At 50.7% G+C, this 121,896-nt stretch overlaps 3 protein-coding genes and 1 non-coding gene across 7 annotated transcripts; 3 read left to right on the top strand and 1 right to left on the bottom strand.

Moving 5' to 3' along the window:
• Nucleotides 1-968: 968 nt before the first annotated feature.
• On the top strand, nt 969-22,653 carry MOSPD1 (motile sperm domain containing 1). 2 transcript variants are annotated; one of them, XM_068151757.1, is made up of 6 exons: nt 969-1,073; nt 6,908-7,164; nt 7,344-7,419; nt 14,594-14,823; nt 18,113-18,274; nt 21,189-22,653. In XM_068151757.1, exons 2-6 carry the CDS (start codon nt 7,011-7,013, stop codon nt 21,218-21,220), a joined length of 654 nt encoding a protein of 217 aa, XP_068007858.1. In that variant the 5' UTR covers nt 969-1,073; nt 6,908-7,010; the 3' UTR covers nt 21,221-22,653. The 2 variants fall into 2 exon arrangements, with proteins under 2 accessions (XP_068007858.1, XP_068007859.1); XM_068151758.1 differs by lacking the exon at nt 969-1,073 and having other exon boundaries at nt 14,594-14,820.
• A 6,769-nt stretch (nt 22,654-29,422) lies between these two features.
• LOC137447854 (P2R1A-PPP2R2A-interacting phosphatase regulator 1) lies at nt 29,423-64,781 on the bottom strand. 3 transcript variants are annotated; one of them, XM_068151754.1, is made up of 10 exons: nt 64,346-64,546; nt 57,987-58,065; nt 48,156-48,212; nt 45,234-45,277; nt 44,233-44,287; nt 43,718-43,810; nt 39,134-39,222; nt 37,205-37,266; nt 35,552-35,648; nt 29,423-32,961 (listed from the first exon to the last, which is right to left on the bottom strand). In XM_068151754.1, the coding sequence occupies exons 1-10, from the start codon at nt 64,459-64,461 to the stop codon at nt 32,802-32,804; spliced, it is 852 nt and encodes a 283-aa protein (XP_068007855.1). In that variant the 5' UTR covers nt 64,462-64,546; the 3' UTR covers nt 29,423-32,801. The 3 variants fall into 3 exon arrangements, with proteins under 3 accessions (XP_068007855.1, XP_068007856.1, XP_068007857.1); XM_068151756.1 differs by having other exon boundaries at nt 29,424-32,961; nt 37,205-37,269; nt 64,346-64,781; XM_068151755.1 differs by lacking the exon at nt 48,156-48,212 and having other exon boundaries at nt 37,205-37,269.
• Nucleotides 64,782-67,201: 2,420 nt separating this feature from the next.
• On the top strand, nt 67,202-79,051 carry PABIR2 (PABIR family member 2). Its single transcript, XM_068151753.1, has 10 exons — nt 67,202-67,635; nt 68,100-68,178; nt 69,526-69,582; nt 69,947-69,990; nt 70,071-70,125; nt 70,353-70,454; nt 71,947-72,035; nt 72,855-72,919; nt 75,240-75,336; nt 76,652-79,051. The coding sequence occupies exons 1-10, from the start codon at nt 67,520-67,522 to the stop codon at nt 76,800-76,802; spliced, it is 855 nt and encodes a 284-aa protein (XP_068007854.1). The 5' UTR covers nt 67,202-67,519; the 3' UTR covers nt 76,803-79,051.
• Nucleotides 76,404-76,553, top strand: LOC137448102 (small nucleolar RNA U109). The gene has a single exon (XR_010988982.1). It is a non-coding gene; the product is annotated as a small nucleolar RNA U109 (small nucleolar RNA).
• Nucleotides 79,052-121,896: the final 42,845 nt, after the last annotated feature.

Raw genomic sequence — 121,896 nt, 5'->3', positions numbered from 1 at the left:
CTGCCCCACGCTTTGTAAACCAAATCCCAACCGCTGCAGCCCCACAGCCCAAAGGAGCTTGAAGCCGGAGCGGCATGGCCCCAAGTGACCCGCAGCGAGAGCCCTGAGAGGGGGCCAGGAGCCCATTCTGGGGTGGGTCAGACCTCGAAAACCATTAGATGAGGTAAATTAATTACAAACAAACAAACACTTCCCATAGGAAAGGAGAGCCAGGCCAGCTGCATCCCGCCCCGCTTCCCACCACTAGGGCCTCCCTCTTCTGCAGCCCGGAAAGCACACCCATAGCGCCGGCGCTGCGCTGCAGGCCGGGAGTCAGGCGTCTGCCCTCCCCCCGCGAGGAAGCAGCCGACGAACAAGGACACAGAGCCTAGGACATACACCGACAACCCCGCGCCGCCCGGGCCGGGCCGAGGCGAGCCAAGCCCAGGGCCGGGCCGAGCCAACATGGCGGTGGGGCGGGCGCAGGCGGAGGCGTGCCCAGGGCAGGGCGGGGCGGGAGGGGGCGGGGCGCTGCCCCGCTCGCGATGGCTGGCGCCGGCAGGGGGAGGCCGCCGCCATCCCGGCAGCCATAGCGACGACGCTACCTGCAGTGACGGGAGCAGGCGGGGGGCGGGGGGGGCGGCGGCGGACAAAGGGGGCGCCGCCGAGCCCGCACCCAGCGGCCCCGGAGGGGTGAGTGAGTTCGGGGCGAGGGACACAGCGCGACACCTCCGGGATGGGGCGCAGGGAGGAGAGAGAGGAGCGACAGCCCCCCCCTCCCCGCGCTCCCGGTCCCCAGGGCAGTTAGCTGGGCCTGGGCGGTGAGGGGCCGTGACAGGCCGGGCCTCCTTTCCCCTTCAGCGGGGAGAGCGGGGCTTGTCCTCCGGCGCCGGTAGTTCTGGCCGTGCCGGCTCGGGTGGGGAGCGCTGGCGGCCCGCGGCTCTTCCCGTCGGCAGGGCCGTGAGGCGGAGCGGGGCGGCGGCCGCGCTCCAGGGCCCCCGGCAGCTCGGCGCCGCCGTGCCCGCTTGGGCCCCTCTCACCCGCGGGGCTCCTCGGCGGGGAGCGGAGAGCCGGAGCCGCGCGGTCCCGAGGGGGTGAGTGTGGGCTGGCTGCCGGTGAGGCCGAGGCTCGCTGGCAGCGGCCCCGAGGTGTCGGAGGGGAAGCCGTGCAGGACGGCGGAGCTGCCGGCTGCGGTATCGTCACCGGCAGGGCGCAGGCTGTGGCGAGAGGCCGTTAGAGCGCAGCTGCCTCAGCCTTTATCTCTGCTGCAGGTTGTTGGAGAACAAAGAGGATCAATTAAGTGTGTGCAGTTATTGCCGCGGCTCTGCCTGCAGTAGGTGCGCTTTGGAGACTCAAACTGCGCTGCCTCCCCCCCCCGCCCGTAGCTCTTTGAGGAAAGAGTGTTTTCCTCCGTTAATCTGTGGCATCTTGGCATTCGAGCCGAGTATTTATTCCAACCTGCCCCGAGACAGGGGGAAAGGCCACGTAGCACTAACGAACACCACACACGACTTAAAAACAGCCTGTTTGGTGCATTTAAACACGACCTGAAATTGAGACAATCGAAACTAAAGCAGATGATGTGCCCTTGAAAGCCTTCCGCGGGTTTCTTCAGAACTGTGTGGGAGAATGGATCAAAAGCGATGCACAGCTGTCATTTCATTTTCCCTTGCTTTTGCATGCCTCTTAACTTGCATTTGAGTATTTGTTGTGTGGCTGTCACCTTTTCAGCATTTGAAAAATGAAGGGGGGGGGGGGGGGGGGGAGGGAGGGAAGTGGTCCTAATAAATTTTGCTGTCAGTATCAACACGATTTGTGTGTGTTGTAGTCATCCGTGCTAATAGGTAACACTCAGACTAATTTTACAGCATCCTGGAGACAGTTATTAATTACATTTCTCATCAGCCTGTAAAGAGGTAAACAGTAGCATTGTTTTGGCCCGGGCTTTGCAGAGTATCGGAGCAGTTCTGCCAGTTTAAAGGTGACTATCCACCTACTTAAACACTTGGCCGAATGTGTGCCTTCGTAGGTTAGCAAACCGAGGTGAGGTTAACCAACTCGCTCAAGGTCATGGAGTGTCAGTGACGGAGTTAGCCGTAGTGGAATGCAGCCATCCTGGCTGCTGGGCTCTGTGCTCCGAGCGTTGGTGACTCTCCCGAGTAATTGCAGGTAGTTTAAACATTGGCTTGCGCAAGTGCACGTTGAGGCCTTCGAAAACTTCGGGAGAAACAGAATGTTGCCAGGTTTGCCTCAGATAGTGCGCTGTGTTTACGCGGGGCTCCAAGGACTCGCTCAGCTTCGGCAGGAGAGGGAGTTCTGGAGAGGACTCGGTGGTTTGTTTTGTAAACAGGCTCTCAAAAGGCATCAGCGCGGTGACTGCGCGCTGTAGAAAGGCTTATTGTGTAGATTTCGGGGGTAGGCTGTGAAATGTATCAAAACCAGATTACATTGTAATCAGCCGGTTTTTAACGGGGGAAAAAAGGTGGAGATTAGAACTGTAAAGATCTTATTTCTGAATAAAGTGTTTACTGGGTGACATTCTATAGCGTTATTTGCAGTCGTTAGGAGGGAAACAAACCCCAGCAAACATCCTCGGAAGCCCGTGGTGATGGGGCTGTTGGCAGTTAAAAGTGGAACACAAAACTTCCTCCCTTGATTTATTTTCTCAGCAGATACTTGTTAAGTGAAAACAAATCACAATTGGTGGTGTTTCTGACCCTAGGGAGAAGTTAACGTTTGGCTTTGTGGGGTTTTTTTTCCTCTCTCTCTCGAGTTTGATTTCTAAAGGAAGGGATTTCAAAGGAAACGCTGGCAGATCCCTGCTATTGTGACACCAGCGGTATATATTTAGTAACTTCAGGGAGGAAAGATCCTTATTGTGCTAAAACAACCAAATATAACATGTAGCAGTGACAATAGTTTGTCTGGATTTCAAAGAGCCCTGGAAGGCGAGCTGGCGTTGCTCAGGTGTCACACTTCGGCCTGTGTCCTGTTCTGAGCCTTGCGTTTGGCACATCCTGCCCCTGCAGGGGAGTCTCGCTGGCAGAACAAGGAGAAGCCCATCTGTGCAGTGTAGGTCACGGAGCTCAGACCACAGGTCTTGGGTTTGTACACTTGGGTACAAACACTTGGGTTTGCTTTTAACGTCGTGCAAATAATCTCGGTGACCGTTGACCACAACATTCAAAGGTGGTGGTGGTGGTGGTAAGAATCTGCTGTGCTGCGGCAGGCAAGTGTCCTTTCAGTGGTTGGCCCAGGTGTGCTGACCCAGCAGTGTGCCCAGGTGGCCAAGAAGGCAAAGGGGATCCTGGTCTGCCTCAGGAATAGCTTGGTCAGCAGGAGTAGAGGAGTTTGTCCCCTCGTACTCAGCACTGGTGAGGCCACGCCTTGAATACTGGTTTCAGTTTTGGGTCTGCAGTATAATAGAGGCATTGAGGTGCTGGAGTGAGTCAAGAGCAGGGCAAGGAAGCTGGTGAAGGATCTGGGTAACAGGTGTGGTGAGGAGCAGCTGAGGGTACTGCAGTTGTTTAGCCTGGAGGAAAGAAGGCTGAGGGGAGACCTCCTCACTCTCCACAACTCCTTGAAAGGAGGTTGGGGTGAGGTGGGTGTCGGTCTCTTCTGGCAAGTCACAACTTGTAGGACAAGAGGAAATGGGATCAAGTTACACCAGGGAAGATTTAGGTTGGACATTAGGAAAAACCTCTACGCTGAAGGGGTTCTCAAAAGATTGGAACAGGCTGCCGAGGGAAGTGGTTGAATCCCTGTTGCTGAATGTATTTACAACCCATCTGGATACGGTGCTCGTGAATATGGTGTAATAGTGGCCCTGGCAGAGTTAGATAATGGTTGGACATGATGATCTTAAAGGTCTTTTCCAACCATGGTGATTCTGTGTGATTCTGAAGGCAGGTGGCTGCTGAGCCTTGTTCTGACCATCAGTGCTGCTTTAGGGTTAAGCTGTGCAGAGAAGGTCTGATGGCACAGCCTTCCTCTCTAAAAGCCCTTACAGTTTCTTGTTGACGTGTGCAATGTGATGGGTATGCTGTTGTCAATACTGAGCCATCAAGTCTCCCCAGGAGATCTGTCATTTATAATGCAGGCTTTGGGAAGAGTACTTTCAGTGATGCCACTTGGTGAGATAAGGTGAGTAACAAGCCAAAATGATGATCTCAAAAAAGGACACTGGTTGCTTGCTTGCTTAGAAACCCAGACATTTATCTTCTGGATGACACTGCTGTGTCAGCAAACGTGTCTGCTGTAGGACTGGGTTTGCCAGGCTTTCCTTTTGCTGGTTTGAGTGGTAACTTCTCATCCAACCAAGTTAAATAAAAGGAAGCAGTCCCAGGATAGACTTTAGAAATGATTGCTGCCCTTCCTCCTGCAACTTGTGGAGTCCTGGGAAGTTTGTGAATTGTGTTTTCAATGGCTGCATGAGAAAACCGAGCTGGTTAGGAGGCTTAGTGATCCATACCTCCAATAATGTTGGGATCTGTGGGGTTTGGGACACCTGCAGTCAGCTGCTAGCTGAGCAGAGGATGCTGAAATTGTGGTGTGATGGCAGGTATCAGAATAAAACACGTGGAGTGTTCAAATAAGCTAAAGCATCAAAATGATCTTCATTATTATATATCTTTTTCCACTTAAAAATACCTAGCAGTAGCTCACAATTGGTTACATGGTTTAAAGCATTTCTTAGGGGGAAGAAACCCACCCTTTTGTAGCTTTCAAAGATTGCTTTTCTTCCTGCCACACACAATGGATGTAGTACAGGTATGTGTGAGAAGCAAAGATTCTCCCATGTGCGTGCTGCATACTACACTGAACTCACTTTTGGGGGGTGTGGAACCCAAATTCTTAACCTTCTGCCTATGAGAAGTTTCAAAACAACTTCTCTTGTGTTCCTGCAAGCTGGCATTTACAAATGTTAGCTCTTCATATTGCCTCAATATGTCTGTCTGGAACAATGGATCTCACTTGGCCATGGCACGTAAAGTTGTTCAAGAAATGCTGCTCGCACTTGCTGCACGAAGTGCTGCCAGAGTTTGTTAATCCCTTCTGAAGCAAAAGGGATTCACCAAAATTCTGAGAGGCACCAGGAACCTAAACTGCCACTGACAGAGCTAGTTCTTTTTCTGGACTCTGCTTAATAAGGTAGCAGAACATCAGCTTGGAACACCGTCGTTGGGGATTTGTTTTCAGAATATTATTAGTAGCGTTTCAGTGCAATGGAAACAAACCTGTGCTCTGAAAAGAAACTGGATCTCGGGGCAGGGCATTCCCAGTAAAAGCTGTGAGTTCAAATTCTACAGGGATGATGTGCTGCTTTAAAACAGCAGTGCATTTCTAAACCCTAGCCTGTGAGTAAGAATCAGAGCCTGCAACTCTGAAGGTATGACAGGTACACTCTAGTGAACACCTCAACTGGTGTCACGTTTCAAGCAGGAAACACCTGAGCTTGTGTCATGTTTCAGGCATCTGGTGCTTGGAAATGTGAATGTTCAGAATGCAGAAGCGGGCATTGAGTTCTGGTTGTTCAGAACACCGGGGCCGCTCACTGCTGCAGAGTTCACAAGCTACCTTGCTTAAGGCGCAGGCAAAGTGGAGAACAGCTGAAAATGGCCCTTGTTTCACAGAGCTTCCTGGGATGCGAGGAGGAGGTTCTTCCCCATGAGAGTGGTGAAGCCCTGGAATGGGTTGTCCAGGGAGGTGGTTGAGGCCCTGTCCCTGCAGGTGTTTAAGCCCAGGCTGGATGAGGCTCTGGCCAGGCTGATCTAGTGTGGGGTGTCCCTGCCCATGGCAGGGGGGTTGGAACTAGATGATCCTTGTGGTCCCTTCCAACCCTGAATGATACTATAAGTGGAAATGACAGCCAATGAGTCAGGAGGAACTTCTTGTTCTTTTAACGTTTTCTACTGCAGAACGAAGTTAAGCCTGGGAGGACACCTCCAGTTTGATAATTAACCTGGAGGAGATACGGTCCCACGTGATGTTCTTGAGGGGAAATAGCTGTGTAGCTGTTTCACTTTGTTCTGGCTGGAGTGTGTGTCAAGTCAGTGGTATGTGTGCTGAGGAGCCTGGCCTTCATTTTCTCTCATGAATTACATTTGGGATTGTTGCTTGGTGGGGTCATGGGTTCTGGTTTTAGTTCAGGAATGCCACTCAAAATAAAACCAAACCAGGGAGGGGTGGCAGAGGGAGAACGGCAAGGGTTACACTTGGGTTAGAGACAGCAGTGGCAGATCTGAATCAAATAGTCCCAAGTCTGTCTGGTGGTGTGCATGCCAGTTATTTTTCAGCTCGCTGCCTGTGAGTGCCAAGCAGTTGTTGAGTCCAAGCAAGGCGTGAAGGTGTTCCCCATTCTTTGGGTCTGAATCTCAGGGGTTTGACATACCTCAGCGCCTACCTGAGCGGACACCTGCCTTATTACACCTCATCCAGGAAGCTCACCTGCCTAACACAGTGACTACTGCTGTCTTATGTCCTTGTGTTTCCTCCTTTCTGCTCTGTTTTTAACTCAAGTGGTCGTGTCCTGAGGCGAGGGTGGGCTAGCTTTTTCGGTGGCGGTGTTTGGCTGGTGTTAAGGCTCTGGTCTGGAGTGGGACCCCACAGTACTGCTGTGATACGCTGGAGAAGTGCTTATCCATGTATTTGATAGCTGGCTGTTAAACAGATGGAACCCCCCATGCAAGTATCATTTTTTTCCCCCCATTTCTGTGTTTTTAAGGGCACTTAAGTAAAAGCAGATCCATAGCCAAGCATTGGATTGATGTTTTTTAACACCTGTGTTGCCTGCCTCGGTTTAGTATGGACTTATGGAAATAACCTTCTTGCCTTTTCTCTCTCTCTGTTTGTTTTTCTTTTTTGTTTGTTTTGTTTTCCCTGTTTTTTGTTCCCCCCCTTTTTTTTTTGGTTTTTCCTTCCCTTTTAGAATTGCCAAAATGCTTTGGGATTCTTAAGCGATTCAAAAACTGAAGTCTCTGAGGATACAAACTCGTAAGCGCCCAAGAAGCAGCAAGGAGGATTCAGTGCCAATGCAGCAACAAAAAAGACAGCCAGAGTTAGTGGAAGGAAATCTTCCTGTTTTTGTTTTTCCTACAGAACTTATATTTTATGCAGATGACCAGTCAACACACAAGCAGGTGTTGACTCTATATAACCCCTATGAGTTTGCCTTAAAATTCAAAGGTGGGTTCCTCAGGCTAAGTTCTATTTAAGGGGTAGTTGGTGATCTTTGGATCCACTTATGACTCGTGTAACAACATGTGTGTTTGTTACCAGACCAAACTCTTTGCTTGGGTCTGTTGATGGAGCTGGTGAGGTGTGCCTTCCTGCTTTTGTTACCACTGCTGTCCTTTTCCTTGCAGTTCTTTGTACAACTCCAAACAAATATGCGGTGGTTGATGCTACAGGTGCAGTGAAGCCTCAGTGCTGTGTTGATATGTAAGTATACAGCTGGTTGGGTGGGGTTGGGGTTTTTTTTCTGATGTACAACATTGTATTGCCTTAATTTCTTATTTAAGGGGTGGTAAAGGGCAGCATGGATCAGAGGAAGAAGCTCTTTAGAGTGAGGGGGGGTCAGCATGGATAGGAGGAAGAAGCTCTTTAGAGTGAGGGGGGTCAGCATGGATAGGAGGAAGAAGCTCTTTAGAGTGAGGGGGGTCAGCATGGATAGGAGGAAGAAGCTCTTTAGAGTGAGGGGGGTCAGCATGGATAGGAGGAAGAAGCTCTTTAGAGTGAGGGGGGTCAGCATGGATAGGAGGAAGAAGCTCTTTAGAGTGAGGGGGGTCAGCATGGATAGGAGGAAGAAGCTCTTTAGAGTGAGGGGGTTGAGATGCTGCCCGGGGAGGTCATGGAGGTGTTCAGGGTGAGGTTGGATGAGGCCTTGAGCAACCTTTAGCAACCTTGCTAATCATAGAATCAACAAGGTTGGAAAGGACCTCAAAGATCATCAAGTCCAACCTGTCATCCAGGACCTCATGCCCACTTGACCATGGCACCAAGTGCCATGTCCAGTCCCTTCTTGAACACCTACAGGGATGGTGACTCCACCACCTCCCTGGGCAGCCCATTCCAATGGCTAACAACTCTCTCAGTGAAGAACTTTCTCCTCACCTCAAGCCTAAACTTCCCTTGGTGCAGCTTGAGACTGCCAGAGGGGTTGGAACTAGATGATCTTCAGGGTCCCAAATCATGAACCCCTGAATATATGCATAAGCTGTGTGAAAGTACAGTGTTTTGCTCATCTCCCATATTCTTGTTGCCATCTGGTCTTTGCTGTTCTTTTACTCAAGGGCAGAGGATTATAGTGTCAGAGGAACTCTCTATCAGGCATAACTGAAATGGTAGTAAATTCATCCTGTAGTATAGTTTGTAAACCAGCAGTGAGAGTAATGAGAGACTCCTCTGAGCACTTTTTTGGTTAGAAATAACAAGGAAAGCAAGACCTCCCAGCACTGAGAGTCCTGCATGGGAAATACTTGTTTGCAGCTTGGCAAAGCAAAAATGTTTGCAGTTCTGCTGAGCACACTTTCCTGGGCTACTTTTCATACAGCTACTTTTGCCTACCTTTCATCCCAACCACATCTTATTTGGAGATCTCAGTCTCCCCTTTACTTGTTTGGTTTGTTTTTTTTCCCCCCTGTCTGGTCCCAGCCCAATAACAGAGGAAATGAATAAAGTGACCAAAAGGATGTGTAAGTTCTGTAGGCTGCTGTCATTCAAAGTAGAACAGATCCACAAGCTAAAATAGACCAGCTCTTTTCATCTTCCATGTTGTTTCTGTGTTGATGTACAGCTAGAACTAAAGAAAGCAGGAAGTGGACAGTGGCACTGAGTGCACCCTCAGCAAGTTTGCTGATGACACCAAGCTGTGTGGTGCAGCAGACAGGCTGGAGGGAAGGGAGGCCATCCAGAGGGACCTTGACAGGCTGGAGAGGTGGGCACAAGCCAACCTCATGAGCTTCAACAAGAGCAAGTGCAGGGTCCTGCATCTGGGTGGAGGCAATCCCAGGCACAAATCCAGGCTGGGCAGGGACTGGCTGGAAAGCAGCCCTGAGGAGAGAGACTTGGGGGTGCTGGGGGAGGAGAAGCTCACCAGGAGCTCTCAGTGTGCACTTGCAGCCCAGAAAGCCAATCAGATCCTGGGCTGCATCAGAAGTGTGGCCAGCAGGGCAAGGGAGGTGATTCTCCCCCTCTGCTCAGCTCTGCTGAGACCCCACCTGGAGTACTGCCTCCAGTTCTGGAGCCCCTATTACAAGAGGGATCTGGAGGTGCTGGAAGGTGTCCAGAGCAGGGCCAGGAGGATGAGCAGAGGGCTGGAGCACCTCTGCTATGAGGGCAGACTGAAGGAGTTGGGGCTGTTCAGTCTGCAGAAGAGAAGGCTCCCAGGTGACCTCATTGTGGCCTTCCAGTATCTGAAGGGGGCTACAGGAAGGCTGGGGAGGGACTGCTCAGGATCTCAGGTAGTGATAGGACTAGGGGGAATGGAATGAAGCTGGAGGTGGGGAGATTCAGGCTGGAGGTGAGGAGGAAGTTCTTCCCCATGAGAGTGGTGAAGCCCTGGAATGGGTTGTCCAGGGAGGTGGTTGAGGCCCTGTCCCTGGAGGTGTTTAAGCCCAGGCTGGATGAGGCTCTGGCCAGGCTGATCTAGTGTGGGGTGTCCCTGCCCATGGCAGGGGGGTTGGAACTAGATGTTCCTTGTGGTCCCTTCCAACCCTGACTGATACTATGATACTTAAAAGAGCAGACTGGGCTTCCTGAATAGCAATTTGAAACACCACCTGGAATCTCTGGCTGACAAATGGTCATACAGTGGAAAAAATAACAACAACCCACAAACCTTGTTAGATAAAGCAGCTGAACAGACTCTCTTCCTTAGGTGTAATGAGGAAAAAAATCAAAAGGCTCACTCAAGAGAAAGGAAATCTTCAAACATGGAACTGAAACCTTTCAGTGGGCAGGGGCACTGAAATGGAAGGAAGCAGGTCAAAAGATAGCAGTGTATCAGGGAGCTGTGGCAGGCTTGGGCAGACATTTACACAGGCTTGATTATTTTTGGTTAACCCTAAACAAATGTGGGGTTTTTTTTATTGAATAAAGGGGAGCTTCAGGCTGGATGTTAGGAGGAAGTTCTACACAGAGAGAGTGATTGCCCATTGGAATGGGCTGCCTGGGGAGGTGGTGGAGTCACCATCACTGGAGGTGTTCAGGAGGAGACTTGATGGGGTGCTTGGTGCCATGGGTTAGTTGATTAGGTGGTGTTGGATGATAGGTTGGACTTGATGATCTCAAAGGGTTGGTCTCTTCTCCCAGGCAAGCAGCAATAGAACAAGAGGACACACTCTCAAGCTGTGCCAGGGGAAGTTTAGGCTGGATGTTAGGAAGTTCTTCATAGAAAGAGTAATTGCCCATTGGAATGTGCTGCCCAGGGAGGTGGTGGAGTCACCATCCCTGGAGGTGTTTAGGAGGAGACTGGATGGGGTGCTTGGTGCCATGGGTTAGTTGATTAGGTGGTGTTGGATGATAGGTTGGACACAATGATCTTGAGGGTCTCTTCCATCCTGGTTTATTCTATTCTGATGTGCCATATGCAGGATCCCAGGGGAGTGCTTTTGTGCAGCACAAACCCTGTCCAGTTCCAGTGGCTGCTGCCTAAGGGGCAGTGTTTACTGCTAGGATATGAGCAGTACTATGCAAGTATGGCCATGTGCCAGATAAACAGATATTCTACAGAGCTTCCAATTATGCAATGGCCTCTAAAAGGAAACAGGAGCATGTATCTGTTTATAAGGGTCTGCAGAAGACATCTCTTTGCTTGGCAGCAGAGGCATGTTCTCCCAGCACAGTGTTATGTAAAGGTTCTGTTTAGGTTGGTACTACCATGGCACTAAAAGTGGCAACAAAATTGGGAAGGGAAGGAATAAGTGTTGAATTTGCTCTTCTAATGTGCTGAGGGTTGTGAGAGTTAGGATTGGGGTGGGGGGTGGAGAATAGAATAGAATAAACCAGGTTGGAAGAGACCTTCAAGATCATCACCTCCAACCCATCAACCAATCCAACCCACCTATCAACTAAACCATGGCACCAAGCACCCCATCAAGTCTCCTCCTGAACACCTCCAATGATAGCCTTTTGTTTCAGTGAAGGCAGTTGCCCTGCCACCACTCAGCTTGCTGAAAGCCTGTCACAAACACACTCTTCTGCCTGCCTCTACAGTGATGTAAAACTACATACATTCCTGCAGCCCTCTTGCTTAGGGGAGCACAGTCTGGTTCCTTGTTGAATGCTCTGCTCAATCCAGATACCAGTTACAAGCACTGGCTGGAGAAGAGAAGGCTCCAGGGGGGACCTTAGAACAGCCTTCCAGTACCTTAAGGGGGCCACAAGAAAGCTGGGGAGGGACTTTTTATAAAGAGCATGCAGTGATGGCTTTGAGCTGGAATAAGGTAGACTTGGACTGGAGATTAGGAAGAAATTCTTTGGAGTGAGGGTGGGGAGGCACTGGAACAAGTTGCTCTGGGAGTCTGTGGATGCCACCTCTCTGGAGGCCTTCAAGGCAGGTTGAATGAGGCCTTAAGCAAGCTGGGCTGGTGGGAGGTGTCCCTACCCATGGCAGAGGGGTTGGAACTGGATGAGCTTTAAGGTCCCTTCTAAGCCAAACTATCCTGTGAATCTGTGTGTTAGTGATGGGAGATAGAGTGCTTTTAAATGAAGGCTGGACACACAAACCTGGCTCTGGCAGCAGTTTAGTGTACATGTCATGAAAAATCAACAAACAAAAACAGCTTTCTGGAAGCATTTTTAAGACTTCTGTTCTATGTTTCTGAGGGTAAAAGCATTTCTTGATCTCTCAGGAGAGGGCAGCCTTCCTAAGGCCAAATCTCTTACATGTGGGTATTGTTTTCAGAGGATTATCTTTGCAGTCTAAAATGGCCTTGCACACACCCAACCAAAACCCAACCAGAACCACCCCAAAACCCAACCAGAACCACCCCAAAACCCAACCAACCAAATAAAGTTTTCCACTTGGAGGGGGGAGGAAAATAACTCCAATCCATATGAACCCAAAGAGCTGATACAGATTCAAAACCTGAGTGTGACTTTTTAATGCTAGAGAAGTACTTCCATAGTGAATCATAGCTGCAGAGAGGAGGCACTTGAGCAGAGCACTGCTTGGAGCTCTCTGGTTGCCTTTGATCACTGTTATTTTAAACCTCTGCCTTTTCTAGGTCCCACAGAGACATTTTTTGCCCCCCATGAAATGCCCTGAAACTAGAAAGACTGCAGCAGCTGTCTGACTGCTGGGAGCCACCTTGGTCAGTGTGTTTAAAACAGCAGAGCAGGAGTGGCTGCTGGACAGTGAGGAGAAGGTTTACCAAGAGAATAAGTGACTCAAGCTGGGACTCAGAGGTTAGATTTCTACACTGCAATCTGAGATCTGATTGCAGCTTGTGCTGCTGCACCCAGCATAGCCCCTGGGAGCTGCTGAGGTATCTGCAGCAGCCTGCATTTCAGTGCAGGCTGTGAAACGTGCTCAAGGCAGCTAGATTGATGACAGCACAAAGCTCTGCCATTGAGACCCAGGTTTACCCACTGGAAAAGAGGTGAGAAATGTCTGGAGACACAGAGCTGCCATTTTTACTGCACAGCTGTCACTTTTTTTTGCTGCACTGTTACATGCTCTTGAGGGTAGGCTTCTGATTTGGAACATCCCTCTACAGCTAGCTGCCTGCTGTACATAAAGGGAATGAGTTTTGCTCCTGAGCAAGTACAGTTCAAAGCTTTGAGCCTGCTTTCCCCAGACCCCTAGAATTTTGCCATCACCTCTCCAAGTGTTAGCAGGCCTACATCCCTCCCTTCCCCTCCCTTCCCCTCCCTTCCCCTCCCTTCCCCTCCCTTCCCCTCCCTTCCCCTCCCTTCCCCTCCCTTCCCCTCCCTTCCCCTCCCTTCCCCTCCCTTCCCCTCCCTTCCCCTCCCTTCCCCTCCCTTCCCCTCCCTTCCCCTCCCTTCCCCTCCCTTCCCCTCCCTTCCCCTCCCTTCCCCTCCCTTCCCCTCCCTTCCCCTCCCTTCCCCTCCCTTCCCCTCCCTTCCCCTCCCTTCCCCTCCCTTCCCCTCCCTTCCCCTCCCTTCCCCTCCCTTCCCCTCCCTTCCCCTCCCTTCCCCTCCCTTCCCCTCCCTTCCCCTCCCTTCCCCTCCCTTCCCCTCCCTTCCCCTCCCTTCCCCTCCCTTCCCCTCCCTTCCCCTCCCTTCCCCTCCCTTCCCCTCCCTTCCCCTCCCTTCCCCTCCCTTCCCCTCCCTTCCCCTCCCTTCCCCTCCCTTCCCCTCCCTTCCCCTCCCTTCCCCTCCCTTCCCCTCCCTTCCCCTCCCTTCCCCTCCCTTCCCCTCCCTTCCCCTCCCTTCCCCTCCCTTCCCCTCCCTTCCCCTCCCTTCCCCTCCCTTCCCCTCCCTTCCCCTCCCTTCCCCTCCCTTCCCCTCCCTTCCCCTCCCTTCCCCTCCCTTCCCCTCCCTTCCCCTCCCTTCCCCTCCCTTCCCCTCCCTTCCCCTCCCTTCCCCTCCCTTCCCCTCCCTTCCCCTCCCCAATCAGCATCAAACAACTTTGACAGAGAAAGTGTCTTTCAGCGAATTGATGCTTCATGCAAATTGGCAGCTAGGCCTCAGACTGAGGCAAAGGTGTACTGCAGTGGGAAGAGCAGATTTAGACTGGGTGTTAGGAAGGGGTTCTTTGCTATGAGGGTGATGAAACACCCTCAGGAACAGGTTGCCCAGGAAGGTGGTTGGGGCCCCATCCCTGTAGATATTCAAGGGGAGGCTTGACAGGGCTCTGGGCAACCTGATCTAGTTGTAGCCGGGTGGGGGTTGTTCTGGTGCTGGGTGCCTGGGAGAAGAGACCAAGAGGATACAGTCTCAAGCTGTGCCAGGGGAGGTTGAGGCTGGAGATGAGGAGAAAGTTCGAAAGCTCTTCCCAGCAAGAGAGATTGGCCACTGGAATGAGCTGCCCAGGGAGGTGGTGGAGTCCCCATCCCTGGAGGTGTTCAAGAGGGGACTGGATGTGGCACTTGGAGCCATGGTTTAGTTGCCAGGAGGTGCTGGGTGCCAGGTTGGACTTGATGCTCTCTGAGGTCTTTTCCAAAGTTACTGTTTCTATGATTCTAGTTGAGGATGTTCCTGCTGACTGTAGGTGGGGTTGGACTGGATGGCCTTTGGAGGTCCCTTCCAACCCAGCCCATTCTAGGATTCAGTACTGGAACAGAATGCCCAGGGAGGTCATGAATGTCCCTTCCCTGGAAGTGTTCAAGGCTGGGGTGGACAAGGCCTTAATCAACCTGGTCTAGTAGGAGAGCTGGATGATCTTCAAGGTCCTTTCCAACCCTTTCTCTGAATTACCTCTTCTTTTTGGCCAGCCAGTAAATCATCTGTATTCGGGAACCAGAGCAGGCAGAAGGGGTGGTGGGAAGTGAAGGCAAGATGAGATCTTCGAGAGCTGTGGGTGCTGGCAGAGGTGGCAGGGATCTGGCCTATTGCAGTGTGTCTTTGTGGGAGGGATGTGGGCTGTCACTGCCCAGGAGCCAGGCTTCTGCTGAGTTCCCCTGACTGAACAGGGTGTTTCCCTCTGCAGCGTCATCCGTCACAGAGATGTCCGCGCTGCTTACTATGGTGTGATAGACAAATTCCGCCTGCAAGTGTCTGAGCAGAGCCAGAGGAAAGCACTGGGGAAAAAGGAGATCATTGCCACTCTGCTTCCATCTGCAAAGGAGCAACAACAGCAAAAGGAAGAGGAGGAAAAACGAATAAAAGAGCACCTGGCTGAAAGTGTCTTTTTTGATCAGTCCTTGTGTCAACCAGGTAGTTGAAATCTTTTACCCCTCCTGTCTTCTGAATCAGCTATCAATAGCTCACTGGGATACATTCAAAAGCAGTTCTTCTCATGTACCTGTAAGGTTGGGTTTATGGCTGGCAGATGACAGTGTCCAAGAGCCCAGACTATGGCTGCTCTGCTTATGAGGCACTTAGTGCCGTGGTTTAGTTGATTAGATAGTGGTGGGTGATAGGTTGGACTTGATGATCTCAAAGGTCTTTGCCAACCTGGTTAATTCTGTATTCTCTATGCTGATGGCTTGATTAACCAAGCCCATGGTTTAGTACCATGGTTTAGTTGATTGGATGGTGTTAGGTGATAGGCTGGACTTGATGATCTCAGAGGTCTTTTCCAGCCTGGTTAATTCTGTATTCTGCTGGCTTGATTAATCAAGCCCATGGTTTAGTACCATGGTTTAGTTGATTGGATGGAGTTAGGTGTTAGGTTGGACTTGATGATCTCAAAGGTCTTTGCCAACCTGGTTAATTCTATACTCTGCTGGCTTGATTAATCAAGCCCATGGTTTAGATGATTGGGTGGTGTTAGGTTGGAGTTCATGATCTCAACGGTCTTTTCCAACCTGGTTAATTCTGTATTCTATATGCTGCTGGCTTGATTAATCAAGCCCATGGTTCAGTGCCATGGTTTAGTTGATCACATAGTGTTGGGTGGTAGGTTGGACTTGATGATCTCAAAGGTCTTTTCCAACCTGGTTAATTCTGTATTCTGCTGTCTTGATTAATCAAGCCCATGGTTTAGATGATTGGATGGTGTTAGGTTGGAGTTCATGATCTCAAAGGTCTTTGCCAACCTGGTTAATTCTGTATTCTCTATGCTGATGGCTTGATTAACCAAGCCCATGGTTTAGTACCATGGTTTAGTTGATTGGATGGAGTTAGGTGTTAGGTTGGACTTGATGATCTCAAAGGTATTTTCCAACCTGGTTAATTCTGCATTCTGCTGTCTTGATTAATCAAGCCCATGGTTTAGATGATTGGATGGTGTTAGGTTGGAGTTCATGATCTCAAAGGTCTTTTCCAACCTGGTTAATTCTGTATTCTGCTGTCTTGATTAATCAAGCCCATGGTTTAGATGGTTGGATGGTGTTAGGTTGGACTTGATGATCTCAAAGGTCTTTGCCAACCTGGTTAATTCTGTATTCTATATTCTGCTGGCTTGATTAATCAAGCCCATGGTTTAGTACCATGGTTTAGTTGATTGGATGGAGTTAGGTGTTAGGTTGGACTTGATGATCTCAAAGGTCTTTTCCAACCTGGTTAATTCTGTATTCTATATGCTGCTGGCTTGATTAATCAAGCCCATGGTTCAGTACCGTGGTTTAGTTGATCACAGAGTGTTGGGTGGTAGGTTGGACTTGATGATCTCAAAGGTCTTTTCCAGCCTGGTTAATTCTGTATTCTGCTGTCTTGATTAATCAAGCCCATGGTTTAGATGATTGGGTGGTGTTAGGTTGGAGTTGATGATCTCAAAGGTCTTTTCCAACCTGGTTAATTCTGTATTCTGCTGGCTTGATTAACCAAGCCCCTTTGCTGCCCCATCTCAGACCTCAGAGAGTCCATTTTCTGTTCCCCTGGTGCAGGAGTGGTGGTGCAGCCCATGGGAATTTGCCTGCAGAGGGATGGTAGGGTGTTTTTTCCCCTTGGGCTCCCTCAGAACATATGCCCCTCCTGAGTTTGTTCCAAAGCCTTAATCCTCCATTTCCGGAGGAGCAGGAAATACTGCCAGAACATCTTCTGAAGTGCTCCTTTGTCTGCCTCACAAACATAGAGAAGCTCCCTGGCTAGCAGAAAACTCTGCATGCTTTATAGGTGAGGAGGTGAATCAGCAGTCTTGGGGCAAAACCTGGACCAAAAGGGGCAGGGGGAGATAGAAAAAGTATCAAGTTGTACCAGATCTAAACCTAAACCGCTTCTCCACTTGGCAGCCTCCCTTCTTGTTCCTTTCATTGATTCACACTCCAATGTTCTTGTCCCTGCTTAACTTTTCATGACAAGAACAAATATCAGCTCTAGAAAACAGCTGAATTTGCTTGAGTGTTCCTCCTGTTCAACCCAAACTGTTTGACTGTTTAGTTTGTTGGCTGGTCAAACACCTTTCACTAGAAACCCCCCCTGCAGGATAGTTATTAGTAGGGTACCTGGTTAAAGCAACCTCAGGGGGCTGCCTGGCTCCACCAAGCCCTGGCTGCCTGTCTCCACCAGCCCTGGCTGCCTGGCTCCTCAGCACTAAATGTTGCTGGTGGTAGCTCTTCCAGTAGAGGAGTTTTGAACCATCCTGGACAGCCTGTCTTCATCCAAGTGCTATTTCTCTGCTTAGAAAAGCCTTGGTGACTCCATTCTGTTGCTTGCTTACCCAGCAGCTCCAGTCTCTGCCCTCTAACCTGCAACCTAGAAATCCCAGGCTCCTGGAATTGAAACAGGATACATGTTGCTAGTCACTGAGGCTCGAAGGGCTTGATGAAAACTTTGGCTGGTTTCCAGCAAGCCTGGAGAGTTTGGTGAGAGGGATTCACTGAAGATGTTAGCAGCTCTTTCAAAGATTACACAACTGTGCCTTTGAGGGGGTTCCAGCTGTTCCACTGCAGCACAATAAAGCATAGGAGGGAGAGTTCAGCTCTAGTTTGTGTGCCCTTGTTCTGGGGATGTTGCACTGTTCACTTTCACAGTGTTTAGAGGAAGATTCAAATATTCCCGATTCTTGGTTGGTTTGGGTTTTTTTGCTGGCAACTGGTTCTGGCAGGTGCAGCCCCTAATGAAAGAAGGGGAACTGATCTGGCCCAGGAATCTCTGCTTGTCCTGTAGCCAAGTTTTACTCTGGAGGTGGAAGCAGTTCTCTGCCTGTGCAGCTCTTCTGGGTGTTCTTTCCTAAGCGATTGCTAATTGCTGCAGGCACCCAGCAGGGAGCAGAGTCAGGATGCACGCTGAAGCCTCAAGCACCGCTTCCTCATCCAGCTGTGAGGAGTTTGTGTTTGTGTGTACAGCTCCTGGGGCTGGCAGGCTCTGTCCCTCCAGACGGAGTCGGGGGGGGGAGGGGTTTGGGAAGCCGTGTGAAAACAAGTCCCAGCGTCAGCACAAGGAGCAGCTTTCTTCCCTCCAAAAGGCAGACAGTTTAGGAGGGTGGGTTGAAAAGTTGATTTCCATCCCCTTCCAAACTCCAAAGGGGCAAAGAAAACCTCAGGGTGTTGCAGCTGTGGTGCACTGCAGAGCCTTGGAGGCTGCTGTGCCCTTCCTCACCGCTGGCTTCTCTCTTGTGTTTCAGAAAACAGAACTGCCTCGTCGGGACCTAGTTTACTAACAGTCTTCCTAGGAATAGTGTGTGTTGCAGCACTAATGCTACCTACATTGGGGGAAATGGAATCCCTGGTGCCTCTCTACCTCCATTTAAGCGTGAATCAAAAGTTAGTAGCTGCTTATGTTTTAGGTAAGTAGCTGGGACTGGGTAAACGCCTTCCTGCAGCTCCTCTGATGTTGAGAAGCTTCTCCTTTCTCTGCCAGTGGCTTCAGAACGAGCATCACCCTTACAGTTCTGGTTTGCATCCCTGCTTACATTTCACTTGCAGCCATCCTAGCTGTTCTGTGTGCTTTAGATCAGATTCGAGTTGATACTCACCACAGACAGGCCTCAGCGTGTTAATTCCACCTTCATTTGATGACCAGCCAAGGGCAGTCATCTGCCAGCAAAACTGAATGGAATGTGCTGTTTCTTATGCTTTTATTGACATAGAGAGGTGCTCTGTTGCAGAACCTCAGTCTCTGCTGTTATTTCATTGCCCTCTCCATCTGCTCTGAAAGGCTCCATTCACTGCCTTCCTGATAAGCAGCTGAAGTGTGTAGAAGTCAGTTGTTGCAAAGCCTTCCCGAGAGCCCACCACCATCCCCAGTTCTTCCTGAGCTGGAGCTTGCTGCTAGGTTAGGAAACAGAGTCAAGTTGCACATTTCACCAGCTGTGACTCTTTCTGCATAGCTATTTCAGATTTGAAGAGCAGTCCCACTTCAACTCAGTTCTCCTGTCCCACCTGGCAGGAATAGGATGATTTAAAGGAAGCAAGCTAGGCAGACTCAAACTGAGAGCTAGAGGTGAGGTAGTGATGGGGAAGGATGCAAGTTCTTGGTGGTTAATGCACACCCTCAGCTGCCTGAGTCGTGCAGGATGCTGAAGTGGGTTCAAAACCCACTTGTTGCTCTTCACCTGAGCTGATGGGGATGTACTTACAGATCAGGAGCTTGCAGTCATCCCAACTTTGGGTTTATCTCTAGTTTTGAAATGTACTCCAGTTCCTGCTGGGAACTATTGTAGTAAACCATCTGACTTCATACATCTGCAGCAGCTGAGCCTAGTTCTAGATTCACTTTGAAGTTCTTGCAGATCCTGATCCCTTTGGGAGCAGTGGGTTCAGTTTTCATGGAAAGAGTCTTCTGTGTGCAGCTCTTGCTGGTGCAGAAAGCTGACTGCTCTTTGGAGGATGAAACCCACTTTCTTCCACACCAAAGTCCAAGTGGCTTGTGTGGCAAGGGAGGCCAATGCCACACCAACTGGGCTGTACATCTGGGAAGCATTTGCTAGACAGAAAGGAGTTAAACCTTTGACTGAAAGTCCATGTACAAGTGGGACAGGCTGTCCTGCAGCACCTTCCAGAAGCCTCTGTTGTGGCTCTGTGATGGTGCAGGGAGTCCAAGGCCTGCAGGAGTTGTGCTAGGACTGATTGCCAAAGCTAACACAGACCTGAAGAAATAGCTGAGCTCTAATTCCTCCTTAATGGCTAAATTGCTTATCTAATGGAAGGCAGCAGTGCAGCTCTCTTCTGTCCTGCTTCTAGCTTCATAAAGTAGATCACTAAATCAGGATAGTAAAATAGCCTCAGAAATGTCTTTATCCATGGTGAGATCTGCAGGCTTCAGCTGAGCTCTCTGCAGTGAAAGCCTGCTGCACTAGCATCAGCTGAGCCTGCAAGAAAGGAAGATTGCCTAAGAGCTGGGAAATTTTTGTTCTGATGTTAGGTGAGGTTGGGATTCAGGGAGTCCTGATGTGGGTTTTTTTCTCCCCCATACTCCCCTTTGCCTCATGTAATCTAACTCACAGCTGAAAACTTGCAGGTTTGTACTTTTTCCCTGTACCAGCACATAATTAAAGTGAACTTTTCAGTGTGCCATGAGTGGGTTTGTTAGCCCCACATTTCCTCCTTTCATCTGCTTTTAATTGGTTTTAACCTCTGACAGAGCACTGCATTATTGCTTTTTTGCCTCTTTCCTCCCCCTTTAAAGGTCACAACAGAGAGGCTGTGGAAAGCTCCCTGTGCAGACTGACAAGGAAACTTAACATCTTTGTCTGGAGTTAGCCTTTGATCAGTTACTCTGCACAGTAGCAGAAGCAAAAATGTCTTGGAGCCTTCAGCTAACCTGCCTGAACTTGGTGATCCAGCATTTGGATTAGGCTGCCCATCACTAGCCCCCCTCCCTGGTATCTTGGCTTGTCTGCCAGTGTTGCACTGCCCTCAGTCAAAATCTCAGGTGTTCCTGTAGTGAGATGAATCATTGCCTGCAGCATTTCTAGCTCCTTTGGCCTGTAGTTACTAGGGACACTGCACTTCAGGGGCCTTTGTTTGACAGTTGCTTGGGGTGCATCAGGAGAAGCTTGGCCAGCAGGTCTAGGGGAGACTATGCCTGCAGTACTGTGTCCAGTTTGGGGCTCCCTAGTTCAGGAGAGACAGGGAGCTGCTGGAGAGAATCCAATGGAGAGCTAAGAGGATGATTGGGGAACTTGAACATCTCTCCTATGAGGGAAGGCTGAGAGAACTGGGGCTGTTCAGTCTGGAGAAGAGAAGGCTGAGGGGGGATCTGAGGGGTGGAGGTCAAGATGAAGGTGCCAGGCTCTCTTCTCTGGGGGCCAGTGATAGGACAAGAAACAGTGGGCACAAGCTGGAACCCAAGCAGTTCCACCTCAACATGAGGAAAAACTTCATTCCTGGGAGAGTGCTGGAGCCCTGGAGCAGGCTGCCCAGAGGTGGTGGAGTCTCCTGCTCTGGAGCCTTTCAACACCCTCCTGGGTGTGTTCCTGTGTGACCTGCCCTGGGTGACCCCGCTTTGGCAGGGGGGTTGGACTCTGTGATCTCTAGAGGTCCCTTCCAACCCCTACCATTCTATGATTCAGATTCTATGCCTACATTAAATTTGGGAGCCATACTTCTACCATTTGAAGTGAAGTGCTTCCCTAAATGCCTTCTCCCTGTATCCCTCCCTCCCTTCTGTGTGTATTTGTGCCCTGGGCCGGGGGCAGGCGGCGGCAGTGCTTCACGTGACAAAGCCAAAGCATTCAGCTCTCCCTTCTTCTCTTGCAGGTCTCATCACCATGGTTATTTTGAGAACATGAGCAATGAGTTTAATAGGATGTCCAACACCTTACTGTGTATTCACACCATGAATGTGGACTGCCTTTTCCTCCCATTTGGCTCACTCAGATGCTAGCAAAGCCCCTTGCAGTGATTCGAGATCCCTTCAGAAGTGTAATATATTTTAACTCTGTATAATAAAGACTCAAGGCACTTGGGCAGGTGCTTCTGTAACAAGACAGCTCTGACATGGCTCAGTGATACCTGTGAACATAACTTGGGGGGGAGGGGGGGGAAACCCAAACCCACCTTTTATATCTACACCTACTGTATAAAAAACCCCACAGACAGAAACCAAAACAAAGGAAACCGACGCCGGCAGACTCCTTACTAGAGCAACGTTTGTTACTTTCAGTCTGTGTTCCCATCAGTGTGTGCTCACTCTAAAAGCAAGACTGTCTCCTCCACAAGGTGTTTGCTTGGTGGTTGTACAGGCTTGAGGCTGGTGCATGACACTGCTGGCTCCAGCCCAGGAGGAGAAGCAGCCTGACTCTCTGGGGAAGAAAATTAACAGTTCCAGCGGCGCAGCCGTGAAATAAACCATGAGTTTGAGGTGAAGAAGTCATTCTCTCCACTTCCTTCCTTCCTCTCCTTACCAAGCTGTTGTTGAGTGCTGGGTATCTTTACCTGGGGGAAGAACAACTTCTGCAACAGCCCTTTTGTATCAGAGTTGTGGACAATAAAGCCCAGTTCTGTAGTCAGAGCCTTTCGTTCCTCAGGGCTGCGTGCAGGTCCGCAGAGGGCAGCAGCTTGCAAGGGAGGCCCTCGAAGGGTGATCTTGGCCAGGGACACCTGCAGGCACCAGGCACCCCTGCAACTCCATCAAGGCTGCCCAGGACCACAGCAAGTCATCTCCAATGTCTCTAAGGATGGGGCCTCAACCACACCCCTGGGCAACCTGTTCCAGTGTTTTCCCACCCTGACTGTGCAGAACTTCCTCCTGCTGTCCAGCCTGAATCTGCCCTCCCCATGCAATCCACACCTCCATCCACACATGCAGTGTGGGAGCTAAGCAGCGTTGGCAGCAGGTGAGCTCCCACTGCACACTGACATTTCAGCCTTCCCCCCACCACCACCACCTTTAGAGCCCAAATTATAGCACCAAAGGAATTCCTCTACACCATCCCTTCCCTTCCAGCTAAGATGGGGGATTTCTTTTGTATCAGTCCTGCTCAAATCCCACTTTTCTATTCATTAAACATTTATCCTGGTTCATAGAACAAGTGTTTCCCTTCATTTGGCAGCTCAGGGGTGAGGAGCTCAGCTGAACACCCTTCCTGCTGCAGGGCTGCTCTTGCTGTGCTTGATTCATACACAACCCCCTCCCCCTTGGTGTCTAAGAAGTCTCTACAATTAATATGCTCTGATCTGTATGAAAATCATCCTGGGAATTAAAACTTCCTTTCTCCCTGCATGTTCTGGGTCACTTTTCTGCTGATGCATGGAAATAACAGAGAAAGGAGGAAGAGGCCAGTGAGAGAGGGGTTGGATTTGAACTGTTAATCGCTGTACTTTCTATTTTCCTAACACAAGGACGCCTTTAAGTGGCAATAAAATGTTGCTTCAGTTTGGTTCTCAGAAGGACTGGGGTGGTGGATGTTGCTTCAGTTTGGTTCTCAGAAGGGCTGAGGTGGTGGATGTTGCTTCAGTTTGGTTCTCAGAAGGGCTGAGGTGGTGGATGTTGCTTCAGTTTGGTTCTCAGAAGGGCTGAGGTTGTGTCACCAGGTATCAGATGACAGAGGAAAGTCAAACATGAATTCATGGTCATTCAAACCCCAAACCAACAACAAAACTACAGCTAGTAGGGTGCTTTGAGAGGGCTGTGTTGCAGAGCCTGTGCTGCAGACAGCCTGCTTGCCTTCCAGTGCTCTCTCCCTGCCACTGCACAGCTGCATCCTTGGAGCTTCACTGTTAAGTTCTGAGTTCCATGAGGGGGTTCAGCCTGCTGTGCTGGGAGGAAGGGCAAGGGAATGGCACTGAAGTTAGGGAGAACAAATCTGCTGTGTGGTAACCAGGCTGACTGGGAGGTGTTGAGAGAGACCTTTTATGGTGACTTGAAAAAACCACAAACTCACCTCTTTTTATTCCCCCATATCCTGGAGTTCCAGCCATGGGCCAGGACTGGGCATGGCCAGGTGCTGGCAGAAGTACAGGAGAGAGGAACTCCAGAAGCACACTCACAGAATGGTAGGGGGTGGAAGGGACCTCTCAAGGTCAAGTTCAAATCCCCTGCCAGGGCAGGATCACCCAGGGCAGGTCACACAGCAACACACCCGGGTGGGCCTTGAAAGTCTCCAGAGAAGGAGACTCCACAACCTCTCTGGGCAGCCTGCCCCAGGGCTCTGCCGCCCTCAAAGGTGGTTTTCATGTTTCTGACTCTAACCAAGTCTTGACCCCTATGACCAAGACTTGTAAGACACCTTAGTGCTGCAGGACAGCACACACAGGACAATTGGGAAGTGAGGTGACAGGACAGCAGAGACCCAAACTGCCAGCATTCATATTTAAGAGGTTCCATGTGAACATAAGGGAAAACTTCTTTCCCTGGGAGGGTGACAGAGCCCTGGAGCAGGCTGCCCAGAGAGGTTGTGGAGTCTCCTGCTCTGGAGACTTTCAAACCCACCTGGATGTGTTCTTGTGTGACCTGCCCTAGGTGACCCTGCTCTGGCAGGGGATTGGACTTGATGACCTCCAGAGGTCCTTTCCATCCCTTACCCTTCTCTGATTCTGTAAAGAGAAGCAACTGGTGCAGAAAAAGACCTTGCCCAAAGAAATCAGTAACAAAAAGCTATCAGCAGCTCTAAGGCCATTTCTTTTCCAGGGGCAAGGAGCAGTGCACACAAACCAGTTCCTCAATGCAGAGTGTAACTGGGGGGAATGCAAGTCCAAAGGGGCACCTGGGCAAAATAAGCCTGAAAAGTGTGAATTCTGACTGGTTCCTGTTTCAGGAAGGTTCCAGCACAACACAGCTTCAGTCCAGGGCTGGGAAAACAAAAGACTTAAGCACAGTTTCAGTTGAGCCCTGTGTGGGGAGGGGGATGGATCAAATGAGCCCTGAAGAAAAGGCCTTGGGGGTGCTGGTGGATGAGAAGCTCAACAGTGAGCACTTGCAGCCCAGAGAGCCAACCACAGCCTGGGCTGCAGCAAGAGAAGCAGAGCCAGCAGGGCCAGGGAGGGGATTCTGCCCCTCTGCTCCACTCTGCTGAGACCACAGCTGGAGCTCTGTGCCCAGTTCTGGAGCCTCCATGCCAGGAAGGATCTGGAGGTGCTGGAAGGTGTCCAGAGAAGGGCCATGAGGATGAGCAGAGGGCTGGAGCTGCTCTGCTATGAGGACAGACTGAGGGAGTTGGGGCTGTTCAGTATGGAGAAGAGAAGGCTCTGAGGAGATCTAATTGTGGCCTTCCAGGATCTGAAAGGAGCTACAAGAAAGCTGGGGAGGGACTTTTGAGGGTGTCAGGGAGTGATAGGACTGGGGGGGATGGAGCAAAACTAGCAGTGGGTAGATTGAGATTGGATGTTAGGAAGAAGTTGTTCCCCAGGAGGGTGGTGAGAGCCTGGCACAGGCTGCCCAGGGAGGTGGTGGAAGCCTCCTGCCGGGAGGTGTTTGCAGCCAGGCTGGATGTGGCTGTGAGCAACCTGCTGTAGTGTGAGGTGACCCTGCCCATGGCAGTGGGGTTGGGACTGGCTGAGCCTTGAGGTCCCTTCCAGCCCTGACAATTCTGATTCTATGTTAGGCATGGCCACAGGGAGACACTGGCTGAGTTTCACCAGGTAGATATGCAAGAGTTCTGTTTTCTGATGCATCTATCCCTGGCTTTATGCATGGACACACCTCTGGTTCTTGCTTACTAGTGCTGGAGGACACTGGGTGCCTCTGGAAATGAGACCTGAGGACAGTGAATCTGCCTCGTGTTACAGACACCAGGCAAAGCAGTTAAGAGTTCACATCATTTCCCATTCCTGGCTGTCCACACAAAGAAACCAAACCAGTCACTTCCTTGCAGTGGAAAAGCACTTTCAGCAGGCCCTTAGGAGGGGTTTAAGATGATCCAGCAGAAAGAACCATCTTGTTTACCCAGCACTTGCCATGGCACCAGTCTCTCCAACAAGCAGTGCTGGCAGGCAGGAGCTGGGAGTGCTGCTGAGCTCACCTTCAGCAGCGTCACTGCTCGTAGCTATGGGCTTGGGACATGATCTCCTGTAGGTGTTTGCACTTGTCTGGATCAGAAAATGCTTAGACAGCTTTGTTTCCTCTGAAGGAGTGAATCACAGCGTGCTTCAATCTGCAGCAGACCCAACAGCTCTCATTCAGAGCTCCAGGGGTCCAGGGATCACAGCTGCTGGAGATCTCCCTGAGACTGGAGATCATCTGGGTACTGCTCCAGCCCCTGAAAAGGGAAGTGCTGAGCTGCTGCCATTTCTCCAAGCATGCCCCAGGAAGGTGACCAAGCCTGCTGGCAGATGGTGATGGTCCCTGCTCTTACTGAAAGAGCTCAGCAGTGGCATTTGCAGCAGCTCCAGGAAAAGCCTGTGCACAGAACTGCATTTCCAGCAGCAGAGCAGAGAGATCCTTCCTGGAATCAACGAGCTGGGAATTGTCAAAGCCAGTCCTCTGGTATTTCACTCTATGTCCAGGTGTAGGAAGCATCTGATAAGCAACAGATAACCAACAAGCCTAAACTGGAAAGAGGCTTCCAAGCAGCTTTGGCACTAAACCACTGTGCTGAGGCCCTCATTTGTCAATGTGTGTTTAAGACACCTGGCTTCCAACAGCTTTCCTTCTACATGCCAAGTTCCATCACCCCTTTCCTTTCTCAGGGGCACAGATCTCATACTTCAGACTAACTTGCCCTGGTAATCCATTCCCACGGAAGGGAGCTTGCCTCAGCCTGTAAACCAGATCCAGGAGTCCTTTGTTTGTAGAATCATAGAATCAATAAGGTTGGAAAAGACCTCAAGGATCATCAAGTCCAACCTGGCACCCAACACCTCATGACTACTAAACCATGGCACCAAGTGCCACATCCAATCCCCTCTTGAACACCTCCAGAGATGGGGACTCCACCACCCATGTAGTGCAGTGCAGCACATTCCAATGGCCAAGCTCTCTTTCTATGATGAACGTCTTCCTAACATCCAGCCCAAACCTCCCCTGGCACAGCTTGAGACTGTGTCCTCTTGTTCTGGTGCTGCTTGCCTGGGAGAACAGACCAACCCCCACCTGGCTACAACCTCCCTTCAGGGAGTTGGAGAGAGCAAGAAGGTCTCCCCTGAGCCTCCTCTTCTCCAGGCTAAGCAACCCCAGCTCCCTCAGCCTCTCCTCACAGGGCTGTGCTCCAGACCCCTCCCCAGCTTTGTTGCCCTTCTCTGGACACCTTCCAGCATCTCAACGTCCTTCCTAAACTGAGGAGCCCAGAACTGGACACAGGACTCAAGGTGTGGCCTAAGCAGTGCTGAGCACAGGGCACAATGACTTCCCTGCTCCTGCTGGCCACACTCTTCCTGATGCAGGCCAGGATGCCATTGGCCTTCTTGGCTGCCTGGGCACACTGCAGGCTCATGTTCAGCCTACCATCAACCAGCACCCCCAGGTCCCTCTCTGCCTGGCTGCTCTCAGCCACTCTGACCCCAGCCTGTAGCACTGCATGGGGTTGCTGTGGCCAATGTGCAGAACCTGGCTCTTGGATGTGTTCAATCTCTTGCCCTTGGACTCTGCCCATCTGTCCAGCCTGTCCAGGTCCCTCTGCAGAGCCTCTCTGCCCTCCAGCAGATCAACTCCTGCCCCCAGCTTGGTGTCATCTGCAAACTTACTGATGATGGACTCAATGCCCTCATCCAGATCATCAATAAAGATGTTAAAGAGCAGATCTAAATCTGCTCTGCTCTAGTTTGAAGCCATTGCCCTCATCCTGTCCCTGCAGGCTTTGGTAAACAGCCTCTCTCCATCCTTCTTGTAGCCCCCTCGAGATACTGGAAGGCTGCTCTTAGGTCTCCCCACACCATCAGCTCAGTCTCCCCACTGCAAGGCTCTGGAGCCCTGTGCTGTTTGTGCAGGCTGGTGATCATTTTTACCCTCGGGGTTTCTGAACAAAGGTTTAAATGAACTAATTTAGGATTCAGTTCCATGCTAATCTCTGCAGGACTGTGGGCAGCTGTTAAGTGTTCAGGCAGAGAAGACGTAGAGAAGACCCTAGCAAGTGAGAGGTCTGGAGCACAGCCCTGTGAGGAGAGGCTGAGGGAGCTGGGGTTGCTTAGCCTGGAGAAGAGGAGGCTCAGGGGAGACCTTCTTGCTCTCTACAACTACCCGAAGGGAGGTTGTAGCCAGGTGGGGGTTGGTAGCACCAGAACAAGAGGGCACAGTCTCAAGCTGTGCCAGGGGAGGTTTAGGCTGGAGATGGGGAGAAAGTTCTTCCCAGCAAGAGAGACTGGCCTTTGGAATGTGCTGCCCAGGGAGGTGGTGGAGTCCCTGTCCCTGGAGGCGTTCAAAACAGGCTTGGATGTGGCACTTGGAGCCATGGTTTAATTGTCAGGAGGTGTTAGGTATTAGCTGACAGGTTGGACTTGATGATGTCTGAGGTCTTTCCTAACCTTGTTGATTCTATGATTCTATGCTAAGTGAACCTGGCTGACCCAGAGCTGCTCCTCCCTGGCACTTGTGGCTCTCTCCCAGCATGAGGAATCTGTTCCTCTACTAAATGCAGCGACCACTGAAGCACCCATGCCAAAAATAAAGTCCCCTGGGCCCTGGCATGGTTATCAGTGTTCTCTCAGCAGCTCTGTCCTCCTGCAGAAGGTGGGAGAAAGACAGAAAACCTCTCAGGTGTCAAGGAAGGCACGTTGGCCCAGGACCCCATTTAGCTGCCAGCAGATCCTGCAGGAGAGTTTTCAAGCAGACCACTCCAGGGCTGCTCCCAGGCATGGCTTTGGGAAGGTGCCACTGGAGAGGAGTGGCACAGCCCTGGAGGGACGTGGCTGTGTGCCCTGAAACACTTGCAGGATCCAAACAAGTTTCTCTCAAGTAATAAATACTTTCCATGGTGTTTTTAATACCTGAGCCCAATATTTGATGGGCAGAAGATGAAGAGTGTGGCCAGCAGATCCAGAGAGGTTCTCCTCCCCCTCGATTCTGCCCTAGACCTCACCTGGAATAATGCATCCAGGTCTGGGCTCCCCAGTTCAGGAGGGACAGGGATCTGCTGGAGAGAGTCCAAGGGAGGGCTACAAGGATGCTGAAAGGGACTGCAGCACTGCCTGGGGAGGAGAGGCTGAGAGCCCTGGGGGTGGTTAGTGTGGAGAGGAGAAGACTGAGAGGGATCTGATCAATGTCTATCAATATCTGAGGGCTGGGGATCAGGAGGGAGGGGACAGGCTCTGCTCAGTTGCACCCTGGGATAGGACAAGGGGCAAGGAATACAGACTACAGCACAGGAGGTTCCACCTCAACATGAGGAGGAACTTCTTCCCTGTGAGGGTCCCAGAGCCCTGGAGCAGGCTGCCCAGAGAGGTTGCGGAGTCTCCTTCTCTGGAGCCTTTCCAGCCCCATCTGGATGTGTTCCTGTGTGACCTGTGCTGGATTCCATGGTCCTGCTCTGGCAGGGGGTTGGACTGGAAGATCTCCTGAGGTCCCTTCCAACCCCTAATATCCTGTGAACCTGTGATAAATATGAATGAGCAGAGCCTTCAATATGGCCTAAGAAAGCTGCCTGCTGCTTCTGGGAGGAAGACTAAGGCACCAACACTCGTGACATAAACTCATCTCATCTGAGGGACATCAGATGCCGTAGTCTTGTACCCACAGCACTCAAGGAAGCAAAGCTCTGGGGGTCATTGCTCAGCAGTCAATGGGGAACCCGCAGAGAGGCAACACTGCCAGCAGGAGTTTGTGAGTTCAGGGGTGGTTATGGCTGTTGTCACACCAGTAGCCTCTCTTCCAGCTCACAGCCATTGCCCCTCATCCTGTCACTACAAGCCCTTGGCCAGGTACTGGAAGGCTGCTCCAAGGTCTCCTTGCAGCTTTCTCTTCTCCTGGCTGAACAGCCCCAACTCCCTCAGCCTGTCCCCAGAGGAGTGGCTCTCCAACCCTCTGATCATCTTTGGGGCCTCCTCTGGACCCTCTCCAGGTCCTTCTTGTGCTGGGGGCCCCAGAACTGGAGGCAGTGCTGCAGGTGGGGTCTGAGCAGAGCAGAGGGGCAGAATCCCCTCCCTGTGCTGCTGCTCTCCCTGCTCTGGCTGCAGCTCAGCACACAGCTGCCTGCTGGGCTGCCAGGGACCACTGCTGGCTCCTGGGGAGCTCTTCATCAACCCACAGCCCCAGGTCACCAGGAGTCCCATTTCACTCTGAGGCCCTCTAGGGCTAAACTAGGGCCACGTTGAGTTGCTGAAGTCTTTTGGCTTCGTTTAGTTTCATCCTTGAGTCTTCCTCCTTTTGTCTGACTTTAAAGGGCCAAAGCAGGAGACTGGGTGCAAGAGAGAGGCTCTGCTTTACCATTAAAACCTTTTAATCACAGAGGGAAACAAGACCATGGTTACATCTCTAGCAAAGTGCAAACCCAGCAGAACACATTTCTTCTTCTTCTTCTTCTTCTTTCTCCCCACCTCCTCCTCCATTTATTGGCACTTGTTTGGGAAACAGCATAAATATTCAACAGAACTAAAAAAGGAGCCAAGTTGACCCACATGCAGCTACGCAACACCTCTGCTGCTGCAGCCTCTGGAGGGAATGAAAACCAAAACAAGAGGGGAAGAGGCACCAGGAGGGTCAGGCTGATGAAATAAGCAAGGTTCCAGAAAATAACTACAATAACAACAGTAAGGATCATCATAACCACACCACCACCAAAGTCTTGCCCAGCTACTCTTTGGCACAAAGCTGAAACTGTGAACTGAAGCCAGGCCACCCTGGGCAGAGAGTCCTGAAACACCACCTGCCACAGGGCTGAAGGGCAGGCTGGACTGAAGGAGGGACTGCCATGGGTAAGCTGACCAGGACAAGAAGTTAAGAGGAATGAAGTCAGAAGTAAACCAGCTCCTGTCTTACTTGAGCTGAGGAAAGCTCTGAAGCACATTCCAGTTGCTCTCTCCACTCAGGACACACAGAAAGTGGTCATTGCTCCTTAGGGCACCAGGGCCTTTGCACTCCAAGTCTTCCCTTTCTCATCTTGCTGGCTGCTGTCAGCCAAAGTTTCATCCCCTTGGGTCTTTCAGAGCAGGCTGCTCTCCCCCTTGAGGAAGCTTCCATACTTCTCCCACTTTCTTACACATCACAGAGGCCTAGTGTTTTACAACAAGGCTGTTGGCCTCCTCCTGAACCTCCCTGGAGAGACCTGCCTGGTGGATGTGGGGCAGGATGTGGATGTGGTCTGCCTGGACCTCAGCAAGGCCTTTGACACCGTCCCCCACAGCAAACTGCTGGCCAAGCTGTCAGCCCCTGGCTTGGACAGCAGCACTCTGAGCTGGGTTAGGAACTGGCTGGAGGCTGAGCCCAGAGAGTGGTGGTGAATGGTGCCACAGCCAGCTGGCAGCCAGGCACCAGTGGTGTGCCCCAGGGATCAGTGCTGGGCCCCATCCTGTTCAATATCTTTATTGATGATCTGGATGAGGGCATTGAGTCCATCATCAGTGAGTTTGCAGATGACACCAAGCTGGGGGCAGAAGTTGATCTGCTGGAGGGCAAAGAGGCTCTGCAGAGGGACCTGGATAGGCTGGACAGATGGGCAGAGTCCAAGGGCAGGAGACTGAACACATCCAAGTGCCAGGTTCTGCACATTGGCCACAGCAACCCCAGGCAGTGCTACAGGCTGGGGTCAGAGTGGCTGAGAGCAGCCAGGCAGAGAGGGACCTGGGGGTGCTGGTTGATGGTAGGCTGAACATGAGCCTGCAGTGTGCCCAGGTGGCCAAGAGGACCAATGGCATCCTGGCCTGCATCAGGAAGAGTGTGGCCAGCAGGAGCAGGGAGGTCATTCTGCCCCTGTACACTGCAGTGGTTAGGCCTCACCTTGAGTCCTGTGTCCAGTTCTGGGCCCCTCAGTTTAGGAAGGAGGTTGAGTTGCTGGAACGAGTCCAGAGAAGGGCAACAAAGTTGGTGAGGGGCTTGGAGCACAGCCCTGTGAGGAGAGGCTGAGGGAGCTGGGGTTGCTTAGTTTGGAGAGGAGGAGACTCAGGGGTGACCTTATTGCTGTCTACAACTCCCTGAAGGGAGGTTGTAGGCAGGCTGAGGTTGGTCTCTTCTCCCAGGCAGCCAGCACCAGAACAAGAGGACACAGTCTCAGGCTGCGCCAGGGGAGGTTTAGGCTGGAGGTTAGGAGGAAGTTCTACACAGAGAGAGTGATTGGCCATTGGAATGGTCTGCCTGGGGAGGTGGTGGAGTCACCATCCCTGGAGGTGTTCAGGAGGAGACTTGATGGGGTGCTTGGTGCCATGGGTTAGCTGTTTGGGTGGGTTGGATTGGTTGATGGGTTGGACACGATGATCTTGAAGGTCTCTTCCAACCTGGTTTGGTTATTCTCAATTTATTCTAAACAAACCTGCTGCAGACTCATATCCAGGAGGGGACCCCAGCTGGGGCAGCCCAGCTGTGCACCCACCAAGGTGAGGTTGCCACTGGACAAGCTGAAGGAGTTGGCTGTGGTGAGGGCTGCAGGTTTTTTTTTCCCCTCCTGCCTAGGGAGTTTCAGAGTTGAGATCAGGACTCCTCAACTCACTGACTTCTCAAGCACAGGACCAAAAGAAAAACCCCCAACACAATAAAACCCTCCAACACCTCAGCTTGCCAAATTCCAGGCCAACTCCAAGCAGCAGCAGGGGAAGTTTTCAACAGCAGGAATCAGGTGATGCCATTGAGGAAGTGACACCAGGAGGTTAAGCAAGGCATCACCTCAGCCTGCACAAAGGCACTCATGGCTCCTTCCCTCTGTGTGTCCAACCCAAGCCAGGTGTCTGGCAAGGGAATGCACTTCTCAAGCACTAAATGCTTAAAAGCCTCAGGATTTAATGTCTTGGTCCAAGCATTACTCCTGGTTTTGCCTCCCTATTAACAGGGCCTTCAGCAGAGCACATCTGTCACTCCTACACCACCTAGATGGGGAAGGAAAAACCCCAAGACCATGCCAAGAAGAAATGCTGCACACCTGATTTGGACTCAGCCACAACAGCAGTCATGGTCATGAATGGAATCCAGCACATGCATAGGACAGCCTCCCCCCTGGTTCTTTTGACACCCAGTAGAACACAGAACTGATGAACAGAAGAACCAGTCCCTCCCCCACCCCCCCAATATTTCCTCTTTCATATGAAGAGCAAAACAAACAAAAATAGAATTCTCTTCAAGTCAGGGAATAAAAAACCTCTTTAGGAAGCTGCTTCCTGGGGGCCAGGCTGAGGACAAATGCAGAGTTGCCTGCTCCTACCTAAGCACCACTGGAAATTCCTCCTCAAGGAACTGGGCTGGAAGGAAGTTTTCTAGCAATCAGAGCACTTCTGGAAGTTCCTATGAGGAACAGAATCAGTTACACACAAGGGAAGGCCTCGGTGCCAGCCAGCCTGGCTCTGGGTGACCTCTGCTTTTCAGTCAAGAGGGAACTTAGCCGTAAGGTCTACAGGTATAAAAGGAGATCTGGAGTCAGAGGGGGAGACTGGAGAGTCTGTGCTGGTGCCAACTGCAGCTGGTGAGTCACAGGAGGAGCCTGCACTGCTTCTGTTATCATCCAGAGCGTGTGAGGACAGACTGAAAAGAGAGCAACAGGCAGGTGTGAGAATGAGCTGCTCCTGCTGCCCCGGGCTCCAAGGGCAGCTGCTGTCCTGAGGAAGCCATCTGCAAACCAAGGGACAACTCAGCCTGGCAGGGAGGCACCTGGGGGCACTGCTTGATAGCAGGCTGAACAGGAGCCAGCAGTGTGCCCAGGCAGCCAGGAGGGCCAAGGGCATCCTGGCCTGCATCAGGAACAGTGTGGCCAGCAGGAGCAGGGAAGTCATTGTGCCCCTGTAGTCTGCACTGGTTAGGCCACACCTTGAGTCCTGTGTCCAGTTCTGGGCCCCTCAGTTTAGGAAAGATGTTGAGATGCTGGAAGGTGTCCAGAGAAGGGCAACAAAGCTGGGGAGGGGTCTGGAGCACAGCCCTGTGAGGAGAGGCTGAGGGAGCTGGGGGTGCTTAGCCTGGAGAAGAGGAGGCTCAGGGGAGACCTCATTGCTCTCTCCAACTCCCTGTAGGGAGGTTGTAGCCACGTGGGGGTTGGTCTCTTCTCCCAGGCAAGCAGCACCAGAACAAGAGGACACAGTCTCAAGCTGTGCCAGGGGAGGTTTAGGCTGGATGTTAGGAAGAAGTTCTTCCCAGAAAGAGAGGTTGGCCATTGGAATGTGCTGCCCAGGGAGGTGGTGGAGTCACCATCCCTGAAGGTGTTTGAGAGGAGACTGGATATGGTGCTTGGTGCCATGGGTTAGTTGATCAGATGGTGTTGGGTGATAGGTTGGACTCAATGATCTCAAAGGTCCTTCCCAAGCTGGTTAGCTGTACTCTATCTCTGAAGGAGCAGCAAGCCCTGTGAGCTGAAAGGAATCTGCACACCTTGCACTCCCTTCCAAACAGACAGCTAACATTCTGCCAGGCTCCTCCCTCAGCTCACCCAGCAGTGCTGGTACAGCCTAGAAGCCTCAGGCTGAGCAATTCAGTGCAAGCTTCAGCCCATCTGCTACAAGGTCCTGGATCAGTACATATCCAGAGGTCCTTTTTGCCAGGGCAGCTGATCATAGCCTGTGCACACCTCAGCTGTACCATTCCCCAGGTATTGCACAGGACACAGCTTTGTAAACTCTCCTTAGTGCTAGCACAGAATCACTGCAGAGTTTTGGTTGGAAAAGACCTTTCAGACCATACAGCTCTCTATCAAGTCTGGTGCTAAACCACGTCCCTCAGCACCACAGCTCTGCCTCTGAAGCATCCCTCTGCCAGGGATGGGGACTCAACCCCCTCCATGGGCAGCCTGTTGCGGTCTTTGAGAACCCCCACAGTGAAGAAGTTTCTTCTCACCATCATCTGAGCAGAGATGCAGCAGCTGCTCTGTCCTGCTGTGACCAGGGTGTGCAAGACAGGTTATGTTCTTCAAGTACCTTTCAAACACCCATTTCACCACTGCCACTGCAATGGGCTCAAAGCTGAGAGGCAAGAAGGACAGAAGCAACTGCAAAGCACCCTGTCTGGAGAGCTGTGTGGGCACAACCCATGGATTAGTAACCTCTTGGCTGAAACAGTGAAGGAAAATCCCTTGTCCTTAGGATTTTTAACACAGTACTTTAATCTGTCTGGCCCTCCCTGCTGGGAGAAGATAGTGTTTCTATATGACTAAGAGCAAGAAAGAAACAGAAGAGAGGAAAAAAAAAACCCACCCCCAATCTGCCCACAAGCATGAGCAGTCACATTTGATTGCACCTTGGAACCAGACTGCCAAAGCTGCCAGCCATGAGGCATCTCTTCCTAAGCATGCTCAGCTCCCATCCACCTGAAGCACATCAGCAGCCAGCCCTAGAAACTGTGATGCTGTAGTGGCTTCACTGCCTGCTCACTCTGAGCAGCTCAGTGCTGCCAGTAGCAGCTGTCTAGCACCAAGCATCATCATTGCTACATGGGGAAAAGACTGCCTTCAGCTTCTGGCAGAGAGGGACCTGGCAGTGCTGGCTGCCAACCACCTGGACAGGAGCCAGCAGTGTGCCCAGGGGGCAGGGAAGGCCAATGGCATCCTGGCTTGCATCAGGAATAGTGTGGCCAGCAGGAGCAGGGAGGGAATTCTGCCCTGTGCTCAGCACTGATTAGGCCTCACCTCAAGCACTGTGTGTAGTTGTAGGCCCCTCACTGCAAGAAAGATCCTGAGGTGCTGGAGCATGTCCAGAGGAGAGTGACCAGCCTGGGGAAGGGACTGGAGGAAAAGGGATGAGGAAAGGCTGAGGCAGCTGGGGGTGTTCAGCCTGCAGAACCTTAGCACACTCTACAACTACCTGAAGGGAAGCTGGAGCAAGGCTCTTCTCCCAAGCAGCTTGTGACAAGAGCAGAGGGCATGGCCTGAAGCTGTGCCAGGGGAGGGTTAGGCTGGATGTCAGGAAGCACTTCCTCATGGAAGGATTTAGACACTGGAGTGGACTGCCCAGGGAGGTGGTGGAGTCACCATCCCTGGAGGTGTTCCAAGGCAAGATTGGATGTGGCACTTAGTGACATGGTCTGCTTGGTGTGGTGGTGTCAGGTCAGAGGCTGGACTTGGTGATCTCAGAAGTCTCTTCCAGCCTCTGTGGTTCTGTGAAATCAACATCATCAACAGCACACTGTTTACCATCCTCCAAGGTCTGCCTGATGGGAAACCTCAGGGCTAAGCATGCTGGTGGATCCTTGAAATAATCTTTTGGGATGATCTTCCATCTCTGTTACACCTTTGGCAAGAGAGAGAGAAAGAAAATTACTACTCATGGAAACTGAAGTCTGCTTTCAATGTATTTCTAGGGAGCAAACAGCAGAGAGGCTCAAACCTGTTACACTACACTGGGCATTATTTTCTGGGTAAAACAGAGGCCCCACCTGGAATAATGCATCCAGTTCTGGGCTCCCCAGTTCAGGAGGGACAGGGATCTGCTGGAGAGAGTCCAAGGGAGGGCTACAAGGATGCTGAAGGGACTGCAGCACTGCCTGGGGAGGAGAGGCTGAGAGCCCTGGGGCTGTTCAGTCTGGAGAGGAGAAGGCTGAGAGTGATCTGATCAATGTCTATAAATATCTGAGGGCTGGGGGCCAGGAAGGCAGGAACAGCTTCTGCTCAGTTGCACCCTGGGTTAGGCCAAGGGGCAAGGGATGGAAACTCTAGCACAGGAGGTTCCACCTTAACATGTGGAGGAACTTCTTCCCTGTGAGGGTCCCAGAGCCCTGGAGCAGGCTGCCCAGAGAGGTTGTGGAGTCTCCTTCTCTGGAGCCTTTCCAGCCCCATCTGGATGTGTTCCTGTGTGACCTGTGCTGGATTCTCTGCTCCTGCTCTGGCAGGGGAGTCGGACTGGAAGCTCTCCAGAGGTCCCTCCCAACCCCTAACATCCTGTGAGCCTGTGCACCAGAAGTTACACTTGAAGGAAGATCATAGTATCCTAGTATCAGTCAGGGTTGGAAGGGACCACGAGGATCATCTGGTTCCAACCCTGCTGCCATGGGCAGGGACACCCCACACTAGATCAGGCTGGCCACAGCCTCAGCCAGCCTGGGCTTAAACACCTCCAGGAACAGGGCCTCAACCACCTCCCTGGGCAACCCATTCCAGGGCTTCACCACTCTCATGGGGAAGAACTTCCTCCTCACCTCCAGCCTCAATCTCCCCACCTCCAGCTTCATTCCATTCCCCCTAGTCCTATCACTGCCTGAGATCCTGAGCAGTCCCTCCCCAGCCTTCTTGTAGCCCCCTTTAGATACTGGAAGGCCACAATGAGGTCACCTCAGAGCCTTCTCTTCTCCAGACTGAACAGCCCCAACTCCTTCAGTCTGTCCTCACAGGAGAGGTGCAGGAGGATGGGGAAACATTTCCAAGTAAAGCTGGAAGGCATCCCCCAGGTCTCTGCATCAGCCTTTGGTTTTGAAGAGCAACGTCACAGCTGGAGAACCTGAGTGCTTCAGTCAGCCAGAACTCCCAACATGCTCTCTTTAACATAGTTAAACATGGCCAGAGCTGCATTTCCTGCTGTGTTAAGCAGGTTACATTAGTTCCCAGCAGATCTCCAAGGCTGCAGCAAGGGAGAGGCATTAGGGCAGCACATCTCTTAGTGCTTACCAAACAACAAACCCCAATGCAACCATTTTCCTGCTTTACCCCTACAGACAGCTCTACTCATTAGGTCATCTGCAGTACCTCCTAGCTCTGGAAACTCTTTGCAGTGACAGCCATTGGCCAGACACGATGGAGAAAGCTGCAGGCACTGCTACCAAATGCTGCATGAAACAAGAGCAGAGGCTGTACCTTTTCTTTTGATTGACCCAAGGACACTTGGCCGAAGGCAGTTGATTGGACTTTGGCTTCTCCTGCTGAAAGAAGGCATGGGGCACACTCATATCACCAGCCACAAAGGCAGGCAAAGAGTCAAAAGCCACTTGGATAACGACTTAACAATTGCTGAACACTAAGAGCAGCCATTAAACCAGCTTAGCTTTTCCCTCCCTCAGACCAGGAGGCACAAAGCTTGACAGAAGCTGATGAATCACCACCATTTCACAGCTGGGGCACTCCAGAAAGCTCCCATCTAGGCCCTGACTAAATCTCAAGAGAGCTCTGTGCCCACCCCACTCAAAGCAGTATCCAACCCAACTAAGAGCACAGCCAGGGGCAAACCCTCCAGCTGTTTGGTGCCTCTGTTTTTTAAACCCTTACAATTATATCCAGTTACTTCAGATGGGCTTAAGATCAACACAGAGACGACACTGAGAAGGCAGGTGCCTCTTTGACAGCTATTTGAGAGTGCTGTTGTCATGGTTTGAGGCTGGAGGTCTAAGAACCATGGAGTTACAGACCTCCAGGGACTAGAGGGGTCAAGGGGTGGACCAGAAAGTCTCAGTTTTTCTTTCTCATTCCCAGAGTGCCTGCAGAGAGCCTTTACAAGGGCACAGCACAAGCTGCCTCTGTCCCTTCCCCACTCCCTGCTCCCTTCCAACGTGGCCTCCCTTATCTCCTGTTTGCTAGGGGGGAGGGTTTTGGCCTTGAGCAGCCTGGGCAAGGCTAAATTCCAGCTGCATCATTTTTGGCTTAGCTATGGGGGGAATTAGAGAGGTATGGTGGCAGGAGGAGCACTTGAGGCCTGCATTTTTTGGCCTGGTTTGGTGGAGGTTGGGGAAACTTTGGCTTCATGGGCTTCTATGGCCCAGACTGTGGATTGCTTTGTATTTGATATGCTTTGCACTGTAGTATGTAGCTAAGAACAGCATTTCCATTGAAACTTTCATTTCCTACCCAATCCTCCTGTGGAGTGCTTTCTTTAACTCCTCTGAGAGCCTTAAACAGGTGTAAAAGCTCAAGTTCACCTGAGGTTCTGAAGCTGTATTGGTGATCAGAAGCCAATGATGTTTGAATAGAATAGAATGAACCAGGTTGGAAAAGACCTTCAAGATCATCAAGCCCAACCCATCACCCAACACCATCTAATCAACTAAACCATGGCACCAAGCATCCCATCCAGGCTCTTCCTAAACACCTCCAGTGATGGTGACTCCACCACCTCCCTGGGCAGCACATCCCAATGGCCAATCTCTCTTTCTAGGAAGAACTTCTTCCTAACCTCCAGCCTAAACCTCCCCTGGCACAGCTTGAGACTGTGTCCTCTTGTTCTGGTGCTGCTTGCCTGGCAGAAGAGACCAACCCCCACCTGGCTACAACCTCCCTTCAGGGAGTTGTAGAGAGCAATGAGGTCTCTCCTGAGCTTCCTCTTCTCCAAGCTAAGCAACCCCAGCTCCCTCAGCCTCTCCTCCCAGGGCTGTGCTCCAGACCCCTCCCCAGCTTTGTTGCCCTTCTCTGGACACCTTCCAGCATCTCAACATCTTTCCTAAACTGAGGGGCCCAGAACTGGACACAGGACTCAAGGTGTGGCCTAACCAGTGCAGAGCACAGGGCAGAATGACCTCCCTGCTCCTGCTGGCTCCTTTGGCCACTGGCTAGGGAGGTGGTGGAGTCCCTGTCCCTGGAGGTGTTCATAAAAGGCTTGGATGTGGCACTTGGAGCCATGGTTTAGTTGTCAGGATGTGTCAGGTGTTAGGTAATAGGTTGGACCTGATGATCTCTGAGGCCTTTTCCAACCTGGCTGAGTCTGTGACTGTGTGTGTGTGAGCAGCTCTGGCACCCCCAAAGCCTGCTGGGAGAAGCTGTGCTGGTTTGCCAGCACTGCTGTGACCTGCTGCTTACCTTGCAAACCGCCTCGTTGGACTGGGGCTGGTGCTTGGGGGCAATCCACTGCTGCTCACCAAGCTTTGCAAAGATGGTGAGAAGCATTGCTGAGGGGAGAAGAGGGGGTGTCATTTGGATACAGACACAGCATCACCTGCACTCAAATAAACTACCCCAGAACTGCTCAAGCCCCCAGGCAGCCCCTGCTCAGCACGCACCGACAACACCTGCAGGCAGCTGGGGAAGGACTCTGTTTGCCCCCAGACTTGCAACGGATGTTAACCTTTCTTGTCCTCAGCAGCTGCCCCCTTCAGATCCTTCATGGTTTGACTCTGATTTTTGTTTACTTCCATGTTCCCCTGAGTCTGCTGGGATGAGCTGAGAGCTTAGGTCCAGCTTCTGGAGCCCAGCCCTGTGAGGAGAGGCTGAGGGAGCTGGGGTTGCTTAGCCTGGAGAAGAGGAGGCTCAGGGGAGACCTTCTTGCTCTCTCCAACTCTCTGAAGGGAGGTTGTAGCCAGGTGGGGGTTGGTCTCTTCTCCCAGGCAAGCAGCACCAGAACAAGAGGACACAGTCTCAAGTTGTGCCAGGAGAAGTTTAGGCTGGAGGTTAGGAAGAAATTCTTCCAAGAGAGATTGGCCATTGGAATGTGCTGCCCAGGGAGGTGGTGGAGTCCCCATCCCTGGAGGTGTTTAGGAAGAGCCTGGATGAGGCACTTGGTGCCATGGTTTAGTTGATCAGATGGTGTTGGATGATAGGTTGGACTTGATGATCTTGAAGGTCTTTTCCAACCTTGTTCATTCTATTCTATTGAAAACCAGAGCCTTCAGTGAACACTGGGATGCAGAAGTGGTGTTTGCTGCAAGACCACTGCTCTGCCAGCCCTGTGCCCTGTTCTGCATGCAGAGGGGGGAGGTTTGGCCTACTCAGGGGTGCAAAAGCAAGTCCATTTTGCAGCTCAAGGGACACAACCCTTAGGAGTTCTCCATATTCCTCCACTGTGAAAGTCTTTGAGCTGCTCTGTCTTCTGCAGGCCAGGAGCTGCAGCAAAGCTGGTGATGGGTCTGGAGAAGAGGGCTTATGAGGAGTGGGTGAGGGAACTGGGGTTGTTTAGACTGCAGAAGAGGAGGCTGAGGAGAGTATCATAGTAGTAGTAGTATCACAGTAGTATCAGTCAGGGTTGGAAGGGACCACAAGGATCATCTAGTTCCAACCCCCCTGCCATGGGCAGGGACACCCCACACTACATCAGCCTGGCCACAGCCTCATCCAGCCTGGCCTTAAACACCTCCAGGGACAGGGCCCCAACCACCTCCCCAGACAACCCATTCCAGGGTCTCACCACTCTCATGGGGAAGAACTTCCTCCTCACCTCCAGCCTCAATCTCCCCACCTCCAGCTTCATTCCATTTCCCCTAGTCCTATCCTACCTGAGATCCTGAGCAGTCCCTCCCCAGCCTTCCTGTAGCCCCCTTCAGATACTGGAAGGCCACAATGAGGTCACCTCAGAGCCTTCTCTTCTCCAGACTGAACAGCCCCAACTCCTTCAGTCTGTCCTCACAGGACAGGTGCTCCAGCCCTCTGATCGTCCTCCTGGCCCTGCTCTGGACACCTTCCAGCACCTCCACATCCCTCTTGTAATAGGGGCTCCAGTACTGGAGGCAGAACTGGAGGTGGGGTCTCCCCAGGGCTGAGCAGAGGGGGAGAATCACCTCCCTTGCCCTGCTGGCCACACTTCTCCTGCTGCAGCCCAGGAGCTGATTGGCTTTCTGGGCTGCAAGTGCACACTGAGAGCTCCTGGTGAGCTTCTCCTCCCCCAGCACCCCCAAGTCTCTCTCCTCAGGGCTGCTTTCCAGCCAGTCCCTGCCCAGCCTGGATTTGTGCCTGGGATTGCCTCGACCCAGATGCAGGACCCTGCACTTGCTCTTGTTGAACCTCATGAGGTTGGCTTGTGCCCACCTCTCCAGCCTGCCCAGGTCCCTCTGGCTGGCCTCCCTTCCCTCCAGCCTGTCTGCTGCACCACACAGCTTGGTGTCATCAGCAAACCTGCTGAGGGTGCACTCAGTGCCACTGTCCATGGCACCCACAAAGATGTTGAACAAGACAGGTCCCAGGACTGATCCCTGAGGGACTCTGCTTGTCCCTGGCCTCCACTGGGCCATGGACCCATGGACAGCCACTCTTTGGGTGCAGTGAGAGACCTTCTGGCTCTCTGGATTTACCTGAGAGGAGGTTGTAGTGGGCTGGGTGCTGGCCTCCTCTCCCCAGTAACAAAACAAGAGGAAATGCCCTCAAGTTGCACCAGGGGAAGTTCAGGTTGGATATTGGAAGAAACTTTATCAGTGGAAGGGTTTTCAGACAGCTGAACAGGCTCCCCAGGGTGGGGGCTGAATCACCATCCCTGGAGGTGTTTGAAAGAGCAGACTTGGCAGAGTTACACAGTGGTTGGACTTGGTATTTGAAAGGCCTTTTCCAACAACAAAGAAACAACTCTGTGATATGGCAACAGCCAATCCTTAGGGCAGGTAAATAAGCAGCCCACTATCAACTGAAGCAACCAGTCAGCATGGCTGGGTGTGTGGAGATACCACTTCATGGTACACAGGAAGAACAAACCACAGCAACTGAAAAAATGGGTCAGATTCCACTGCCATGGAGAATGCATGCAGATTGACAAGCATTTCTTTCACCCTGGCTTGGTTAGCCTACTTAACAGAGTCTGGTTAACCCTAGTGAGCCTTCATCTGCAGTAGTGTCCAGTTAGAATAGAAGAGAATTAACCAGGCTGGAAAAGACCTTGGAGATCATAGAGTCCAACCTATCACCCAACACCATCTGATGAACTAACCCATGGCACCAAGTACCCCATCAAGTCTCCTCCTTAACACCTCCAGTGATGGTGACTCCACCACCTCCCTGGGCAGCACCTTCCAATGGGCAATCTCTCTTTCTGGCAAGAAATTCCTAGCCTCCAGCCCAAACCTCCCCTGGTGCAGCTTGAGACTGTGTCCTCTTGTTCTGGTGCTGGCTGCCTGGGAGAAGAGACCAACCCCCACCTGGCTATAACCTCCCTTCAGGGAGTTGGAGAGAGCAAGAAGGTCTCCCCTGAGCCTCCTCTTCTCCAGGCTAAGCAACCCCAGCTCCCTCAGCCTCTCCTCACAGGGCTGTGCTCCAGACCCCTCCCCAGCTTTGTTGCCCTTCTCTGGACACCTTCCAGCACCTCAACATCTTTCCTAAACTGAGGAGCCCAGAACTGGACACAGGACTCAAGGTGTGGCCTAAGCAGTGCTGAGCACAGGGCACAATGACTTCCCTGCTCCTGCTGGCCACACTGTTCCTGATGCAGGCCAGGATGCCATTGGCCTTCTTGGCCCCATGGGCACACTGCTGGCTCATGTTCAGCCTACTAATACCCTAAGGGCAGGTGTCCAGTGGAAAAAGGGGCCCAGAAAGAGGGTGCCCAGTGATAGGATGAGGGGCAGCACAGGAAGTTCTGCCTCAACTTGAGGAAAAAAAACTTCTTTCCTGTGAGGGTGCTGGAGCCCAGGAGCAGGCTGCCCAGAGAGGTTGTGGAGTCTCCTTCTCTGGAGACATTCAAAACCCACCTGGATGCATGCCTGTGTGACCTGCCCCAGGTGAACCTGCTTTGGCAAGGAGGGTGGACTGGATGACCTCCAGATCTTCCAACCTCTGCCCTTCTGTGATCAGCAGAACATTTTTCTTCACACATTATTCCCAGAGGAAGGCAAATAAAGCAGGAGGTTTGCTAACCACAGATGAACAGCTGAGCGCTCCCCAGAGATGCACCTGCACAGGGCATGCACCTGCACAGGGCATGCACCTCCACAGGGCATGCACCTCCACAAGGCATGCACCTCCCCAGGGCATCCACCTCCCCAGGGCATCCACCTCCCCAGGGCCTCCACCTGCACAGGGCCTCCACCTGCACAGGGCCTCCACCTCCACAGGGCCTCCACCTCCACAGGGCATCCACCTCCACAGGGCATCCACCTCCCCAGGGCATGCACCTCCACAGGGCAACCACCTCCCCAGGGCATCCACCCCCACAGGGCATCCACCTCCACAGGGCAACCACCTCCACAGGGCATCCACCTCCACAGGGCAACCACCTCCACAGGGCATCCACCTCCACAGGGCATCCACCTCCACAGGGCAACCACCTCCACAGGGCATCCACCTCCACAGGGCATGCACCTGCACAGGGCATGCACCTGCACAGGGCCTGCACCTCCACAGGGCAACCACCTCCACAGGGCATGCACCTCCACAGGGCATCCACCTGCACAGGGCATCCATCTCCACAGGGCATGCACCTCCACAGGGCATCCACCTCCACAGGGCATCCATCTCCACAGGGCATCCACCTGCACAGGGCATCCACCTGCACAGGGCATCCACCTCCACAAGGCATGCAGCTGCCAGCTGGTGGTTCCTGGACTGGGGGGTTTCAGGGTTTTTGGTTTACTCCCTGGTTTCTTGTTTGCAGCTGAAGCAGACAGGAGCAGGTGGCTTAACAGCTTTGCCACTGCTTTGGCTGCATTCCTTTAGCACTCCTCCAAGTGATTATTCCCAGGTTTTGCTCACCTTCCCTATTCCTCTGGTAGGAGAAGGAGCTGGGGAAACTGGGACAAAGTCAACTTGCTTTGGTGATGAGGACTTCTCAAAATCATTGTCGCCCTGTGAACAGCAGAGAGAACAAACCTGACAAGTACCTCAGCATGAAGGGGACTGATGGGGGTGGGACTGAGTAAGATCCCAAGGTTATCCTCCATCCCAGCAACCATTTGTAGGTGGCCATTCATGAGCTTACGCTCAGCAAAGACCAACAATGCGCCTCAGGCCTTGGGTGGGGTGGGAAGGGGGAGAGAGTTTGCACAGGCAGGCTCCATGCAGTGTCCTTCTGACACAGCAGCCCAAGGAACCCACAGGTATCCTCCAACTACAGAGGACCTTATGCCTTGTTAGTGTGAGAGACTGCTGAGCTAAAGCAGTGATAGATTCCCACCTCAACTGCAGGTGAAACGAGGGAAGAAGATGTTGGCATCAGAGAGTCCCTAGTGCCCTGACACTGAGGACAGAAACACAGATTAAAGCATTACCAGGCTGAAGCTCTCCTCCCATGAGTGGCTCATCTGCATTGCTACTTGCACTTCTCTGTAAAGAAGAAAAGAAATATATTGGAATAGACCAGACCAGGTTGGAAGAGACCCTCAAAATCATCATGTCCAACCCATCAACCAATCCAACCCACCTAAACAACTAACCCAGGGCACCAAGCACCCCATCAAGTCTCCTCCTCAACACCTCCAGGGATGGTGACTCCACCACCTCCCCAGGCAGACCATTCCAATGGCCAATCACTCTCTCTGTGTAGAACTTCCTCCTAACATCCAGCCCAAACCTCCCCTGGCATAGCTTGAGACTATGCCCTCTTGTTCTGCTGCTGGCTGCCTGGGAGAAGAGACCAACCTCAGCCTGTCTACAACCTCCCTTCAGGGAGTTGGAGAGAGCAAGAAGGTCTCCCCTGAGCCTCCTCTTCTCCAGGCTAAGCAACCCCAGCTCCCTCAGCCTCTCCTCACAGGGCTGTGCTCCAGACCTCTCACCAACTTCATTGTCCTTCTCTGGACACCTTCCAGCAAGTCAACCTCCTTCCTAAACTGAGGGGCCCAGAACTGGACACAGGACTCAAGGTGTGGCCTAACCACTGCAGTGTACAGGGGCAGAATGACCTCCCTGCTCCTGCTGGCCACACTCTTCCTGATGCAGGCCAGGATGCCATTGGCCCTCCTGGCTGCCTGGGCACACTGCAGGCTCATGTTCAGCCTACCATCAACCAGCACCCCCAGGTCCCTCTCTGCCTGGCTGCTCTCAGCCACTCTGACCCCAGCCTGTAGCACTGCATGGGGTTGCTGTGGCCAGTGTGCAGAACCTGGCACTTGGATGTGTTCAATCTCCTGCCCTTGGACTCTGCCCATCTGTCCAGCCTGTCCAGGTCCCTCTGCAGAGCCTCTCCACCCTCCAGCAGATCAACTCCTGCCCCCAGCTTGGTCCAGGCCCACAGCAGACTGGATTAAGTGTTCCAGCTTGCCTTAATGCTTACCTTTCATGCACTGTTTCTCTGTTCAGCAAATTCATTCCTTCCTCCTAGGAGATGTGCAGATAAAAAATAAAGATTAAAAACAAAGGCAAAGTTTTGCTTTAGCAAATCAGAGAATCACAGAATTGTCAGGGTTGGAAGGGGCAGCCAGTCCCAACCCCCCTGCCATGGCCAGGGACACCTCACACTACAGCAGGTTGCTCACAGCCACATCCAGCCTGGCTGTAAAAACCTCCAGGCAGGAGGCTTCCACCACCTCCCTGGGCAACCTGTGCCAGGCTCTCACCACCCTCATGGGGAAAAACTTCTTCCTCACATCCAAACTCAATCTCCCCATTTCTAGTTTTGCTCCATTCCCCCCAGTCCTATCACTCCCTGACACCCTAAAATGTCCCTCCCCAGCTTTCTTGGAGCCCCCTGCAGATCCTGGAAGGCCACAATTAGGTCTGCTCAGAGCCTTCTCCTCTCCAGACTGCACAGCCCCAACTCCCTCAGTCTGTCCTCACAGCAGAGCAGCTCCAGCCCTCTGCTCATCCTCATGGCCCTTCTCTGGACACCTTCCAGCACCTCCAGATCCTTCCTGTCCTAGGGGCTCCAGAACTGGACACAGTGCTGCAGGTGGGGTCTCACCAGAGTGGAGCAGAGAGGGAGAATCCACTCCCTTGCCATGCTGAAGCATTAAACTGTTCTCTTTCTTTTCACTCTGTAAAAATCAAGTCTATCTATAGGGAAAAAAAAACCCAAACCACCTAACATAAATGAAATCAGGTAGCTTCAAGTCAGTTTTACAAACATTCTACTGTCAAGAAGTCACCCTCTAAAATGGAGGAGCCACATGAAGTTCAGCCTGCTGACTTTAAACCCCAAGTCTGTCAACTGTGGTCTGCTGCCTGGGAGCAGTGCTATTTAATCCTGCTCAGATATTTGCCACCACCCCACCCCCTCTCCCTTCCCAAGTGTTTGCTCCTGTGCCCTTCCCCCTCCCTCAGCTCCTGCTGTGCCAGCACAAGTACAGTGATGTGGATAAGAAAATTATACAGATGAAAACCAGCCCAAGCCAGAGAGTCCAAACTACTTTTCAGGCAGCACTCTTCCTCATCCAGTTCATCTTCTGGCTGCACAATAAGCCTTGTGCCAACACCACTTGAGGGACACTTTGTTACTGGCCCTGAATATTTCTGCTGGCACTACTGCCAAAAACTTGGTGAAACTTTACTCTAAGGGTTTACATTACAGATTTCCTTTATCAAATGTCCATTTCTTGAAGGTCTCTTCCAACCTGGTCTGATCTCTTCCCCCTTCCCTTCCCTTCCCTTCCCTTCCCTTCCCCTCCCCTTCCCTTCCTTTTCCTTCCCTTTCCTTTCCTTCCCTTCCTTTCCTTTCCTTTCCCTTCCTTTCCTTTCCCTTCCTTTCCCTTTCCTTTCCCTCCCTTTCCTTTCCCTTCCCTTTCCTTTCCCTTCCCTTTCCTTTCCCTTCCCTTCCCTTTCCCTTCCCTTTCCCTTCCCTTTCCTTTCCCTTCCCTTTCCTTTCCCTTTCCTTTCCTTCCTTTCCTTTCCCTTCCTTTCCCTTCCCTTCCTTTCCCTTCCCTTCCTTTCCCTTCCCTTCCTTTCCCTTCCTTTCCCTTTCCTTTCCCTTTTCTTCCCTTTCCTTTCCCTCCCTTTCCCTCCCTTTCCTTTCCCTCCCTTTCCTTTCCCTCCCTTTCCTTCCCTTTCCCTCCCTTTCCTTTCCCTTCCCTTTCCTTTCCTTCCCTTCCCTTCCTTTCCCTTTCCTTTCTCCTTCCTTTCCTTTCCCTTTCCTTTCCCCTTCCTTTCCTTTCCCTTTCCTTTCCCCTTCCTTTCCTTTCCCTTTCTCCTTCCTTTCCTTTCCCTTTCCTTTCCCCTTCCTTTCCTTTCCCTTTCCTTTCCTTCCCTTTCCCTTCCTTTTCCTTTCCTTCCCTTCCCTTCCTTTCCCTTTCCTTTCTCCTTCCTTTCCTTTCCCTTTCCTTTCCTTCCCCTTCCTTTCCTTTCCTTTCCCTTTCCTTTCCTTTCCCTTTCCTTTCCTTGCCTTTCCTTTTCCTTTTCCTTTCCCTTTCCTTTCCCTTTCCTTTCCTTTCCCTTCCCTTTCCCTTCCCTTCCCCTTCCCTTCCCCTTCCCTTCCCCTTCCCTTCCCTTCCCTTCCCTTCCCTTCCCTTCCCTTCCCTTCCCTTCCCTTCCCTTCCCTTCCCTTCCCTTCCCTTCCCTTCCCTTCCCTTCCCTTCCCTTCCCTTCCCTTCCCTTCCCTTCCCTTCCCTTCCCTTCCCTTCCCTTCCCTTCCCTTCCCTTCCCTTCCCTCTCAAAGCTTCTTCTCACCACAACATAAGATGAAGAGAGGCTGAGTGAGCTGGGGGTGTTTAGCCTGGAAGAGGCTCAGGGGAGACCTTCTTCCTCTCTACAACTACCTGAAGGGAGGTTGTAGCCAGGAGGGGGTTGGTCTCTTCTCCCAGGCAACCAACACCAGAACAAGAGGACACAGTCTCAAGCTGTGCCAGGGGAAGTGTAGGCTAGAGGTGAGGAGAAAGCTCTTCCCAGAGGCAGTTGTTTGCCATTGGAATGTGCTGCCCAGGGAGGTGGTGGATTCCCTATCCCTGGAGGTGTTCAAAAAAGGCTTGGCTGTGGCACTTGGAGCCATGGTTTAGTTGTCAGGAGGTGTTAGGTATTAGGCAATAGGTTGGGCTGGATGATCTCTGGTTCATTCTATGGTAAGATGCTTTCCCCTTGCAGACAACACACAGTCTTTGCTTCGGTAAACACTCAGAAGTGACAGACTGCAGCAGGCTGTGCCTACAGTTTCAAAATGAAATCAACTGCCATTTCAAGCACATCACAAAAATTGGGGGTGGGGTGGGTTTAAAACCCAACAACAAACAGCAACCAAGCACTTATAAAAAACATGAGACTCTCTGCTCACCTGCTTGATCTGATGAAGGCGGCTGCTGGGAGTACGGATGGGAGACGATGGCACACACTGCAAAGCAAAGCCAGAGACAAGTGGAGCACACCCAGGGACTGCAGAGGCAGGGAGGGGAAGGGGCAGCAAGGTGCTATCCCAAACTGAAACTACCAAGGTGCTATCCCAGACTGAAAGTATCAAAGTGAAAAAAGCAATTTCAAAAGACCCAAACCCTTTATAACAGCCTCAGCAGGAATGAACTACGTGAACTGCATGCAAGGACAGGATAATAATCTAAGTCCAAGGACACATAATGTCATCATTCCAAGGATAGGACAATAGAGAATAGAATAGAATAGAATAGAATAGAACAGACCAGACCAGACCAGGTTGGAAGAGACCTTTAAGATCATCGAGTCCAACCTATCATCCAACACCACCTAATCAACTAACCCATGGCACCAAGCACCACATCAAGTCTCCTCCTCAACACCTCCAGGGATGGTGACTCCACCACCTCCCCAGGCAGCACATTCCAATGGGCAATCACTCTCTCTGTGTAGAACTTCTTCCTAACATCCAACCTAAACCTCCCCTGGCGCAGCTTGAGACTGTGTCCTCTTGTTCTGGTACTGGCTGCCTGGGAGAAGAGACCAACCTCTCTCTGTCCACAACCTCCCTTCAGGTAGTTGTAGAGAGCAAGAAGGTCTCCCCTGAGCCTCCTCTTCTCCAGGCTAAGCAACCCCAGCTCCCTCAGCCTCTCCTCACAGGGCTGGGTTCCAAACCCCTCACCAACTTTGTTGCCCTTCTCTGGACACCTTCCAGCAAGTCAACCTCCTTCCTAAACTGAGGGGCCCAGAACTGGACACAGGACTCAAGGTGTGGCCTAACCAGTGCAGTGTACAGGGGCAGAATGACCTCCCTGCCCCTGCTGGCCACACTCTTCCTGATGCAGGCCAGGATGCCATTGGCCCTCTTGGCCCCCTGGGCACACTGCAGGCTCATGTTCATCTGCTGTCAATCAGCACCCCCAGGTGCCTCTCTACCTGGCTGCTCTCAGCCACTCTGACCCCAGCCTGTAGCACTGCATGGGGTTGCTGTGGCCAGTGTGCAGAACCTGGCACTTGGATGTGTTCAATCTCCTGCCCTTGGACTCTGCCCATCTGTCCAGCCTGTCCAGGTCCCTCTGCAGAGCCTCTCCACCCTCCAGCAGATCAACTCCTGCCCCCAGCTTGGTGTCACCTGCAAACTCACTGATGATGGACTCAATGCCCTCATCCAGATCATCAATAAAGATGTTAAAGAGGATGGGGCTCATCAAAACCTGCACGCTAAAAGCTAAGCAACTAAAAGTGATTATTTTCTCAATATACAATTTCATTTCATGTGTTTCACATCTCTCAGCTGTTGAATTTTGTCATAAGTCCTGCAGGGATCAAAAACAAAATTCCAAGCTAAAGCTTTAAGCCAAGGTTTAACTTCTCTGTAAGCTGACAAGCCCTCCAAAAACCAAGTTGGCTTTTTTGGCTGTGTGTTCAGCAAGTGAGGTTTGCATCATTCTTCCTAGCAAGAGAGATTGGCCATGGGAATGTGCTGCCCAGGGAGGTGGTGGAGTCCCCATCCCTGGAGGTGTTCAGGAGGAGACTGGATGGGGTGCTTGTTGCCATGGTTTAGTTGATCAGATGGTGTTGGGTGATAGGTTGGACTTGATGATCTAAAAGGTCTTTTCCAACCTGGTTAATTCTATTCTATATTACTGGTCCTATGCCATATGCATTAAGAGGCTTTGTCTGCCTCACAAAACATTACTAGAGCTCTTCACTAAAGCTGGGGAGCTAACAACCATTCAGGTAACCACTTACTGCACCAGCTTCTGATCTGTGCCAGGGAGAATATGAAGATCTTACTGTCTTACATAAAAGGTTGTGGTAAGTTATCACAGGAAGAAATTCTTCACAGAAAGAGAGATTGCCCATTGGGATGTGCTGCCCAGGGAGGTGGTGGAGTCCCCATCACTGGAGGTGTTAAGGAGGAGACTTGATGGGGTGTTTGGTTGCATGGTTTAGTTGATCAGATGGTGTTGGGTGATAGGTTGGACTTGAAGATCTCAAAGGTCTCTTCCAACCTGGTTAATTCTACTCTATTCTATTTCACATATCCAAACCCCTCCCTCTGCAAAACAAACACCAAGACATCAAGACTCTTCCTCTCACAAAAGATCTCTGCCTGTCAGACTCACACAGAGGGTGTCTAAGATTTGTGCCACAACTTAGTCATCCTAATATAGACTCATGAAGTCTTAACAGTTATCATCTCTTGATTTTGCTACTCCTTAAGTCCACTTTAGGTCACCTTTACCAGGATGCCATGCTCTCAAAAATCCTGGGCACCTACTGAAGAGTCCTCCAGAATGCAGCAGGCAATGTGGACCTTGAGCTGACCCTGATTGTCACAAAGAGAAAAGGATGTGGACAACAGTACATTCCTGCCCATTCACTCTGTCACTCCACAACAGGAATGCATTTGTTCCACTCACCCTATTGCAATGTTATGACTGTGATCTACATACTTCAAGGTTTGACACTAACATATACCAAACCAGGGGCTTGCAGTGTAAAATAAAAATTACAGACTACTCATGTTAGGAACAAGTTCTGCACCATGAGGGTGGTGGAACACTGGCACAGGTTGCCCAGGAAGGTGGCTGAGGCCTCATCCCTGGAGATATTCAAGGTGAGGCTAGACAGGGCTCTGGGCAACCTGATCTAGTTGAGGATGCCTCTGCTGACTGCAGAGGGGGTTGGACTGGATGACCTTTGGAGGTCCTTTCCCATCCAGACCATTTTATGATTCTATGCTGAAATGCCTCTCTGCAAGATCTAATCACAGAATCACCAAGGTTGGAAGGGACCTCAAAGATCATCAAGCCCAACCTGTCACCACAGACCTCCTGACTAAACCATGGCACCAAGTGCCACATCCAATCCCCTCTTGAACACCTCCAGGGATGGGGACTCCACCACCTCCCTGGGCAGCACATTCCAATGGCTAACAACTCTCTCTGGGAAGAACTTTCTCCTCACCTCCAGTCTAAACTTCCCCTGGCACAGCTTGAGACTGTGTCCTCTTGTTCTGGTGCTGGTTGCTTGGGAGAAGAGACCAACCCCCTCCTGGCTACAACCTCCCTTCAGGTAGTTGTATGAAGAACTTTCTCCTCACCTCCAACCTAAACTTCCCCTGGTGCAGCTTGAGACGCTTGTTCTGGTGCTGGTTGCTTGAGAGAAGAGACCAACCCCCACCTGGCTACAACCTCCCTTCAGGGAGTTGTAGAGAGCAATGAGGTCTCCTCTGAGCCTCCTCTTCTCCAGGCTAAACAATCCCAGCTCCCTCAGCCTCTACTCTGAGGGTCCTACCCCTCACCCCCAACAAGCCATGATCTTGATTTCTCAGTGCTTAAAACTCAAATTTTCCCTCTTCATAGTTCAGTGATTTAATTTTTGTGCAGAGAAACACTGGCCACCTTTAAGGGGTACTTGCTAAAGCAGACTGAACCCATTTGTTTATGCTGCTCTAATCCCTAATGTTTTAAGGGACCAAAAAGCTTGAGAAAAATCCACTGCAAACCACCTGGAAGAGAAACACCTTCCCCTTCCCACCCTTCTCCAGTAGGTTAGACAGGAAAGTTTCAGGAGAGCCAGTCTGGCAGGCAGCAGAGCCAAAGTAAGCAGCCACCTGCCCCAGCACCTCTGCCCTTCCACTGCTGTCCCTGCAGTGCCCTCTGCCTTCTGCCAACACAAGCATTCTGTGGAGCCCCACAGTGAACTGGAACAGGGAACTTACTGAGCTTTGGTGGGGGAAAAAAAGAATCAATCAAATTAAAACCCCACCTACACATCTAACCACAGACTAAAATGCTCTGCTTAATCAGCAAAGGAAGGGGAAAAACCCAAAAACCAACAGAAAACCAAAAAAACCCCACCAAAACATTTGCTCACTAGATCATAGCATCATACTGTCAGTCAGGGTTGGAAGGGACCACAAGGATCATCTAGTTCCAACCCCCCTGCCATGGGCAGGGACACCCCACACTAGATCAGCCTGGCCACAGCCTCAGCCAGCCTGGGCTTAAACACCTCCAGGGACAGGGCCTCAACCACCTCCCTGGACAACCCATTCCAGGGCTTCACCACTCTCATGGGGAAGAACTTCCTCCTCACCTCCAGCCTGAATCTCCCCACCTCCAGCTTCATTCCATTCCCCCTAGTCCTATCACTACCTGAGATCCTGAGCAGTCCCTCCCCAGCCTTCTTGGAGCCCCCTTCAGATACTGGAAGGCCACAATGAGGTCACCTGGGAGCCTTCTCTTCTGCAGACTGCATAACCCCAACTCCCTCAGTCTGTCCTCACAGGAGAGGTGCTCCAGCCCTCTGCTCATCCTCGTGGCCCTTCTCTGGACACCTTCCAGCACCTCCAGATCTCTCTTGTAATAGGGGCTCCAGAACTGCAGCCCAGGACCTGATTGCCACTGATACCTTCTGGAAAGAAATAAGCAGTGGCCTAACTGACTCTTTCTTGGCATGTGGTGCAGGTTAAATCCCAAAAGTGCCACAGCCATCATTACAGAAGAGTTGGGAGTCTGGGGCTTGGAGAAGCTACTCAGCTGAGCACAACACAACAACGGCCCTGAAGATGGAGCCAGAGAGGGTCTGAGCTTCAGTCACCAGAGCATTTTAGCAACTCCTGTGGCTCCCTTCACAGTGAGCCCAACGCAGATTAGACACTCACCGACTCTGTTCAGCGTGCTTAACAAAAGGTAAACGTTCCAGCTGTACTTCTAACAGGAAATTAACAGAGTTTCAGTTACTCAAGGAATCTTTCCACCCTCTTTATTACAGCTTAGACTGCAATACAACTCAAATAGGTTTCCCTCAATACACAGAAGTGGGGTTTGAAGGGCACTTTAGCACCTACTTCTTGTAGATGTCATCTACCTCCTTAGAACATCTCTGAGATCAGGAAACTACTCTTTTTTTTTGCTACAGCAAGAATACTGTGTGAGGTTGTTCAGGGTCCTTAGTGCTGGAAGCTTAATTATTTTCCCCAAATTAATTTCTCTGTGCATGATCCTGATTTAAGATCACAGAAGGCTGAGATGAGCTCTGAGCTCCTTCCCAGCACCACCCTTTCTGCCACCTTCAACAGAACCACGGGCTGGATTGCAGTTCAAAGGTACTTCTGAGTAGACAAGGAACTAATCCAGCAGAAAAGGGAGCACTTGACTTTTAGCCTAAGTAAAATTTCAGCTGGGTTTTGTTAGCACCTGGTCAGCTGGGAGTGAAGAAGAGAAGTTTAAGGTTATTAAAAAGCATCCTGAAAGTTAAAAGGTTAAGAACACTGAAGAGCCAGCCCATCGCCAAACTAGCTCCTACTTCCCAGCAGGTTCTGGGCAAGGAGAGGTAAATTCTTCTCTATTTTGCCCAGTGATTGAGGAGTCCAACAGGATGGCATTCAACAAGTCCAAGTGCCAGGTGCTGCACTTTGGCCACAACAACCCCATGCAGAGCTACAGGCTGGGGTCAGAGTGGCTGGAGAGCTGCCAAACAGAGAGGGACCTGGGGGTGCTGATTGACTGCTGCCTATATATGGGCCAGCAGTGTGCCCAGGTGGCCAAGAGGGCCAATGGCATCCTGGCCTGCATCAGGAGTAGTGGGGCCAGCAGGAGCAGGGAAGTCATTGTGCCCCTGTACTCAGCACTGGTTAGGCCACACTTTGAGTCCTGTGTCCAGTTCTGGGCTCCTCAGTTTAGGAAAGATGTTGAGATGCTGGAAGGTGTCCAGAGAAGGGCAACAAAGCTGGGGAGGGGTCTGGAGCACAGCCCTGTGAGGAGAGGCTGAGAGAGCTGGGATTGTTTAGCCTAGAGAAGAGGAGGCTCAGGGGAGACCTCATTGCCCTCTACAACTACCTGAAAGGTGGTTGTAGCCAGGAGGGGGTTGGTCTCTTCTCCCAGGCAGCCAGCACCAGAACAAGAGGACACAGTCTCAAGCTGCACCAGGGGAAGTTTAGGCTCGAGGTGAGGAGAAAGTTCTTCACTGAGAGAGTTGTTAGCCATTGGAATGTGCTGCCCAGGGAGGGGGTGGAGTCCCCATCCCTGGAGGTGTTCAAGAGGGGATTGGATGTGGCACTTGGTGCCATGGTCTAGTCATGGGGTCTGTGGTGACAGGTTGGACTTGATGATCCTCGAGGTCTCTTCCAACTTTGGTGATTCTGTGATACTGTGATCTTAAGAAATAAACACAATGCACTGAGCTTTCACCTCTGTTTCTCCTTCTGGCTTTATACATACATTTACACCAAGCTGCCAGCCTAAACCTATACATGAAGGAAGAGATTGTTCTTTAAGGACATCTTTACCATGCTACTACCTTCTATGAGGTTTTATACCCCAGCAGGAGAAAGGTTTTCCCACCAGTCTTCCAAGATTTTCACCCAAGTATCCCAGTTCTGTAACAGATGCCAACCCTTGCTGAAGATTATGACTGTTCTACTTTTCTCAAACACAATTTTAGCTAAGGGGCATCAGTCAAGAAAAGAGAAACCCCAAGATTCTTAAACCACTATCATGGGGCTACCAAATTATTTCAAAAGCATCTTCAAAGGGTAACTTACAAACACAGAATCATTGCTGTTAGCATTACAGGGATTTCATGTGCCTGTTGAATTTCTTCTGTCCTGCCTTTCTCCACCTTGTGCTGTCCTGGGGTCAGACTGGAAGGTGTCCAGAGAAGGGCAACGAGGCTGGGGAGGGGTCTGGAGCACAGCCCTGTGAGGAGAGGCTGAGGGAGCTGGGGTTGCTTAGCCTGGAGAAGAGGAGGCTCAGGGGAGACCTTCTTGCTCTCTACAACTCCCTAAAGGGAGGTTGTAGCCAGGTTGGGGTTGGTCTCTTCTCCCAGGCAACCAGCACCAGAACAAGAGGACACAGTCTCAAGCTGTGCCAGGGAAGGTTTAGGCTGGAGGTGAGGAGAAAGTTCTTCCAGAAAGAGAGATTGGCCACTGGAATGTGCTGCCCAGGGAGGTGGTGGAGTCACCATCCCTGGAGGTGTTCAAGAGGGGATTGGATGTGGCACTTGGAGCCATGGTTTAGTTGTCAGGAGGTGTTGGGTGACAGGTTGGACTTGATGATCTTTGAGGTCTTTTCCAGCCTTATTGATTCTATGATTCTATTGATTAAAAAAATGAGACTACTCTCCTCCCACCCCAACACAGCTTCATTTCCCCAAAACATTAAGATGACTTGAGTGCAGCTGCATGACCTCTTGTGTCTACTTGTTTCTTACGGCTGTTACACTTCTGGTTATATATGAAAACCTGACCCCAAAAATTTCCTTTTGGTGAGAGGAAATAAATACCCCATGCACCCTAGCCCTTTGCAGGCTGTGTGATCCTGTGCAGATGTTCTAAATCACAGCCTCCCACCACAATTTGTGCCACACTGTGCGACAAGACGTGCAGGATTCTTCTCTGGGTTGAAGCACCGTGCGTCCAGAGCAACATTGTAAAGACTGAGATTGGGGAAGCTGTAACAACAGAAGGCTGATAACAGCTGAAATTGACAAGTAGCACCTCCAAGACGTAGAATCATTCACTCTGCAAGCCTCAAGATTCATCTTCTACCAGCCAGGTCTACCTTCACAGTATCACAGTATAACTTAGGTTGGAAAGGACCTCGAGGATCATCGAGTCCAACCTATCAACACAGACCCCATGACTAGACCATGGCACCAATGCCACGTCCAATCCCCTCTTGAATACCTCCAGGGTCGATGACTCAACCAACTCCCTGGGCAACCTGCTCCAATGACAAATACTCGCTCGGTGAAGAACTTTCTCCTCACCTCCAGTCTAAACCTCCCGTGGCACAGCTTGAGACTGTGTCCCCTTGTTCTGGTGCTGGTTTCCTGGGAGAAGAGACCAAACCCTTCCTGGCTACAACCACCTTTCAGGTAGTTGTAGAGGGCAATCAGGTCACCCCTGAGCCTCCTCTTCTCCAGGCTAAACAATCCCAGCTCCCTCAGCCTCTCCTCACAGGGCTGTGCTCAAGGCCTCTCCCCAGCCTTGTTGCCCTTCTCTGGACACGCTCAAGTGTTTCGATGTCCTTCTTAAACTGAGGGGCCCAGAACTGGACACAGTACTCAAGGTGTGGCCTAACCAAAGCAGAGTACAGGGGCACAATGACCTCCCTGCTCCTGCTGGCCACACTATTCCTACTGGAGGCTAGGATGCCATTGGCCCTCTTGGCCACCTGGGCACACTGCTGGCTCATATTCAGGTGGCTGTCGATCAGCACCCCCAGGTCCCTCTCTGTTTGGCAGCTCTCAGCCACTCTGACCCCAGCCTGTAGCTCTGCATGGGATTGCCATAGCCAAAGTGCAGCCCCTGGCACTTGGACTTGTTGAATGCCATCCCATTGGACTCTGCCCATCTGTCCAGTCGGTCGAGGTCCCTCTGCAGAGCCCTTCTGCCCTCTAACTGACCAACATCTGCCCCTAACTTGGTGTCATCTGCAAACTTGCTGATGACTGACTCGACCCCCTCATCCAGATCATCAATGAAGATGTTGAAGAGGACAGGGCCCAGCACTGATCCCTGGGGGACACCACTGGTGACTGGCCTCCAGCTGGATGTGGCACCGTTCACCACCACTCTCTGGGCCCGGCCCTCCAGCCAGTTCCTAACCCAGCACAGAGTGTAGTGGTCCAAGCCACGGGCTGACAGCTTAGCCAGCAGTTTGCTGTGGGGGACGGTGTCAAAGGCCTTGCTGAAGTCCAGGTAGACCACATCCACAGGCCTCCCCACGTCCACCACCTTGTATCAGCTGCTGCTTACAAGTCTGTTCTGTCACTGCTATCTAAAAGATGACTTAAGGTCAAAGCATCACTGCCTGGTGCTTGGTTTTGGTTTGGGTTTTTTTTTTTACATCAGAAATGATTAACACATTCCTTACTGATCTACTTGATTCACTTTCCTTGTGAACACTCTTACTCTATGTGAGAAACATGCACAGCTATGTGTATTTATCTGTATTTATATATATTACATAAGAAATGTGCATAAAGTAGATCTTTGTGGCTTATTAAAATAGATGTTATTAATATAGATATATAAAAGACAGGTCTGTACTTTATTACAACAGTTCTGATCACAATGCACTGTAAGTACTCTCCAGGGCCAAATGGTCTCTAAATAACATTTACAGAATACAGAATTAACCAGGTTGGAAAAGACCTTTGAGATCATCAGGTCCAACCTATCACCCAGCACCATCTGATCAACTAAACCATGGCACCAAGTGCCTCATCCAGGCTCTTGCTAAACATTTCCAGTGATGGTGACTCCACCACCTCCCTGGGCAGCACATCCCAATGGGCAATCTCTCTTTCTATGAAGAACTTCTTACTATCATGCAGCTTAAACTTCCCCTGGTGCAGCTGGAGACTGTGTCCTCTTGTTCTGTCACAGGTTGTCTGGGAGAAGAGACCAACCCCCACCTGGCTACAACCTCCCTTCAGGTAGTTGTAGAGAGCAATAAGGGTCTCCCCTGAGCCTCCTCTTCTCCAGGCTAAGCAACCCCAGCTCCCTCAGCCTCTCCTCACAGGGCTTGTGCTCCAAACCCCTCCCCAGCTTTGCTGCCCTTCTCTGGATGCTTATCTCTCTCTCTCTCTGTGCAGTGCATTCATGCCCCAGCCTAGAGCCTTGTCTCTGAAAACGTGGCATTACTTTCTAGACCAGAGCCTCACTGTCTCCTTCAATCCAGTTTGCACACTCCTGTGGCAGGTCTAGCAGGTTCCTTACCAGACTGTGGCGATTCATAACAGTGGTGCTGTTCCTGCGGGTTCGCAGAAGGTTAGCCTGGAACACCTGTGAGTTATCGCTGTGGAAAGAAACAATGTCACATGCAAAAGCCATTTCCTCCCCAGCAAAAAACACCTCTGCACACAAGCTCAGCTCAGCCTCAAATGCTATGCCAGACAGCAGTTCAGGACAGAGCACTCAAGAGACAGGTAGGGAAGAACTCGGTTAGCTTGCTGGCAGCTAATCCAATCTGCCTCTTCTTCCAAGTCTCAGCTGCTTCAATTAATGAGTTTAATTAATCACATTGAGTCTTCAGAGTAAGTGAAAAGATCGATCATTTGTGTGGGAATTGACGATGTTGGGAATGGCTGCAGCTTGCAGCTTGCCTCAGACGTCATTCAACAGAACAAACTTACACATGGCACGTAACCAGTAACTGAAACCAGCTCCAGTGCCACAGCTAACAGAAGGAAAATGCACAGGATCCTGATAAATCCTATCACTACAAATATTTAATACTCTAGGCTTTTGGGGTTTTCCAGGAGAGGTTAAATTAGACACACAGTAAAACCACTTTTTAAAGCTGTAAGACTTTTGACCACTGCCATGCTGCTGAGCAGGTGGCAGCCCACCCCTGCAAATAACACAGGAGTCCTTATTTGGGGTAAAATGAGCTCCTTTCTCAAGGCAGCCTCAGTTCTACTGATTCCCAGAGCATGGTTCACTGCTCCTCACCAGTGTTATCAACAGCTGGGGATGAGAGCTGGTCCCCACCAGTGTTATCAACAGCTGGGGATGACAGCTGGTCCCCACCAGTGTTATCAGCACTATTTATTGATTGATCAGAGCTGGTCCTCACCAGTATCATCAACAGCTGGGGATGAGAGCTGGTCCTCACCAGTGTTATCAACACTATTGATTGATCAGAGCTGGTCCCCACCAGTATCATCAACAGCTGGGGATGAGAGCTGGTCCTCACCAGTGTTATCAACACTATTGATTGATCAGAGCTGGTCCTCACCAGTATCATCAACAGCTGGGGATGAGAGCTGGTCCTCACCAGTGTTATCAACACTATTGATTGATCAGAGCTGGTCCCCACCAGTATCATCAACAGCTGGGGATGACAGCTGGTCCCCACCAGTGTTATCAGCACTATTTATTGATTGATCAGAGCTGGTCCTCACCAGTATCATCAACAGCTGGGGATGAGAGCTGGTCCTCACCAGTGTTATCAACACTATTGATTGATCAGAGCTGGTCCTCACCAGTATCATCAACAGCTGGGGATGACAGCTGGTCCCCACCAGTGTTATCAGCACTATTTATTGATTGATCAGAGCTGGTCCTCACCAGTATCATCAACAGCTGGGGATGAGAGCTGGTCCTCACCAGTGTTATCAACACTATTGATTGATCAGAGCTGGTCCTCACCAGTATCATCAACAGCTGGGGATGAGAGCGGGTCCTCACCAGTGTTATCAACACTATTGATTGATCAGAGCTGGTCCCCACCAGTGCCACCAACAGCTGTGGATTGATCAGAGCTGGTCCCCACCAGTGCCACCAACAGCTGTGGATTGATCAGAGCTGGTCCCCACCAGTGTCACCAACAGTACTGATTGATCAGAGCTGGTCCCCACCAGTGTCACCAACAGCTGTGGATGAGAGCTGGTCCCCACCAGTGTTATCAACACTACTGATTGATCAGAGCTGGTCCCCACTAGTGTCACCAACAGCTGTGGACTGATCAGAGCTGGTCCCCACCAGTGTTACCAAGAGCTATAGATCAGAGTTGGCCCTCCCCAGTGTCATCAACAGCTGTGGATTGATCAGAGCTGGTCCCCACCAGTGTCACCAATAGCTGTGGATTGATCAGAGTTGGTCCCCACCAGTGTCATCAACAGCTGGGGATGAGAGTTGGTCCCAAACAGTGTCATCAACACTACTGATTGATCAGAGCTGGTCCTCCCCAGTGTCATCAACAGCTGTGGATTGATCAGAGCTGGTCCCCACCAGTGCCACCAACAGCTGTAGATTGATCAGAGCTGGTCCCCACCAGTGTCACCAACAGCTGTGGATTGATCAGAGCTGGTCCCCACCAGTGTTATCAACACTACTGATTGATCAGAGCTGGTCCCCACTAGTGTCACCAACAGCTGTGGATTGATCAGAGTTGGTCCCCACCAGTGTCATCAACAGCTGTGGATGAGAGCTGGTCCCAGTGTCATCAACACTACTGATTGATCAGAGCTGGTCCACACCCGTGTTATCAGCACTACTGATTGATCAGAGCTGCTCCTCACCAGTGTCACCAACACTGATTGATCAGAGCTGGTCCCCACCAGTGTCACCAACAGCTGGGGATGAGAGCTGGTTCCCACCAGTGTTATCAACACTACTGATTGATCAGAGCTGGTCCCCACCAGTGTCACCAACAGCTGGGGATGAGAGCTGGTCCCCACCAGTGTCACCAACAGCTGTGGATGAGAGCTGGTCCCCACCAGTGTTATCAACACTATTGATTGATCAGAGCTGGTCCCCACCAGGGTCACTAACAGCTGTGGACTGATCAGAGCTGGTCCCCATCACTGTCATCAACAGCTGGAGATGAATGCTGGTCCTCACCAGCGTTACCAACACTACTGATTGATCATAGCTGGTCCCCACCAGTGTTACCAAGAGCTATAGATCAGAGCTGGCCCTCCCCAGTGTCATCAACAGCTGTGGATTGATCAGAGCTGGTCCCCACCAGTGTCACCAACAGCTGTGGATTGATCAGAGTTGGTCCCCACCAGTGCTATCAACAGCTGTGGATCAGCACTTAATGAGTGTGACTGCAGAAATTAAGTGAATTTTACAGTTAGCAGAATACAAATGTTGAGGCACAATCCTTCAACCCCCCTGCCTAAAAATCACCAAGGAACTGCACAGGCAAACAGATCCAGATGCAAGACTGTGGTTAAACCCTAACTACAAATCACTGGGCTGTGCCTTTGTTTCAGCTGCTTGGCTTGGGATGATCAATAACACTGCACAACTTCTCAAAGCTCCTCTAAGGACTGATAACCATCACACACACTCAAGACACATCCCAAAACAGAACCCTCCAGTTGAGAATGCAGCAGTTAAGAGCATTTAAGACAGCTTTTTACCTGACTGCAAATAAAACAAACCAACCAACCCACAAATCTTGTCCTGTGAAATAAAAGCCAACAGCAACTGGCAGCAGCAGTGTGGTTTTAGCCAAGGATGACCTGACTCTTCCTTGGAAACATCCAAGTACAAACAACCAGGCATCATTTACCATTTGCAGGGAAGTTTCACTCAGTTTACCAAGAGATCAAGCAGTTGCCATTTGGGAGGAGGCCATGGGTTAGTCAGGAGGTCTGTGGTGACAGGTTGGACTTGATGATCTTTGAGGTCTCTTCCAGCCTTGGTGATTCTGTGCATCTGTGATGTGATGTTCAGAGATGAGCTTTACTGGCTGAGGCCAGCAGCTCAAACTTCTTTAGTCTAAGTGTACTGGTTGGTACACAAATGCAATGTGAACAGTACATCCTACAATACAGGCTTTGAAGGGAGGAAGCAGGTTGGAATGATTCTGCAGCACATTAGCACAGGTTGAGTCCAATATTTGGCATTAACTGGGGGGGGGGGGAAGTCCTACAATATCCTTGCTTGCAAAAACAGCACAACAGGTCAGATCTCAGGCTTGCCTTTCCAAGATAATTCTTACAGCTGCCATGAAAAACCAGTTTTATTTGACATGAAAACTAGAGTCAAAAAGCTCTGTGAAAGGTAACTTCCAAAGTACTCCACTTAAAAACGTTTTCTGGCTCTATGGTTAACTCTTTCTCTAAGCTCAATCTGTTAGTGGAAGAAGTCAGAACAGGAGGCAGAGCAGTAAGCAAGCAAGCAGCTCGAGAGCAGGAGGTTTTTGTTTCAGTTTACCCAGCAAAGCCATTCTGGGAAGAACTGAAGCTTCTTGCCAAGAGCTGCAATCTTTAACAACAACAAGAAAAGTATTCTGCTGGAAAATTCCTAAGAGGCAAACCACTGCCACCACCTCACACTACTTCAGTGGCATTTCATCTTCATCTGTATAAACACCTAATGTACAGCATGTGCACAGTTCCAAGGCTTAACCTTACCTGTCCAAACCCTGGATTAAATCATTCCTTTATTACAGTGTGGTTATGGGATGCCTTGGGTTTTGCAAAGTGTCAAGGATCTCGCAGTTTTCATGAAAACAGCTTAGGGAAAAAGGCTGAGAGTGTAAAAGCATCTCATCTCGGGTACCTAATTAATCTACCTGCTCAGAAATCTCCCTGAGGAGCAACAGCCACTTCTGTACTGCCTGGGAATGGAAACTGATAGCTGCTGCACTGCCATTATGTGAAAGAACCACAATTATGTTTACTTAACCCTAAATCATGACTGAATAGGCAAGAATTAGTATTTCCTCTGAACTGTGATGCACTGTTAACCATTTGGGTACAAAAGGTTTCTGAGATTTGTTTGTCCACCAGCTAGTTCCTCATAGAAACATTAAAGAGGGGAGGAAAAAACCCAACAACCAAACCAGCCCAACAAGCAGTATGTATCATGTATGAGACTGGGGTTTACAGTTTATTGTCAATATCCTCTCCCAAACTGCAGACATATTCCTACTAGCAGCACATGGATCCACTGTGAAGTTAGGTAGTAGGCACACCACGGAGCAGATGGGGGGCACCTTCCCACTTCACAACAGCCCAGAGGAGGCAAGGGATTGCACTCAGGGTTATAAACTTACCCAAACACAAATCTATAGATGAGAGCATGCATATCTGAGAGCCTCCCCCTAGCCACTGCTTGGGACTGCCACTGTCTCTGTCCTGTCAACTGAAGGAAGCTAGAAATGGAACTCGTGGCAAACATCCAATCCTCCTTCCCAACACCACCTGATACAGGCTGATGGTAATGTCCACACCAAGTTGCCCAGACAGCTCCCTGTCTTTCTCCCAGTATCACATACCATCAAAACAGTAACATCCAGAAAAACTTCAGGACACTTAGAATCTTAGAATAATTTGGGTTGGAAAGGATGTTAAAGATCATCTGTTATGGGATTGAGAAACAGAGAGAAAAAAGGGCAAGGGATACCTCCTACTAGGCCAGGTAGCTCAAATCTCCATCCAGATTGACTCTGAACAATTCCAGGCTTGGAGCCTCCACAACTTCTCTGGGCAACCTGTTTCAGTGTTTCACCACCGTCACGGGGAAGAATTTCTCCCCAGTGTCTCATCTAAACCTACATTCCTCCAGTTTGAAGCATTGACCCCTCATCCTGTCACTCCCAGCCCTTGTCACAAGTCCCTCCCCAGCTCTCTTGTAGCCCCCTGCAGGTACTGGAAGGCTGGCTCTACGGTGCCCCTGGAGCCTTCTCTTCTCCAGACTGAACAATCCCCAACTTTCTCAGTCTATCTTCATAGGAGAGATGCTCCAGCTCTCTGATCATCTCCTTAGCCCTCGTAGCCCAAATGATACATTGCACTACAGAAAATGCAAAACTTAAGTAGTTTTCAAGCTCCCATGAAAGGATCTTCACTTAATTCACCCAGTTATCCTCAAAGCAGTCTGGTTTTTTTTTTTTCCTCAGACACGAACCGCTACAGGAACCACAGAGCTCACAACCAACCACAACCCTGACGCTGTGCCCTGCACATTAACCAGCTACACACTGTAGAGCACACCTAGAGGAAAACGAAGTGTTTTACCAAAGCTACAGCACATCTACCCAGGCTTTCTTGCATGCCTTCACGCTTAGAAGGGATATCTTAGAATCATTTTGGTCAGAAAAGACCTTTAAAATCATTGCGTTCAACCATTCCCTAGCTCTGCCAAGTCTGGCGCTGAGCCATGTCCCTCAGGACCACATCTGTGCCTCTCTGAAACACCTCCAGGGCTGTGGATTCGACCACCTCCCTGGGCAGCCCGTTCAAGTCTTCCAGAACCCTTTCAGAGAAGTTTCTTCCAATACCCAACCTGAACCTCCCCTGCGGCAGCTTGAGGCCGTTCCCTCTTGTCCTGTTGTTGTTACTAGGGAGAAGACACGGGTCTCGCCTAAACGCCTCCTCGCTTGGGACACTGCTCAGTAACTCGGGTTTTCCCTGCAGGCACCAGGCACCCCGCCCGTGCCTCAGCGCTGCGGGACGGGGGGCAGCGGCGCGGCTCCAGCCAGGCCTGGATAAACACGGAGCGACCCCCGGGGTTACAAAGAGGGGGAGGCACGGACCCCTCCCCACACAGCGGCGGCCAAACTCGCTCACTCCGGGGCCTGAGCGGGGCTGCGGGCCGGGCCGGGCCGCGCTCACCTGAGCCCATGGATGAGGGGGGCGCTGTTGGATCTCCTCAGGCCGCCCCCGTCGCTCGGGGCCGCGGCGCTCCCCGGCGGCAGCTCCAGGTCCAGCTCCATTTTCTCCTGAGCCATTGCGGCGGCGGCGGCAGCAGCAGCAGCGGAGGCGGCGGCGGCTCCTCCCGCTCCGCCGCGACGCCCATTCACTGCTGGCAGCCGCAGCGGCTCCTCATGCCGCTGCTGCCCCCGGCCAGGCGCGGCGCGGCCGCCCCTACAGGCCCCGCGGGCGGCGCCACAGGCGGAATCCGGGGGCGCGCCGGGCCCGGCCAAGGGGCTGACCCCAGCAGCGCACCATGCCGGGGGCGGCCCGTTCCCGGACTCGCTGTCGCCGACGGAAAAGCTGCCGGCACCGATGCTGCCTGCTGAGGGCACCCAGGGCCTGGGGCCACACACAGCCCCCGTCCCCCGCCGCCGCACAGCGCATGCGCCGCAGGCAGCCCCGCACCACGGCCGCCGCTGGTGGGCCCGCGGCGGCGGGGAGCGGGACCGGTATCGGGACCGGAGCTTGCTGATTTTGGACGCTTTCAGGCTTGGAGCCTCCGGTGCCTCCGCACTCTCATGGGGAAGAATTACTTCCTATTGTCTCATCTAAATCCAGCTTCTTCCAGTCTCGAAGCCATCCGCCCTCATCCTGTCGTTTCATGCCTTTGTACAAAGTCTCTCTCCAACGCTTCTGTAGCCCCCTTCGGGTGCTGGAATGCTGCTATAAGGTCTCTCCGCACCCTTCTGGCTGAACAGACCAAACTTCCTCAGCCTGTCTGCACAGCAGAGGTGCTCCAGCGCTCTGATCATCCTTGTGGTCTCCTCCCGCTCTCACAGTTCCATATCCTTAGTGTGTTCGAGGCTCCAGAGCTGGACACAGTACTCCCTGCTCCTACCAAGTGTCTCCCACACTCTGCTCCATACCCTAGCTTCACAGCCACCAGTTTCTCAGCACCACTGTACCTGCCTATCACATTGTCTCCATTTCCCCGTTTAGAACCTCCACCATTCACATAGATCCTCCGTGGCTCCATTCAATGTATTCTCTCCTGTCTCAATTCCTGTTGCCATGGCCATTTTCTGTGATTCTCTAACTCAGCTCTTTGTCCTTTCCTCATTTACACCTCTCACCTAATTCCATCCCATAGCACAACTTTCCCACAGCCACATCCCCTTTTCCCTGCCTCACTACCCTTCTCCTCAGGCCTTTGAGGGCCACCTTGACAGTCCCCACTTTCTCTGGTTTGTATACTCCCACTCAGGTCTTTTTGGCTGCAGTAAACTCTGGGCAGGCAGTTGATGTGTCAGTGCCTGGTGGTGGAAGGTCTGGCTGTGTGAAGCAGATGCTTTTGAGCTCTCAGCCACAATTTGGATAGTGTTGACTTTTGACTTAATGGTATCCAGGACTTTTGACTTAATGGTATCCAGGACTTTTGACTTAACAGTATCCATACCACCTGAACCTTGTCCATAGTGGCATGGATATAATAATTCCACAATAGCTCACAGTGTAAGCACTGGCAGTGGACTGTGAACAGGTTTGACTACTGCAGTAATATAAAACAACTTCTCTCCACATTTTTTTTTCAATACAAATACATATTGAAAACTCCTGCAAATGTTTGGAACGTGTTTTTGAAGGGCTGTTAACTCTTCCCAGATACCTAAAAAAGCACAAAGTTCTTCACTTAATAGTGTCAGTATAATGCCAGAAATATGAATCAAGCTGGGAAGGAGTGTTGGGCTGCTGGAGGGTAGGAAGGCTCTGCAGAGGGACCCGGACAGGCTGGATCAATGGGACAAAGTCAGTTGCATGACATTCAACAAGGGCAAGTGCTGGGTCCTGCACTTGGGTCACAACAACCCCATGAGTGCTCCTGGCCTGGGACAGAGTGGAAACTGCCCAGCAGAGAAAGAACTGGAGGTGCTGGTCGACAGCTGGCTGAACATGAGCCAGGGTGTGCCCAGGTGGCCAAGAAAGCCACCAGCAGCCTGGCCTGGACCAGCAGGAGCAGGGCAGTGATTGTCTCCCTGGACTCGGTGCTGGTGAGGCCACACCTCGAGCACTGGGCAGCTTTTGGGCCCTTGCTCAAAAGAAGACATTGAGGTGCTGAAGCATGTCCCAAAAAGGTCAGCGAGTCTGGTGAAGGGCCTGGAAAAGAGGGCTGTGAGGAACAACTGAGGGAAATGGGATTGGTCACTCTGGAGGAGGCTACGAGGAGGCCTTCCCACTCTCTACAGTTCCTTGAAAAGAGGTTGGAGCCAGGTAGGAGCCGGTCTCTTCTCCCTAGTGATAAAACAAGAGGGAATGTCCTCAGGCATAAGTCGGACATTAAAAGGAGCATCCTCATTGCAAGGGTTCTCAAAGCCTGGCACAGGCTGCCCAGGGAGGTGAGAGAATCCCCATGCCTAGAGGTGTTCCCAAGGGGCAGAGATGTGGTGCTGAGGGACACGGTTTAGCACCAGCCTTGATCGAGTTAGATAACAGTGGGACTCGATGATGTCCAACCGTCACCACTGTGTTTCCATGACACCCGAACGGCCATGACCGCCAACAGGCCACAGCCGGCCCTGACGCCGCCGGCGCTGTCCGCGCCCATTGTACCGTTTCAAACACGCCCAGCCACGCCAGCCAATCAGTGCGCGCCCTGCCCCCGAAGGCGCTGGGCAGCCGGGACGCAGACAGCTTAGGGAGTGGGGGCCGTATGCCGGCTATGCGCATGCGTAGCGGCGGGACGCCGGTGCAGGACGCATGCGCTGTACGAGGCGGGCAGCTCTGCCTCCGCCCCAGCTCCTGCGCAGGCGCGCTGTGCCGCGGCGGGCGCGGGGGGGTGTGCGGCTGAGCCTCTCGCTCCTCTCCGCGGGCAGCATCGGTGCGGGCAGCTCGTCCGTCGGCGACAGCGAGTCCGGGAACGGGCCGCCCCCCGGGCCGCCCCCGGCATGGGGCGCTGCTGGGGTCAGCCCCTTGGCCGGGCCCGGAGCATCCCCGGACTCTGCCTGCGGCGCCGCCCGCGGGGCCTGTAGGGGCGGCCGCGCCGCGCCTGGCCGGGGGCAGCAGCGGCATGAGGAGCCGCTGCGGCTGCCAGCAGTGAATGGGCGTCGCGGCGGAGCGGGAGGAGCCGGAGCCGCCGCCGTTGCTGCTGCCGCCGCAATGGCTCAGGAGAAAATGGAGCTGGACCTGGAGCTGCCGCCGGGGAGCGCCGCGGCCCCGAGCGACGGGGGCGGCCTGAGGAGATCCAACAGCGCCCCCCTCATCCATGGGCTCAGGTGAGCGCGGCCCGGCCCGGCCCGCAGCCCCGGCAGCTGCGGGGCCCGCAGCCCCGGGAGCGCCTTGCGCGGCGGCGGTGGGCTGCAGGAGCAGCCCGGAGCGCAGCCAGCCAGGCCCCTGCGGCTCTCGCAGGGTGCCGAGGCGCGCTGCAGGCCGTGCTTCTCGCAGGCCCCCAGCCGGCCCCTGCGCCGCGGCTGCTGCATGCTGGAGGCCTCTGAAACGTGTCGCTTGTCTGTCGGATGCTCGAGTTGGTGATTGGAAGTGCAGAACCGCATCGTGCGGATCTCCGTCGGTCGGCGGGAGGAAATTGCTTGCTGGGCCCCTGCAGGAAAAGCAGTGCTTGCGGTGAAATAAAATGGTTGTTAGCAGGGCGCAGGAGGCCGGAGCACGTAGGGCAGCACTGTGTAATTTTGCTTAAAGCACGCCTCAGAAAGTTGTTAATACAGTGTTTTTCCTCCTCCAGTGACAACTCACAGGTTTTTCAGCCTTACGTGTTGCGAACTCGCAGGAACAGTACAACAGTTATGAGCCGGCACAGTATGGTAAGGAATCCCAAGCATGTTTTGTTTACACCTAACAAGAAATAATTGGGTTGGAGAAATGAAGTTAAACTTGATTTGTATTTGCACTAAGCATCCTAGCAGACTTCCAGACTGCAGAATGTGCGGTTTTTTTTTCCCCCATCTGTAACTGCAACCTACAGTGAAGTAATGTCCTCATCAAGGCAAGAGTAGCTGAAGCTGTGTGTGATTCACGTATTAAGTACAGCCTCAAAGTTAATTTGGCCGTGGATTGGAGGGGAAAAAATGCTGTCACTATTTAAAATAATGCAGAGGTATTTAAAGTCATGAAAAGGTATTTTAATTTGTTGTAAAAACAGGGGGAGTGCCTTGAGCCTTTGTTGGCTCGTTTGACTTTTCACTCTTTACTTTGCAAGGACCGAACACAGAAAGCAATTTATTTGTTGGCTGATACTCTGCCCCAGTTCTCTCAGCCTTTCATCGTAAGAAAGATGCTCCAGTGCCTTCAGCAACTTTGTAAACCTCCACTGGCCTCTCTCCAGTTGTTCCCTGCCCCTCTTGAACCGGGAAACCCAGAACTGGAAACAATGCTCCAGATGTTGCCTCACCGGGACAGAGTAGATGGGGAGGAGGAGACTTTCCTTGGCCTTTTGGCTGTGTGCTTCTTAATGCACCCTAGGTCTTCTGTTTACAGAAAAGTGAGATGAAAACTTCAGTTCAAAATGCTCTCTTAGAAGATTGCTTTAAAACCCAAGAATCCCAACTTTGGCAATTCAGATCAGTTAGGTGTTCCAGCAGGCACAGGCATCCTTAGTGGGAACTGTTGGCTCGTATTCGTGGCACGCTAACCGAAGTTCCAGAGGAATTAGATGCACAGAGTGGTGTGCAATGGGGAAAAACAGATTGCAAAAATAATGTTTCAGGGAGTGTTGTTCAAGACTGAGTGAAAACATTGACCTTTCTCCTTAATAGCCAGCTGCTTGAGTGAGTTAGTACAGGAGTTTATCTTGCAGTGCCCAGCGGGGAGCTGTGTGATGTTGGTATGCTCACGGTTTCATTTATGTCTGCGCGAGGCTTCTCCGCCTCGCAGTTGTCTATGTGTGAAGCACTTGAGAAGCTGAGCAGTGTCTGCTTGCAAGTCTGTGAGACCTGTGCCATTTGCTGAGTGGCAGAATGAATTTGTCAGTGGCAAAAGGACTCTTTCCTCTTGAAGGACGGCGTTCTCGTCTTGCAGTGCTGGTTGAGTCATCCCCACGTAGTTGTGCAGCTCGGTTTTGCATTCACTGGGAACGTAGGGGATGGCAAATGAGATGCAGGCAAGCTGTTGATGTGTGATTTAATTCTTGTGGCTGTCACTTTTGTTTCCAGTTGTTGTCATCCTCTCCTATTCGTATTCCGAGTAGCCGACTTCATCAGATCAGAAGGGTAAGTGTAGTTCTCATCTGTGCCTTTGGTGACGGAGTGAAGCTTACACAGCATTTTAAAACCTGCATAATGGGAGCTTCTTTCCTATTGAGTTTTTCAAGTACTAAAGGAAATGGAGTCTTTCTCAAGGCCTCATTTCAACAAGGAAGTGTCCTTGCAAGGCTAATTGCTGTCATGTTTAAACTACCTTGCCTTTTCGGAGTGCTGCTTCATTCAAGAGAAGCAGTGGGCTGGGCTGGCAGCATTTTGGTCTTTCTGTTCGTGTTTCAGTGCTAATGACAAATGGTTTAATCAGAAGTGTTATTCCAAGTAGCTGTGATGAAGCTACTGTTGTGGGAAAACTGATGAGGTTTGTCTTCTGCAGGAGGAAGGAGTGGACTTAATGAACAGAGAAACAGCACATGAAAGGTGAGTGTTACTGAAACGAGATGATAAAGTAGCCAGAGCTATCCTCTTTGTAGCTACTGATGAGATTTTTTGTGTTCTAGGGAAGTGCAAACAGCAATGCAGATAAGCCAGTCATGGGAGGAAAGCTTGAGCCTGGTAATCTCTTTATAGATGTTTCCTATTTGATTCTCCTTTTACACTCAACTGACGAATTTAAGGGAAAGAGAGGCATTAACTGTGCAAATAATTTCAGAAGGACTTAGAGTTCATCGCTTTTAGCTATTGTGTGCATTTGACCCAATGACTTTCCATTAGAAGGTTGTGCCTTGGGTTCTCAGGTGATGCCCTGTGTCAGTGTTAAGTCTGAAACCTTGTATTTGCAGAGTGACAATGACTTGGACAAGTCCGAGAAATCTTCCTCCCCTAAGAGGATTGACTTCATTCCAGTTTCGCCTGCACCTTCACCTACAAGAGGAATAGGAAAGGTAGGAGAAGTGAAATACCAAACTGAGAGAACAGGAAAAAGTTCTTCACCATGAGGGTGGTGAGAGACTGGTGCAGGTTGCCCAGGGAGGTGGTGGAAGCCTCATCCCTGGAGGTTTTTAAGGCCAGGCTGGATGTGGCTCTGAGCAGCCTGGTCTAGTGTGAGGTTTCCCTGCCCATGGCAGGGCGGGGTGGAACTGGATGATCCTCAGGGCCTCTTCCAACCCTGACATTTCTATGAACATTTCAGACTTTATACCAAGGTGAACTGTGAAGGCTCAGTAACTTCACAAATAGCTTGGTAGTTCTTGAAAAAACCCACCACTGACCACCAACAAAAAGCCCCAACCCAACACTGCTTTTTATTGCTTTCTAATAATCACATCCTTCCCATCTTAGAGCCTGCAGACTGTAAGCAGTGTGCCAGTTCTGTCATGCTGAACGCTTTCTGTTGTTCCTGTTTGTGCAGTGTTTGGATGGGTTAGAGTTCCACTTCTGGGGGAGTTGGAAGAGGTCACTAGAGTAAGCAGATTTGGACATGATCTTCAGCTGCATAGATGAGGGGGATGCTGGTGTAGAAGCACTGAAATGGAATGTATCATATATCTAAGAGTAAAAGTGTAGGCAGAGTCCAGAAGCTGCAAACCCATGTGATGAGGAGGGTGAAAATTTTGTCCATCAGTTGTGGCGAGGAAAACAAATCACCATGAAAGGAGGACTTGAGTCTGCTGAACTTGCACTGAAGACTGATGGCAGATGCTGGAGGAAGGGAAGAAGTGAATCTTAGAGAAACTGCTTTCTTTGAGGACTGGAAGCCTGAAATGCAGCACAGAGGAGTAGGCAACTCTGTTTAAAGGGCTGCTTGACCTTGTTCTCACCCTCTGGTGGTTCTGATTTTGTACTGCTGCTATTTTGTTGCATTCTTCTGCCAGTACTGGTGCACAGAACAATGGGTAAATGTGTTCCTAGTGCAGCTGGTCAAATTCCTTTGGAATTGGTAAAGGAGTAGTAGATAACTTGAATAAAAAACACCCCATTTTTGTATTTAGTGATGGACTTTCACAGGCTAAGGTCAGGTTAGCTTCAGAACCAAAGAGTTAAATCCTCTCTTCTGGAATACTGTGTAAGATTTTCAGGTCAGGTATATTTTTGAGTAAACTGAACTTGTTTGTTTCATAAATCCTGAGTGCTGTCCTGCTGCTTCTGAATGTAACAGGAGAAACAAACCCAACGGTCTTACTGAGGAAAACAGTGTCTACTTCACTTCCAGGTTGTTACTGGGTTTCAGTTGTAGGTTTATCTGAGCAGTAGTGCACTAGCCAGTTTATTTTTGCACGTCTGAATGCTGCTAAGATTGCATTGGATCAATCTCTGCCTTGCTTTATTAGTAAGTGGTGGTTTTATGAGCAGAGGATGTCCATTTTGGAGAGGGAGGTGAAACATCTGTGTATTAAAAGGAAACTGAAGCATCTTACTGTCACTTTTTCTCTCCAGCAATGCTTTTCACCATCATTGCAAATGTTTGTGAGCAGTAATGGATTACCTCCAAGTCCTATTCCCAGTCCAACAAGGCGGTTCTCCAAGTAAGTTAACACCTGCAAGTGACAGGTATACATTGGCTTAAATTCTGGGGTAGTTGGAGCTGATGTTTAAGGCATTTAAAGGACACTTTAGTTTTACAACAGATAAAGTATTGTCACGTAAAGAATGCTCTGAAAGTTCAACCTTTCCCTCAGGACCTTCACATGGGTGCCTGTGTCAGTTCTAAACTAGACTTGGTAACTTGGAGGGTAATTCCTAGGTAGCTCAAATGAGCCTGAATAGTTTTTGTTAGCATGTTAATTTGATACAAAGATTACACACAATTTAGGAGTGGGTTGAAATGAGGTTGTGATGCAGTGAGGGAAGGAGAAAATCCTCAAAAAGGATAGAACAGAATAAACCAGGTTGGAAGAGACCTTTGAGATCATTGTGTCCAACCCATCATCCAACACCATCTAATCAACTAAACTATGGCACCAAGCACCCCATCAAGATACTCCCAACTGCATGTGGCAGATCAGCTGCCCATTCGAATGGGCTGCCCAAGGAGGTGGTGGGGTCACCATCACTGGAGGTGTTCAGGAGGAGACTTGATAGGGTGCTTGGTGCCATGGTTTAGTTGATCAGATGGTGTTGGATGGTAGGTTGGACTCGATTTTGAGGGTCTCTTCCATCCTTCTCCTATTCTATTCTAATAGGCAGCACTGTGTAGTTAGATTCTCTAAGCATTCCAGCTGTGCAGGAGTAGTTGTAATTAATGTTTCAGATGCTGTGGGTTGTGTTGATGTGATGTTGGGTATGGTGGTGGTCAGACTTGGAACCTTCACAGGCCTGGCTGAGTATTGGTGTTCTCTCTCTAGCAGGAGGAGTCAAAGTCCAATCAACTGTATCAGGCCCAGTGTTCTTGGCCCCCTTAAAAGAAAAGGTATGTGTGTTTGCATTAGCAGATGCTTTAACACAGATGTAGTTTAGCAGCTGAATGTTCTTCCCTCTCCTCTAGTTTTTTGGCTTGTTCTGCAACTTTCTCTTGTATTCACAGTGGAATTTGCCAGTCACACCTGAAAAATACAATGTCAAGTAGCTAGTCTGAAACAAACAAGAATGAAGACCTTTAAAAGCAGCTGCTACTTGAAAGAGACAAACTTTATTAGCCATCAAATTAAATGTTATGAATATTCCTGAGCCCTGACATTCCTGAGAGCACCACTGTACAGTGCACACCCTTCAGATCATCCCAGGAATGTTGCTTATCGAGCAGTGTCTTCTAAACTTAGTACTGAATGTTTGTTTTTACTCTGAAAGTTCAGAAGGTGAGTGTTTAGAGGAATGGCATAGATCAGTGCCCTTTCCTCCTGAAAGGGGAAAAGGGCACTCTTTCCTGGAAGTATTCCATGTTGGGGATATTCAAATTATACCCCAGAACAGCTCTCCCTAGCAGAGCTGGAAGACTGAGGGATTTACAAGCTTGCTTCTAGCTATGCTTGTCCTTTCTGCAGGGCTTTTTAAACTTGAGCATTCTTAACTGCACCAAAAGCATACCCATTTATTTGACAAGACTTGTATTTAGCCTTTGAGAAAAGTTGTTGGTTTTATTTCAGCACTGTCTCCTGTCAGACAAAGAATGTTGTCTAATTTATTTATTAATCAGTGTAGTTGACAGAGGAGAGAAACAAATGTTCTCATGGATGCCAATTCCATCTTGGCTGTTAACTCTCTGTGGGTCTTAAGGGTATTAAAGTGGAACCAAAGTTTATCAGGCTGAGTGATCAGTAGAGAACATATTTCTACTGCATTGCTTTGCTTTGAACATTTTGCAGTGGACTTTACACAGGTGGTGTAAAAACAGTGCAGGCGCAGGGCAGGCTTTGCTCACCACATCCATGTGGAGCATCTGGGCAGGCTTTGCTCAGCATGTCCACGTTGGAGCATCTTTGACAGAGTGGGCTTTGCCTTTTTTGAGTCACAAACATCAAGGAGCTGGCTTAAAGTTTGAAGTTGAATTTTAAAATCCATTTAAATGAGCCTAATTAATTTTCTTCTAAGTACCTAATCCTGTAGTTTCCTGAGTTCTAGCAGTGGCTTTATGGCTTGCATTCTACAGGAATGGCATGGTAGCAGGTTGACACCATGATGAGGGAGGAGGAAAACAGTGTATTGAGAAACATTTCACTGCTGTAAGGGATGAGTGCTGCTAGACAGTGTGGTGTAGCAGTGCAGATTTGGCTTTGTGGAGTTTCAAGTGGGAAAAGAATTCCTTAAGTTGGGAGTTTGGGGTTTTCCACATTGTTGTAGAAGTCTGAGTGGTTTATAAGTGGGGTTTGCCCATTCTACTCAATAGAAGCTGTTCCTTCCCTTTTGAGAATGAGATTTTGGGGGGGTTATCAGTCTCTTCTAAAATGAGTGCTACTATGACTCCCTTGCATAACACACACTGGATTTGTGTTAAGATGCTCAACCCCTGTCAGCTTTTCAAACTGCTGTGCAGTGTAGGTAAAAAGCCAGAAAATTCATTTCCATTTCCCATGGCTTTGTTGCCAGACTGAAAATGAAAACACACTGTAGCTGAGAGGCTTATTGACAAGTTCATGATGCTTCCAAATGTGCCTGTTGGGCAGCAGCTAGTAATGAGCTAGCTCATTCTCAAGGCAGGTTACAGGAAACAGGATCTGAATTGATGGTTTAATCTTTTGATGCCAATAAGATAATTACAGGTAGAGAGTGAGTGATCTGTGGTAAGTGGAAATGCATACACATGCCAAGTATTTTTCTCTTCAGCTTTGCTGTAAGTGTACATATGCATCAGGATTTGTTGTCTGCAGCAGGCTGAAACTGAACTGAGCTGACATGCCCGTTTTCACACCATCAGGGATTTTAATCTCTCTGTTTTGGCTTCTGTCAGTTGCCTCATCTCAACTGCTTCCTTAAAATTGAAGTCACTTAATTAGTTTGCTTTAGAGTGTTTTGTCTGATTATAATCCATGTAGCAAGTGCCTTAGTTGTATGTCTTTGAGATCATCATAGCCTCTCACATACTGCTGCAGCAGTGGTTAAATTAAAGATGGAGTGATTGGTTAAATAACAGCTAGCCTCAAATTAATGTTTTACCCAAGTGCTTGGTTGGCTGAGTTAGGGATTTGTGTTACAGATGCAACCTTGCCCTGTTGTGGGACAAACCTGTCTCTTGCAGTAGGCATGGGCATTCCAGAGGCTGAAGTGAGTTTGACTATTTGCACTGTTTTCTTCAGGTGAAATGGAAACTGAAAGTCAGCCAAAGAGACTTTTTCAAGGGACAACCAACATGCTTTCTCCAGATGTTACACATCTGACAGATCTCAGTTCATGGTAAAATACTTCACATGCCCTGAAATGCTGAATCAGGGAATGTGCATTTATCACAAGCTTTCCCTTTCTACTTTTTCCCCCTTTGTTTTCTCTCCCTAGAAAAAACAAGTGATATTTTGTATGTAGCTTGTGCATGCATATCACTGGGGACTATGCCTGTGCTGGTGCAGTGTGACAATGTTCTAGCTCCTTGGATCAATTCCTCCTGGGCAGGCTTTAGCCTGGGTTTTGTGCATCAAAACTTCTGCTCTGAATACAATTGTTACAAATCCCTTTTGGTTCAGAAGGGAAGTTAGTTCTCCAAGATGCCTCATCATTTGGGGATGCTGTGGGCAGTGCTCATAAGTTACCTGGCCACTGTGAACGTGTGTTCAGGTTACATAGTTCATGTTCACAGAATCAATAAGCTTGGAAAAGACCTCACAGATCATCAAGTCCAACCAGATGTTGATACATCTGTGATTGTTAGGCTCATAGAAAGCTGAGTTCTGTGTCAAGAGCCACACACTAAGTGTTCTAAATTAACTCAGTGTTCCTATAATTTCAGTTCACAGACAGACTTGAAACTGCCTAGAAATAGTACTTTGGTGTTTTTCTTTTCCATGTTAACTCCAGATAAGTTGCAAAAGGATTAGTTTATAAGCCTGCAGATATCAAGACTTGAAAAGCCAAACACAGGAATTCCTTACAAATGAAACAATAGGTATCAAAACCTTGCTTTGAGTAGTGGAACATGAGAGAACATGCTGGCTAATTGCTGACAACTGGGCTGCAGTGCTGATCAACTTGAGAGTCATTGGTCATTGGAATGTGCTGCCCAGGGAGGTGGTGGAGTCCCCATCCCTGGAGGTGTTCAAGAGGGGATTGGATGTGGCACTTGGTGCCATGGTTTAGTCATGAGGTCTGTGGTGCCAGGTTGGACTTGGTGATCCTCGAGGTCTCTTCCAACCTTAGTGATGCTGTGATACTGTGAACTTCTTACTATTCCTTTCCTATAACCATTTAAGGTTCTATTCTGGTTAGTTGTCACCTCTTTTCTGTGACTGAGGAGAATCAGAGGTGTAGTTCTGCATGTTAAAAAAAACCCTAAAGCATTCTGCTCCTCTTTCCCGTAAGGAGCATGAATCTGTACATAACATGCTACAGAAAACAAAGGAGTCTTCAGGGCTGCCAGTCTTGCAGTAAAGACTGAGTGGTAGTATATGTCTCCTACAGCTTCTCTCCAAAATGAGAGCACCTTAGCCTTGATCAAAGTCATTAGACTAAACTACCTCTCTCTTTCTGTTACTAAACTACCTCTTTCTTTCCCCGCCAGCCTGTCTTCAGATATCCTGGATGGGAGCAGCAGCAGCGTTGGCTCTTCCTCTGACTCACTGACTAAAGGCAGCATAACCACAGAGTCTCCAGTGGCATGCTCCAATTCATGCTCTTCCTTCATTTTGATGGATGATCTCTCACCTAAGTGACTTCAGTTCTGAGTCGGTGTCTGGCTGTGCTGTTCCCTCCCTGTACACTTGTACAGAGAAAACAAACTCTGATCCTTGAACCGCTGTAGCACCAGGATTAGTAGGAAGGAAGAGCTGCTCTCTAACTGTAATCCTTGGTGACTTTCCAGTGATTGATTTATCCATTTAATGGACGTTGTAGACCATGTATTAATGTCTGGGTTTGCAAATTGACCTTTTCTTCTGATGTTTTGGGTTGGTGTTTCTTTTTTTTTCGTTCAACAAGATGTCTGCTCAGATGATACTAACTTGTGTTTGCTTTCAGGAACTTGCATACACTTTCTGATTCCAGGCATAGGTGCCCTACCTATTAGTGTTGCAGTCCTTAGGAGAACACTTCTGTTGTTGTTACCATTGTCACTATGTCTAAGGGAAATCATTTGGTTCAGAAGGATTTAAAGAAAAGAACTAATTTATTCTCTGGCACTTGAGTAAAAACCATTCTCCTTGGGGTTTATTTTTTTGTTGGTGGTTTGTTAGTTTGGGATTTATTTTGTTTTCTGGTGGTGTTTCTTTCTTTGTTTCAGTCACCAGCCTCAAATTCTCTTATGGAAGGGAGGGGGGGAAAAAAAAAAAATACCCAACCCTTGTTTTTGTTTTTCTTAGTGCTGCTAGTCGTTTTTTATTGCAGAAAAGACCACAGTGGGTAGGGAATTATCATTTTTATTGCAGAAAAGACCACAGTGGGTAGGGAAAGCTCAATTTTTATTGCAGAAAAGACCACAGTGGGTATGGAAAAGCTCACTCTGTTACGTTGAAAACACCCCAACCAACCAAACCAATGGCTGGCACTGTGGCCATCAGTGAAGAAATACCAGTGCTCTATGAACGTGACTCGCATAGCTGCATAGTTCTCTCCCCAGATCCTTTGCCCTACAGATTGTATATGAAATAAGGTCAATGTTGAGTTAAGATTTGACCAAGGGGGGTGGGAGGGGTGGGGGGGAAGAAAAATAATCAATCCAAGACATACAGTGCAGATAACTTATTTAAACTACTGTGTAGGAGAACCACGTATGGCACCATCGATGTCTCCTGTGGCATTGAGGTCATAGGGATTTTTGTGCCTTAGGGGACATTGTTACCAAGTTATGGAATGTAAACCAGAGGGGTGGGGTGGGAGAAGTCCTTTTGTGTACAGCTTGTTTATAGAGTGCTTACCAGAGTCTGTCTGTCGTTGATGCTGCTTCCCTTTAGTGTTCCTTTCCAAGGTGTGTGTGTGTGTGTGTGTGTGTGCGTGCGCTCCGTGAGGCGGTGCTGCGGGCAGGCCCAGCTCTGGCCCCGCGCCGCGTTTGTACCTTCGCTGGTCACCAGCAGCAGGGCAAACAGACAGAGAAGAGCATGTGGATTTTGGAGGAGAGACTTCCAAGCCTTTAGATCTTGGACACCAGCTCTGCAAGCGGTTTGGCTCAGGAGGTGTGGTTGAGCTACGAGGAGGAGTCCCAGTAGTACCTTGGGCAGAGAGGAGAGAGAACTTCTCCTTTTTAAAGACTTTGCAACGGGGCGAAAATAAATCAGTTTGTAATCTACTGTGTTATGCTATTTATTATTTATAACTCTGTACAAAGTCTGTGGTGATGAATTATAGTATTTTTTTAATGATTGAATTGAGGTGGCTTTTGTTTGGTGTTTTGTTTTTTCTTTTTGTGTTGGGTTTGGTTCTGTCTTTACGTTCAGTAATTGCTGGCTGGTTTGTATTTAATAAGCAACGTTGCATCTGCCAGAATCATAAGCTGCCCTTTCTTTCTTTCTTTCTTTCCTTCTTCCTTCTTTTATTTGAATGTTTTGTAACATAAATGCTTTTGTTTATCTTAAAAGAAAAGTACAACTCCTGATCTTTCTGAAAGAAAATAGCACTGAATTTAAAGGAAGATTAAGGTGCTCGAAGGAGCGAGCACAACCTCTGGCAATACTCTCTGGCTAAACAAAAAGGGGGAGGGGGGAGGACTTGTAGGGGTTGGATTTGGTTTTTTTTGGGTTTTGATGTTTGGTTTTTTTTATTCCCCCCCCTGTTCTGAAGAAGCTGTGGAGTTTCCAGAAGGTGTGTACATAGCAGATTATTTTTAAGAGTGTTTCCATTAAAATGTAAGAAGCACCATAACGGTCCAACAGTGGCACTACTCTTTGTATTCCCATTTTCACCTGTGGAGCTTTAGTTCCCCCCTCCCCCCCCACCCCCCTCAACCTTAAATAAATGTGCATATTGTAAACTCTTGTCCACTGGTGCCATTTTTAAGTGAGCTCTTCAGTCTGTTCGGTGTTAATTCTGTTGGTATGTGCACAGTGCCATTGGATTGCTGATGTCACTGCTGTGAGCCAGCAGTGTGCCCAGGTGGCCAAGAGGGCCAATGGCATCCTAGCCTCCAGTAGGAATAGTGTGGCCAGCAGGAGCAGGGAAATCATTGTGCCCCTGTAGTCTGCATTGGTTAGGCCACACCTTGAGTCCTGTGTCCAGTTCTGGGCTCCTGAGTTTAGGAAAGAGGTTGAGTTGCTGGAAGGTGTCCAGAGAAAGGCAACAAAGCTGGGGAGGGGTCTGGAGCACAGCCCTGTGAGGAGAGGCTGAGGGAGCTGGGGTTGCTTAGCCTGGAGAAGAGGAGGCTCAGGGGAGACCTCATTGCCCTCTACAACTACCTGAAAGGTGGTTGTAGTCAGGAGGAGGTTGGTCTCTTCTCCCAGGCAAGCAGCACCAGAACAAGAGGACACAGTCTCAAGCTGTGCCCAGGGGAAGTTTAGACTCGAGGTGAGGAGAAAGTTCTTCACTGAGAGAGTCATTCATCATTGGGATGTGCTGCCCAGGGAGGTGGTGGAGTCCCCATCCCTGGAGGTGTTCAAGAGGGGATTGGATGTGGCACTTGGTGCCATGGTCTAGTCAGGAGGTCTGTGGTGGACAGGTTGGGCTCGATGATCGTTAAGGTCTCTTTCAACCTTAGTGATACTGTGATGTCTTAGGTGGCTCTAGTTAGTTATTTTTAGTCATGTCTGTATCTTCTCTGCCTTCCTGCTGCCAAAAGAAGTCTGCTTTGGCCTTTGCAAAATGTTGATAACCAGCAGTCTGTGATCCAACTCAACCCTGTCACCTGTGGCCCACTTTAATGATCCTGCGCTTTTTGTACGAGCACTGTGACTGAGAAATCTGAACAAGGGGTGGCAGAATGGGGAAGGAAACTTACTGCATGCTTCCTTAAAACTGAGAAGGGCCTTGCTCTTGCTGGCTGGCTTACCTGTACAACTGATGCATTCCAGCTTTGTTAGTGGAGAGTCTTACTCTATAAAGTGCTGGCCTTTGTAAACATTAGAATGTAAGCTTCATAAAGCAAATGCACAAACATCCCCTCTTGTTGCAGCCTTTGATTGTTTTGTAGTGCTCTGGCTGCTCTCCACCCCTGAGCACATTGCTCCTTTACAATATGCACAGGTGGCACACACACACAGGGAGTTTCAGGATGAATGTTGTGTGATGGAACAGGTCCCTTCACACACACACAGCTGCAACCCCACTTGCTCATTTTCAAGCTCCAGTTGTCTAATGCTGGTAGCTGACACTTGCTCTTAGCTGCATGTGAGTTGCTGCTGCTTACAGGCAGTGTTTATTGAATAGAATAAACAAGGTTCGAAGTGACCTTCAAGATCATAGTGTCCAACCCACCTAATCAACTAAACGATGCAACCAAGCACCCCATCAAGTCTCCTGAACAGCTCCAATGATGGTGACTCCACCACCTCTCTGGGCAGCACATTCCAATGGCCAAGCTTGCTCTCTCTGTAGAATTTCTTCCTCACCTCTAGCCTAAACCTTCCCTGGCACAGCGTGAGACTGTGTCCTCTTGTTCTGGTGCTTGCCTGTAACCAACCTCCACCTGGCTACAACTCCCTTCAGGGAGTTGTAGAGAGCAAGAAGGTCTCCCCTGAGCCTCTTCTTCTCCAGGCTAAGCAACCCCAGCTCCCTCAGCCTCTCCTCACAGGGCTGTGCTCCAGACCCCTCCCCAGCTTTGTTGCCCTTCTCTGGACAAGTTCAAGCATCTCAACATCCTTCTTAAACTGAGGGACCCAGAACTGGACACAGGGCTCAAGCTATTTTAATTCCCTGTCAGCTGGAGCCGTCTCAGTGGGCTCCTGCTTGTGGAGCCCCAGTGTGCAGGGACAGGAATTATTGGACTGCTGATCCTGGAACATGGTCATGTCCTCCAGGGCAAACAGAAGAGGACAGAGAATAAATATTATAACCATAGAATCACAGAATCAACAAGGCTGGAAAGGACCTCAAAGATCATCAAGTCCAACCTGTCACCCAGCACCTCGTGACTACTAGACCATGACACCAAGTGCCACGTCCAATCCCCTCTTGAACACCTCCAGGGATGGGGACTCCAACACCTCCCTGGGCAGCACATTCCAATGGTTAGCAGCTCTCTCTGGGAAGAACTTTCTCCTTACCTCCAGCCTAAACTTCCCCTGGCACAGCTTGAGACTGCGTCCTCTTGTTCTGGTGCTGCTTGCCCGGGAGAAGAGACCAACTCTCTCCTGGCTACAACCTCCCTTCAGGGAGTTGGAGAGAGCAAGAAGGTCTCCCCTGAGCCTCCTCTTCTCCAGGCTAAGCAACCCCAGCTCCCTCAGCCTCTCCTCACAGGGCTCTGCTACAGACCCCTCCCCAACTTTGTTGCCCTTCTCTGGACATGTTCAAGCATCTCAACATCCTTCTTAAACTGAGGAGCCCAGAACTGGGCACAGGACTCAAGCTGTTTTAATTCAGGAACTGTTAACGCCACTCTTTTAGCTGAGAGTCACCAGTGGTGACTTACCTTTACCCTTGCCAGCACTGAGAAGGGAAAAAAACCTAAAATATCAGCAACTCCCAAGGCCCTTCAGGCAGCATTCCAGCTGGGCTATTTTTAAGCCATTAATTAGCACAGCTTTGTGATACCCTTGTGCAGCTCCCCGACCTGCTCTGCCTTGAGTCGGTGTCTGAAGCAGGCTGAATCCTCATTTCCTCGAGTTTCAAATGCTGGAAGGATGACTTTTTTTTTTCTGTTTCTTCCCCCCCTTTTTTTAATTTAAGTTGTGGTTTGGTTTTTTTTTTCCCAACCAATGGTTTAGAAAAATGTGTGTGTCAGCTGTGGAACTCGTGTGTGTTTTGATAATCTCAAGTGTTCTGACTCAGGAAATGGATCTCGGTGTGCGTGTTTCATTCGCCCTCATTGAATTTCAAATTGGGGATCATGGGCCCAAAAAGGCTGTATTGAAGGGGCTGGGGGTGGGGTGGGGTTGTTGGGTGGGTTTTTTTTCCCCCCCTTTTCCCCCCCTGACTGTATGTGATTAAATACTTTCTCCTACAATGGAAGTAATTAAACTGTCAGTGGGTGAGGATGTAAATCCGAGTCCTGCTGGCTTTATTGGAGGAGTCGCTCTGGAGCTGCCCAAGGAAAAGCTGGGCTGCACAACATAAACACTGGTGTGGGATGGTGTTGGAAGGGCCTGGTGAAAATAGAGGGCTCAAGAACTCAGCTGCCCCTGTACACTGCACTGCTTAGGCCACACCTTGAGTCCTGTGTCCAGTTCTGAGCTCCTCAGTTTAGGAAAGAGGTTGACTTGCTGGAACATGTCCAGAGTAGGGCAACAAAGTTGGTGAGGGGCTTGGAGCACAGCCCTGTGAGGAGAGGCTGAGGGAGCTGGGGTTGCTTAGCCTGGAGAAGAGGAGGCTCAGAGGAGACCTTATTGCTCTCTCCAACTCCCTGAAGGGAGGTTGTGGACGGGTGGAGGTTGATCTCTTCTCCCAGGCAACCAGCACCAGAACAAGAGGACACAGTCTCAAGCTGCACCAGGGAAGGTTTAGGCTTGAGATGAGGAGAAAGTTCTTCCCAGAGAGAGTTGTTAGCCATTGGAATGTGCTGCCCAGGGAGGTGGTGGAGTCCCCATCCCTGGAGGTGTTCAAGAGGGGATTGGACGTGGCACTGGGTGCCATGGTCTAGGCATGAGGTCTGTGGTGGCAGGTTGGACTTAATGATCTTTGAAGTCTCTTCCAACCTTGGTGATTCTGTGGTATATATATGGAAGGCTCCATGAATGTGTGTGTGGTGCTCCTGGTAACTCCATAATGAAAATGCTTTGCATGAACACAGGCTGAAATATTTGATGAAGTCATAGGACTGTTTCATGGGATAATTTTCCTTTTTATTCTTTATCTTTTTTTGGAGTCAAGGTCAAGAAACATTTTTGTAGCTCTGTAGAGTGCTTCTTGTATTCTAAGGCTATTGTGTAAGTGGCATCTGTCTGTAGTCAGTGGAGAGGAACTTTGCCTGCCATTGGATATTCCAGTCCCTCTTGAGAGCTGTCAGATAACCCTTAGCAAATTCAGTGATTGATGGAAGATGGCTCAGTAAAGGTAGCAGGTGACCCAGTGAGAAGGATGTAGTAACTAGCTCCTTTGGCAATAAATTGCAGAGTTTTAGCACAGAATGTGCACCTATCTATCTTATCCAACTAACCTTTGAATGAAAAATGGGGTTTCCAAGCAACTGGCACTTTCCTGAGGGTCTGCACTGTTCAGGTTAGAGGAAAACACTCCTTGCTGGCAAGCCTAGGACTGTGTTGCTCAATCCACATCCAGAGAGTTGAGCTGTGCTTGCAACTTGAAATTAAGGGGAGCAGTTGTCTCTGTTTCGGGCAGGGAGCTGGTGGCTGCCTTTCCTTAAGGGCTGCTTATCTAACTCACAGCTGGGACCTTGTCATCAGGCTAAAATCAAAAGTAGATTTGTTGGGGTTGTTTTTTTAGGGCAAGTCTGTTTTCTAAGGGAGTAAACAGGCTGCAGAGCTGGTTTAAGCACAATAGGCTGGGTTTGCTTCCTGCTGTGCTGTGATGAAGAGACACCATGTGAGCTGGTTCTAGTGGCTGCTGCAGGCTTGTTGCTGCCATTCCCATAGAGACACTGCACACAACTTCCACTCCCAACTCTCCCTGTACCTCAAGGCTATCCCTTTTATTAGTGTGCTGGGCACCTCATGGAACTCTCTTGTTTCAGTCCAAACCATTTTGCATTCAAGCTGCTTTTTATTACTTGCTTTTAGATCTCAAAGCCTTTTGATACGGGGCCTGTTGGGCCTTGGGTTTGAGTCTTGCCTCTGATCAACGTGCCAGAGCCAACAGCATTTGTAAACCTGGAGCAATTCATTCTGTTCTCCTTGCATTATAAAGCTGGCCAATGCAAAGTAAGCAGGTTCTTGCTGCTGACAAAGAATGCAGGTTAGCATCAGTGAGCACAAAAAAACCTGTGGGGTCTTAGGAGAAATAAGACCTGAAAAGAGAGAACAAAGAGAGAACCTACTTTTAGTGAATCAGCTTGGCTGCTTTGACACCAGGCTCGTGGGTTGGGTTGTAATGCAGATCACAGAATCAGCTTGGCTGCTTTGACACCAGGCTCTTGGGTTGGGTTGTAATGCAGATCACAGAATCAGCTTGGCTGCTTTGACACCAGGCTCTTGGGTTGGGTTGTAATGCAGATCACAGAATGGTTTGGAGTTGAAGGGACCTTAAAGATCATCTAGTTCCACCCCCTCTGCCATGGCCTTCCTCTAGACCAGGCTGCTCAATGCCCCATCCAGCCTGGCCTTGAACACCTCCAGAGAGGGACCATGCAACAAAATTCAGTATGTTTTCTTCCCCAAACACTCCTCTCTATAAAGTAAGAACTTGCTGCTGAAAGACCACCAGTTTTGTTCCTCTCACACAGAGAGTGGTCTGTGAGTAGCAGATTGCAGTAGTGTTCTCTGATTCATAGATTTTGTAGAATGGTGTAGGCTGGAAGAGCTCTTCAAGATCATTTACTACAACCCTCCTGCCATGGGCAGGGACACGTCCCACCAGCCCAGGTTGCTCAAGGCCTCATCCAACCTGGCCTTGAACCTCCAGGGAGGGGACATCCACAGCCTCCCTGGGCAGCCTGTGCCAGTGTCTCACCAGCCTCACTCTAAAGAATTTCTTCCTAATCTCCAGTCTCGGTCTCTACTCTCCCAGCTCAATGCCACTGCCCTCATCCTAGCACTACAAGTCCACGTAAAAAGTCCCTCCCCATCTCATTTCAGGTACTGGAAGGCTGCTCTAAGTTCTCCCTGGAGCCTTCTCTTCTGGTTGAACAGCCCCAACTCCCTCAGCCTGTTCCCATAGGGGAGGTTCTCCATCCCTCTAATCATCTTCATGGCCTCCTCTGGACCCACTCCAGCAGCTTCATGTCTCTCTTCTACTGTGGGCACCAGAACTGGAGGGCAGTACTCCAGGTGAGATCTCATGAGAGCAGAGTGGGCAGAATCACCTCCCTTGTCCTTTGGGTCACACAAAACTGATCCACAGACCCACTGGTGACAGCAGGCTGCCCAGTAATTTATCTCTGCCTGAGAAGCATCATAGAATCAACAAGGTTGGAAAAGACCTCAAAGATCATCAAGTCCAACCTGTCACCCAACACCTTTAGTCTCCCTTAGTTTATTTCTGAGCGCTATGAGATTCTAACCTTTGATACAAACACAATCATTTGCTGTTAATTACTGCCAGTTGAACAACTTACTAAAGAGGAGAAAGTTCTTCCCAGAGAGAGTTGTTTGCCATTGGAATGTGCTGCCCAGGGAGGTGGTGGAGTCCCCATCCCTGGAGGTGTTCAAGAGGGGATTGGATGTGGCACTTGGTGCCATGGTTTAGTCATGAGGTGTTGGGTGACAGGTTGGACTGGATGATCTCTGAGGTCTCTTCCAACCTTATTGATTCTACGACTCTATGAAAACTCTTGGTGGATGTCTTCTTTTAGGGTATAGCAGAATTTGGATGTTAGGATTATTTCCCCCCCCCAAATAATATTTTCTCCATTTTCTGGAAGAATTCTCCACTGTCTTTTAATTCTGCAAGGCACTGGGATGCAGCTTGTGCAGAAGTAACTCCTGCTTAACAGCCTGAGTCAAATGAATTCAACAACATGAATTTGCTTTCTTTTCAGAAGCTGACTAGGTTCTGAGCCCCTCAGTTTAGGAAAGATGTTGAGTTGCTGGAAGGTGTCCAGAGAAGGGCAACAAAGCTGGGGAGGGGTCTGGAGCACAGCCCTGTGAGGAGAGGCTGAGGGAGCTGGGGTTGCTTAGCTTGGAGAAGAGGAGGCTCAGGGGAGACCTTCTTGCTCTCTACAACTCCCTGAAGGGAGGTTGTAGCCAGGTGGGGGTTTGTCTCTTCTCCCAGGCAGCCAGCACCAGAACAAGAGGACACAGTTCCAAGCTGTGCCAAGGGAGGTTCAGACAGGATGTTAGGAAGAAGTTCTTCATAGAGAGAGTGATTTGCCATTGGAATGTGCTGCCCAGGGAGGTGGTTAGGGAGGTGGAGTCACCATCACTAGAGGTATTTAGGAGGAGACTTGATAGGGTGTTTGGTGCCATGGTTTAGTTGATTAGATGGTGTTGGATGATAGGTTGGACACAATGATCTTGAAGGTCTCTTCCAACCTGGTTAATTATATTCTATTCTACTATTCTACTATTCTATTCCATTCTATTCCATTCTATTCCATTCTATTCTATTCTATTCTATTCTATTCTATTCTATTCTATTCTATTCTATTCTATTCTATTCTATTCTATTCCATTCTATTCCATTCTATTCCATTCCATTCCATTCCATTCCATTCCATTCCATTCCATTCCATTCCATCCCTTTTATCATCTAAAAAAACCCAAACCACAACCTTCCTGCATCCTGCTGCAGTCCCTACCAGTTCTGAGCTTTCCCCAAAGTTCAGCAAGTTGGTTAGAAGCACTGAGCTATTATTTGTACTAAGGGAGTTTATGAAGCAGATTGTGAAAACCCTATTGTGCTAGAACAAAAAGAGTTTAGTTTCTTTTCTTTTTTTTCCCCCCCTTGCCCCAAATAATTTGCAATTTAAATTTGCCATGAGGACTGGAAGGGTTTATCAATGCAGTGCGTGGACTTGATGATCTTTGAGGTCTTTTCCAACCTTATTGATTCTGTGAACTTCTTGTTTTCAGGAGATACAAAAAAATAAGCTCTGTAATATGCAGGTAGGAAGTAGGTGATATAAAAAACCAACTATAGGCCAAAATAGAATCACAGAATCAACCAGCTTGGAAAAGACCTCAGAGATCATCAGGTCCATCTTATTATCCAACACCTCCTGACAACTAAACCATGGCTCCAAGCGCCACATCCAAGCCTTTCTTGAACACCTCCAGTGATGGTGACTCCATCACCTTCCTGGGCAGCACATCCCAATGGCTAACAACTCTCTCTGGGAAGAACTTTCTCCTCACCTCCAGCCTAAACCTCCCCTGGCACAGCTTGAGACTGTGTCCTCTTGTTCTGGTGCTGCTTGCCTGGGAGAAGAGACAGAATCACACAGAATCACAGAATCACCAAAGTTGGAAGAGACCTCAAAGATCATCAAGTCCAACCTGTCACCACAGACCTCATGACTACTAAACCATGGCACCAAGTGCCACATCCAACCCCCTCCTGGCTACAACCTCCCTTCAGGGAGTTGGAGAGAGCAAGAAGGTCTCCCCTGAGTCTCCTCTTCTCCAGGCTAAGCAACCCCAGCTCCCTCAGCCTCTCCTCCCAGGGCTGTGCTCCAGACCCCTCCCCAGCCTCGTTGCCCTTCTCTGGACACATTCAACTGTCTCAATGTCCTTTAAATTGAGGAGCCCAGAACTGGACACAGAATAAAGATTGTAACCAAAGTTAACTCTCCCAGAGTCTAAATCTAAATGCTGAGCCAGGCTGTGAGAAAGGAAACCCTTTGCTCTACAAGGCCCCTACCTACAGCTGTGGAAAGATGTAGCTAATTGGTATGAACTTAGCAGCTCAGCCTCAACCCTAGTTAAGTGTCAGCATTTCTCTGTTTATGACCAGACCCTCCAAGAATTTGGAAGAATAATAAATGTGGAAGGGGGAGCTAGAAGAAAAATGCCTCTGTGCCTATGATGTAGGAGTATTGGGTTGAAAAATGATACAGAGAACAAAGCAGAGCAAGCTGGGACAAATGTGCTTTGAATAAAGGGCTGAGGATGTGCTCCATACAGCACACTTCACATCTTGTTCGTCTGCAAGAACAGACTGTGAAAGAAACAGCTTTGTGTGGGAGACAAGACATCAAAGAGCCTGCAAGGGCTGCCACTGTAATGGGAAACATTTGCCTCTTGAGGACTGGAAGGGCTGCTGCTGGTCACTTTCTTCCTTATGTTTTGGGGTTTTTTTCTCCCCTCTCCTCTATTAAAACCCAACAGCACAGAAGCACAACATTGATTTGATTGGAGAAGACCTCAAGGTCTTTGAGAACAAGCATTGATGGAACAGCTGCCTAAACATGAGCCAGCAGTGTGCCCAGGTGGCCAAGAAGGCCAATGGCATCCTGGCCTGCATCAAGAACAGTGTGGCCAGCAGGAGCAGGGAGGTCATTGTGCCCTGTGCTCTGCACTGGTTAGGCCACACCTTGAGTCCTGTGTCCAGTTCTGGGCTCCTCAGTTTAGGAAAGATGTTGAGTTGCTGGAAGGTGTCCAGAGAAGAGCAACAAAGCTGGGGAGGGGTCTGGAGCACAGCCCTGTGAGGAGAGGCTGAGGGAGCTGGGTTTGCTTAGCCTGGAGAAGAGGAGGCTCAGGGGAGACCTCATTGCTCTCTACAACTCCCTGAAGGGAGGTTGTAGCCAGGAAGGAGTTGGTCTCTTCTCTCAAGCAACCAGCAGCAGAACAAGGGGACACAGTCTCAAGCTGTGCCAGGGGAGGTTTAGGCTGGAGGTGAGGAGAAAGTTCTTCCCAGAGAGGGTTGTTGGAATGTGCTACCCAGGGAGGTGGTGGAGTCCCCATCCCTGGAGGGGTTCAAGAGGGGATTGGGGATTGGATGTGGCACTTGGTGCCATGGTTTAGTCATGGGGTCTGTGGTGACAGGTTGGACTTGCTGATCTTTGAGGTCTCTTCCCGCCTTGATGATTCTGTGATACTGTGAACACCACCACTGCCATTAAACCATGTCCTACAGTGCCACATCCAAGGGTTTCTTGAACACCTCCAGGGATGGGAACTCCACCACCTCCCTGGGCAGCCTGCTCCAATCCCAGACCACTCTTACAGCAAAGAGGTTTTTCCTACTCTCCAACCTAACCTTCCCTTAATGCAGCTTAAGGCTATTTCTTCTCATCCTATCACTTGTTAAAAGGGAGAAGAGACCACCCCCCACTCTTCACTTGGCCTCAGCCTCCTTTCATGGAGTTGTGTAGAGTGAGAAGGTCTCCCCTCAATCTCCTTTTCTCCAGACTAAACAAACCCAGCTCCTTCAACTGCTCCTGGTCAGATTTATTCTCTAGACCCTTCACCAACTTCATTGACCTTCTTATGATCATAGGATCACAGGATCACAGAATGTTAGGGATTGGAAGGGACCTCTGGAGACCTTCAAGTCCAACCCCCTGCCAGAGCAGAACCATAGAATCCAGCACAGGTCACACAGGAACACATCCACACAGGGCTTGAAAGGCTTCAGAAAAGGAGACTCCACAACCTCCCTGGGCAGCCTGCTCCAGGGCTCTGGGACCCTCACAGTGAAGAAAATCCTCCTCATGTTGAGGTGGAACATCCTGTGCTGTAGTTTCTATCCACTGCCCCTTGTCCTGTCACAGGGTGCATCTGAGCAGAGCCTGTCCCCTCCCTCCTGACCCCCAGCCCTCAGATATTTATAGACATTTATTAGATCCCCTCTCAGTCTTCTCCAGATAAAAAGTCCCAGGGCTCTCAGCCTCTCCTCACCAGGCAGTGCTGCAGTCCCTTCAGCATCCTTGTAGCCCTCCCTTGGACTCTCTCCAGCAGATCCCTGACCTCTTGAACTGGGGAGCCCAGAACTGGATGCAATATTCCAGGTGAGGTCTCAGCAGGGCACAGTAGAGGGGGATGATGAGTATGAGAACAGCACAAAAGCAGAAGCTCAAAGCCTTCCTAGCGGCCTTGGGTCCTTGGGACGGTGTGTGAGGAGCGCCTGGTGTGGGTGACCACAGGATGGCGTACGGCGGCTTGCAAAGCAGAGAGATGTGTTCCATGGTCACACAGCCTGGCGCCTGCTCATGCTGCAGCTCCCAGCGCTGGGAATCACAGAACCGTACAATTGTCAGGGTTGGAGGGGACCTCAAGGCTCAGCCAGTCCCAACCCCCCTGCCATGGCCAGGGTCACCTCACACTACAGCAGGTTGCTCACAGCCACATCCAGCCTGGCTGCAAACACCTCCAGGCAGGAGGCTTCCACCATCTCCCTGGGCAACCTGTGCCAGGCTCTCACCACCCTCATGGGGAACAATTTCTTCCTCACAGCCAAACTCAATCTATTCATTTCTAGTTTTGCTCCATTCCCCCCAGTCCTATCACTCCCTGACACTCTCAAAATTCCCTCCCCAGCTTTCTTGTAGCCCACTTCAGATCCTGGAAGGCCACAATTAGGTCTCCTCAGAGCTTTCTCTTCTCCACACTGACAACCCCAGCTCCCTCAGTCTGTCCTCATAGCAGAGCAGCTCCAGCCCTCTGCTCATCCTCGTGGCCCTCCTCTGGACACCTTCCAGCACCTCCAGATCCTTCCTGGCACAGAGGCTCCAGATCTGGACCCAGAGCTCCAGCTGTGGTCTCAGCAGAGTGGAGCAGAGGGGGAGAATCCCCTCCCTGGCCCTGCTGGCTCTGCTTCTCTTGCTGCAGCCCAGGCTGTGCTTGGCTCTCTGGGCTGCAAGTGCTCACTGCTGGCTCCTGTTGAGCTTCTCATCCCCCAGCACCCTCAAGGCCTTTTCTTCAGGGCTGCTCTCAAGCCAGTCCCTGCCCAGCCTATATCAGTGCTTGGGATTGGTTCCAGTTTTGTTCAATATCTTTATCAACGACCTGGATGAGGGGATTGAGAGTACCTCAGCAAGTTCCTGATGATACAAAACTGGATGTGTTGGCTGACACCCCTCAGGCTGTGCTGCCATCCAGCGAGACCTGGACAGGCTGAGAGCTGGGTGCAAGCAAACTTCATGAAGTTTAATAAGCACAAGTGCAGGGTGCTGCATCTGGGGAGGAATAACAGCAGGCACCAGGACAGGTTAGGAGCTGCCCTGCTGGAGAGCAGCTCCATGGAGAAAGACCTTGGAGTGCTGGTGGACAGCAAGTTCTGCATGGGACAGCAATGTGCCCTTGTGGAAAGAGAGCCAAGGGCATCCTGGGGTGCATCAAGAAAAGTGTGTCCAGCAAGGCTAGGGATGTTCTTCTGCCCTGCAGAGACCACACCTGGTATACTGTGTCCAGTTTTAGAGAGAGTCCAACAGAGAGCCATGAGGATGATTAGGGGACTTGAGCATCTCCCCTGTGAAGAGACACTGAGAGCCCTGGGGCTGTTTAGTCTGGAGAAGAGAAGGCTGAGAGGGATCTGATCAATGTCTATCAATATCTGAGGGTTAGGTGTCAAGGGGAGGGGGCCAAGCTCTTTTGGGTGGTGCACAGTAATAAGACAAGAAACAACAGGTCCAAGCTTGAACATAGAAGATTTCACCTCACCATGAGGAGAAACTTCTTTACAGTGAGGATGATGGAGCCTTGGAAGAGGCTGCTCAGAGAGGCTGTGGAGTCTCCTTCTCTGGAGCCTTTCAAACCCCACCTGGATGCATTCCTGTGCAGACTGCCCTGGGTGATCCTGCTCTGGCAGGGAGGGTTGGACTGGATGATCTCTGGAGGTCCCTTCCAACCTCTGATATACTGTGACACTGTGTTACAGTGTGAGTGGGAGCTTCTGCCAGTTCCTTCTTTTCACTCTTCCTTTGGGAGTAAACCCTAGCTTTCCAGAAGGGGCTTTGGAAAAGACCTCTAATAGGATCATCAAGTCCAACCCTCAACCACCACCATGCTCTCCTGAGGGAGGTTTGGGCTTCACTGGACTGATAATCATAAAAGTGCTTTTTAAATAGGGCAGATGCTCTTTGGTTATAAGAGCAACATAGTCACATACTGGAGAAGCCTTTGATCAGAGAGACTGTGTGGAGAGCACAGCCACAAAGGTGATCAGAGCACTGGAGCAGCTCTCCTACGAGGACTGGCTGAGGGAGTTTGGGCTCTTCAGCCTGGGGAAGAGAAGGCTCCAGGGAGACCTTAGAGCAGCATTTCAATATCTGAAGGGGAGCTACAGGAAGGCTGAGGAGGGACTGTTTAGAAGGGCATGTAGTGATAGGATGGGGGGCAATGGTTTGAAGCTGAAGCAGGGTAGATTTGGGCTGGACATCAGGAGGAAGTTCTGCAGAGTGAGGGTGGTGAAATACAGGAGCAGGTTGCTCAGGGATGTGGTCGAAGCCCTGTCCCTGGAGACATTCAAGGTCAGACCTGATGTGGCTCTGGGCAGCCTGATGTAGTTGGAGATGTCCCTGCTGACTGCAGGGGTGTTGGACAAGATGTCCTTTGAGTGGCCCTTCCAACCTGATGCAATCTGTGAATCAAATCAGCTGTTTTCCCAGCCTCAGGACCATGCTAAGGCACATTCCAGTTGGTTTCAATGAACTGCAGTGCACAAGCTGAGGTGGGTTTGGTTTTGTTTGTTTCCTGAAAAGCAGTGTTACTGCCAGGCCACATGCAGAAAGCATCTTGCTGTTTCTCTTTGTGGGCTAACACACACCTGGGTCCTGGAGAACTGACAGCAGCTTCAGCTGTGCAACCTGCAGTGCAAGAACATGAGAATATCTGCCTGCACTGAGCCAGTGTCTGACCATGCAGCTGTGCTCCAGTGTCATGTCTAGGTGAGCATTTGGGTAAGGCTGGCTAGAGCATGTCTTGGTGTCTGCTGCTGCTGCTTTTGACTGGGATTGGATTATTATTTGCTCAGGCACTGCAACTGGCTGCCCAAGGAAGTGGTGGACTCTCTGTCCCTGGAGGTGTTCAGGGAACATGTGGACATGGTACGCTGGGACAAGCTTTAGTGGGCACGGTGGAGTTAGACCGAAGGTTGCACTCCGTGATCAGAGATGTCTTTTCCAAGCAAAACAATTCTATAAGTCTATGATTTACTGGAAATCCAGATGTAAAAATAAGCAAGCCTTGGCCTGTGTGCTGGGAAGCTGCCTGCAGGGTTACAGCACTGGCCTGGGAAGGTCCAGCTGCTCCCCTTCCAGCACTGCAGGCTAACCCAGCCTAGCAAGGACAAGAGTGAGGATGGGTGAGCCTGGTTTTCTGAGCTCTCTCCAGAGAATAGAATAGAATAGAATAGAATAGAATAGAATAGAATAGAATAGAATAGAATAGAATAGAATAGAATAGAATAGACCAGACCAGGTTGGAAAAGACCTCTGAGATCATTGAGTCCACCCTATCACCCAACACCTTCTAGTCAACTAAACCATGGCACCAAGTACCCCATCCAGTCTCTTCCTAAACACCTCCAGGGATGGCGACTCCACCACCTCCCTGGGTAGCACATTCTAATGGCCAAGCTCTCTTTCTATGAAGAACTCCTTCCTAACCTCCAGCCTAAACCTCCCCTGGCACATCTTGGGACTGTGTCCTCTTGTTCTGGTGCTGCTTGCCTGGGAGAAGAGACCAACCTCCTCCTGGCTACAACCTCCCTCCAGGGAGTTGTAGAGTGCAATGAGGTCTCCCCTGAGCCTCCTCTTCTCCAGGCTAAGCAACCCCAGCTCCCTCAGCCTCTCCTCACAGGGCTGTGCTCCAGACCCCTCCCCAGCTTTGTTGCTCTTCTCTGGACACATTTCAGCAACTCAACCTCTTTCCTAAACTGAGGAGCCCAGAACTGGACACAGGACTCAAGGTGTGGCCTAAGCAGTGCTGAGCACAGGGCACAATGACCTCTCTGCTCCTGCTGGCCACACTCTTCCTGATGCAGGCCAGGATGCCATTGGCCTTCTTGGCCACCTGGGCACACTGCTGGCTCATGTTCAACCTACTATCAACCAGCACCCCCAGGTCCCTCTCTGCCTGCCTGTTCTCAGCCACTCTGACCCCAGCCTGTAGCACTGCATGGGGTTGTTGTGGCCAGTGTGTAGAACCTGGCACTTAGATGTGTTCAATCTCCTGCCCTTGGACTCTGCCCATCTGTCCAGCCTGGCAAGGTCCCTCTGCAGAGCCCTCCTACCCTCTAACAGAGGGTGCTGTGGCAGGGCTGAGCACCCTCAGTGCTGCTGCAGCTGGGAGTTCTGGTCTGGCCCCTAGAGCAGCCCCTGGCCCTGCCTGTGCCTGTGCTGCACGTAGGTTTGCCTCGGGTTGGGAGCGGCTCCTCTGCTCTTTCATAGTTTGCCTTCTCCTTCGCACGTCTCCAGCAGGAAGTGCAGATTCAGCAGGCATTGTATGCCTCAGCAGCCTGCCAGCTGCCTTGCTGAAGCTGATTCACAATTCAGGTCACTCCTGATAAGTTTGCAAACAATGAGCAGTGATTTCTGAGCTCGATAGCAGCCGAGCTGAGCCGAGCTCCCGGGCTCCCAGCCTGTCAGCTGAGGGAAGCTGAGCGTTTGCTTTGTAAAAGTTCATGGGGCAAACGGGGGCTTCACTTTTTGTGCCCCTCTGACGCTTCAGGAATTCCTTCCTTGGTTAGGAATGGCTTTAACTGAGTGTTGTTGTCATTACCAAAACTCTCAAGCTGAGTGTGAGGAGGCACAAAGAAGGCACATGATTGATGGGGGTTAAATATGAGCTGAGAACCGAGACCCAGGACTTCTGACTTGCAGTTTGGATCTGTGGTCACTGGATAATTCTGTTAACCCCTTTGTAACACACTGAAATCATGGAATCACAGAACTCTTTAGGTTGGAAAAGACCTCTCAGGTCATCAAGTCCAACACCACCATGGCCACTAACCATGTCCCAAAGTGCCATGGCCACAGGTTTCTTGAACCCCTCCAGGGCTGGGGACTCCATCACCTCCCTGGGCAGCCTGTGCCAGGCCCTGAACACTCTTGCACCAAAGACATTTTTCTTAGTATCCAACCTAAGCCTCCCCTGACACAATTTCAGGCTGTTTCCTGTTGTTCTATCACCTGATCCTAGGGAGAAGAGACCAACCCCCACTACCTTTCAGGGAGTTGCAGGGAATGAGAAGATCTCCCCTCAGCCTCCTCTTCTCCAGACTAAACAACCCCAGCACCCTCAGCTGCTCCTCCCCAGCCCTGTTCCCCAGACCTTTCACCAGCTTTGTTGCCCTTCTCTAGACCTGCTCCAGCAACAACTGAACACAGTATTTGAGGTGTAACCTCACCAGTGCCAAGTACAGGGGCATGATCACTTCCCTGGGGATAATTCCAGTGATATAAAAAGAGCAACCTTTTCCCTTAGGCTGACTTCAAGTGGCAGCCACTGAAAGCATGCACTGAGGAACTGGCCCTGAGGAAGTGACTCTCTACTCGTGGCTCATCAGCCCCAGCAGGAAACAGCAGGTCAGTGTTAGAAGGAACTAACAGAAAGGCTAATGAGTGTGTGGTGCAGCGAGCACTGAGAGAAAGTGTGGTTCAACAGCCAGCAGAGGAGCTTGGGGCTCCTTGTCTCAGTCCTTATTCCACTGCTTCTCTGTTGGTTCACGTCTGTTTAACCAGAGGGATGCCAAGGTGGTGACGATCTGTCAGATGAGGTGAGGCTGTGCCCGCTCCTGATCTGTGCACAGCTCTCCCTGGGCAACAGGGTCAGCACAGAGCACACACCCTTACCCAGTCTGCTGGTGTGAAATGAAATCCTCACGACTCTCTCTGTTTCTGTGTCTCTGTTTAGCCTGGAGAAGAGGAGACTCAGGAGTGACCTTATCACTCTCTACAACTACCTGAAGGGAGGTTGTAGACAGGCAGAGGTTGGTCTCTTCTCCCAGGCAGCCAGCACCAGAACAAGAGGACACAGTCTCAGGCTGCGCCAGGGGAGGTTTAGGAAGTTCTATACAGAGAGAGTGATTGCCCATTGGAATGGGCTGCCTTGGGAGACAGTGGAGGTGTTTAGGAGGAGACTTGATGGGGTGCTTGGTGCCATGGGTTAGTTGTTTAGGTGGTGTTGGATTGGTTGATGGGTTGGACACCATGATCTTGAAGGTCTCTTCCAACCTGGTCTATTCTAATTCTGTTTCTCAGCTTGGCAGCAGTAGGTGTTCCAGAGGTGTGTAAGGTCAGTAGCTACAAGTGTAGCAGCCTAGAACTGCAGGATGGCTTTGACCATTCTCTGCATAGGTTGATACAATCCAGTGGCAGAAGCAGGACTCTGTAGAATCATAGGATTGTCAGGGCTGGATGGGACCTCAAGGATCATCCAGTTCCAACTCCCCTGCCATGGCCAGGAACACCTCACACTACAGCAGGTTGCTCACAGCCACATCCAGCCTGGCCTTAAAAGCCTCCAGGCATGAGGCTTCCACCACCTCCCTGGGCAACCTGTGCCAGTCTCTCACCACCCTCATGGGGAAGAGCTTCTTCCTAACATCCAATCTCAATCTACCCATCTCTAGTTTTGTTCCATCCCCCCCAGTCCTATCATAGTGCTCCTGCCAGATGGTGACAGGGCTTTGTTTACAGGTAAGCCTGGAGAAGCTCACCTGGGTGCACTTTCTCAAGGGCAATAGGTCACACCACAGGCAGGCTTACACTCTGAAGCCTGTTTGTCACCCTGCCATGCCTTGGGTTTGTTGTTTTTAATCCTCCTTTAGTGTTGGAATTGGAAATGGAAGCTGGAGAAATGTGAAAGCAATTGGGTCTAATCCATTCCTGTTGTTACTCCTTTTGTTTGCACTGGAGGTGCTCCAAAGCTGAATTCAGCATATGATGAACAACTTGTTCTCCAAAGCTGGGAGTGAGGGCAGAAGGTTTTAGGGATGATCACGCAACTCTGAGCCTCCTTCTCAGATAACTGAAGCTCCCACAAGAGGGACAATATATGGTGAGTTTGGGCTATTGAACTGAGTACAACAGTCTAGTAATAAGCCCTTTAGTCATAATAAGACATTATTATCCATTAGAACAATTACTTGAATGAAACCCAACTGCTAGCTTGCTTAGACTGGATGGAAAAACTGTAGCTGTTGATCTCAGCTGTCAGGGAGCTGAACAGATCCTAACCATGAGCTGGCAGCAAATGGTTCTGAGCCTGGGAATCCTCTTCCTGCTTCCCTTTCCTCTCACCTTTGCTGGAAGCAGCTCCTCCAGAGCTGCCACTGGTGAAGTGTTGCCTGCTCTTCTCTCACTGCCCATCTCAGCTGCAGCTCCAAAGAGAGTTCCAAGCCCTCTTTTGGTTAGATGGAGAAAGGAGAGTGCTAGAAGCTAGGGAGAAGCTGCACATGACCAGCTGGGGACTAAGTGGTGTTTGTTAGGGTTTGGCTTTTGCAGGGGGTGGTATTTCTGGTAAGAACCAAGCTGAAACTCTTCAAAGGTCTGCAAGAATGAACTCATCCTCACTGCTGGTTAGTTACAGTATCACAGTATCACCAAGGTTGGAAGAGACCTCAAAGATCATCAAGTCCAACCTGTCACCCTGTGAGCTGTTGGGGAGGTCATGGCAAGCACAGCACCCCCATGGTAAAATGAAGCCTTTCTTTCTTGTAGAAACAACCATTACTGTCTCTCTGGCTCACTCCATTTCATTTACTTTCTAAACAGCTTAGATCACAAAGGGCTCCAGGAGGGGTGCAGTGCCTGCAAAGAAAAGGCCTGGATGATTTTCTCCACTTCAGAGAGTCTTGTGAAACTTGTGCTTCCTGCTCTTGCCCAGAGGAGAGGATTTGTAACAGATGATCCTGCAGTCTCTGCTCTGTGTGATTTGGAGGGTGGAGAATCCACCAAGCTTGTCATGCCTGGGAGGCCAGAGAAGCTTTCTGCTGAACTGCATGAGTCCTGTCTCAGTAATGGAAAAATATCTCTGTCCTAAAGCCCAGCTGACACTGAGATCCCCTCCTTGTATCAGCTCTGCCATGCTGGGGCACAGCTCCTCTGAAAGTCTGCTTAGACAGTGCCACAACCTTGTGGCATGTCCTTGGTTGTGCTGAAGTTGAGCACTCCTTTGTTACCCTTTGGGCATCATCTTCCTCCCCCTCTACTTTGCTTCTGACCCAGGGAACGGATGCTGGTTGCTCTCCCTACTGCTTCTCCTTCCAGAGCTGCTGTTTGCAGTGGTGAGCCACAGTGAGTACCACCACAGCAGACTGCCCTGACTACCACAGGTCATAGAATCCTTGCATCATTAAGGTTGCAAAAGACCTCTAAGATCATCAAGTCCAACCTTCCACCCAACACCTCCATGACCACTAGACCATGGCACAAAATATACTAACAACAGAAACAACACTGCAGGAAGGGGCATGTCACAGAATCACAGAATCACAGGGGTTAGAAGGGACCTCTGGAGATCATCTAGGCCAACCTCCCAGCTAAAGCAGGGGCACCCAGAGCAGACTGCAGAGGAACATGTCCAGGTGGGCTTGGAGTCTCTCCAGAGAAGGAGACTCCACAACCTCTCTGGACAGCCTGCTCCAGGGCTCCAGCACCCTCAGAGCAGAGAAGTTTTTCCTTAAGTCCAAGTGAAACCCCCTGGGTTCCAGTTTGTTCCCATTGCCCCTTGTCCTGTCACTGGGCACCACTGAAAAGAGCCCAGCCCCATCCTCTCGACTTCCACTCTTTAGCCATTGATCAGCATTGATCAGATCCCCTCTCAGTCTGCTCTTCTCCAGGCTAAACAGTCCCAGGCCTCTCAACCTCTCCTTTTAAGAGAGATGCTCCAATGCCCTCGGCATCTTCATGGCCTCTGTTGGACTCTGTCCAGTACTTTCCTGTCTCTCTTGATCTGGGGAGCCCAGAACTGGACACAATAGTCCAGGTGTGGCCTCAGCAGGGCAGAGCAAAGGGAGAGGAGACCCTCCCTTGACCTGCTGTTTATTCCAGCAGAAGCAGCTTTTCTCTGACTCTTTAGTTGATGCATAGGGGCAAAATATTTCCTGGAACAATTTATATCCTTAGTAAGTAGGAAAGAGCCTTTTGCTTTTAAAAGCAAAATAAAGCAACATCTGATTTTACTTGCCTGGAATGATTTCTGTCCACAACAGAAAAGGCACCAGTGGAGTGCTCAATGAGATGCTGGTTTTGCTTAGATCTGAGGAGCTTCTCGGGAGAAGGCAGAAAATTCAATGTGTTCCACACAGTTACTGACCTCAAAGGCTCAGTGGAGCCAAGGATAACAGAAGGAAGAGTTAAAAATCTTCCGGACCACAGCACAGAGGGATTATCACTCCAAACCTTGGGTAGAGTTCACACAGCAAAGAGGATCTCTGCCTTTCTAGGAACTCCAGCTCCTACTGTTTGTCAGACAGGCTTGTCCAAGGCACAATCACTTCCCCACCGTTACTTGGTCATCCAGGGTGCTGTAATTGGGACCAAGACTTTTGGAAGACTTTGACACGAACCCAAGCATGTCAGTGCCCAGCTCGGGCACGGGGGAGGAGGGAGGGGATTTTCCCTTCTGGGGGTTGTGTTTCTGCAAGGCATCCAGATACCATCCAAATGTCTGAATTCACAGAATGCCAGGTTGGAAGGGATCTCAGGATCATCTGTTGCAACCTTTCCAGGTGATAGTAAAGTTGGAATGGAACGGAACGGAACAGAACAGAACAGAACAGAATAGAATAGAATAGAATAGAATAGAATAGAATAGAATAGACCAGATTGGAAGAGACCTTGGAGATCATTGAGTCTAACCTATCATCCAACACCACCTAATCAACTAAACCATGGCACCAAGCACCCTATCAAGTCTCCTCCTGAACACCTCCAATGATGGTGACTCCACCACCTCCCTGGGCAGCCCATTCCAATGGGCAATCACTCTCTCTGTGTAAAACTTCCTCCTGACCTCCAGCCCAAACCTCCCCTGGTGCAGCTTGAGACTGTGTCCTCTGAAGTTGCAATGAGCTAGCCCAGCACCCTGTCAAGCTGAGTCTTAAAACTCCCCAATGGATGGGAATCCACCACTTCCCTTGAGAGAGGATTCCAGTGTCTGACTATTCTCATGGGGAAGCATTTCCTTCTGGAGTCCAACCCCTTCATACAACATGGATGTGACAGAGTTCAAAGGCGGGAACTGCTCAACCTCCTGATTTGCAAACCTTGCCTTCTCCAAAGGCCAGCACCAGCAAGTCCCCAGGCTTGTGCCTTCAGCCCTGCTGCACTCTTGTTTTTCATAGTATCACAGTACCAGTCAGGGTTGGAAGGGACCACAAGGATCATCTAGTTCCAACCCCCCTGCCATGGGCAGGGACACCCCACACTAGATCAGGCTGCGCAGAGCCTCATCCAGCCTGGTCTTATACACCTCCAGGGACGGGGCCTCAACCACCTCCCTGGACAACCCATTCCAGGGCCTCACCACTCTCATGGGGAAGAACTTCCTCCTCACATCCTATCTGGATATTTTTCCTTTGCTTCTCTTCAAACATTTGGCTTTAGGAGTTGGGGCATCTCATCTTTCACTTTGAATCTCTCCATTCATTCTAGTTCTTGACACCTGAGAATTGCAGACCCTAAGAGTTCAGGAACTAGATGATTAAGGAAAAAAAACCCAAAGCCAACAAACCCAACCCAACCAACCAAAGTCCCAAACTCTGTTGTCTTCATTCCTGGAGGAGGTGGGCTGTAACTCATGCTCTTGAACACTGTAGTTAGGTGTTCAGCCCATTTCTTCTGAAAAAAAAAACCCAACCCAATCATTACTTTTGTTTTGCCCTTGAATAACTTTCCTGAGGGCTTTCTTCTCTTTCCAGGTCAGCAGTAACACCGGTGGAGAAAGACTAACCGCTTAAAACCCAGAATCAACTCTGGGTGGAGGACACAGATAAGCAGCCTGGCGTGCAGAGCTGGTGGGGGTGTTTTGGATGACTTATTCTTCCTCAGCTGACATGATTTCACACCATACTCCTTCGAGCCAGGCTGAAACTTTCCTGAAACAGGGAAGTTTGGGGTTTGGGTTCAGCTGTGAGAGATGAACATTTCTTTCCAGTGAGTGTTCCTGCCCCTCCTTGAGCGAAACCACAGCTCAGCCTTGACCATCAAGGTACCAGATTTCTTCCTTGATGCTTTTCTTGAGCCCCATGGATGCCCCCTGTCCCAGAGGGGCTGTGACCAGCTGGTTTGAGGGCTGTTTCTCAGACCTATCTGCAGAGGCTGCTGGAAAAGAAAGCAAGAGGTGCACCTCTGGGCCAGGCCCTGGCAAGTGCTCTGCATTGATTTCCCTCCACCCCCCACCCTTGGACTTTGCTGAAATGCATGACCATACTTCAGGCCCTTGAAGGGCTGCTTCTCTAATCTCCCCAGAAGGATTACTGCTGCTGGAAATCATGAGGGCTTGGACCAGCTATCAGCTTTATCAGGAAAGCTTCTTTCCGGCCAAGCGAGTAAGAGCTGTGCTGAGCAGCAATCTTGGGCTGAGGCTGCTCTGCTCATATTTCACAGATGGCCTCAATGAATGATTTACTAGGAGAGTAAAAGATTAGCCAGATTCCTCCAACAGCATCTCAAGTCATATAAAGCCCTGGGTTTTATTGGGGGCCTGGGCAGGTCCTAATTCTTGAGCCCTCTCAGGCTGTTTCGCAAGGACTTAATTGCTCCACGCTCCCTATGCTGGAGCGTCAGGTGCCTCCTGGTGAGGAACCCAGGGAGCCAGGCTCCTCTCATCAGCCTCACCCAAGGCTAGGGAAGGCTCCTCCATCCAGCCAGGCGCCCCAAGACACGAGATGTCGTGTTTTATTGGGGAGGTTAGTGTGCTGCTGGGAGGGAGATGGTGAAGGGAATGCTTTAACACAAGGCAATGAGGTGTTTCCATCACATGAGACAAGCTTTGCAGATTCTTCCTGTGCAGGAGAGCCATTGCTGGAGAGTTCACACGAACAGTGGTTTGGGCAGGGCAAAAAACTCTTGCTTTACTCTTTTAGCTGGTCTCCAGGGCTTGGATGGGCTCTTCTGGGGGAAGAGAGGTTACCCCATGTTATGGAGTTTCTCACATATTTCTCTTTTACACTTGGCAGCCAGGGCTTTGTGTCTGACTCTCCATGGCAATTCCCACTGAGTCTGGCTGCTTTAAAGGACTGCAGTATTGATTAAACACCCAAAGTGGAAAAGCAGGGTTGAAAGTGGTCCTATTTTTCCCCTTTAGAGTGAGACTTGCTAACAACCTTGGCTAAATTATTTACCAGTGGGCTCACGAGATCTACAGAGCTTTGCACTCCATCATTTGCATGACTTCCATCACGCTTTTCTCTCCAGTTCTTTACATAAAATATATCAAAGGGGAAAAAAACCCCACAACAATAGTCATAAGACCCCTAAAGGGCTTGCAGAGATGGGCTGCACATCACTGGCAAGAGATGAAGAGCACGTGCCAGAAAGTGGAGAGCAATACCATCATGTGCTGGTCTCATGTAAACAGTCTTTGGTTTATAGCAGTCAGGGATGAGAGCTCTGAGACTGGCTGGAGGAATCAAGCCCTAGCAGAAATGTTTCAAATGCTTGGCTTTTAGCCAAGAGGCTAAGAAGAGAGGGGGTTTGTGTCTTCCTCCTCCTCTGCTGTGATCTCCTCGCATGCAAGCAAAAAGCTATGTAAGCAACGGGGATGAGAAGCAGCAGCCCTGACAGCCTTGTCCCCAAGGCATCAGGAAAGGTCAAAGATGCTCAGTCTGCCCCAGAGCTGCATTTGCTACTTTTCTGACTATTTTTTTTTTTGCATCACAATTTAGATGCATAACTTGGGGCTGTGCCTACTCCCCAGTGGTCACTTTTAGAATAGAACCAAACCGAACCAGACAAGACAGGACAGGACAGGACAGGACAGGACAGGATAGAATAGAGTAGAATAGGCTAGACTAGACAAGACTAGACTGGACTGGACTAGACTGGAATGGAATGGAATGGAATAGAATAGAATAGAATAGAATAGAATAGAATAGAATAGAATAGAATAGAATAGAATAGAATAGAATAGAATAGAATAGAATAGAATAAGCCAGGTTGGAAAAGACCTCAGAGATCATCAGGTCAAACCTATCACCCAACACCATCTAATCAACTAAACCATGGCACCAAGCACCCCATCCAGGCTCTTCCTAAACACCTCCAGTGATGGAGACTCCACCACCTCCCTGGGCAGCACATTCCAATGGCCAAGCTCTCTCTCTCTAAAGAATTTCTTCCTAACATCCATCCCAAACCTCCCCTGGCACAGCTTGAGACTGTGTCCTCTTGTTCTGGTGCTGCTTGCCTGGGAGAAGAGACCAACCTCCACCTGGCTACAACCTCCCTTCAGGGAGTTGGAGAGAGCAAGAAGGTCTCCCCTGAGCCTCCTCTTCTCCAGGCTAAGCAACCCCACCTCCCTCAGCCTCTCCTCACAGGGCTGTGCTCCAGACCCCTCCCCAGCTTTGTTGCCCTTCTCTGGACACCTTCCAGCATCTCAACCTCCTTCCTAACCTGAGGAGCCCAGAACTGGACACAGGACTCAAGGTGTGGCCTAAACAGTGCAGTGTACAGGGGCAGAATGACCTCCCTGCTCCTGCTGGCCACACTCTTCCTGATGCAGGCCAGGATGCCATTGGCCTTCTTGGCCCCCTGGGCACACTGCTGGCTCATGTTCAGCCTACCATCAACCAGTACCCCCAGGTCCCTCTCTGCCTGGCTGCTCTCCAGCCACTCTGACCCCAGCCTGTAACACTGCATGGGGTTGCTGTGGCCGATGTGTAGAGCCTGGCACTTAGATGTGTTCAGTCTCATGCCCTTGAACTCTGCCCATCTGTCCAGCTTGGCAAGGTCCCTCTGCAGAGCTCTCCTATGGTGTAAAGGAGACAGAAGCAGCTCCTGGCGTCCTGGTTTAATGGCCATGGAAGTGTTGGGTTGATTTGATGACCTTAGAGGTCATTTCCAACCTTAATGATTCTGTCATTTCCCCATTCTGAACTTCACAGCAGTACCTCTGTTTTGTTAAAAGTCCTTTGTGAGGGTCACAGAGCCCTGGAGCAGGCTGCCCAGAGAGGTTGTGGAGTCTCCTTCTCTGGACACTTTCAAAACCCATCTGGATGTGTTCCTGTGTGACCTGTGCTGGATTCTATGGTCCTGCTCTGGCAGGGGCGTTGGACTGGAAGATCTTCCGAGGTCCCTTCCCTGACATCCTGTGATCCTGTGATCCTTTGCATGGTTCTGTGATTTCTCCTCCCTGAACTTCATAGCAGTACCTCTGTTCTGTTAAAGGACCTTTGCATGATGGCCTCCCAAGTGACCTGGTCACACTGAAGCCCAGTGTTTGTGCTGTGTTTGAAGCCATGGCAAAGCTCCCATGTGAAAAAGAAAAGCTCACCAAGACAACCAGGACCAGATTTCATTAGAACTCACCCTCTGCATGAAATCTGTGTTACCTTTGCATCTCAGCTGCCTAACTTCTGGCTGCTTGGTAAACCTCCAGCCCTGGACTCTTTTTCATTCTGATTTTCAAATGACAGCTCACCAAATCATTTGATGTGGGGAGTGAGGCAGAGCACAGAGGGCCAGGAGGGGAGTGAAGGCTCCAGACCCAGCATCTCACAGAATAACAGAATCACCTGATTGGAAAACATCACTGAGTCCAGGCTTAAGCTCTTGGACCATGTGCCTAAGCTGCTCATCCAAACATCTTTAAAACACCTCCTGATATGGTGACTCCAACACACAGGCTCACAGGATGTTATGGGTTGGAAGGGACCTCAGGAGATCCTCGAGTCCAAACCCCCTGCCAGAGCAGGAGCAGAGAATCCAGCACAGGTCACACAGCACAACTTTCCAGATGGGGCTGGAAAGTCTCCAGAGGAGACTCCACAACCTCTGGGCAGCCTGCTCCAGGGCTCTGTGACCCTCACAGTGAAGAAGTTTCTCTTCATGTTGAGGTGGAACCTCCTGTGCTGCAGCTTACATCCATTGCTCCTTGTCCTATCACAGGGACCAAGTGAGCAGAGCCTGTCCCCTCTCTCCTGACCCCCAGCCCTCAGACACTATGAAGATTTATTAAATCCACCTTCCTGAGCAGCCTGTTCCAGTGCCTGATGTCCCCTCCAGTGCAGAAATCTTTTCCTAATGTCCAACCTAAACCTCCCCTGGTTTGCCCCATCACTTGTTATCTGGGAGAAGAGGTCAGCCCCCAGGAAATTTTTGCCATCTGCTTCACCTTTGGACTCTTGTGTGACAACAAGAGGACACAGTCTCAAGCTGTGCCAGGGGAGGTTTAGGCTGAAGGTGAGGGGAAAGTTCTTCACAGAGAGAGCTGTTGGCCATTGGAATGTGCTGCCCAGGGAGGTGGTGGATTTCCCACCCCTAGAGGTGTTCAAGAGAGGATTGGATGTGGCACTTGGAGCCATGGTTTAGTCATGAGGTGTTGGGTGATAGGTTGGACTTGATCATCTTTGAGGCCTCTTCCAACCTTATTGATTCTATGGTTCTATGATTCTTGCCAAAGCAGACCCTGCTGGCTATCCAGCCACACAAATCCATCTCCAGAGGAAGCTGCTAGAGCACCAGGATATAAAAGGCCATAATTTATGCATCTTTAGCCAAGGTTTTGATTATGTTGAATAGAGAAGAGAACTTGAAAAAGCATTTATTCTAGAAAGTGTGAGTCCTGTATGAGGTTTTTCTCCATATAATGTTTCACCTGTCCCTGGGGTTATGCTATGATTCTGTGTTCAGATTGGATGCTAGGAAGGTGGAAGTGATTCTCCCTCTCTACTCCACTCTGGTGAGACCCCACCTGGAGCACTGTGTCCAGTTCTGGATCCCCTAGTACAGGAAGGATGTGGAGGTGCTGGAAGGTGCCCAGAGAAGGGCCATGAGGATGAGCAGAGGGCTGGAGCTGCTCTGCTATGAGGACAGACTGAGGGAGTTGGGGTTGTGCAGTCTGGAGAAGAGAAGGCTCCCAGAAGACCTTCTTGTGGCCTTCCAGTATCTGAAGGGAGCTCCAAGAAAGCTGGGGAGGGACTTTTGAGGGTGTCAGGGAGGGATAGGACTGGGGGGGATGGAGCAAAATTAGGAATGAGTAGATTGAGATTGGATGTTAGGAAGAAATTGTTCCCCATGAGGGTGGTGAGAGACTGGCACAGGTTGCCCAGGGAGGTGGTGGAAGCCTCATGCCTGGAGGTGTTTACAGCCAGGCTGGATGTGGCTGTGAGCAACCTGCTGTAGTGTGAGGTGTCCCTGGCCATGGCAGGGGGGTTGGAACTGGCTGATCCTTGAGGTCCCTTCCAGCCCTGACAATTATGTGATTCTATGACTCTGTCTTTGTACAAGAGAGCACTGGAGGACGCAGTCTCAAACTGCACTAGGGGAAGTTTAGGCTGGAGGTGAGAAGAAAGTTCTTCCCAGAGAGAACGTGCTGGAATGTGCTGCCCAGGGAGATGGTGGAGTCCCTGTCCCTGGAGGTGTCCAAGGGAGGATTGGATGTGGCACTTGGTGCCATGGTTTAGTAGTTAAGAGGTCTTGGGTGACAGGTTGGAATTGATGACCTTTGAGGTCTTTTCCAACCTTATTGATTCTATGACTCTCTATCTGCTCTGGTTCCTTACAGCTGAGATACAGAGCCCAGCAAGCAGCCATCCCATGGTACTGTGGAGTGTTAATGACAAATGAGAATCCCTCCCAGGCAGCTTTCCTTTTCTTTTTTTTTTGCACCTGAGTCCTGTGAACTTCTCTATCTGTTCTGCCATCACCACTACAAATGCTTTCAAAGCTAGCAAGGAGCCAGATTTCCTTTCTTTGGCCAAGCAGGAAAATGAAGAGAAAAGGCAGGAACGATTACATTACAGGATGCCTTCTCCACCATCCTGCTTAGCAATCACTTTGTAAAGTGATCTGAAAGGTTATTTACATTGGGATACATCTAAGGGAATGAATAAGAACAAATGTTCCAAAAAGGGCTCCCAGCTGTTTCCTTTCTTACCCTTGCCTGTCTCTGCTGCTGAGCAATTGTCCTCATGCTGGCCAGCAAGGCAGGGCTCCTGGGCCAGGGTCAGGAGGGATCCTGGCAAAGTGCAATAAGAGCTGGTGAGGAATAAGTATTTTAAAGTCAGCTCATGAGCTCATTGGCAATTTAATTTCCTCTTCAGCTCATTACTTCTTTCTGTTTGGTTTTGGAAGGAGGTACCTTCAGCCCCTGTGTGTGGATGAGGGCAGGGAGATGGACAACAGCCCTTTCTGGAGGACCAGATCTGCTGGCAGTAAGAGTTTCTCAGGAAGAACAGAGTAAAAAGCAGGACAGCATTGCAAGGGGAATGGTTTGCAGCAGTACAGCCCCCCAGTGCCAGCACAGACCCCCAGGCACACAGCCCTGCTGGGGATGCACTGCAAAAGGCTGGGAGGGCAGCCTGGTGCCTTTTCAGAGTAAGAGCTCAGGCAATCATAGAATCAAAAAGGTTGGAAAACACCTTTAAGATCAATTCCATCTGTCAACCCAACACCATCATGCTCACTAAGCCATGTTCCAAACTGCCATGGCCACAAGTTCTTTGACCATCTCCAGGGATGGGGACTCCACCACCTCTCTGGGCAGCCTGTGCCAATCCCTGACCACTCTTGCAGCAAAGACATTTTCCCTAATCTCCAAACTAAACCTCCCCTGGTGCAACTTGAGGCCATTTCCTCTTGTCCTATCACTTGTTACTGGGGAGGAAAGACTAACTCCCACCTCACTACAATCTTCTTTCAGGGAGCTGTAGAGAGCAATGAGGTCTCCCTTCAGTCTCCTCTCCTCCAGACTAAACAATCCCACTTTCCTTAGCTGCTCCTCACCAGCCCTGTTCTCCAGACCCCTCCCCAGCTTTGTTGCCCTTCTCTGGACACCTTCCAGCATCTCAACATCTTTCCTGAACTGAGAGGCCTAGAACTGGACACAGGACTCAAGGTGTGGCCTGACCAGTGCTGAGCACAGGGCAGAATGACATCCCTGAAAAAGGGCAAGATTGGCCCAGCTGTGGGCATAAGAAAGTGAAAGAACATTGAAGGAAGCTTTCAGAGCTTTGTTTTTGTGCCAGACCTTGATCTCCAGGCACTGATTGAGCTGTTCTAGTCATGCATTGAAGCATGTTCCTCTGTCAGGCAATGCATTCCCTACAGAGCAGCTCTGTTAGCTCCAGGCTTTCCACGGGCTGAGGTTTCAGGGTTAGAAACACTTCATCTTCCACCAGCACATCCCCCTGACCTGCTGGATGAGCTGTCTTCGGGCAAGCTGAGTTTCAGGTTTCCATTGTGATGCAGAGGCTGAGCTCAACCTGGCCTCCAGAGGTGCTTGCCATGAAGTTCAGGGTGGAGGAATCTCAGAACAGAGTAGCTTAGGTTGGAAGGGATCTCAGAGATCATCTACTCCAACCTCCCTGCCATGGGCAGGGAGCCCTCTTAACGAGACTTGGCTGCTCAAGGCTTCAACCAGCCTGGCCTTGAAAAACCCCAGGGAGGAGCCATCCACAGTCTCCCTGGGCAACCTATTCCAGAGTCTCACCACCCTTGTACTGGAGAAATTCTTCCTAAGTTCCAGTCTAAACCTACTCTCCCTCAGCTTCAAAGCATTTCCCCTTGTCCTATTGCTAGACACCCTTATGTAAAGTCCCTCTCACCCCTTCCTGTAGGCTCCTGTCAGATATTGCAAGGCAGCTATAAGTCTCCCCAGAGTCTCCTCTTCTCTAGGCTGAACAACCCCAGCTCCTTCAGCCTGTCCTCACAGCAGAGGTGTTCCAAGGTTGGAAAAGATTCTATGGTGCTGCTCTGGCAGGGGATATTGGACTCGATCTCTGGAGGTCCTTTCCAACCCCTAACATCCTGTCATCCTGTGACCTCTAAGGTCATCAAGTCCAGCTGTCAACCCAACACCACCATGCCCCCTAAACCATGTACTGTGTCCAGTTCTGGAGCCCCTGGTACAGGAAGGATCTGGAGGTGCTGGAAGGTGTCCAGAGAAGGGCCACGAGGATGAGCAGAGGGCTGGAGCTGCTCTGCTATGAGGACAGACTGAAGGAGTTGGGCTTGTTCAGCCTGGAGAAGAGAAGGCTCTGAGGAGACCTAATTGTGGCCTTCCAGTATCTGAAGGAGGCTCCAAGAAAGCTGGGGAAGGACTTTTGAGGGTGCCAGGGAGTGATAGGACTGGGGGGAATGGAGCAAAACTAGAAATGGGTAGATTGAGATTGGATGTTAGGAAGAAATTGTTCCCATGAGGGTGGTGAGAGACTGGCAGAGGTTGCCCAGGGAGGTGGTGGAAGCCTCATGCCTGGAGGTGTTTGCAGCCAGGCTGGATGTGGCTGTGAGCAACCTGACATAGTGGGGGGGTTCCTGCCCATGGCAGGGGGTTTGATCCTTGAGGTTCTTTCCAGCCCTGACAACTCTGTGATTCTATGTCCAGAGGCTGAGTCAGCTCCCTCTTGTCTGGAGACTGAGCACAGTCCTTTGCCACATGCCAGCTGAGAATCACACCACCTTTGCTGCAAGGAGCCATGCTTGGCTGCCACATTCTCACCACCAGTTCCACAAGCAGCTGCTCCCATGCATTCCAGCAGGCACCTTCTTATCTTCAAGGTGGTGCAAGGTCTTCCTTTGGCAACGTCTTGAAGCATGAATTCATGGAGGTGCACCCCACAGCTTGCAGAGCACCCAGGCCAGCTGAGACCCCAGGGCTGAAGCAGGACAATTGCTGCTAAAGACAGATTATTTGTTGATGTCAAAGTTACTGTCTTGGGCAGCTTTCATCTCACTACTGCACAATGGCATCCTGGGGTGCATCAAGAAGTGTGTGGCCAGGAGGTCAGGGGAAGTCCTCCTCCCCCTCTACTCTGCCCTGCTGAGGCCACATCTGGAATACTGTGTCCAGTTCTGGGCTCTCCAGTTCAAGAAGGGCAGAGACTTGCTGGAGAGGGTACAGCAAAGGGCTACAAAGCTGCTGAGGAGGCTGCAACATTTCTCATGAGGAAAGACTGAGAGAATTGGAGCTTTTCAGTCTGGAGAAGAGCAGCCTGAGTGGGATCTTATAGTTTCATAGTTTCATAGTTTCATAGTTTCATTCAGGGTTGGAAGGGACCACAAGGATCATCTAGTTCCAACCCCCCTGCCATGGGCAGGGACACCCCACACTAGATCAGGCTGGACAGAGCCTCATCCAGCCTGCTCTTAAACACCCCCAGGGACGGGGCCTCGACCACCTCCCTGGACAACCCATTCCAGGGTTTCACCACTCTCATGGTGAAGAACCTCCTCCTCACATCCAGCCTGAATCTCCCCACCTCCAGCTTCATTCCATTCCCCCTAGTCCTATCACTACCTGAGATCCTGAGCAGTCCCTCCCCAGCCTTCCTGTAGGCCCCCTGCAGATACTGGAAGGCCACAATTAGGTCACCTCGGAGCCTTCTCTTCTGCAGACTGAACAGCCTCAACTCCTTCAGTCTGTCCTCATAGGAGAGGTGCTCCAGCCCTCTGATCATCCTCCTGGCCCTTCTCTGGACACGTTCCAGCACCTCCACATCCCTCTTGTAATAGGGGCTCCAGAACTGGACACAGTACTCCAGGTGGGGTCTCACCAGGGCTGAGTAGAGAGGGAGGATCACCTCCCTCGACCTGCTGGCCACACTTCTCCTGATGCAGCCCAGGATCTGATTGGCTTTGCGGGCTGCAAGTGCACACTGAGAGCTCATGTTGAGCTTTTTGTCCACCAGCACCCCCAAGTCTCTCTCCTCAGGGCTATCCTCCAGCCAGTCACTGCCTAGCCTGTATTTGTGCCTGGGATTGCCTCGACCCAGATGCAGGACCCTGCACTTGCTCTTATTGAATGCTGATCAATACTCAGAGGGTGGGTGTCAGGAGGATGGCACCAGTCTGTTTCCAGTGATGCCCAGTGACAGGACAAGGGGTGACAGGCACAAACTTGAACATAGTAAGTTCCATCTAAACATGAGGAGGATCTTCTTGAATTGAAGGGTGGCAGAGCCCTGGAGCAGGCTGCCCAGAGAGGTGATGCAGTCTCCATCTCTGGAGACATTCAAAACCCCCCCTGGATGTGCTGCTGTGTGACCTTCTTTAGGTGAACCTGCCTTGGTGAGGGGGGGGGTTGGACTCGATGATCTCCAGAGGTCCCTTCCAACCCTTAGCAGTGTGTGATTCTGTGTAATTTCAGAACGCTTTAAATTAAGTCTGGAGGCCAAAAGTGTGTTAGTCATTGCCCATACATCTTAGGGGAAGCAGGGCTCTCCAAAGCTATTGTTAACGTCAGGCATCTGCTTCATGTTTAGAGTGATTTATTCAATGACGGGAGACAGGTAAAGGAACCATCGTGGAAGACAAACTAGAAAAGACTGGAATGTTCAAAGCTCTGCAGCCATTGTTAAATCAAAGCTGTCTGACTTCAAAAGGGACCTGTAACTTGATTAGACCCTTCAAACAATGTGCAACGCTCACAGAGCTGGCAGGGACTATGAGAGGCAGAGTAGGTAGCACAGTCTGCTCTGGAGAAGGGGGGTGGGTGTGGGTGGGGTTTGCTTGTCCCTCCTAAGTGCAAGATCCTGTTCTTATGTCATGACTCTGGCTTCCCCACCCCCCTTCTTTTCCTCTGGAGAGAATTTCAGCCAAGCACTTGAACTGTCTGAGACAGCCAGGTCAGAGAAGAATACACTGAGGGTTTTGTTTCTGTTGGCTGGGGGGTATTGTTGTTGTTGTTGTTGCTTTTGAGTTTGGTGGTTTGTTGGTGGGGTTTTGGGTTGGGTTTTTTTTGATTGTTAGAATAATTCAGGCAATCCTTTCTTTGGAAAGCTCTCTCTCCCTCCTGCTTCCATGCTTTGAAACATGGGACTTGAAACCCAACGGGGGAAGATGGGCTTTGTGCTGTAGATGGGCACCTTGCCATCGCTGGGAGGGCCTAACCACGCTTGTGTCAGCTTTATGAGCCTCTGAAATTCAAAGGCCAGTTTGTGTCTCTGCAGCAGGGCTTTGCAAGAGCTTAGCTAAGATTAGGGAAGAGTCTCTGCTCGTGTCTCCCAGTGCCTGGTCCTCACCGGCCTGTGTGAGGGGTGAAATTGCGCTTCCCTGGTAGGGACTAGTTCTTCCCTGGTAGGGACTAGTTCTTCCCTGGTAAGGGCTAGTTCTTCCCTGGTAAGGGAATTCTTCCCTGGTAGGGACTAATTCTTCCCTGGTAAGGGCTAGTTCTTCCCTGGTAAGGGCTAGTTCTTCCCTGGCAGAGACTAATTCTTCCCTGGTATGGGCTAGTTCTTCCCTGGTAAGGGCTTGTTCTTCCCTGGCAGGGACTAATTCTTCCCTGGTATGGGCTAGTTCTTCCCTGGTAAAGGCTAGTTCTTCCCTGGTAGGGAAAAGTTCTTCCCTGGAAAGAACTAATTATTCACTGGCAGAGACTAATTCTTCCCTGGTAAAGGCTAGTTCTTCCCTGGTAAGGGCTAGTTCTTCCCTGACAGAGACTAATTCTTCCCTGGTAAAGGCTAGTTCTGCCCTGGTAAAGGCTAGTTCTTCCCTGGCAGGGACTAATTCTTCCCTGGTAAAGGCTAGTTCTTCCCTGGTAAAGGCTAGTTCTTCCCTGGTAAGGGAATTCTTCCCTGGTAGGGACTAATTCTTCCCTGGTAAGGGCTAGTTCTTCCCTGGTAAGGGCTTGTTCTTCCCTGGCAAGGACTAATTCTTCCCTGATAAGGTCTAGTTCTTCCCTGGTAAGGATCACAAGATCACAGGATGTCAGGGGTTGGAAGTGACCTCTGGAGATCATATGGTCCAATCCCACTGCTATAGAATGCAGCACAGGTCACACAGGAACACATCCACACAGGGCTTGAAAGTCTCCAGAGGAGACTCCACAACCTCTCTGGGCAGCCTGCTCCAGTGCTCTGTGACCCTCACAGTGAAGAAGTTCCTCTTCATGTTGAGGTGCAACCTCCTGTGCTGCAGCTTACATCCATTGCTCCTTGTCCTATCCCAGGGTGCAACTGAGCAGAGCCTGTCCCCTCCCTCCTCACCCCCAGCCCTCAGATATTTATAGACATTTATTAGATCCCCTCTCAGTCTTCCCTTCTCCAGACTAAAGAGCCCCAGGGCTCTCAGCCTCTCCTCACAGGGCTCAGCCTCTCCTCATAAGGACTACTTCTTGCCTGGTAAGGACTAGCTCTTCCCTGCTAAGGACTAGCTCTTGCTACGAGCAGGACTTTGGAAGAGAGAAGAGAAAGCTGGCTGCCAGCATGCTGGAACAGAGGTGAGGACTGTGCCTGGAAGCAAGAGCTGGTGGGTCAGGGCAGGTGGGTCAGGGGTGATGGATCTCTGCCCATTCGATCCCCTCTCCCCAGCCTGATGGGATACTGAATCACAGAACAGCAGGTTGGAAGGAATCTCAAGGATCACCTGGCCCAGGTTTTCTTGGGAAAAGCAGAGTCTGGCCAAGATGGCCCAGCACCCTGTCCAGCTGAATCTTCAAAGGGTCCAGGTTGGGGATTCCACCACCACTTCCCTGGGGAGATTATTCCAATGGCTGATTGCTCTCATTGTGAACAGTTTTCCTCTTGTGTCCAGCTGGAATCTCCCTGGCAGTAGCATGTACCCATAGTGCCTGCTTCTCTTGTCAGGAAGCATTGGTGACACTCCCAAGCACTAACCCTCAGCTCCTCCAGGCACTGAGGCAGGCAGAAAGGAACACAGCACTGCTGCATCCACCCCAGGTCAGGCAGTACCTACCCCATGGGGGAGTAGAGCAGCCCTAAGTACTCAGTGGGAGGGAGGCAAAAGCTCTACCTGGAGATCCTCAACTCCTCCTCCAGCTGAACCTACACTTGTTCATCTCACCAGCTCTTGGTGAAAGACACTGCCCTGGATTAGGATGGGATAGGATAGGACAGGAATAGAATAGAATAGAATAGAATAGAATAGAATAGAATAGAATAGAATAGAATAGAATAGAATAGAATGGAATGGAATGGAATGGAATGGAATGGAATAGAATAGAATAGAATAGAATAGAATAGAATAGAATAGAATAGAATAGAATAGGAGTAGAGTAGAGTAGAGTAGAGTAGAGTAGAGTAGAGTAGAGTAGAGTAGAGTAGAGTAGAGTAGAATTAGCCAGGTTGGAAAAGACCTTTGAGATCATCAAGTCCAACCTATCATCCAACACCATCTAATCAACTAAACCAAGTGCCCCATCCAGTCTCTTCCTAAACATCTCCAGTGATGGTGACTCCACCACCTCCCTGGGCAGCACATTCCAATGGCCAGTCACTCTTTCTATGAAGAATTTCTTCCTCACATCCATCCCAAACCTCCCCTGGCACAGCTTGAGACTGCAGCAGTTCTCTAAAGGGGCAGCCCTAAGCTGCTGGGCAGGGGCTTATCAGTTTGCCTTCTGTAAGCAGAGTGGACAAATCATTGCTGTTGCTCTGGCCCCTGCATGGCTTCAGAGCAACCTGCTGTCCTGCTGCAGAGAGGCACTGATGGAGTGCCTGGCACTGGGCAGCCAGAGCAGGCTGGGCACTTCCAGTGCCTGCACTTTGCCTGCAGGATTAAACCCAAGTCTGCACACAGCTAAGGTTTGTTTCTCTCCTTTTTTGGGTGAGGTTGTTGTTCCTTTTTTCCCCCCAAAACACACCTTGACCCAAGGGATGACCCAGCTGGAACTTATCAGCCTGCCAAGGAAGCAGCACAGTGAAATGTAGATTTTGGGGCAAAAACACTGCTCTTGGAGAGCTTCCCAGAGCTGTAAACTCAGCATGCCTGTCCTGCCAGATTCAGCCAGCCCCTGGGTAGTGTCACCTCCTACCATGCTGCTGAGGAAGCTCCAGCAATGTGCCCTCCCCATGGGGGACAGGCTGTTGGGGGTGACCAACACCTATCAGGCCTGCAGAATGCCAGAAGGCCAACGGCATCCTGGCCTGGATCAGGAATAGTGTGGCCAGCAGGAGCAGGGAGGTCATTCTGCCCCTGTACTCAACACTGGTTAGGCCACACCTTGAGTCCTGTGTCCAGTTCTGGGCTCCTCAGGTTAAGAAGGACATTGAGAGACTTGAAGGTGTCCAGAGAAGGGCAATGAGGCTGGGGAAGGATCTGGAGCACAGCCCTGGGAGGAGAGGCTGAGGGAGCTGGGGTTGCTTAGCCTGCAGAAGAGGAGGCTCAGGGGAGACCTCATTGCTCTCTACAACAACCTGAAGGGAGGTTGTAGCCAGGTGGGGGTTGGTCTCTTCTCCCAGGCAAGCAGCACCAGAACAAGAGGACACAGTCTCAAGCTGTGCCAGGGGAGGTTTAGGCTGGAGGTGAGGAGAAAGTTCTTCCCAGAGAGCGTTGTTCACCTTTGGAATGTGCTGGCCAGGGAGGTGGTGGAGTCCCCATCCCTGGAGGTGTTCAAGAGGGGATTGGATGTGGCACTTGGTGCCATGGTCTAGTCATGAGGTCTGTGGTGACAGGTTGGACTCAATGATCTTTGAGGTCTCTTCCAACCTTGGTGATACTATGATGGAAATTAATAGCCCCCACATTGCCCTGGTGCCTTTCACCCCGGGTGAACCCTGCAGCTTGTTTCTCTTTGCCCTGGCCAAAAGACCATCTGGCAGAGGTGCCTGAGGTGTGGCCAAGCCCAGAGCTGGGCATGGCAGAGCCCCTGCGGGGCTGAGGGTGTCACACACAGGTTGTGAGGAGCAGGCTGCCGGCTGGCGTGGGAAGTTTGCGGAGCTGCTGGCAGCAAGCCGAGCAGCCCGGGTCTGCTCCAGTCAGAGAGACGTCCCAGGGCTGGATCCACCCAGCCCAGCCCGAGCAGAGCTGCTTGGCCAGACGACAAGCCTGGCTCCCTCTGCGAGGTGGACCAGTGCCAAAGGGGATTTTTAATTTCCAGATGCTTTTCAAATAAAAATGAAAAAGACTCTGCTGCAAACTGGCTCCGAGCTGAGGCCCTCCTGCAGCCGGCTCGGTGACTGCTAGGGGCTGGCTGACTGGGGCAGGGAACCTTCCCTTGCCATCTGCTGCCGTGGTGAGTGCTGCTGAGCCCCATGCCCAGCCCAGCCGTGGCTCCTGCCACAGCCTTGCCCTCTCTGCCTTTCTTTTGGAGGGAGGGGGAAGTGCTCCTGGGAGAAGACAGCTGGCAGCAGCGCAACAGGGATTAAAAGCCTGGGGTGGGGAATGTTGTCCTGGTCATGCTGCAAAGTGCTGCTGGGGGCTGGGCAGGCGAGAGGGTGACACTGCAGGACCCCATGCTGTGCACCTTGCTTTGAGTTTAGTCAAGGACACGTTTCTAAGCCAGCCCTGGGTGAATGCCTCTGCAAGCAACTTCAGCCTGGCAGCTGCCAACCAGTAGAATGAAAATGGTGAATGCCCTGCTGCCAGCCACCACCTCCCCAGGCTGAGCCCACCCCCTCCCCAGCACTGCCAGCTGCTTCATCAGCACAGGCTGGTTCATTCCTCACCACTGCAGCAGGATTGCCCTTGCAGAGAACCAGAGAGCTGCTGAGGTTGGAAGAGGCCTTTGAGAGCATCACATCCAAATTCTCGCTCAGAGCTCACGGTCTCACCACTGCTGTTAAGCCACTGCCACTAACCCACTGCCACTAACCTATGTCCCTCAGCACTACATCTGCACGTCTTTTAAGTACCTTCAGGGGTGGTGACTCCACCACCTCCCTGGGCAGCCTGTTCCAGTGCCTGAGAACCCTTGCTGTGAGGAAATTTCTCCTAATATCCAACCCAAAGCTCCCCTGGTGCAACTCAAGGCTGTTTCCTCTTGCCCTACCACATCTTGAATGTGAGAAGAGGCCAACCCCCATCTGGATCCAACTTCCTTTCAGGCAGCTGTAGAAGGCAATGAGGTCTCCATCAAGCCTCCTCCTCTGAAGGCTAAACAATCTCAGTCCCCTCAGCCCAGGAGCTGCCCCACAGCAGGTGCTCTTGGAATAAAAGAAAGCTGATCTGGGCTGCAGAAACAGCCCCCAGCAGGCCAGGAGTGAGGACAAGCTTGTCAGGGGTGACACCAGGGCTGTTTCAGCAGTGCTGGGGCTGCCTGGGCTTGCTGGGGGCTGTATGGAAGCAGAGCAAGCCTGAACCTGCTCTGCTGTCCTGGAGCTCACTGTGAGCAGCAGAAGTGCCCACGATGGACAGCTTCACATTGCCATCTCCAAGGAGGGAACACAGCTCTTGCTGCTGGCCTTTGGGGAACAGAGCCAGCCCTAGCAGGACCACCAAGCAGCAGTCCCTCCTTCCTTGTTGTTGTTGTTGCTAAACTACTTGGCTGTCTCAACACGAGAGAGATGTGGAGGTGTTGGAGAGAGTGCAGAGGAGGGCAAGGAAGCTGTGAAGGGCCTGGAGAATGAGTGTGATGAAGAGCAGCTGAAGGAGCTGGGGCTGGTTAGTGTGACAAATGGCCATGGTGGTGTTGGGTTGACACTTGGACTCGATGATCTCAGAGGTCTTTTCAAACCTTAATGATTGATGATATTACCTTGCTGCAGGTGTGTGGTTACCTTACCTTGTGTGGTCCTGCTGTAAGCCAGGACACATCCACAGCCACATCCATGTGAAGCAGACATCAAACCAGGAGCCACCCTTGATACCTGGCAAAAAGGGCTTTTGACCCTCTCCCATGGGCAGGGGCCACCAAGTGAGCAAGGCTGTGGTGTTGTGCTGCTGAGAAGCCATGTGTTTGAGAGACATCTTCTCCCTTGCACACTGCGATAGGGCAAGGAGCAAACTACAGCACAGGAGGTTCCACCTCAACATGAGGAGGAACTTCTTCACTGTGAGGGTCACAGAGCCCTGGAGCAGGCTGCCCAGAGAGGTTGGGGAGTCTCCTTCTCTGGAGATTCTCAAGCCCCATCTGGATGTGTTCCTGTGTGACCTGTGCTGGATTCTCTGGTCCTGCTCTGGCAGGGGAGTTGGACTTGGAGTTGGGGCTGTTCAGTCTGGAGAAGAGAAGGCTCTGTGGCCTTCCAGTATCTGAAGGGGGCTACAAAAATGCTGGGGAAGGACTTTTTAAGGTGTGAGGGAGTGACAGGACTGGGGGGAATGGAGCAAAACTAGAAATGGGGAGATTGAGATTGGATGTTAGGAAGAAGTTGTTCCTCATGAGGGTGGTGAGAGGCTGGCACAGGTTGCCCAGGGAGGTGGTGGAAGCCTCCTGCCTGGAGGTGTTTGCAGCCAGGCTGGCTGTGGCTGTGAGCAACCTGCTGTAGTGTGAGGTGTCCCTGGCCATGGCAGGGGGGTTGGGACTGGCTGAGCCTTGAGGTTCTTTCCAACCCTGACAATTCTGTGATTCCATGATTCAGAGGTCACTTCCAACCCCTAATATGCTGTGACCCTGTGATCTTCTGACACCTGAGGGAAGGCAGGTGTTGAAGGATGCACACCTGGGTTGTAAGGTCCCTCCTGCAGTGAAGGTGATACCGGGGTACACATTGCCCCTGCATGGCCATGTCCTGCACGGCCCTGCTCCTGCACACTGTGCTGCTGACACCAGGGCTGTGGGTGTTCTAATCCTCCATCCTCTTTCAAATGGCATTTGAGTCCACCTGGCATCTCACACAAGGCTGGGCAGCAAGCATAAAGGCAAAATAATCCTTGTGCTGGGAATGCCTTTGCCCAGCCCTGACCTGCCTCCACAGGCTGGTGCTGGGGAACACAGGCTCCCAGGATGTTAGGGGTTGGAAGGGACCCAAAGAGATCATCGAGTCCAACCCCCCTGCCAGAGCAGGACCATGCAATCCAGCACAGGTCACACAGGGACACATCCACACAGGGCTGGAAAGTCTCCAAAGAAGGAGACTCCACAACCTCTCTGGGCAGCCTGCTCCAGTGCTCTGTGACCCTCACAGTGAAGAAGTTCCTCCTCATGTTGAGGTGGAACCTCCTGTGCTGGAGTTTCTATCCATTGCCCCTTGTCCTATCCCAGGGTGCAAGTGAGCAGAGCCTGTGCCCTCCCTCCTGACCCCCAGCCCTCAGATATTGATAGACATTGATCAGATCCCCTCTCAGTCTTCTTTTCTCCAGACTAAACAGCCCCAGGCCCCTCAGCCTCTCCTCCCCAGGCAGTGCTCTAGTCCCCTCACCATCCTCATTGCCCTCTGTTGTACTTTCTCAGGCAGATCCCTGTCCCTCTTGAACTGGGGAGCCCAGAACTGAACGCAGGGATGCTCTCCTGTGCCTGAAGCTTTGGAGATGGGAGAGAGGAGCCTGCCTGCAATATTTGCCTCTGGATTAGACCCCCAAAGGCCAGCAGATGCAGCTCGGTTCATCCCCATCACTCACGTCTTCCTGCCTTGACACGCCTGGTCGTCGGGCAAAGCCCACCACAACCGATTTGCTCTTTCCCCTCTCCCCGCTCTCGTTCGGTTTGTTGACTGCGTCTCCTGTTACACTCCACTTGCGGTTCTCCCGGGATACACGTCCTGCCAGCAGCCTGTAATCATTTACCATATGAATGCTGTCAAACACTTTAATCAAACCTGAAATTGCTGCCTTTGTGCCCTGGGCTAATTCGTTGTGACTGCAGAAAGTGAGCCTGGCTCCCCTCAGACAAAGAGGACTTGCAGCCTGGCTCTTTGTCTGCTCTCTTTGCATAATTTCCTGAACCCTGCCCTGTTCCACCTGCTCACCGATGTTAAGCTTATTTATGGATAATTTATATGCAGCCAACTCCACAAATGCACCCTGGCAAGGATTACTTTTTTCTGGAGGAGGAGGAGGAGCTCTGGGAAGGAGCTGCAAGTTCCCTTCTAGTTTGTAAGGCTCAAGGCTCCATCAGCACTTCACAGTATCACAGTATCACAGTATTGCTTAGGTTGGAAAGGACCTCGAGGATCATCGAGTGCAACCTATCAACACAGACCCCATGACTAGACCATGGCACCAAGTGCCACGTCCAATCTCCCCTTGAACGCCTCCAGGGTCGATGACTCAACCACCTCCCTGGGCAACCCGTTCCAATGCCGAATGACTCGCTCGGTGAAGAACTTCCTCCTCACCTCGAGTCTGAACCTCCCCTGGCGCAGCTTGAGACTGTGTCCTCTTGTTCTGGTGCTGGTTGCCTGGGAGAAGAGACCAACCCCTTCCTGGCTACAACCACCTTTCAGGTAGTTGTAGAGGGCAATGAGGTCTCCCTTGAGCCTCCTCTTCTCCAGGCTAAGCAACCCCAGCTCCCTCAGCCTCTCCTCATAGGGCTTGTGTTCAAGGCCTCTCACCAGCCAAGCTTACCCTGAGGTGTAAAAGCATGACTGCTCTGGGACACTCCAGCCCCCTTTAAAGGGGATAAGTGGCAGATCTTTTGGTGCTGGTAGTGCTTTTTTGAGCAGAGAGGGCCAGCAGAAGGGCTCAGTGGGATGCTCTGATCATGAGGCTGAACATGAGCCTGCAGTGTGCCCAGGCAGCCAAGAGGGCCAATGGCATCCTGGCCTGCATCAGGAACAGTGTGGCCAGCAGGAGCAGGGAGGTCATTGTGCCCTGTGCTCAGCACTGGTTAGGCCACACCTTGAGTCCTGTGTCCAGTTCTGGGCCCCTCAGTTTAGGAAGGAGGTTGACTTGCTGGAAGGTGTCCAGAGAAGGGCAACAAAGCTGGGGAGGGGTCTGGAGCACAGCCCTGTGAGGAGAGGCTGAGGGAGCTGGGGTTGCTTAGCCTGGAGAAAAGGAGACTCAGGGGAGACCTTCTTGCTCTCTACAACTACCTGAAGGGAGGTTGTAGACAGGCAGAGGTTGGCCTCTTCTCCCAGGCAAGCAGCACCAGAACAAGAGGACACAGTCTCAAGCTGCACCAGGTGAGGTTTAGGCTGGATGTTAGGAGGAAATTCTTCATAGAGAGAGAGATTGCCCATTGGAATGTGCTGCCTGGGGAGGTGGTGGAGTCACCATCCCTGGAGGTGTTCAGGAGGAGACTTGATGGGGTGCTTGGTGCCATGGGTTAGTTGATTAGGTGGTGTTGGATAATAGGTTGGACTCCATGATCTTGAAGGTCTCTTCCAACCTGGTCTATTCTATTCTATTCTATTCCATTCCATTCCATTCCATTCCATTCCATTCCATTCCATTCCATTCCATTCTATTCTATTCTTTGCACATGGATTCTGTGGCCCTTCTGCCCCTGCCCCTGGGGCTGTAGGAGGAAGCAGGAGGTTCCTGGGAAGCAGGGTTCCCAGGGCTGTTTGTTCCACACCCTCCTGGCAGCTGCTGAGAAGCAGCATAAGAAAGGGCAGGGTAAGGCAGCTGGATCCTGCAGAGCAGACCCCGGGTGGGCCAACAGGACCACTTTGAGTGTGATGGAGCCCTGGGGTAGGCTGCCCAGAGAGGTTCAATCTCCTCCTTTGGAGACTTTCAGAGTCCACCTGGACATGTTCCTGTGTGTCCTGGCCTGGATCAGCAATTGTGTGATCAGCAGGAGCAAGGAAGCACAGGGGAGGGAACACCTTGAGTCCTGGGTTCAGTATTGGGACCCTTACTACAAGAAAGACATTGAGGGGCTGGAGGGTGTCCAGAGAAAAGCAACAATGCTGGGTGAAAGGTCTGGAGAACAGGGCTGGGGAGGAGCAGCTGAGGAAACTGGGGGTGTTTAGTGTGGAGAAGAGGAGGCTGAGGAGAGACCTCATTGCTCTGTACAGTTTCCCTGAAAGGAGGTTGGAACCAGGTAGGGGGTGGTCTCTTCTCCCTAGTAACAAGTGATAGGATGAAAGGAAAAGAACTTTGAGTTGCACCAGGGGAGGGTTAGGTTGGGCATTAGGGAAAATGTCATGCCTGGAAGAGTGGTCAGGGATTGGAACACTCTGCCCAGGGAGGTGGTGGAGTTTCTTTGAAACACAGAATCATAGAATCAATGAGGTTTGAAAAGACCTCAAAGATCATCAAGTCCAACCTCTCACCCAACACCTTCATGACTACTAGACCATGGCACCAAGTGCCACATCCAATCCCCTCTTGAACACCTCCAGGGATGGGGACTCCCACCACCTCCCTGGGCAGCACATTCCAATGGCTAACAACTCTCTCTGGGAAGAACTTTCTCCTCACCTCCAGCCTAAACCTCCCCTGGTGCAGCTTGAGACTGTGTCCTCTAGTTCTGGTGCTGGTAGCCTGGGACAAGAGTCCAACCCCATTCAACC

Source organism: Melanerpes formicivorus, unplaced genomic scaffold, assembly GCF_026170545.1.
Source record: "Melanerpes formicivorus ecotype bairdi unplaced genomic scaffold, bMelFor1.0.p_v2 SCAF_22, whole genome shotgun sequence".
Taxonomy (NCBI): Eukaryota; Metazoa; Chordata; class Aves; order Piciformes; family Picidae; genus Melanerpes; species Melanerpes formicivorus.
This window is presented reverse-complemented; position numbering and strand designations above follow the sequence as displayed.

What these genes read in the sequence shown, in the direction of transcription:
- MOSPD1 (XM_068151757.1), top strand. Translation starts at nt 7,011, where the DNA reads ATGCAGCAACAAAAAAGACAGCCAGAGTTAGTGGAAGGAAATCTTCCT. An exon ending in CCTCAGTGCTGTGTTGATAT is followed by an intron (nt 7,420 to 14,593) that starts GTAAGTATACAG and finishes TTCCCTCTGCAG; the next exon opens with CGTCATCCGTCACAGAGATG. An exon ending in GTCCTTGTGTCAACCAGGTA is followed by an intron (nt 14,824 to 18,112) that starts GTTGAAATCTTT and finishes CTTGTGTTTCAG; the next exon opens with AAAACAGAACTGCCTCGTCG.
- LOC137447854 (XM_068151756.1), bottom strand. Translation starts at nt 64,461, where the DNA reads ATGGCTCAGGAGAAAATGGAGCTGGACCTGGAGCTGCCGCCGGGGAGC. An exon ending in TTATGAATCGCCACAGTCTG is followed by an intron (nt 48,213 to 57,986) that starts GTAAGGAACCTG and finishes TTTGCTTTGCAG; the next exon opens with TGTGTGCCATCGTCTCCCAT. An exon ending in CCAACGAGGCGGTTTGCAAG is followed by an intron (nt 37,270 to 39,133) that starts GTAAGCAGCAGG and finishes GCCTTCTTTCAG; the next exon opens with CAGGAGAAGCCAAAGTCCAA.
- PABIR2 (XM_068151753.1), top strand. Translation starts at nt 67,520, where the DNA reads ATGGCTCAGGAGAAAATGGAGCTGGACCTGGAGCTGCCGCCGGGGAGC. An exon ending in GGGAGGAAAGCTTGAGCCTG is followed by an intron (nt 70,126 to 70,352) that starts GTAATCTCTTTA and finishes TTGTATTTGCAG; the next exon opens with AGTGACAATGACTTGGACAA. An exon ending in TGGCCCCCTTAAAAGAAAAG is followed by an intron (nt 72,920 to 75,239) that starts GTATGTGTGTTT and finishes TGTTTTCTTCAG; the next exon opens with GTGAAATGGAAACTGAAAGT.